The sequence below is a fragment of the Amphibalanus amphitrite genome, unplaced genomic scaffold (genome assembly GCF_019059575.1).
Source record: "Amphibalanus amphitrite isolate SeventyFive unplaced genomic scaffold, NRLGWU_Aamphi_draft 001385F_arrow, whole genome shotgun sequence".
Lineage (NCBI taxonomy): Eukaryota > Metazoa > Arthropoda > Thecostraca > Balanomorpha > Balanidae > Amphibalanus > Amphibalanus amphitrite.
The window spans coordinates 1-103,173 of NW_024882878.1; the positions used below are offsets into that span (position 1 = coordinate 1).

General features: G+C 55.3%; 2 protein-coding genes and 1 long non-coding RNA gene across 3 annotated transcripts; all 3 read right to left on the reverse strand.

Moving 5' to 3' along the window:
* Positions 1–512: 512 nt before the first annotated feature.
* Positions 513–66,388, reverse strand: LOC122372678 (calcium uniporter protein, mitochondrial-like; the record flags this gene model as incomplete). The annotated part of the gene is made up of 10 exons (XM_043350191.1): positions 65,972–66,388; positions 45,491–45,512; positions 45,312–45,437; positions 31,725–31,739; positions 5,169–5,339; positions 4,140–4,258; positions 2,972–3,118; positions 2,582–2,666; positions 2,160–2,278; positions 513–665 (listed from the first exon to the last, which is right to left on the reverse strand). Coding segments are annotated over exons 1-10 (1,029 nt in total), but the record flags the coding sequence as incomplete, so codon positions are not given.
* A 1,708-nt stretch (positions 66,389–68,096) lies between these two features.
* On the reverse strand, positions 68,097–76,362 carry LOC122372679. Its single transcript, XR_006254908.1, has 2 exons — positions 73,412–76,362; positions 68,097–69,894 (listed from the first exon to the last, which is right to left on the reverse strand). It is a non-coding gene; the product is annotated as an uncharacterized LOC122372679 (long non-coding RNA).
* A 4,942-nt stretch (positions 76,363–81,304) lies between these two features.
* LOC122372674 (uncharacterized protein K02A2.6-like) lies at positions 81,305–85,383 on the reverse strand. Its single transcript, XM_043350186.1, has 2 exons — positions 83,543–85,383; positions 81,305–83,432 (listed from the first exon to the last, which is right to left on the reverse strand). Exons 1-2 carry the CDS (start codon positions 85,381–85,383, stop codon positions 81,305–81,307), a joined length of 3,969 nt encoding a protein of 1,322 aa, XP_043206121.1.
* Positions 85,384–103,173: the final 17,790 nt, after the last annotated feature.

Genomic DNA, 103,173 nt, shown 5'->3' on the forward strand with positions numbered 1-103,173 from the left:
ACGGGGGCTGTCAGAGACACCATGGCTGGCAAGCCAGTGACTCGTTCATTAAAACTAACACCTAACCAGGGTCTGACTTTGACCCAGAGGGGCCCCAACACCGTGACTATGGGCCATGGTGGTGGTGGGGGGGGGACTGTCACCTGCAGTCATGGGTCCCGGAGCTGTGTGTGTGGGGGGATCTAGGGGTCCCGCAGCTGTGTGTGTGTGGGGGGGGGGACTGTCACCTGCAGGGGGTCCCGGAGCTGTGGGGGGGGGGGGGAGCCTGTCACCTACAGGGGGGTCCCGGAGCCGCTGTGTGTGGAGAATCTGGGGGTCCCGGAGCTGTGTGTGTGTGGGGGGAGTCTGTCACCTGCAGTGGGTCCCGGAGCTGTGTGTGGGGGATCTGGGGGTCCCGGAGCTGTGTGGGGGGATCTAGGGGTCCCGCAGCTGTGTGTGTGTGGGGGGGGGCTGTCACCTGCAGTGGGTCCCGCAGCTGTGTGTGTGTGTGTGGGGGGGGAGTCTGTCACCTGCAGTGGGTCCCGCAGCCGCCGCAGGTCCTGCTCCAGCCGGTAGATGGAGTCCCGCAGCTCGTTGTAGGCCTGTACGTCCAGACCGGACTTGCGGCTCTTCTTGTAGAAGGAGAGCAAGAAGGAGCGGTCCTTGACGTCGGGAAGCACGTAGTCCTGGCGGCCGGGCGGCGGGCGGCGTCAGTGGTAAACTTACAGCACACGGTCTGTATATGACACACCACAGCCCCCAGAGACCGGCCGGGCGGCGGACGGCGTCAGTGGTAAACTCACAGCACACAGTCTGTATACAACACACCGCAGCCACCAGAGACCGGCCGGGCGGCGGGCGGCGTCAGTGGTAAACTCACAGCACACAGTCTGTATACAACACACCACAGCCCCCAGAGACCGGCCGGGCGGCGGACGGCGTCAGTGGTAAACTCACAGCACACAGTCTGTATACAACACACTGCTACCCCCCGAGACCGGCCGGGTGGCGGACGGCGTCAGTGGTAAACTCACAGCACACGGTCTGTATACAACACACTGCTGCCCCCAGAGACCGGCCGGGCGGCGGACGGCGTCAGTGGGGGGCTCACAGCACACGGTCTGTATACAGCACACGGTCTGTATACAACACACTGCTGCCCCCAGAGACCGGCCGGGCGGCGGACGGCGTCAGTGTGGGGCTCACAGCACACGGTCTGTATACAACACACTGCTGCCCCCAGAGACCGGCCGGGCGGCGGACGGCGTCAGTGGTAAACTCACAGCACACAGTCTGTATACAACACACCACAGCCCCCAGAGACCGGCCGGGCGGCGGGCGGCGTCAGTGTGGGGCTCACAGCACACAGTCTGTATACAACACACCACAGACACCAGAGACCGGCCGGGCGGCGGACGGCGTCAGTGGTAAACTCACAGCTCACGGTCTGTATACAACACACCACAGCCCCCAGAGACCGGCCGGGCGGCGGACGGCGTCAGTGGTCAGTGTGGGGCTCACAGCACACGGTCTGTATATGACACACCACAGCACACCCAGAGACCGGCCGGGCGGCGGACGGCGTCAGTGGTAAACTCACAGCACACAGTCTGCATACAACACACTGCTGCCCCCAGAGACCGGCCGGGCGGCGGGCGGCGTCAGTGTGGGGCTCACAGCACACAGTCTGTATACAACACACCACAGCTACCAGAGACCGGCCGGGCGGCGGGCGGCGTCAGTGTGGGGCTCACAGCACACAGTCTGTATACAACACACCACAGACACCAGAGACCGGCCGGGCGGCGGACGGCGTCAGTGGTAAACTCACAGCACGCAGTCTGTATACAACACACCACAGCCCCCAGAGACCGGCCGGGCGGCGGACGGCGTCAGTGGTAAACTCACAGCACACAGTCTGTATACAACACACCACAGCCCCCAGAGACCGGCCGGGCGGCGGACGGCGTCAGTGGTAAACTCACAGCACGCAGTCTGTATACAACACACTGCTACCCCCAGAGACCGGCCGGGCGGCGGGCGGCGTCAGTGGGGGGCTCACAACACTCAGGGCCAGCATACAACACAGCGCAGCCACCCTGGAGGGCGGCGACAGCGCGGACACAGCCTGCCGAACCGACACACAGCCCGGCTACCGTACTGCAGGCCGTGGGTCTCACCTGTTTGGTGATGACGAAATAGCCGTAGGCGGCCATGGCGGTGCCGTAGGTGACGAAGTAGGTGACGGGCTCCATGATGTCCCACGAGTACTCCCACCAGGTCAGCCGCGCCAGGATCCCTGGACGGCGGAACAGACCGTCAGTACATCAACAGCCGGTCTGTACAGTACGCGCCAGTATCCCTGGACGGCGGAGCACATCGTCAGTACATCAGCAGCCCGTCGGTGAAGAGCACTGCCTCACTACTCAGTACAGCGACCTGTTACCTTCAGCCGGTACACTCCGTGTAGTCACCTAAAACAACGGCAGCTATAAAACTATGAATAATGTCAGTGCCAGATATCTCCACTATAGGAAGCAGCCCAGTTTGTTACGCTGGCGGCGCACTCCGCTATAGGCGGCGGCCCGCGTGCCGGTCTCACCGAACTGGACGCCCATCAGGCCGAGGCCCAGCCAGGTCTGCAGGTTGGTCCGCCGGTGGCACGCCTCCTCCAGCTCCTTCTTCTTCTGCGGGCGGTCAAAAGACGGACGGTCAAAAGACGGACGGTCAAAAGACGGGCGGTCAAAAGACGGACGGTCAAAAGACGGACGGTCAGAGGGTCAGAGGGATAAGTGGTCAGAGGGACGGAGGGGGACAGAGACGGCGGGCGGTCAGAGGGACAGAGCCAGTCGGAGGGACAGGACGGTCATAAGGAAAGGGGTACTTACACGGGAATTCTAGTGTCCACACATCTCCTCTCCCGTCTCTGTTCCCACAGCCCGTCCCTGTCCGTCCGTCAGTCCCGCTCGGAGCGGTGAACAGCCTGACCCACCTTCTCCATGGGCGCCAGCTGCACCTTGAGGTCCTCCAGCTTGGCCAGGATCTCGCGCTCCTTTTTCAGCTGGTGCTCCTCCACGTTGAGCGCCTCGTACAGCTGCGACACCAGGTTCCGCACGTTGGAGAGCGTGGTGAGCTCCTCCTGCGGGCGGCACACAGTGACCGCGGTCAGCGCAGCACAGACAGCGCGGACAGCCGGAGTCTACGCCAGTGACCGGAGTCAGCGCCGCATTGACAGCGCGGACAGCCGGAGTCTACGTCACACAGTGACCGGAGTCAGCGCAGCATGGACAGCGCGGACAGCCGGAGTCTACGCCAGTGACCGGAGTCAGCGCGGCATGGACAGCGCGGACAGCCGGAGTCTACGTCACACAGTGACCGCGGTCAGCGCAGGCAGCGCGGACAGTAGGGACAGTAGGGAAAGCATGATCACCCGGGGTCAGCGGAGCACAGACAGCACGGACAGACGGGGTGAGCGGAGCACGGACAGCACGGACAGAAGAACACGGACAGACGGAGTGTACATAGTACAGACAGCACGGACACCCGGGGTCAGCGCAGCACGGGCAGCGGCAATGGCCGTAAAAACTCAGTATGACCCCGTACCGATAGACGGTATTGATCATGAATGAACCTTCCGGTGAGTACCTGTATGTGACCTTCGACAGCGAGAGAAAGGTCCCTGCCACTCTCGCCCACCGGACCCCCTAATTCCTCTAAGCCCCAGGCGCCACTTGGTTCTCTCTCCGGCACTGTAGACGCCGCCCGGTCCCGCCCAGTACACGGCACGGGGATTGCCGCGCCGTTTGGCGCCAAATTGGTCGACACTCATCTGCATAATGAGCGCAGAGAGCCGGCGCGCAGACGGCGCCCCGCTCCGGACGGTAACACCGGGCGGCGCCCCGCTCCGGACGGTAACACCGAGCGGCGCTCCGCTCCAGAGGGTACCGCAGACGGCGCCCCGCTCCGGACGGTAACACCGGGCGGCGGACGGCTCCAGAAGGTACCGCACACGGCGCCCCGCTCCGGACGGTACCGTCGGACTGCACATGGCTCCGGCCCGCGCCGGGTGCCTAGTCACATGTGGCATCCTGCAGTGACCTCCCCTCCCCGCGGTATCGGCGAGGGCCGACATTGACCTCCCTGCCCGCGCGCTACTGTACCTGCGAGGGCCGCTCCAGCTCTGGCGTCTTGACGTGGTAGACGTCGTCGTTGATGATGAGCTCAAAGTCCTCCTCCATCAGCGCCTCGATGCTGTCGCTGGTGGCGATCCGCGTCCCGCCTGCAGGTCAGATAGGCAGTTAGGCTGGGACAGATAGGCAGTTACCGGGCAGAGCGGCAGTTACACTGGTGGCGATCCACGTCCCGCCTGTCGCCCGACAGATAGGCAGTTAACGGAGGGCGGCAGTTACCCTACCTACCGGACAGATAGGCAGTTACCGGGCAGAGCGGCAGCTACACTGGTGGCGATCCGCGTGCCAACTACCGGACAGACGGTTAGCTGTTCTGCCGTGCAAAGGCAAAAACCATTATGTCGGGTCAGAGGCCATTATCTCAGGTCAGAGGTCACCCGAACATAATGGGTTTTGCCTTTATACGGCAGAGTTAGGCTGGTGTCGGACGGGACGGTGATTACGCTGCTGACACAGCGCCCACCTCGAGAGAAATGCTATGCAGTGTCCACAGCCAGTCAGAGTCAGAGCCAGTTAGCGCCCGCAGTACTTCCGCAGTTTCCGCAGCAGGTACTACTCACGCAGTGTCCTTAGTGTGCAGTGGGTACCCACGCAGTGTCCGCAGTCAGTGTCTGCAGTACTCACGCAGCGTCCACAGTACCTATTTACTTACGCAGTGTCCGCAGCACCCGCAGTATTGTACTCACGCAGTGTCCGCAGCACCCGCAGTATGTACTCACGCAGTGTCCGCAGTGTTTGCAGTATGTACTCACGCAGTGTCCGCAGTGCCCGCAGTATGTACTCACGCAGTGTCCGCAGTGCCCGCAGTATGTACTCACGCAGTGTCTGCAGTATGTACTCACGCAGTGTCCGCAGCACCCGCAGTATTTACTCACGCAGTGTCCGCAGTATTTACTCACGCAGTGTCCGCAGAGCCCGCAGTATGCACTCACGCAGTGTCCGCAGTGCCCGCAGTATGTACTCACGCAACGTCCGCAGCACCACGCGGTATGTACTCACGCAGTGTCCGCAGCACCACGCGGTCGATGCCGCGATCCTCAGTGTGCAGCTGGTCGATAAAGTCGCCCACCGTGTTACTGATGGGTTTCAGGGTGAAGCGGCACTTTTCCCGCCGGGACGGCAGCGGCACGGTGATCTGCGGTAGGCCGCGCGAGTAGGCCACCTCCACACCTGGCGGCAGAGGGGAGCGAGCGTCAGACAGGGTACAATTGTACAGGGAGCTCAGACAGGGTACAGGGAGCTCAGACGGGGTACTGGGACCCCAGACAGGTGCCTGACCGTAGAGTCCCCGTCAGGTCAGGTCAGCTTTAGGTTGGCCAGCGCGGCGGGATCGACACCGCGCGGCCCGCACTGGCCCTTCTGGCCTTCCATCCCGGACCGTCACCGTGGCTCTGCGCCCTGCGGCGGCCTCCGCGGCCGCTGGCCGACCGGGAGCGGACGGTGGAGCCCGCTAGTTGCGTGCCGGGCTGTGATTCTGAGCGGCGGCAGTGCCACTCGGCAGCGGCGGCGCACCAATACCGTCTCACAGCACAGCATAGCACAATACAATACCGGCCGGCCGCTCCGGGCCCGGGCAATGGGCCGAGGAGCGGCCCGTCCAGTGGCACAGACACACGCCTCAAACGGTAACTACCGGCCGCACGCAGCGCCCTGCCCAGTGACACACAGACACACGCCTCAAACGGTAACTGCCGGCCGCACGCAGCGCCCTGTCCGGAGACACACAGACACACGCCTCGAACGGTAACTGCCGGCCGCACGCAGCGCCCTGCCCGGTGACACACGCGCCTCAAACGGTAACTGCCGGCCGCACGCAGCGCGCAGGTAAAGCACGGAAAATCGGGAACGATCGTTCAGCACGAGTATACCAAATGCATGCCTACCACTGGCCGCTGAAGAAGCCCACGGGCTGCCGCATGTCCCTAAAATCTCGGATGCCTTTCAGGTCCAGTGTAAAGGTCAGGAGACGCGGCGGGCTGCGTCCCAGCTCCTTTGCCGCGGGCTCCGGTCGGCCGGTCCAGCTCATTGAAATGTCCGGCGACCGGAGACGGGCTCTCAGCCAGAGCCATGAGACCTCCTCCCACTTGGCTGAATGAAGCGGCCGGGAAGGAGGGAACGGCACTCAGTAAGTAGGACGTATGAGACCCTTCCGACACCGCTGAATGAAGCAGCCGGAGGGGCCGTATGAGACCCCTCCAACACCGCTGAATGAAGCGTCCGGCGGCGGCGACTCGCTCCAGACGCGGACAATCGATACACCAACAGCGGCGGAGACACACGGCCACGCCGCTGCCGGCAGAGCGGCCCAGGGAGCGGCCAGGAGACGTCACTGGCACTGAGCACAGGTGTCTGTGAGAGCCGGACTGCCTCCTCACAACCGGCGCGGCCGTGAACCAGCCCCGTGAGACCGGCCGTCCGTCCGGCCCCACCCGAGCCGCCGGCAGTGGGCCGCTGTGGCCCGAGCCGCCGGCAGTGAGCCGCTGTGACCCGAGCCGCCGGCAGCTCCCACGTGAGCGGCCACTCGGCGGTCAGTCCGAGGTCAGGGTCACGCCTGTGTGCGGCGCCGACCGGCCAGCCGCGGGCTGGACAGCAGCCTCCGGCGACTACAGCCGTACTCCCAGCGACACCCCGGCACCGTGAGAAGCCGCCCGGCCCCGGCCCGCAGCGAGCCCCACAGGCCGGCCCCGACCCGCAGTCCCGTCCCGCCCGGCCCCGTCCCGCAGTCCCACCCGGCCCCGGCCCCGTCCCGCGGTGACTCAGACAGCCCGCCTCCGGAGCCGCCGCCGGAGCGCAGGGAGCCACAGCCTGCCCGACACCGCACTCCACCGCCGAGCCACCAGGGCCCTGTTTCACCGCCCGACGCTGCGCGCGCTGCAGCGCGCTGGGAGCTGAGGCATACCCCTGACGTCACTCGAATGACGTTGCGTGCGATCCGTTAGCTTATGGTAAATCGCGTATGGAACAGAGACCTTGAAGAACCTAGTACCAATTGAACAGAAGTTTGAGTGTGAATACTGCTAGCGTGCGGATGGTGCTGGCGCCGGGGTGCTAGCGTTTTGTGATGACGTCATAGCGTAGCGTCAGAGGGAAGTTTGTTGATATTGCCATGGAAACCCAACGCGCCGACGCGCGCAGCGCACTGCAGCGCTCCGCCGTGAAACAGGGCCCAGGTCCCGCTGGCGCTGCAGTGTAACGCAATTTCGCATATCAGCAGGTGACAAGCACGGTTTACCACGTTTTCGACACGGAATTGAAATCAGTTACGAAATTCGAAATGAGAAGGGGATATGTATACCAAGCTGTCACGGCTAGGAGGGCGCGGCCTTCCGACCGGGCCCCTGTCGACGGCGTCACGGAGTCACGGCGTCACGACCGGCGGCGGGCCGTGACGGCCCGGGACACGGTCAGCCTGCGTGACGCGTCACGGCGCGTCACAGCCTCGTCAGCGGCCGTCACACGATTCAAACTGCACCGGCGGCCGTCACACGGTTCAACCTGCACTGGCGGCCGTCCGAACGGAACGTCTGGCCGGCCTAGCCCGACTGTCGATATTTCGCCAGACGCTGTCGAATTTTTGCCGGACACATAAAAATTAGAGCTGACACTGCCGACATTTGGTCGGACACTGCCGACACAAGATGTGACACTTGCTCTAGATCTGGCCGGACAGTCGGGTCAGCGCGGCGGTGGGCACACAGTCTGTCCTCCGACACAGACGGCATGCACACACAGCACACCGCACAGAGGTCTGCGGAGGGAGGGCGGCACCAGGGCGCATTGCACTACTCAACATTACGGGCCCGTGCGACCTGGGAGGCCGGCCGATACCCCTGCTGGTCAGACGTGGCCGGGCCACTGCTCTGTCCAAGCCCGCGGGACTACGGGAGCGAGTCCGTAGGTACCCAGTTAGGGGAGAGTGGGGTAATTTGGCCGGTGGTGTAAATTGGCCGCCCCCACCTGTACGATGTCTTATAAAAGTGAGTGAAATGACTCTCTCTATTCATTTGTCATGGGTAGAAATAACTGGAGGACAAATGTCAAAACTTTGCCCCTCATAGTTTTATTCAAAATTAATAAAACGTTAATTTCATTAGAAAATGGTAACTTTTACTTCTGTTTACAAAGCTGTATAACATGTAGTATTTGGGCTAAAAACGAATTCAGACATTATAGCGCCATTCTTGGGGGTGTTCAGCGGTTCCAAGAGCAATTTTATCTAATTCCGTAAAGCCGTGATGACTTTATAGACATAAATTTTCAGAATGGCAATATGGGGTAATTTGGCCGGGACTAGTGGGGCAACTTGGCCGGTGCGCTCATGGTCACTATGCTGGGACGGCCGAGTTTTCATGGTCAATTGTACCATAAATGACATGATTCATGACCAACTTTGACTTCTTTGATGCCTTACTTCCGATTGGTCAACTGTAAGAGGATGTGACGTCATCAAAGGTTACCAAACGTTTTTTTGCTAATAAATCCTTACATAAAAATGGTACAGCCGCACAAATGGTCTCATTCTGTTCAGCTCGCCAAGGCGCATCGAATGATATGCATGATGACCTTGAAATCACGTGACCTTGAGGTTAAGCGACCTGATGCAACGTGACCTGAGGTCAACCTTTGACCTTGACTTCTCAAGGTCAACACATATATCTTTCGATGCGGACTGACGAGAGAATTACGATGGTACTCAAAGTTTTGGCCTAGCTTGATTACTTCCAAAGTTATTCGTAAAAAACGGTGATCGCATCTAGAGCCGCTAATTTGGCTATTTTGACCCCTGTGACCCCTGAGCCAACCTCCAAAATGCAGCAAATGCGTCATAGGACACACGTCATTGCTGAAAGTGAAGCTGACTCGCCTATAACAAAAATCATGGCCTCAAACTAACACCGGCCAAATTGCCCCACACCCCAGGCCAAATAACCCTGCTAGTGGGGCAATTTGGCCGCCTTGCAGACCTTTGTAATACGTCACAATTTCAATATAAGTAATTACTCTATCATTTCAAGTTCACTGTCCAGTAAAGTAAAACGAATGCGACACCTGCCAGCGTTGAGAAAATGCAGAAATGTGTCGTCAATTTTAAGTTATATCGTTTTCTAAAAAAAGCGGCCAAATTACCCCACTCTCCCCTATGGCAGTAATCTGCAGGAGGTATACCCGACCGCGGACAGCACGTCCCCGGTGTCCGGGTACCATCTCTGGGCAGCGGTTTGGAGCGCTCTCCGCGCGGCTCCATTTCCGCACCGCCGAGCGGCCATCCATTCTAATCAGCTGCTAATGGAACGGTCCGCGCCGACGACGGGTACGGGCAGCAGACGGGACCGGCAGCGTACGGGGCCGGCAGCGTACGGGGCCGGCAGACGGGGCCGGCAGCGTGCGGACCGGCAGACGGGTCGGCCGGCAGCAGACAGGACCGGCAGTAGCCTCGTCCCGTCCCTCCCCGTCCCATCGCCTCCCCCTCCCCAGGACAGAACCCACTCCCGTCCCATATCTCGTAACATGGATACGGTAGCATATAATGCAGATTGCAGCCCATGCGCCATACATGAAAGAGCTGCAGAATGTATCCAGAAGCAGGACGGTACGAACCACGCCCTCCACCTGCGGGCTCGTTGTGCAGCCCCTCCCCTCCCTAATGTTGTGGACTCTACCCTCCCCCCTCAGCTCACCGCCGCGGGGCAGCAGCGCGCGGCTCGCGTGCCGTTTCCCTTTCAGGCCGAGCGCCGGCGCCTCGGCCGCCACAACAAGGCATTTTATCGTGGGAGCCGACCTTGGCGGCGGCCGCTGCGGCCGCGGCTGGCCGGTCCCACGTCCGGTCCGCCGCCGGTCCCCGGCCGTGGGGACGCCCGAGGCAGCGAGGACCAGTCACCGCCGACTCCTGGAGCCGACTCCCGGAGCCGTGGGGGCTCACAGAGAACCCGTCACCGCCGACTCCCGGAGCAGACTCCCGGAGCCGTGGGGACGCCCGAGGACCAGTCACCGCCGGTCCCGGGCCGTGGGGACTCACGGAGGACCCGTCGCCGCCGACTCTCGGTCACAGAGGACCCGTCACCGCCGACTACCCGGGGCTCCCATAGGACCAAAGGACCACAGGTCCCGACTCCGAGTGTTTGCAATGTAGCTGGACAGTGAGTACCCCGCACTCCGGCCCTCCCCGACCGTCAGGAGGAGGACGGGGGAAGGGGGGGGGTGACCGCCAGCCAAGGACCACCGCAGGCAGGCGTGTCGGGGCTGGGGAAGGGAGGGGAGGGGAGGGGCAGTGCCGGAGAAGCCTTTGTTTCCAAACTGCATGACTGCAGTCGGCAGCCAGCAGAGATGTGGGATGTTCAAAATAGTGATGTCAATTACGGAAAATCGGAATACCGATACCAAACCAATTACCAACCAAAACCGTGGAGAAATACCGAAACCAAACCAACTTGGGAACGTGAGGAAAATACCAACTTTTTACCAATTCCTTAGCCTCTTAAACATTAGCGAGGGTTCATGATACCAACAAAATACCAAACACATTAGGAATTAAATACCAAATACCGAGTTGGTATCGGTTTGGTATCGGTATACCAGAAAGTCGGCATCCGATTGACATCTCTAGTTCAAAACCTAGTTTATGCGACAAGAAAGGCGCATCTTAAAGTGAGCATTCCACCTTAACATTAGTTTTGAGTTGAGATAGCCAAAATGGGGTCCCTGGCTTGCACTTACCGGATTGAGCACTCACAAGATCGAGAAATGCCTGAAATCAAAAATATCTGATTTCAAAGTTGCAGTACTTGGATTAAGAGGGGCTAATGCTTTAGAATGCCCCCTCTAAATGTGTGACGTCAGCGCAGATCTAACGATTTTTAAACTTTTACTAAAATGTTTGGTAGCACCCGGTGGTATATGCTGCTTTGCGCGCAACAAGTGCCGCACTTTCAAATAAAGTCGCTAGGAACAACAGATATCCCAAAAAGTAAACAAAAGTGAAAGTCTAAATCTTGAAAACTGGTGAATATTTTTCGATGAAATTTGGTAGATATTCGTTTTCGCTCTTTCTGAACCGAGCGACCTCACTTTCATGCCAATTCAGTAACTTTTTTGAAGGCGGGAGGGTCTCTTGAAGTGCCCCCTGAGCACACACAGCATGAAATGGTTCTGCCACAGACTGATACAGTCAGTCCGGTGCAGCTGACACAGTCGAGTGCAGACTGTGGCGGCAGCGGCAGTCAGGGTGCGCCCTGTCGAGTGCAGACTGTGGCGGCAGCGGCAGCCAGGGAGCGCCCTGTCCGGCCTCCAGACGGTGGTAAAGGGCCCGCAACAGCTGCCCCATTCGCGGCTTTTTGTGAGCTGAAACCAAACGGAACGAAAACGCCCATTTCCGTTCAGGGCGTGGGCCTTATCGTCTTCTGAGACACATATGGCCGACAAAGGACCAGCTCAAAGCATTGGCGATGCGCTGCAAGAGCTCAACTTGCGACAGAGAACGACTTGGACGCTCATCAAGTGCCAAACTTTTCATGCAGCACTGCAAACCAATATCGCGGGGCATTCAGGCAGACGGGCATTGCCGAAGTTCTGAGCGTTTGTGACAGGTATGAGTGGAGTTTCAGAGTGGGCGTGGACTGTAAACAGAGTTGGCAGAGAGTGCCGGCAGTCGCAGACAGTGGGACTGGGCTCTGGAGACGCCTCAGGGACGGCGTGGGATTTATAAGGGAAACTGGGACCGGGAGCCATCAGCGGCCCACTAGTGAGATCAGCGGGGGCGCCGAAAGCAGTCCGCCGAGCAGAGCCTGACGGGCAGGGTCCGCCGGGATCAGCCCGCTGGGATCAGTCCGCCGAGCAGAGCCTGACGGGCAGAGTCCGCCGGGATCAGCCCGCTGGGATCAGTCCGCCGAGCAGAGCCTGCTGGGCCGAGTCGGACAGCACCTCGGCTGGACTAGGAGCACGGGGAGCAGACTGGGACACCGCGGCCACCAACAGCGTCCCGCTGCGGCGTTCCAGCCCGGTGAAAGCCGGCGGTTGGCGCGGGCGTTCCCGGCCGGTCTCTCCCCTCCGCGCACACCCACCCGGCGGCGCGTGCACCCCGCGTGCACACGGCACACGGCCGTGCACGCGACTCTGTCACGCGTGCATATCGCCGTTCCGGCCGGCCGCCCGGCGCCCATTCACCGGCGGCCTGCCCGTCTGTGACACCAGCAGCGGTACCGGACTGCCTATACTGCCAGCAGCAGTACCGGACTGTCTACTGCGAGCAGCGGTACAGGACTGCCCGTCTGTGACACCAGCAGCGGTACAGGACTGTCTGACTGTCTGTGCTGCCAGCAGCGGTACTGGACTGTCTGTCTGTACTGCCAGCAGCGGTACCGGACTGTCTGTACTGTACTGCCCCAGCAGCGGTACCGGACTGTCTGTCTGTACTGCCAGCAGCGGTACCGGACTGTCTGTACTGCCAGCAGCGGTACCGGACTGTCTGTCTGTACTGCCAGCAGCGGTACCGGCCTGTCTGTCTGTACTGCCAGCAGCGGTACCGGACTGTCTGTACTGCCAGCAGCGGTACCGGACTGTCTGTCTGTACTGCCAGCAGCGGTACCGGACTGTCTGTCTATACTGCCAGCAGCGGTACCGGACTGTCTGTCTGTACTGCCAGCAGCGGTACCGGACTGTCTGTACTGCCAGCAGCGGTACCGGACTGTCTGTCAGCAGCGGTACCGGACTGTCTGTCTGTACTGCCAGCAGCGGTACCGGACTGTCTGTCTGTACTGCCAGCAGCGGTACCGGCCTGACTGTACTGCCAGCAGCGGTACTGGACTGTCTGTCTATACTGCCAGCAGCGGTACCGAACTGCCTGTCTGTACTGCCAGCAGCGGTACCGGACTGTCTGTACTGCCAGCCGCGGTACCGGGCTGTCTGTCTGTACTGCCAGCAGCGGTACCGGACTGTCTGTCTGTACTGCCAGCAGCGGTACCGGACTGTCTGTACTGCCAGCAGCGGTACCGGACTGTCTGTCTGTACTGCCAGCAGCGGTACCGGACTGTCTGTCTATACTGCCAGCAGCGGTACCGGACTGTCTGTACTGCCAGCAGTGGTACCGGACTGTCTGTCTGTACTGCCTGCAGCGGTACCGGACTGTCTGTCTGTACTGCCAGCAGCGGTACCGGACTATCTGTCTGTACTGCCAGCAGCGGTACCGGACTGTCTGTCTGTACTGCCAGCAGCGGTACCGGCCTGTCTGTCTGTACTGCCAGCAGCGGTACCGGACTGTCTGTCTGTCAGCAGCGGTGCCGGGCTGTCTGTCTGTCAGTACTGCCAGCAGTGGTACCGGACTGTCTGTCTGTACTGCCAGCAGCGGTACCGGAATGTCTGTACATACTGCCAGCAGCGGTACCGGACTGTTTGTCTGTACTGACAGCAGCGGTACAGGACTGTCTGTCTGTACTACCTGCAGCGGTCCCGGCCTGACTGTCTGTACTGCCAGCAGCGGTACCGGACTGTCTGTCTGTACTGCCAGGCGCCAGCAGCGGTACCGGACTGTCTGTTCTGCCAGCAGCGGTACCGGACTGTCTGTACTGCCAGCCGCGGTACAGGACTGACTGTACTGCCAGCAGCGGTACCGGACTGTCTGTCTGTACTGCCAGCAGCGGTACCGGAGTGTCTGTACTGCCAGCAGCGGTACCGGACTGTCTGTCTGTACTGCCAGGCGCCAGCAGCGGTACCGGACTGTCTGTCTGTACTGCCAGGCGCCAGCAGCGGTACCGGACTGTCTGTACTGCCAGCCGCGGTACAGGACTGACTGTACTGCCAGCAGCGGTACCGGACTGTCTGTCTGTACTGCCCCAGCAGCGGTACCGGACTGTCTGTACTGTACTGCCCCAGCAGCGGTACCGGACTGTCTGTACTGCCAGCAGCGGTACCGGACTGTCTGTCTGTACTGCCAGCAACGGTACCGGACTGTCTGTCTGTACTGCCAGCAGCGGTACCGGACTGTCTGTCTGTACTGCCAGCAGCGGTACCGGACTGTCTGTACTGCCAGCAGTGGTGCCGGCCTGTCTGTCTGTACTGCCAGCAGCGGTACCGGACTGTCTGTACTGTACTGCCCCAGCAGCGGTACCGGACTGTCTGTCTGTACTGCCCCAGCAGCGGTACCGGACTGTCTGTACTGCCAGCAGCGGTACCGGACTGTCTGTACTGCCAGCAGCGGTACCGGCCTGACTGTACTGCCAGCAGCGGTACCGGACTGTCTGTCTATACTGCCAGCAGCGGTACCGGACTGTCTGTCTGTACTGCCCCAGCAGCGGTACCGGACTGTCTGTACTGTACTGCCCCAGCAGCGGTACCGGACTGTCTGTACTGCCAGCAGCGGTACCGGACTGTCTGTCTGTACTGCCAGCAACGGTACCGGACTGTCTGTCTGTACTGCCAGCAGCGGTACCGGACTGTCTGTACTGCCAGCAGCGGTACCGGACTGTCTGTCTGTACTGCCAGCAGCGGTACCGGCCTGTCTGTCTGTACTGCCAGCAGCGGTACCGGACTGTCTGTACTGCCAGCAGCGGTACCGGACTGTCTGTCTGTACTGACAGCAGCGGTACCGGACTGTCTGTCTGTACTGCCAGCAGCGGTACCGGACTGTCTGTACTGCCAGCAGCGGTACCGGACTGTCTACTGTCAGCAGCGGTACCGGACTGTCTGTACCGTCAGCAGCGGTACCGGCCTGTCTGTCTATACTGCCAGCAGCGGTACTGGACTGTCTGTCTGTACTGCCAGCAGCGGTACCGGACTGTCTGTACTGCCAGCAGCGGTACCGGACTGTCTGTCTGCCAGCAGCGGTACCGGACTGTCTACTGCCAGCAGCGGTACAGGACTGTCTGTCTGTACTGCCAGCAGCGGTACCGGACTGTGTCTGTACTGCCAGCAGCGGTACCGGCCTGTCTGTCTGTACTGCCAGCAGCGGTACAGGACTGTCCGTCTGTACTGCCAGCAGCGGTACCGGACTGTCTGTCTGTACTGCCAGCAGCGGTACCGAACTGTCTGTACTGCCTGCAGCGGTACCTGACTGTCTGTGCTGTCAGCAGCAGTACCGGACTGTCTACTGCCAGCAGCGGTACCGGACTGTCTTGACTGTACTGCCAGCAGCGGTACCGGACTGTCTGTACTGCCAGCAGCGGTACCGGACTGTCTGTACTGCCAGCAGCGGTACCGGACTGTCTGTACTGCCAGCAGCGGTACAGGACTGACTGTACTGCCAGCAGCGGTACCGGACTGTCTGTACTGCCAGCAGCGGTACCGGACTGTCTGTACTGCCTGCAGCGGTACCTGACTGTCTGTACTGCCAGCAGCGGTACCGGACTGTCTGTCTGTACTGCCAGCAGCGGTACCGGACTGTCTGTACTGCCAGCAGCGGTACCGGACTGTCTGTGACACCAGCAGCGGTACCGGACTGTCTGTACTGCCAGCAGCGGTACCGGACTGTCTGTCTGTACTGCCAGCAGCGGTACCGGACTGTCTGTACTGCCAGCACCGGTACCGGACTGTCTGTACTGCCAGCAGCGGTACCGGACTGTCTGTCTGTACTGCCAGCAGCGGTACCGGACTGTCTGTCTGTACTGCCAGCAGCGGTACCGGACTGTCTGTACTGCCAGCAGCGGTACCGGACTGTCTGTGACACCAGCAGCGGTACCTGACTGTCTGTACTGCCAGCAGCGGTACCGGACTGTCTGTCTGTCAGCAGCGGTACCGGACTGTCTGTACTGTACTGCCAGCAGCGGTACACGACTGTCTGACTGTCTGTACTGCCAGCAGCGGTACCGGACTGTCTGTCTGTACTGCCAGCAGCGGTACCGGACTGTCTGTCTGTGCTGCCAGCAGCGGTACCGGACTGCCTGTCTGTACTGCCAGCAGCGGTACCGGACTGTCTGTCTGTACTGCCAGCAGCGGTACCGGACTATCTGACTGCACTGCCAGCAGCGGTACCGGGCTGTCTGTCTGTACTGCCAGCAGCGGTACCGGACTGTCTGTACTGCCAGCAGCGGTACCGGACTGTCTGTCTGTCAGCAGCGGTGCCGGGCTGTCTGTCTGTCAGTACTGCCAGCAGTGGTACCGGACTGCCTGTCTGTACTGCCAGCAGCGGTACCGGACTGTCTGTCTGTCTGTACTGCCAGCAGCGGTACCGGACTGTCTGTCTGTCAGCAGCGGTACCGGACTGTCTGACTGTACTGCCAGCAGCAGTACCGGACTGTCTGTACTGCCTGCAGCGGTACCTGACTGTCTGTGCTGTCAGCAGCAGTACCGGACTGTCTGTCTGTCAGCAGCAGTACCGGACTGTTTGTCTGTACTGCCAGCAGCGGTACCTGACTGTCTGTTCTGCCAGCAGCGGTACCTGACTGTCTGTACTGCCAGCAGCGGTACCGAACTGTCTGTCTGTACTGCCAGCAGCGGTACCGAACTGTCTGTACTGCCAGCAGCGGTACCGGACTGTCTGTCTGTGCTGCCAGCAGCGGTACCGGACTGTCTGTACTGCCAGCAGCGGTACCGGACTGTCTGTCTGTACTGCCAGCACCGGTACCGGACTGTCTGTACTGCCAGCAGCGGTACCTGACTGTCTGTACTGCCAGCAGCGGTACCTGACTGTCTGTCTGCCAGCAGCGGTACCGGACTGACTGTACTGCCAGCAGCGGTACCGGACTGTCTGTACTGCCTGCAGCGGTACCTGACTGTCTGTACTGCCAGCAGCGGTACAGGACTGTCTGTCTGTACTGCCAGCAGCGGTACCTGACTGTCTGTACTGCCAGCAGCGGTACCGGACTGACTGGCTGGCCGTTCTCGGGAGTAGTAGCGGTACCGGCAGACCGACTGTCCCTGCCACCGGCCGACACCGGATGATCGGTGCGCAGTTCCACCCCAGTACGGCAGCTCAGACGGGAACTGCCGGCAGCCGGACCCTCTCAACTGCACATCACCCGACAGGGCGTCTGTCCCCGCACCAGTACCGCGGCGTCTGTCCCCGCACCAGTACAGCGGCGTCTGTCCCCGCACCAGTACAGCGGCGTCTGTCCCCGCACCAGTACCGCGGCGTCGGTCCCCGCACCAGTACAGCGGCGTCGGTCCCCGCACCAGTACAGCGGCGTCTGTCCCCGCAGCAGCTAAGCAGTACAGTGGTGAGTGTAAAGGGGAGCGGGAGCGGGAGCGGGAGCGGGAGCGGGAGCGGGAGCGGGTCCTTCGTGTGGTGCGGCGGCGGCGGCCCCACAGACGAGGTCGACGACCCGTCACCAGTGGCGGCGGCTCTGAGCTGACGGACGTCACGGGCACATCTGGTGCTCTGACGTACCCCTCCCCCTTCCCTACAGCTGGTGACCTGGGGTACAGTCGTGTACAGGTTGATGGTCCCCTACTCTTTATCCACCGGGTTCCTATGGCTCAGCATTGGCAGCAGCCGCCTGGTACCGGTAGGCTGTGCCGCATGACCCGAGAGTGAAGCGGCACAGTCTACCCACGCCGTTTGACATCGGCTCGGGTCGCCGGGTGGAGCGCTTTGTAGACCAGCTGTTGCGTCAGACCAGCGCGGGGGGAGGGGCTCGTCTCGGTGGCTTGCGTGGGCTGGCGAGTGGTGTGGGGCGTGTTGGTGGACCATGGGGGCTGGGCGGGTGTGTGTGGTCACTTGCTGCATTGCACATTTTGCGTCGCTTAACAATTGCATTCCTGTTTTTGCTAGGCACAATGCACGGAAGACCCAGCGAATATAATTTACTTTACTTGTGCACTGTGCAAAACGTGATTTGGCACGGTATCGAGGCAACCATAGGTCTTGTGCCTATGCATGATATTTAGGCAATACGTTTATGAAAACGGTAGATTGATGCTGGATGTCAATTCGTATTGCTAAATGTCGGCACGTATTAAATGAATGAATGAATCAATCAATCAGTCAAACAATCAATAGACATGTATAAAACCGTTTAGATGGCTCGCAACCACTAATAGCAATCACACCATCCTAACTCGGAAAAGCAGCGGGAGCCCTGATGAGGCTCGAACCGGGACTCCATGCTGTAAATTTTGCCAATGATCCATCATCATTCCACCAAGCTAGAGTAACCGGCATCCGAACCCACAAAAGCATTAATTGACTTTGCCGCCGACCTCCCGGCCCCGCCGCCCGCCCGGCCAGACTTTGCCCCGGCCGTGGCCACCATCCGGTGTAGCTCAGCGTAGGAGTGCTCGACTGTCAAACTGACCGGCAGTGAGGGGCCCGGTTCGAAACGCTTCGGATGCTGGGTGTTTATTTCTCGGTGGGAGGCTTTACGTTTAGTCCACTTTTCAGAAAGATCATTTGGTGACTGACCTGTTTTCTTTCTTTGCTGCAATTCATGAGGAGACCGTATGCACCCTTACCTGTCCTTCCGCACCCCACTTGGGAGATGGGTGGTTGCCCCCCCCCCATGGGTTTGTGAATATCTCTAAAACGAATTTTTGGAGGGGGATACGATCGGTTCTATGCGACAAGTGACCACACACGCCCAGACCCAGGTCCGCTCACTCCCTACCCATATCACCCCCTCCCCACACCACACTCCAGCCCGCCTCATCCACCGACCCGAGCCATAACGAGCCTCAGCGCCCCGGGGCGCGACCTGTCAGCGAACCGGCGGGGACGCGGGCCGGCGGCTGCGTGCGCCGCGGGGGCAGGGGCGCGTCCAAGCGTCGGGGACATCGAGGCGGCGCGAGCTGGCGCCGCCACGGCGACACTGGACCAGACCTGATAATTGGACACCTCAACATTCAGTCGTTGAAGCCCAAACTGCCGGATCTGCGAGACGACATTCATAGAGGAGTTAACGGATTTGATATATTGTCACTGTTGTTACTGACAGGTCGCGCCCCGGGGCGCTGAGGCTCGTTATGGCTCGGCTCGGTGGATGAGGCGGGCTGGAGTGTGGTGTGGGGAGGGGGTGATATGGGTAGGGAGTGAGCGGACCTGGGGCTGGGCGTGTGTGGTCACTTGTCGCATAGAACCGATCATATCCCCCTCCAAAAATTCGTTTTAGAGATATTCACAAACCCATGGGGGGGCAACCACCCATCTCCCAAGTGGGGTGCGGAAGGACAGGTAAGGGTGCATACGGTCTCCTCATGAATTGCAGCAAAGAAAGAAAACAGATCAGTCACCAAATGATCTTTCTGAAAAGTGGACTAAACGTAAAGCCTCCCACCGAGAGATAAACATCCAGCTTCCGAAGCGTTTCGAACCGGGCCCCTCACTACCGGTCAGTTTGACAGTCGAGCACTCCTACGCTGAGCTACACCGGATGGTGGCTGTGGCCGGGGCAAAGTCTGGCCGGGCGGGCGGCGGGGCCGGGAGGTCGGCGGCAAAGTCAATTAATGTTTTTGTGGGTTCGGGTGCCGGTTACTCTAGCTTGGTGGAATGATGGATCATTGGCGAAATTTACAGCGTGGAGTCCCGGTTCGAGCCTCATCAGGGCTCCGGCTGCTTTTCCGAGTTAGGATGGTGTGATTGCTATTAGTGGTTGCGAGCCATTTAAACGGTTTTATACATGTCTATTGATTGTTTGATTGATTGATTGATTGATTCATTCATTTAATACGTGCCGACATTTAGCAATACGAATTGACATCCAGCATCAATCTACCGTTTTCATAAACGTATTGCCTAAATATCATGCATAGGCACAAGGCCTATGGTTGCCTCGATACCGTGCCAAATCACGTCTTGCACAATGCACAAGTAAAGTAAATTATATTCGCTGGGTCTTCCGTGCATTGTGCCTAGCAAAAACAGGAATGCAATTGTTAAGCGACGCAAAATGTGCAATGCAGCAAGTGACCACACACACCCGCCCAGCCCCCATGGTCCACCAACACGCCCCACACCACTCACCAGCCCACGCCAACCACCGAGACGAGCCCCTCCCCCCGCGCTGGTCTGACGCAACAGCTGGTCTACAAAGCGTTCCACCCGGCGACCCGAGCCGATGTCAAACGGCGTGGGTAGACTGTGCCGCTTCACTCTCGGGTCATGCGGCACAGCCTACCGGTACCAGGCGGCTGCTGCCAATGCTGAGCCATAGGAACCCGGTGGATAAAGAGTAGGGGACCATCAACCTGTACACGACTGTACGCCGCGCCGCCCTCCGTGTCGCCGTCGGTGGGGTCGGAGGGGGTGAGGTCACCAGCCGGGCCCGACTTGACCTTCGGCCGCCCCCGCCCCCCGCGCCGGTCGCGCCAGTTGCCAGATACCGTACCGCTCCAGTACCTACACTATCATGCCAACACAGTGCAGCAATACGACCGTTATGAAACGGGTAAAAGGCGATAGCGGGATAGGCACCAAGCGTAAAAGAAGTGGATGTCTATCAGGTTTTGTGTGGTCACCACTTCAATGCACATGGATAGTTTGTTGTCAGAATCGAGCGCACATTACTGAGACCATTAGGCCTGTCCACACCCCTGTGGCCCGGTGCGCAGACCCTCCCCCTCCCCCCGGGCGTTGTGTGTGTGAGGGGGGACCGGTCGATAGGGGATCGGTCGACGGTCGGTCGACGGTTCGGGTCACCGCCTAATTAGGCACAATCGCCCTATCGCGACTGATGACACGGTCACCGATCAATGGGGGGAGCCCCCCCCCCACCGGGGGTCCCTGGGGGTGGGGGGCGCTCCCCTCCCCTCCCCGGTCATTCAGGAGGGGGGGGGGGAGTACAGCACACCGCCCGCCGGCTGGGAGCGTCTGACGGCGTCCGATTTGCCGGGACATTAGGAACATTAGGGACGGGCGCGGACACACAGCCCGTGGTGGAGCCGCGTCAATAACACACCACGACCCGTACTCCGCCCAGCACGGCACGCGGCCGCTCCGGCAGCTCCGTGAGTGGGAGTTGGCCGCTCCAGCAGCTCCGTGAGTGGGAGTTGGCCGCTCCAGCGGCTCCGTGAGCGGGAGTTGGGAGCTCCGGCAGCTCTGGGAGGATGGCAGTGGATGCCGGGTGGCCGGTCGTCGCCGCGGTAATCCCAGCCGGCCGCAGGCGGCGCTCTGACGGTGCCAGAAACAGCCGACAGCCCGCCGGCCGGCGTCGGTCGACCGTGTCACTGGCCATCGGCCGCCGCCCAACGTCCACCGCCCATCGTCTAGCCGCGTCTCAGCCCCGCTGCTGATGGGACAGCTGGGAGCTGAGATCCCGCCTGGCTCCGTGCGGCAGGTCGTGGCAGTTCCAGCCCGGCCAGTACGGTAAAGTACCAGACCGGTGTTGGCTACTTCCCTATCCACATGTCCCGTGTCCATTGATCTGTGGCCAGGTGCGGGCCGGCCGGCAGCGATCAGCCCCCCCCCCCCGCTCTCCCCAATCAACCCCATGGCTGAATCCAGCAACGGTCACAGCGGTGACAGAGCACACCACAGGTGTAACACAGGGGTACCACGGGGGTACCACGGGGGACTCGGTCCGGCGCTGAGCGGCAGTGCTATCGGCCCGCGCCGCCAGTATCACACACACGGCCTATGACATGCCCTGAGCGGCGGCCAGATGGCCCGGCAGCCTGCACCAATCAGTGTCGATCTGGCCACAGTGTCAGCTGAGACGAACCAACACGGAAGACATCGGCCTAGGGCAGGGCGCACAACTCACTGTCCGATACACCTATATAAAGGGTACCTTCTGAGATCACTGTGCATGTGTCTGCGGAAAGCCATTAAACCGAACCCATAGAAAAGCAACGTTAGCACTCCAATAGGCAGCTGACGGGTCGGACGCCCTGGGAGCCAGCCGCGCCGGTCGGCAAGCCACTCAGTCCCCCCTCCGAGGGGGGGGGGGGCGGCCACCTGGGCGTTCCGCCCGGGCGGTGGCCGCGGGCGGCGGCGGCGGCGGTGACGGCGGCCGCGGAGAAAATGTGATCAGTCGCGCTCTGCGAGTGGCGGAGTGAGGGGCGGCAGCGGCCGGCGCCGGCTGAGTCGCGCTGGGAGCTGTGGAAGCGGCGGATCCGGCCTGACCCGACCGTCCCGGGACAGCAGGGCAGCGCCGACCAGAAGGCCCCACCGGACCCGACCCAAACCGTCAGCGCCGCCCCGGGACGGCAAGGCACTGGGGCAGACGGCCCCACCGGACCCGACCTGACCCATCAGCACCGACCCGGGACAGCAAGGCACTGCAGCAGACGGCTCGGCAGCCGCCACAGACCAGGTACGGTGAAATGCGTACTATACGCTTATACAGCCATACCCACACAGTGCGGGCACCACCCGGCCCAGCGTGGGAGCCACCAGTCAGAATCACGGCTCGCGTTGGGAAAAGGTCGGGTGTGTCCCGCTGAAATTTTTCATATTCCTATCGTTGATGTGAGCCTAGGACGCAGAGACACGAGACCTGAGCGGCAGCCGGAGTGTGTGTTTCACATCCACATCCATCGGCCCAACATATCGCACTCAACACCGATATGGTAAACCAAATCAACCCATTTCCAATCATGTACCTAATACATTCATGGTAAAATAGTATGCAGCTACAAATAAGTAATGCACGAATCAGGAAACGGCAAAATCGTTGTTATAAGAAACCTTAGGACAAGGTTTTCTTTTATAAAAATGCAGCCTCCATTCAATGGAAGCCATATGTATTTGGAGCTCGGTTTGTGTACAAGGCGGAGTGACGCCTTTGGGGCCCGGTTTGTATACAGTAGAGATGTCAATCGGATACAGACTTTTTGGTATACCGATACCAAACCGATACCAACTTGGTATTTGGTATTTCAATCCTAATGTGTTCGGTATTTTGTTGGTATCATGAACCCCCACTTATTTATAAGAGGCGAAGAAATCGGTAAAAAGTTGGTATTTCCCTCATGTTCCCAAGTTGGTTTGGCTTCGGTATTTCTCCACAGTTTTGGTTGGTATTTGGTTTGGTATCGGTATTCCGATTTTCTGTAACTGACATCACTAGTATACAGTGCGGACTGGCGCCTTTGGAGCCCGGTTGGCGGTGAACCGACGCCCGCTCAGCCAGATCGCTCTCCGATCCCAATTATCATGTGACCAATAGCGGCGCTCCGGATGGGCCCTGATTCCGGAGTCCGGGTAGGTCCTGATTCCGAAGTCCGGACCGAATACCGGCTACAGTCGGCCGCGGTGTCCGCATCGGCGGCCGACAGACCACGGCGGCACTGGCGGGTGAACTCACTGGGCGAGCAGTGCACCGATATGGCCGAGCAGTGGACAGTATTCCCTCCCCCGGTGCTCAGCCCTGCTCAGTCTGCAGCCGCCGGCTCACAATTGGCGAGCAGTGGACAGTATGGACAGTAGACAGTATCCCGGTGCCCAGCCCTGCTCAGTCTGCAGCCGCCGGTTCACGATGGGCGGGCAGTGGACAGTATGGACAGTAGACAGTATCCCGGTGCCCAGCCGCGCTCAGTCTGCAGCCGCCGGTTCACAATGGGCGCAGTCACTGTCCGGTCACGGTGGGAGGAACTGCGCCCGGCCGGCCGGCCGCACCGCCGTATTCCGGCGGCTTTCCAAAGTGTGGCCACAATAGGGCCTGGCGAGACGGCCGACATGCAGACCGGAGCGGCGCGCGGCCGCCGGCGGGCTGCGGGGGCTGCCGACCGACCGGCCCGTCCGGGCGGCACGCCGCGGGGCAGCCGCCAGTCGACAGTCAGTAGCCGCGGCCGTTCCTGCCGACCAGCGGCCGGGCAGCGCTGAGTGCAGGTCGGGTCCGTGACATCACGACACTTCACAGTGGAATGGAATGACATAAAGGTCAGAAGCTAGGTCCATTTCGCCGCCCCTTTAATCGTACCGCCGCGGCCTCACCGGGGCCTCAGCTTCCTCAGCTCAGCTGAGACAGTCTCGGCCGAATTCTCAGCTGAGGCAGTGTCGGCTGAACTCTCAGCAGATACAACCTTCGCTGAACTCTCAGCTGAGACAGTCTCGGTGAGACAGTCCCGCTGAGAGACAAACGGAGCGGTTTCACCCACCGCAGCAGCTGTGGCTGCGGCTGCCGAACGGCAATCGACGCCCGGAAAATCGGCGACGGCAGATTCAGTGAGCTTTCACCGGGCCGGCGCGGCACACGGCGGGCGGCACACGGCGGCGACAATCCGGGGTCCGCCGGCGCCGTCAGCCCTGCCTACCGCGGCGGCAGCTGGCGGGGCGGGCACAAGTTGCAAAGAGGCGGGGCGGCAGTGACGGGCACGCACTACATAGGGGGGGGGGGGCAGTGACGGGCACGCGCTACACAGGGGGGGGGACAGCGACGGGCACACGCTAGAGGGGGTGGCAGTGACGCACGCGCTGCAGACTATTCAGTCAGAGCAAGAGGCTCTCATTGAATGCGCCCTCAGTACAAGTGTGAAGTGAGCATGAAGCCTATACAGCGGAACGACTCACAGGCACGATTAGACAGTGACCATGAATCAATAACAGATTATTCCGAAAAGAAGTACTGCTCATGCTGTGCCAACTGAGCCGGCGGTAAATAATAGAGGACCAGCAGGAGGGCCCAGTTGGTGGTCAGAAATGTTCAAACACAGCAGCCGGCCGGGAGCTAGCTGCTGAGAGCTGACCCGGAGCTGGGAGCCGCTGCTGACCCGGAGCTGGTAGCCGCTGCTGAGCCACCCGGGAGCAGCTGGGCCGGGAGGAAGCTGCCGTTCACCCGCTCAGCAGGTGGCTCGTCTGCAGGCCGCGGGTCTGCCGATTTCGTACACCAGTGATCCCCGGTCGGCGGCCGCGGTACCGACTCCTGACCTCCCTGACGGTGTCAGCCCCGAGGGCGCCGCTCGCCGGCCGTCCCCGGACCAGGGAGCCGCGTCCCGGTCAGACTACCACCTGGATCCGCCGGACGGCAACACGGCCGGCCCCGGATCCAGAGTGGGACGAATGACAAAGTGTCATCAGTGCCGGCTCGATCAGACGCAGTAGTTTACTTCCACACAGCCAGGCTCCGCGCCTCTGTCGGTCAGCGGTGACCCCGGTGACCCGCATCGGTCACTGCCCGCCGACGGACGGGGTCCGTGGGCCGCGGCACCTCGGGGCCCGATAGCAGCCGGGATGGGCACGGCCGGCGGCGCGGCGCCAGATAGGAGCCCGCGGCGGCACTCGCTCTCACTCACCAGCCGTCGAGTCGGTGGATATCGAGCACCGCCGCCGGTGGATATCTAGCACCGCCGCCGGTACTGGCTCACCGCCACCCCGGGGGAGGACCGCCAGCGGTGGGGTGACGACTGACGGACCGCCACCGACCCGGCGACACAGCGCCAAAGAACGGGCGACAGGGCGCCACCGACCCGGCGACAGGGCGCCAAAGAACGGGCGACAGGGCGCAGCCGCGCCTACGGAAGCGGCGGGAGGGAACGCCGGCTGATGGGTGCCGTGGTGGGAGGGGTGGGTGCCGCGGTCGGAGGGGATGGGTGCCGCGGTGGGAGGGCTGGGGGACTGGGGGTGGATCCAGCCGTGGTGGGAGGGACGCCGGCTGATGTGAGCCGTGAGGCCGAAGGGGTGGGTGCCGCGGTGGGAGGGTGTGGTGCCGCGGTGGGGGTGGGGACGCTGGCTGATCGATGGTCGGACGCAGGCAGCCCAATGGAGCACGGAGCGCCTTCCGCCCCCCCCCCCCCCTGCTACCGACGCGCAAACGAGGAACTAAAGAGGCGGCCGGGCCACGGAGGCGCGTCATCACACGGACCGCCGCCGCCGGGGCGGAGGCGGCTGTGGGTGAGGGTACCGGGCGATAATAACGCTACTGTGGGGCGAGTGCCGCCGTGCCGCTCGGTCGCGGAGCTCCGCTGCAGCGTCGGTGGGACAGAACTGGGGCCGCCGCGCTGCCGCGTCACCGCCTCATAACGGCTGGAGGACGCACTTTGACTGCTAATAACACGATGCAGGAGTTCTATAAGTGGTGGCGGCGGCGGCGCACAGGATCCGGGACCTGCAGATCCCCATTCCATAGCGGGGAGTTTCACAGAGAGTAGCTGCCAAGTTGGTCCCCACACTGTCCAGGAATACTAAAAGGGCGGACAGAAACGGACAGCCGAGTTATCGCATTGGTTCCTGTTCATGAGAAACGTACAGTTCACCCGTTCGATGCGGAAATGTTCGTGCGTGCTCGTGATCGTTCACTCGTTCTCGTACTCGTTACCCGGAGGACCATAAAGTTATTGTTCATATAAGTAAAAGTCTATTCTTGAATACTTAGTAAGCGGTTAAAAAGGGTGAAATACGGCGGTCACAGGTGCAGTTCACTGAGTCGTATCGTTCTCGTAAGGCCACGTCGGCCGCGTCGTACGTAAGGCCACGTCGGCCACGTCGTGCACCGGGCCGTGTCGCGCCGGCGGAGTCACGGTCGAGACTGTCAGGCCCCCGTCCCGTCTCAGCCCTCGTGGTACGCACAACACGTGGGCATGAGAACCAGGACAGGGGCCAGATGACACATATGTGAGCGGCGTGGCGCGGCGGACCGACCGCCGCGCTCCGAGCGCCGGCCGTCTTTGCGAAGATATCAAAAATGCCTATTTGCTCGCTAACATAGCCGGCCCGGTTTTTCGCGATCATCCGCGGAAAATCCAACAACTAGCGAGCAATCGTTCAAGCGTCTCGTACGCACGCACACACTCGCCACGATCCGCACACCGTGTGCAATATGCATACACTCACATACAATACGCATTACGCACTACACAATGTCTGACTGAGGCAGGCATTATCCCGCCAACAATCACCCAGTCATAAAACTGGTGACGGCGCGGTCTCGGCAGCCGGGTGCCGTCACACACTGACGCATGTCGTAAACTACACACGCTGGGCCGAGAGGCATTGGCGGCAGTGACATTGCCGTCACATGGCCGACACACAACAAACACCCATCACACAATGTACAACATGACACACATTACGTTACCGAAGCGGCGAAGCGAACAAACGCGGACGTACAATAGCGCTAACACGGTGCGTATCATAAACTAATCTAACACTGCTATGTTACACTCTAAGGTCGTAAACTACTAGCGCGTTCAAGAACTGTCAAACGGCTCACAGCTGACAGCTAATGGCTGCACTCAACACAAATGACCATTCGCAGCGGACAGAATGAGCGGCTCACTCTCACACGCACACACACACACGTTGGCATCGCGAATGGTGGGCGCAGGAAACACTAATAAATGCTCCGATCTCCACACTGCTCGCCGGCGGCACAGTGCGGTCGTAGACGACTCACTTTAGCCGTCCCCCGTGCCGCACATTATCTCTCCGAGTCCGTTTACTGTTCGTCGCCGTCGCACTCGAGACGGTAGAGACGAGAGACTGGCCGCCTGTAACGACCAGTGGCAGTCGTCGCATCCACGGCGCGGATACGACCGCCTACACCGGGGTCATACACTCCGCTCGTCCCATCGGCCGGTGTCCACGCGGTACGTCTCCGTCGGTCAGTCGCACTAGTTCGCCAACCTTGACCTCGGTCGTGTCCATGATCGACATGCAGTGTGCGGTCGGCGTGCGCGGGGAGACACTCTCGCCGCCGGCGTCGCCAGGAGCGATCCTGCGGCTGCGTGTTCTTCCGCTTCCAGCGACGGCCACCGACTCTGAGCAGGCCGCCGGAGTCCATGAGGCAGGACGAGAAGTCACTGCCGTTTACGACCGGCTCCGCTCGCTCGGTGACGCACGCTGTCACCCTCGTCTCGTCGTCGGAGAGGGCGGCCGGGCCGGACCGCGCAGCTGGACCTCGTATCCACGGTCCGCCCGGGGCGAGGTCCGTCCCCGGGCCGCCTCTGCTGAAGATGTCGGCCGGGCCCGGCGGCTCGGCTGCGTGACACCACTGGGTCGTCTCTGATGATTCCTGGGTGTGACGTTCAGCGACTGCACTCGTTTTATCACTGACACGAACGTGATTGACAACGTGTTCACCATCGAGCACCGAGCGTTCCGACGCCCGCCCGGTCACCGTCCATCCCAACAGCGTCCTTACGGCGCACAGCGTTCCCGTCGGTCCCTCGATCACTTCCCGCGGCACAATAAGTTCGATGACGTCGGTTCCCAGGAGCACCTCCACTGGGCCGTGGGTGGCGCTGGGGAGATCCAGGTCGGCAAGGTGCGGCCATTTCTCCTTTGCCACTGTGCAGTCCATGGCCTTGGCTGACACGTTTAACGTCGGCGTCGTTTGGGCGTTTCGTATACGGTGTGCCCTGCCGTCGCCGCCCACAGCCTCGACGGCGAAGGATACGCGTCGTGACGTCGTCGTTTGGGTCCCACTCAGCGTACTCAGCACCAATTTGTCGGTGGGCCCCGAGATGCCGAGCCGGTCACACAGGTCGTCGGTGATCAGTGTGACCTGACTGCCCAGGTCGAAGAGTGCGTTCGTGGTGCGGCTACCTGCCGGCCCATTTACGGTGACGGGCACCACCTGCAGGAGAACATCACTGCGAGGCTCGGCCGATGCGGTGCCGACATGTTTGGCAGATGACGGCGTACCATCATCGGAATCGCGCAGCGGAAACACTCGTCCTCCATTGTGTAACAGCGTGTGATGACGCCTGCCGCAGTGCTCCGCGTCACATCGTGCATCACTGGGACACGTGGCGCTGATGTGATCGCGACCCAGGCAGTTAAAGCACAGTCCGTTTCTGCCAACGAACTCTGCCTTCTCACTCACAGTCAGCGCGAGAAATTCGTCACAGTGCTGGAGCTCGTGTGTTTGCTGACACATGGTACACCAGTCACTGTGTCCGTCCGCTGATGACTTTATGGCAGCTGTCCTCTCCCGCTTTACAGCCGCCGGCGTGGGCCGCGCCGACGCGGTGGTAAACACGCGTCTCGGGCGGCACTCAGCGTCATTAGCCTCGACCTTCGGCAGCTGCTTGGTGGTCACGTTCAAGGCCAACCGACCAGCTGACACATGACGGCGAAGCCATTCGTCGAGATCGACGAGCGTCGGACGAGTGATGCCGTTTTCCACCATGTGCTCGCCCCACCTCCAGGCGAGGGAGGCTGGTAGCTTCCCAGTCACAGTGGTGACGTTCGTGGCGGCAGCGAGGTCGTGCTCGTAGTGCAGACACTGTAGGACGCTCACCGCGGTGTGGAGCTCACGAGACAGCTCTGTGAGCGCTGACAGGTCACCGTCTTTCACTGGCCGCGCTGTGATCAGTCTTTTCATCGTGGCGTGTATCACACGGGACGGGTCACCAAACTCTCGTTCCAGCTCACCCAGGGCAGTGCTATATAGACTGGCGTCGCAGAGCATGCCGCGCACCGACTCCTTTGCCGGCCCCGTCAGGTGAGTCTGCAGGTAGGTTAGCCGTTCCACGTCGGTGAGATCAGCGCGGTCGTGCACCAGCGCTTTGAAGAGGGCTATCCACCGCGGCCACTCGATGGCAGAGCCGCCGAACTTCTCTAGCGTGATGCGCGGCAGATGTGGGACCGCTCGCGTGTCGTCACTGGACGGGCGCTGCAGACGCATTGCAGGTGGAGGCAGGGTGCCGACAGGAGCCGTATCCACTGGCGGCACATGCAGCTGAGACTGAGCCAGCCACTGTCGGGTGCGCGTGGTTGACTCGTCCGTTTGTCGAGACACGTCCACCAGTGCCGGTGGCTCAGTTGCAACCACCGGAAGACCAGCGACGGATGGTGCAGCGGAAGAACGAGGGTGCTGCGAACCCCGCTCCTCCTGCTCCAGCAGCTCCAGCTCCAGCTGACGGCACTCAGCTTCATCCTTCGCCGCCTGTGCCTCCAGGGCTGCCTGCGCCTCTGCCTGCTCCGCCCGCACCTCCGCCTCCCGTCGGGCCTGCTCCGCCTGCGCCTCCGCCTGACGCCGGGCCTGCTCCGCCTGCGCCTCCGCCTGACGCCGGGCTTGCTCCGCCTGCGCCTCCGCCTGACGCCGGGCCTGCTCCGCCTGTCGTCGGGCCTGCTCCGCGTCCGCCTCCGCCAGACGCCGGGCCAGCTCAGCCTTGGCGGCGGCGGCGCGCTGGGCCTGTTCCGCCTGGAGCTGGCTAAGTGCAGCCCGGCGGCGGGCTTCACTGAGACCGGAGGACGCCGTGCTGAAGCTCGCCTCGCTCCTCGTGTGATACGAGCTTCGGCGGCTTTGATGTGATTTCGCATCACTGGCATGTCGTGACCGCTTGTCAGACATTGTACTCACAGTTCACAACACCGCGTCGTCACTGTAAATCCATCACACTAGTTAGTTCACTGATATCCGGCCCGGAGGACCAGAATGTTCATGAGAAACGTACAGTTCACCCGTTCGATGCGGAAATGTTCGTGCGTGCTCGTGATCGTTCACTCGTTCTCGTACTCGTTACCCGGAGGACCATAAAGTTATTGTTCATATAAGTAAAAGTCTATTCTTGAATACTTAGTAAGCGGTTAAAAAGGGTGAAATACGGCGGTCACAGGTGCAGTTCACTGAGTCGTATCGTTCTCGTAAGGCCACGTCGGCCGCGTCGTACGTAAGGCCACGTCGGCCACGTCGTGCACCGGGCCGTGTCGCGCCGGCGGAGTCACGGTCGAGACTGTCAGGCCCCCGTCCCGTCTCAGCCCTCGTGGTACGCACAACACGTGGGCATGAGAACCAGGACAGGGGCCAGATGACACATATGTGAGCGGCGTGGCGCGGCGGACCGACCGCCGCGCTCCGAGCGCCGGCCGTCTTTGCGAAGATATCAAAAATGCCTATTTGCTCGCTAACAGTTCCCGTATCGTAGCCCCTCGCCCGCCCCCTAGCTCTGACGCCGACACTGGCCGTTTGGGATGGCCGAAGGGTTCATTGTTCAACTATGTCTATCGGGTTGGCGAGCGGAAACTGGGAGATCAGAGTCCGCGCCACACCGGCGGACCAGCCGACGGGACTGGGTCAGCGGTCAGCGGTCAGCGGTCAGCGGTCAGCGGTCAGCGGTCAGCGGTCAGCAGTCAGTGGACGGACCGCCGGGTCAGGGAGACATACATCAGACATCTATCGCTGCGGGCGATGCTCCAGGGGAACGTTCCCGCCGCCCCGGGCCCCTCTCCGTCGGCGGAGCGAGGCAGCACTGCGGGACCGCTCCACTGTCCGCTCAGCCCGGCCCCCTCCCGGCCCAGTAGTGGTACACACGCGGACACGACACAGCGCATCTCCGTCCGAGCAGCGCACGCGGAGCGCGCGCCGTGGGGGTGTCAGTGGCGCCGACAACATCGGTTACTGGACGAGCCGATAATGGCGGGCCGACCCATCAGGCTCACCGGGCCCGTAACGACCCGGGGGACGAGACCGGTCGGCGTCCGCCAGCGCCGACCGCTGCACTGGGGCAGCGCCGACCGCTGGGGCAGAGACGACCGCCGACCAGGGCCGCCGGCCCGGTCGGCGTCAGCCAGAGCTCCGATCGCTGCGGCAGCTCCGACCGCCGACCGGCGACCCAGCGCCGACCGCCGACGGTCGGTAATCATTAGCCATTGCCGCTGTCTCGCACAGCAATGGCTAACGACGCGCGCACCAGGTCCGCATGATATCGCCCATGACGGCAATGACAAAAAGTAACAAAAAATCAGTACATTAGCTGCGGCATTCGCCAGCTATCGGCGGTGAATAAGGGGACTCGGGCATGCCGTATACTTACGTATCAAAAATCCGTCTGCGCAGACATGGAACATTCGGTGAATCGGTTACCGGGGCATCAGCAGCATCAACACTGCACAACAAACTCCAGCTACAGAACAGCATCGACACTGCACAACAAACTCCAGCTACAGTCCCAAACACAAGCCTTCCTCGGTACCCATTACCCAAACTAAAAATCATTAGGCCACCGAACAAAAAATCACACACAGCACAACACAGAGCATCCAGCAAAGCACCCCTCACGATGCACACCAGTCAACACCACTCCGCCATACCTACCAGCGGCAGTCGGCAGTCGGCACCCCCGCACGCCCCGACGGCCGGGGAGGGGTCCCGCACTCCTTCCCAGCCCTCCCGGTCACCTCCCCGGACAGCTGCTAGAGGCCACCCCGCCGACCTGACCCGCCGCGGCGCGGCCCGACAGCCGTCAGGAGCACCCCGCCCCGACCCGACCCGACCTGACCGGAGCCGACCTGACCTGACCCGACCTGCCCCGACCTGACCTGACCTGAGCGGAACCGACCCAGTCCGGTCAGACGGTCCGAGCCCTACACAATGCGAGCTCGGTCTAGTTCGATCCACAATGCAGGGTGATGTGTGTGAAAATGGAGCGTCTTGAGGTCTCAGTCCTAATGGAACAGCCTACCTCAATGTGGACGCGATGAATTTGAACGACTGAAACGTCCCCACGGGAGCCTGCGCTATTCCGATGAGACGCACACAGACGTACTAGGAAGCCCAGTGTAGCGTCACACACAGACGTAGGAAGCCCAGTATAGCGCTTCCGACATCCCGGCTACCAGCCCAGTGCAGCGCGTCTCACATCCCGTCTAGCAGCCTAGTGCAGCGCGTCTGTCATCCCGTTCCAGTACAGGGTGCGGAAAAAGTTCTGTCATATCTCCGCATTTCCACAAACAAATGCAACCTGCGCAGCTATATTTAATAAAACCACCAAACACTGGTTTGCCACATCTTACCACATGCTTTCACTCCCCCTCACTCAATATAACCCCCCTCAGCGGTGATGACCTTCTCCACACAGGGGTGAAAAGACTGGCATGTCTTGAAGATGTAGGCGGGGTCCATCGCCTCCCACGTCTTCACGATGTGCGCCTTGAGAGCCTCCACATTAGGATGGGACACTCCCTGGACCTCCTCCTGCAATACGCTCCAGATGCCGTAGTCGAGGGAGTTCAGGTCGGGTGACTGAGGAGGTCACATCTCCCTGCGTCAGAAATGGGCCTCCCCGAGCTCTTCCGTCAGCTTCTGCCGGGTGGAACTTGCAGTGTGCGCGGGCGCTCCGTCCTGCTGGAGCACAAAATTGCCGAGTGGATAGGTCTTCAGGATCCATGGGATGACGTCATTGCTCAGGAGACGTTCGTACACCACCCTCTTCACCTTCTCATTGGCGTCAATTAAGAGCATCGGGCACTTCTTGCCGTCCGAACCCACCACGCCGAGCGCCATCACTTTCTGTGGATGTTTATTCACCGGATTGAATCGAACCATCGGATCGACAGTCTCCCCCTTGGTCTCCCCTGCTCGTATTTTGGCTTTAATGCGCATGACTGTTCGCCAGGTGACTCCACATTTTGCCGTAACCTGCTTATCGGTCATGCCCGATTTGGCCGCCGCGCGCAGGCACCCAGCGACGAGGCGTCGTTTAGCCTGCCTTTTCATGACTGACCGTGAACAGCTGGTAGTTTCTGCCCTCCGGCCAGGTGGCTAGGTCACCGAAGGTCACGCCTGCGGCTATTCGCTGCCCAGAACTCAACCGCAGCGCTCGTAGGCGAGATTAGCATGCATATGACAGAACTTTTTCCGCACCCTGTATAGCGCGTATGACAGAGAGCCCAGGGCAGTCTGACCCCTTCCCCAACAAAGTTCGTCTGACGGCCCAATTCTGTTCGTCTGACAGATCAGTTCTGTTCGCTGACAGCCTTGTTCTATCCACCGACAGTCCAAGCCCTATTCGCTGACGGCCCAGCTCTGGCCCAGCTTTTGCTGACAGCCCAGCTCCGTTTAGCTCTGTTCGTCTGACAGACCTGCTCTGTTCGCTGACAGGCAGCTCTGTTGGCAGTGACAGCCCAGCTCGGTGTGGCTCGGTTCTCTGACGGCCGGCGCTGTCGGGAAAGCCGCGGCGGCGGCCCGGCTGTTCCGCCCCGGTGCGCCGGTCACCTCACAGGCGTGTCCAGCACACACACCAGATGGAACCCCGGCAGGGGAGAGAGGAGCGGCGGTCACCTCACAGGCGTGTCCACTTCCAGTGCATACCAGATGGTACCCCGGCGGGGGAGAGAGGAGCGGCGGACAGCTCACAGGCGTGTTTAGCACACACATCAGATGGTACCCCGGCAGGGGAGAGAGGAGCGGCGGTCACCTGACCGGCGTGTCCAGCACACACACCAGATGGTACCCCGGCAGGGGAGAGAGGAGCGGCAGAGGGAGAGAGGGAGGGCGGAGAGAGCCGCCATTTGTCAGTGGACGGGAGACGCCGTCAGCAGGCGCGCCCACCGCTCACCGCCACCGCCACCGCCCACCGACACCGCCCCGCTCAGCCACCCACAGACCCACCGGCCACCGCCACAGATCCCTCCCCCATCACCAGGGAGTCGGCCGGCGTCCAAGGGCCGGTGGTTCTGTCATCCGCAGACGCGCCGGGCACAGAGGGCGCCGGCAGAGCAGGCCGCCGGGCAGCGGCGCCGGCCGGTAACCTCTCCCAAGTTCGGAGCCGCGGCTGGAGCGGCGCGGGCCGCAGCTGGGCCAAGGATGGCGGCTGATGATCGGGAGTACGGCCCGCTACTGAGGCGTGTCATACCGTCCTCCCCCGCCCGCTCCCACCCACCCTGGCGCGCCGCAGCGCCCTGCCGGCCGGATCCGCCGCCGGCCGGTCCCGCCGCGAAATGACGCCGCCCACACGCACAGCGTGGCACGCGACAGTGACAGCCAAAACAGGCCGGCACGCGGCGAACAGCCGCCGGCGCGGGCTGCCACTAACGAGGGGAGGGGCTCACGCAGCCCCGGGTCACGGCAAGGACAGGTCGCGGACGGCGAGGTCAGACTTAGAGGGTGGCGAGGTCAGACCCAGAGGGTGGGAGGTCAGACTCAGAGGTCAGACCCAGAGGGTGGCACGGTGACACGGACCCGAGGCTACCGCCGCTACTAATTGCCGCCTGGTGTTTTAGTTGATGCGCCTCCCTGCCGCCGTTATGGGCCTCATATACCATTTGTCGGCCCCCGAGGACGTAATCCATTCGAATGGCGCCACGAGGCACACCGCATCGGGAAAGACCTAATCAAATTATGCACCCGTATCTAGTTATCATAGCATTTATAGGCAGCTTTACCGCTGACGCGCGGCTCTCCCAATGAGGATTACAATAGAGCGATAAATGAATCGCACATCATTAACAACGAGGCAGGTGCGGCTGCTCGAAGAAGGAAAAGAGCACAAGACGGCGAGAGGGGGAGAGAGAAAGCGTCTGAGACATGGGAAAAGGGAATGAAATACGAGACCGAGATGGACACAAAGAAGATAATACCGAGCGGGAGATGGATCTCCACAACTGAACGATGACCCGACGTCCGTCGACAGTGGCAGATCAGCCACGGCGAGTCTCAGGGTCGGAGCACCGGTCAGGTCACTTCAGAGGTCAGTCCAAAGGGCAGTCCGGAGGTCAGTCTAGAGGTCAGTCCAGAGACCATTTCAGAGGTCAGAGGTCAGTTCAGACATCAGAGGCCAGCTCAAAGGTTAGTCGGGAGGCCAGCCCACGGGTCAGTTCAAAGGTCAGGAGTCAGAGGTCATAGGGAATCCAGAAGTCAGACCAGACATAGGTGGAGAATTGTGACCAGCTGGGGGTGCTCGGGCGCAGCAAATCCGCCGCCGCCTAGCGGTGACCTTGACCCGCGCCGCCCGGCCGCGGCTCCAAAGCCAAGCCGGCGTGGCCGGCGTGGAATTGGGAGAGCTCGAGCACCCCCAGTCCAGCACAATTCTCCACCCGTGAGACCAGAGGTCAGATCAGAAGTCAGTCTAGAGGTCAGCCTAGAGGTCAGCCTAGAGGTCAGTTCAGAGGTCAGTTCAGAGGTCAGTTCAGAGGTCAGTTCAGAGGTCAGTCCCGAGGTCGGCGGTCAGACCGGGTCGGCGGCCACAGGTGACGGCCGCCGGTACCGCCACCTGCCCCGTCTCTGGAGCCGGGTCTCTGGGACGGACGGACGGACGGACGGACGGACGGTATAGGACGGTAACCGGGTCACCTAGTGGCCGGTGACTGGGTCAACGTTCACCTGCAGCGGCCGTGCCACCGATCAGACGGGTCGCCGACTGAGCACCGACACCGTCCGCATCCTGCCTCCCCGGGCGGCGGGCACCGATTCAGTCCGCCTGCCTCCCCGGGCGCCGCCCCGCGCCGCCGGCAGCTCGGTGTACTCGGTATCACCACGGCAGCGGAACGTCACGGCCGCCCAGCGTCACGGCCCGGCAGTGCGCCGTCACGCCGAGCCAGCGTCACGGCCCGGCAGTGCGCCGTGACGGCGGGCCAGCCGGCGGCCGCGCGGCGCGCGCACCCAGACCGGGGCCGGCACCCCTACAGATACATCCACACCGGCTCCATCAGCAGGGTGCAGCGAGGCAGCGGTGACGGTCAACCAAAGACCGCTATAACTCCGGACATTTTCCGGTCGGACACTGGACAGCTTCCTTACGATGAGAACACTCGACAGTTTCCAGAAGGACGGCAATCTGCCCTTTTATTCCGCTATCGAATTTCCCCGGAGATCATCACTTGACGGCCGAGGTACTCAACCTTGTTATGAACGATACCGCGCCCATTTTCGGTCGGCGTTGAAGGCGCAGAACCCCCAGTCCACATCAATGTGAATATATTGTTAATACCTTCCGTGAACGCATATACCTATTGAACGATAGAAACACCCAACAACAATAAAGTAATGGGTGAGGTTTAACCCTCGCCCCGTTGGGGGGGGGGGGGCATTTTGGCCCCCCCCCCCTGTGGTTTTTCCTGAATAGCAAGAAAACGGCGGCGCGCAGCGCCGCCAAATTTTCAGTACCTTTCCGGGCATCAATTTAACACCTTCACACCAAATTTCAAGTCTTAGGTCACCTTAGGTCAGGAGTTATTGAGGTGAAACTGAGGTCATGTTCGAGCAAAAATGAGCAAAAAACATGCAATCTTGAAACGCTCACCAAATCTACAGTTATCAAGCAATTTCAAAGTTCTTTATATGGTCTAATAGACAAAAAGCGGCGCTACAAAACTGCTATCTCGGATTTTCAAAATTTTGGGTTTTTGACCCAAAAAATTCAAAAAATGGATTTTTTTTTAGAAAAACTAAAAAAAAAAAATCCAAAATTTTCCGAATTTCGAAAAAACGGAATTTATGTGATAGCCCCTGCGCTCTTCTATATACATACCAAATTTCAGATCGATATCTCGTTTTTTGGCCAAGTTATAGCGAAAAAAACTGTTCAAAAATGATGACGTCAAATTTTTGAACTCAATTTTTAGCGCTTCTAGACCTCGTACGGCAAAACAAAGACCACCATTGAACTCCCCGTGACGAGCTGCATCGATTCGATACCCATTTTATGCAAAAATATCAACTTTGAAATTTGACCTGACCTTGACCTGACCTTGACCTGACCTTGACCTGACCTTGACCTGACTTTGACCAAAACGTGACCTAAGCTGGCCCCAAAGGCTGCCTGACCCACATAATCGCATTTGTCATGTAAAATGGACCATAAAACATGTATCACACGACACTTTCATATTGTGACCCCCCCGTGACCTGACCTCAGTGACCTGACCTGGTATCAGTGACCTCAACTAGCAAAATATGTGTTTTGAAGAACATTTCTCCATCGATGATTTTCAATGAAATGCATTTTACTCGATTTTACAACGCATTTCTTGAAATGCCTGTAAACGGTGAAAATTGGACCTTTGACCTGACCTGTGACGTCATCGGTTTGACCTAGGTCAATAAAATTGGGTCACAAGGTAGTTCCCTGATAGGGCTATCCAACACCGTTTGCCGCTTGTCGCTACGTTGCGTGGTTCTCGAGATCTTAGGGGGGGGGGGCAAAATGCCCCCCCCCCCAACGGGGCGCGTTGCTCGGCAGAGCCCAACGGGGCGCGGGTTAAGAGAGTTCGGTTACTAATTGTAACCAACGCTTCACCCGAAACGCGTGTGCGTTCTAACTGAAGCAGAGGTGGAGTCACCCCAGCAGGCAGCACCCATGAGCCACCTATGCCACCCAAACAGCCGCCCCCAAATCAAATAACCTAACGAACGGCGGCCGGTGCGGGCCGACACATCACCGGAACTAATCGCAACCCTCGTTACCGCCACACCGCCGTAAAGAGCCGGCGAAAGCGGCCCACTGAATGCTCCGGCAAACAATACGACCGGCCGGCCGGGGGTCCGGAACTATCGATGGGAACTATTTGGGCGCCTGGCCGCGCGGTGAGACCTTCTCCGTCGCCCACCGCTCCCCGCTCTGACTCCCCTCCTCTCTCTCTCCCCGGCAGAGCATGCTGTTCCGGTCGCGACTGCGGCGCGGTATCAGTCTGGAGGTGATCTTTGAGGAGGAGTGTCTGCGGCCGGGCCGGCCCGGTGCAGAGCTCGCCGGGTCGCCCGAGCGGCCGGCCTGCCGCGCGCCCAGCCTCACCACGCTCACCGAACTCGAGTGAGTACCGCGCCCGGTCAGCCGAGCCGGCCGGTGACCCTGGGACCAGTCGTCAATCGGCCACCCACATCTCTGGCCGTCACCGCCCTAATGTGGCACGGATCCATAAGCCGCCGCCCGTAGCCGACCGCGGGTCCGTGAGACGGCTCGGCGGCTCTCAGAGGGTCCGTGAGACGGCTCGGCGCCAGAGATTCACGGTGTCCGTGGTATCAGAGGGTCCCTGGGAGCCGTTCCAGGGACTGGCGGCGTCCCGTCTCCGGCAGCCGGCGTCGGCTGCCCGCCAGGTGTCTGTGTGGGCGGTGTGTCCGACTGCCGTCTGTCAGTATGTCAGTATGTGTGACGGCACCACCTGTGGACTCCGTAGAGTCAGCCTGACGGCCCGTCCCGCCCGGCAGTGACTAACGGCCCGCTGCTCTGCTCCTACCGAGCTGACGCAGTTCCGTCCGCTTCGCGCCCTGTGACGAGGAGTGGGGCTCTGTGTACCGAGACTGACCCTCTCCCCCCTCTACCCGCAGTGACGGGAAGTGCAGCTCCTCCCGCAGTGACTGACCCCCCCTCTGCCCGCAGTGACTGACGACTCCCTCTGCCCGCAGTGACGGGGAGTGCAGCTCGGCCGGCGGCTCGGAGGAGGACGAGTTTCACTGCGGCGCCGGCGGTATCTCGCGCCGGCAGATCCTCGGTCTGGCGCACCTGGGCGGTGGCGGTAGCGGTGCCGAGCCGCCGGCCGCCGCGGACGGCGCCGAGGCCACACGGCGCTGGGTGGCCGCGCACGCGGCGCGCCGACGGCCACGCACCGTGGGCGCCCTGCGCGCGCGCCACCGCGGCACTGACATCCTCGGCCAGTACCGGCTGGCCGACCTGCTCGTCAACGACAACATCATCATCGTGGACACGTCGCCGCCGCCGCCGCCGGTGGAGGCCGGCGCCGGCGGCCAGTCCCAGGACGGCGCAGACAGAGCGGACGGAGCGCCGCCAGAGGCCGGCGGCGAGCTGCCGCCGCCGCAGACGGTTCGCCGCGTGGCCGACCGGTTCGAGCGGCTGGCGCGCGCAGAGCCCGACGGCTACCTGCTGTGGCGCGATACAGCGCGCCTCTCCGGCATCCGCGCCAACCCGAGCAGCAAGATCCTGCGCTCGGACACGGCCGGCCACAGTGTGCTGCACGAGCAGCTGCACGAGCTGTTCCGGGCGCGCCGTGCCGCCGCCGCCGCCGCCGCCGGGGACGCCGGGGACGCCGCCGGGGACTCCGGGGCGGAGGTGGGCAGTGACGGCGCAGAGCCGGCGCGGCCCGACTCCGACTCCGGCTCCGAGTGCGGCTCCGGCTGCGGCTCCGGCTCCGGCTCGGACTCGGCGCTGTCGGCAGCCGACGGCGGCGTGCGGCCCATCTCGGCCGAGGCGCTGGCCGCCATCCGGCGCTGCGGCGTCTCCGTGACGTACCACGGACCGCGCGGCGGCCGCGCGCCCTCCCGGCTGGCGCACCTGGTGGCCGAGGCGCGCCGGCAGCCCGCCTTCGTGGCCGTTGCCGGGCCGCGCGTGGTCGGCGCGCAGCCCAAGCACGGCGCGCACACGCTGCCGCTGCGGCGGACCGCGCGCCCGGCGGTGACCGGCTCCGGACCGGGCGGCCCGGCGCTGCCGGCCGCCGCCGCCACCGCCGCGCAGACGGGCAGTCTGCGGGCGCGCCGGCCGCCGTCCGAGCTCAGTCCCGACTGGCGCCAGACGGGACGCTGCTACGTGTTCGACTTCAGCCAGCGGAGCGGCCACCAGCCGCCGCCAGTGCAGCTGAGACCGCGGACCGACCAGAGCTGAGACCGCGGCCGGCCAGAGCTGAGACCGCGGCCCGACCAGAGCTGGGACCGCGGCCCGACCAGAGCTGAGACCGTGGCCGGCCAGAGCTGAGACCGCGGCCCCACCAGAGCTGAGACCGCGGCCCGACCAGAGCTGAGACCGCGGCCCGACCAGAGCTGAGACCGCGGCCCGACCAGAGCTGAGACCGCGGCCGAGACCGCGGCCCGACCAGAGCTGGGACCGCGGCCCGACCAGAGCTGAGACCGCGGACCGACCAGAGCTGGGACCGCGGCCCGACCAGAGCTGAGACCGCGGCCGCCAGTGCAGCTGAGACCGCGGCCCGACCAGAGCTGAGACCGCGGCCGGCCAGAGCTGAGACCGCGGCCGGCCAGAGCTGAGACCGCGGCCCCACCAGAGCTGAGACCGCGGCCCGACCAGAGCTGGGACCGCGGCCCGACCAGAGCTGAGACCGTGGCCGGCCAGAGCTGAGACCGCGGCCCCACCAGAGCTGAGACCGCGGCCCGACCAGAGCTGAGACCGCGGCCCGACCAGAGCTGAGACCGCGGCCGAGACCGCGGCCCGACCAGAGCTGGGACCGCGGCCCGACCAGAGCTGGGACCGCGGCCCGACCAGAGCTGGGACCGCGGCCCGATCAGAGCTGGGACCGCGGCCCGATCAGAGCTGAGCCGACTGTCCGGAGCACAGGACACTGTCCGGAGTAGGGGACCGCGGCCAGGGTCTCTGTCATGAGCATCTGCTGAGGATCCGGCCAGTGTCGCTATAAGGGGCAGAGGACCCGGCCAGGCTCGCAGTCGGCTGAGGCGCGGGACCACGGGGCCGAGAGAGCCGCTGTGGCCCGCATCCGCGCCAGGAGTGCGACAATACGTAAACACAGCCTCTATGAAAACGTCGCCACACCGAACTAACAGTGCACAGTGATAGAAGGTCATATCGCTAGGAGCACGCTAAACATGTATGCGCGCAATCAGCAGGTGCTTCAAGTTCATATGCTCCACTGCTAGTCCTAGTCTAGAGCACCAAAGAAGGCCGGCCGGTCGAGCGCCGGTCGCCGGCGGACATCGCTGACCAGGCAGACCGCGGACCGGCGTAACGCCCGTGACACGGACAGCCGTAACAGCGTAACGCCCGTGACACGGACACCCGTGACAGCGTAACACGGCGTGACCGGCCGCCGCGCCCTGCCGTGATAAACTGGGAGCGCGGAGCAGGGCCCGTCAGTGACGTACTGATGGCGCGGTTACCTGTTGGTGGCGCAGTAACGCGTTGGTGGCGCGGTGATGCACCGTGAGGGGTGACGTGGAATCCGTCACCGTTGTGACGTAGGGAAGGGTGGCGTGAGAAGTATGTCCGCCCATGGCTGTTGACATGCACCGAACAGTGAAGAGTCACTGGGTTGGGCTTGCAATGTCCTAGATTAAGATAACACATTGTAAGCAATGCATGTGTGCGTGTGTTTCTAGTTCGATGTGTCCAATATGTGACAAACAAGCTGTAACGTCTCTAAATTAGAAGGGCGATAATCTCGCGTGGCGTGCTTCGTTTCCAAACAATAAAGGATATTGTTTCTTTAAGAAAAAAAAAAACGTTGCGAATGCAGGAGTGATATAAGACACGGTGTCTAACTGTGCATAACGTTCCACCCGACGGACCGAAGCCCGACACGACACGATAGGTGACTCCACGGCGGACCCTGTCCGGCTCCTCCGCCACATGCTCAGAGACCGACTCGGGGTGCCGGCAGCGGGCACTCAGACCCACCGACTCTGAGGGGTGCCGGCAGCGGGCACTCAGACCCACCGAATCTGAGGGGTGCCAGCAGCGGGCACTCAGCGTCACCCACGTCCGGTCGGCGCCGGGGGGCTGCCGGCACTCAGCGCCAACCCCGTCCGTGGACCGTGTCAGCGGACCAGGGACGGACCAAGGACCGTGTGAACAGAGTCACAGACCACAGACCGTGTCGGCGGACCACGGACGGACCACAGACCGTGTCGGCGGCCGCTTGTCTCAAAGGCCGGGCGCCAAAAGGTCCGTCCCCGCCCCTTATCTCAAAGGCCGGGCGCTTAAGGTCTGCCCCCGCCGCTCGTCTCAAGGACCGGGCGCTAAAGGTCTGTTCCTCGCCGCTCGTCTCCAGGGCCGGGCGCCGCGCTGGCGCCGGCCGGGCTCCGTAACGATACAGCTGCCCGGCCCGCCCAGCCGCTCCCGCGCCCGGGCTCCGTTACGATACAGCTGCCCGGCCCGGGGAGCCGCTCCCGCGCCCGGAGCTGGCGCCGGCCGGGCTCCGTTACGATACAGCTGCCCGGCCCGGACAGCCGCTCCCGCCGCCCGGAGCTGGCGTCGGCCGGGCTCCGTTACGATACAGCTGCCCGGCCCGGACAGCCGCTCCCGCCGCCCGGAGCTGGCGTCGGCCGGGTTTCGTTACGATATCGCTGCCCGGCCCGGGGAGCCGCTCCCGTCGCCCGGGCTCCAGTGCGATACAGCTGCCCGGCCCGGGGCGCCGCTCCCGTGCCCGGAGCACATCTCCGTGGGATGGATTCTGGCAGCGCGCCGCGCCCGGGTCGTCCGAACCGGGCCACCAAGTCAGGATTGGTTCAGAGGGTTATACCTGATGATCCAATCACCGCCCACCGGACATCTATATTCGGCTTACGACCGCAATTCGCACCAGACAACTGCTAAAAGTACAGCTCTTGACTTTATGAGAAATGTTTCGGAGTATATCAAAGAAAGCATGCTCAACGACAACCATAACTGCAGTATACCATTCAGTGTTGAGCTCGCAAAATCCCAGTTTGGATACTAATGGAAAGAGATACAGATACAAAAGCCCAGTTTGGATACTAATGGAAAGAGATACAGATACAAAAGCCCAGTTTGGATGCTAATGGAAAGAGATACAGACCGCGGGGCATGTGCCAACAGCCTATCGCAAATCCTGCGGGCCACATGCTATAAAAGGGGAAGGTGAGAAGACACTCGGTCCCCAGTGTATCAGCGTAAAATTGTTGTAAATAATGCACAAGGTGTCAATAACACCAATCCTGATTCACCGATAGACAGTATTGGAAGCCCGACAATACCCCCACCAATAACCCCCTCCGTACGGCGAGCTCTGTTACAGGCAGAGGAGGGTGGGGCCGCGGTCAGAGAGGAGCTGGCACACTGCACGGCCCAGCCACCCGCCTGCCAGAGTCCCACTGAGACGGCTCAGGACCGGCTGACCCACGCCCGAATCGCCGACCCCATCGAATGTTGAACCCGCCCGTACCGCTGTCGGCAGCCCGTCCTCAACACAATCAGCAGTTTTCCCAAATCGCGTCGGCGCTAGTGCAGTGGTCCGTGAGAATCGATGGGCGGCCCGGGCGACCGGCGCGAGCTGAACTGCGGCTCGGCGTCAGTATACAGTGTATGTATAGTGCCGAGTCAGCACACTTCAGAGTCAGTGCAGACACACCGTCAGTACCACACAGTGTCAGTACACAGTCAGTGCAGACACAGTCAGTGCAGACACAGTCAGTGCAGCACGGCGTCAGTGCAGACACATCGTCAGTACACAGTCAGTACGACACACCGTCAGTACAACTACACCGTCAGTACGGCGTCAGTATCACAACGTCAGTACAGCACACCGTCAGTATCACATAGCGTCAGTACACAGTCAGTACAGCACAGCGTCAGTCCGGCATGGCGTCAGTAGAAGTACAGCGTCAGTACAGTACACCGTCAGTACAGTACAGCGTCAGTACAGTACACCGTCAGTACAGTACACCGTCAGTACAGTACACCGTCAGTACAGTACACCGTCAGTACAGTACACCGTCAGTACAGTACACCGTCAGTACAGTACACCGTCAGTACAGTACACCGTCAGTACAGTACAGCGTCAGTACAGTACACCGTCAGTACAGTACAGCGTCAGTACCACACAGCGTCAGTACAACCACACAGTCAGTACGGCGTCAGTATCACAGCGTCAGTACAGTACACAGTCGGTACGACACACCGTCAGTACAGTACAGCGTCAGTACAGTACAGCGTCAGTACAGTCAGTACGACACACCGTCAGTACCATACAGCGTCAGTACAACCACACAGTCAGTACGGCGTCAGTATCACAGCGTCAGTACAGTACACAGTCGGTACGACACACCGTCAGTACAGTACAGCGTCAGTACAGTACAGCGTCAGTACAGTTAGTACGACACACCGTCAGTACCACACAGCGTCAGTGCAACCACACAGTCAGCAGTAGCACCGCCGTCCGTCAAACCTCCGACGGCTACGGTCCGTTTCGCAGCCGAGTCGGGCCGACCCGCTCTATATCTATCTCCTATGCAGGAAACAAATGACACAAACTGAACGAGAATAACTCCTTGACTGAATAATTCCTCTCCCGAATAATTCCTGAGCACTGCCCCGCGCTCAATAAAGGCGAGTGCTGCGAGCTAAGGTAAGGGTTTGGTGCCCATTCCTCTGGAGTGGAGGAATGACTTCCAGCGAATGGAGCAAACGGGCGAATAAACGAGCGAATGCATACATTACTGGGGTAAATATCTGAGCGAACACCATACTGCATGGGTAAATAACGGAGACAATACAGCGCTGGGGTAAATACCCGAGCGGCTCACTGATCAGCCGCCACGTTTTGATGAAATGGCGACTTTGTGAGTGAGAAAACCACTGAATGTGGGCCGGCAAACCACATCAAAGTGCAGACTGCGGAGGTCACAGAGCCAGTGTGCCAGTGTAATAAATGTTGAACAGTGGCCACGGCACTGTGCCTAATTGCCATATTTCTTTTCGAAATCTTAAGTAAAAAGGTGATTGCAGTCGGACAACAGAATACACACGATGCACAGCAATACATGTGCATAGACAAGAGATGCCTCCACATCTAGCCAGTGATCGAAATACATAGAAAGTAAAATTCCCAATATCAGTCGCGTGCGACTCTGGCCCCGACCTGTGACGAGTGCCCGCCGTGACAGCCGTGTGACGGTATGTGACGGTCAGTGTGACGGTATGTGACGGTATGTGACGGCAGTGTGACAGTGACGGCTGGCCGCCGGTGCCTACCTTCGGCCAGTGAGGGCGAGATGGAGCGTTTGACCGGGGTGGTGTCCAGCTGATCGGGCGGCGGGCCCACCGTGGGCTCCGTGGGCAGAGCGCCCGGGCCGCCGGGCTGAGAGCTGAGCAGGCGGACACACTGCAGCGGCGCGGACACCTGAGGACAACAGGGGGAGGGGTCAGCCGGACACACTGCAGGGGGCCGGACACCTGAGGACAACAGGGGGATAGAGGGGTCAGACGGACACACTGCAGCGGCGCGGTCACCTGAGGACAACAGGGGGATAGAGGGGTCAAACGGACACACTGCAGCGGCGCACACGGACTGTGCTGAGACTGGGTGACGGGCCAGCGCAATGTAGCCAGCAAACCGACTCGACAGCTTAAATGCGGGCAGAGATTTACGAGCCATGGCCATTAATTTTCGGTAGCAAAGGCACGCGGCGAATTTGTTGGACAGTACAGAATAGATTGGTCCGGCGCCCATCCAACACACTTGAATTGAGAGTTCAAAATGTACTGACAGTCCGCAGCGGGCCCGACGCGTGCGCCGTGTGCTGTAGCGGCGCCAACCCGCACTAGCAGTTCAAAGTCGCTGCCACAGATGGCAGCACTGGCGCCGCCTGACATGTAGGCTGTGCCGCACTGCTCCAGTGTCCGCGGGTCCGCCGGACGGGGACGGAGCACAACACTGGGGACCGTGGGTTGGTTGGAGATGGTCTTCAGTTCCATCCCCTGGTAGCATTGGACCAGCCGCCCGCCCACCAATTCCGATCTGATAAGGCCGCCGGTCCCGTACACACATCCGGGCCAATAACGGTCTCGATGTGCCAACGGCCGGCGGTCAGCGGCCTCCGGCGGCCACACCACCCTCGGAGGAAAACACACGCCGATAGCGGCTAACGCACAGTCGGACAGCAGAGGAAAACAAACGCCGATAACGGCTAACGCACAGTCGGACAGCAGAGGAAAACAAACGCCGATAGCGGCTAACGCACAGTCGGACAGCAGAGGAAAACAAACGCCGATAACGGCTAACGCACAGTCGGACAGCAGAGGAAAACACACGCCGATAGCGGCTAACGCACAGTCGGACAGCAGAGGAAAACAAACGCCGCTAACGGCTAACGCGCAGTCGGACAGCAGAGGAAAACACCCTCGGGTTACATTCAATCGCTGTTGTTCATTAGACGAAACAAATATTTCGTAGCCCCGGAAGCGGTGTCAACGAAAAAAAAAACGTTGGCAGTGCCGGTACACTACATAAGTCCGCCAGTGCGACATAAACAGGTTAATCTCAAGTTGGCAAAGGGAGAGAGCAGACAACCAACTGGGAATATTGGGCATACTGCCGGGCGGGGGCATACTGCATTCGTAACAGGACTTACTCGCAGCTTACGGAACTGTAGCAGTCAGTAAAGTAACTCGGTGCACACTTACTACCGACACAAGAAGAGCACTTTCAGAGCAGTCCCACAACATGCACGTGACAGAGGGCTGCAGCAGCCACTTGCGACCAGCGTACACTACACAGGACACGGTGCAAGATACAGACACAGGGACACCGGTCACAGGACACCGGACATCAGACAACGGGCACAGGACACCGGTCACAGGGCAACGGAAACGAGACACATACATCGGACAACAGACACAAGACAACGAACATGGGACACCGGATACAGGACACGGAAAGGCAGAGGGGGCGTTACAGGCTGCTGGACGGAGCGAGGAGACGGGACAGATGGTCCGGTGCAGAGGGAGCTGGAACTGAGAGATGGTCTGGCGACAGCGGCGATAAGGCAGCGCCGGCGCCGGCTCGGCGGCCCGTCTCAGCTCTGAGGAGCGGCTCGGCGAGCCGTCGCCGTATTGTCTGAGCCCAGCCGTCACCGCCGTATTGTTGGAGCCCAGCCGTAAAAGGCAGGCGCCACTCGGTGAGATTGGCGGAGGATTTCAGCCGGGCGCCCCTGGGCCACTCGAGTGTCGCCGGGGCCGGGCCGAGGGCGGCACCTCCTCAGTGAGCTCCGGTGTCTGGTGGACAATGAAATTGTCCTGTCGGCGTCGGCGACCGCCCGCCGCTGGCAGTGTCTGGCTGCTCAGCGGCGCCCGCCACCGACAGTGTACAGCTGACCCCACTCGCGGTCCACACACAGTGCCACTGGAACGGGCGACCGGGACCAACACTGTAGTACAGCTGACCCCACCCACAGTCCACACACAGGGCCACTGGAGCGGGCGAGCCGGGGACCACAGTGTAGGAATGGAGCGCACAACGCACACTGGGCTAGTGGGGCTGTGTCGCTGAGCTTTGGGTACAGCGCCCTTCCGGCATTTAGACCTCAAGAGTCGTCGTTGGTCTCCCGTTAGTCGTCGTTTGTCTCCCGTCAGTCGTTGGTCTCCCGCCAGTCGTTTGTCTCCAGTCAGTCGTTGATCTCCCGTCAGTCGTTGGTCTCCCGTCAGTCGTCGTTTGCCTATTCAGTCAGTCGTCGTTGGTCTCCCGTTAGTCTGAGTTAGTAGTCCCCGGCGATATATCGCGCCCCACATCAGCCGCAGCCGTCCGCCGCCTGGCTTCAGAGACGGCCGTAGGACCGGATCGGGCCGCCAGTTACCGGCCGGACCGAGCCGTGGCTCCGGGCCGTCAGTTACCAGCCGGACCGGACCGTGTCGTCAGTTACCAGCCGGACCGGACCGGGCCGTCAGTTACCGGCCGGACCGGGTCGTCAGTTACCAGCCGGACCGAGCCGTGGCTCTGAACCGTCAGTTATCAGCCGGAACTCAGCCGTGGCTCCGCTAGTCTGATGTATGCGACCATGAATATACCCCGCGCTTGATACGGCGCATAAATATGCACTTTATCACGTGAAATGGACATAGCGGTACAGATTCTTGTGACCCGGGTATAGCGGTAGGAGTTCCTTACGTCCCAGCATAGCGGTAGAGTTCCTTATTTCGATCAAGGTGGGCAGTGGCAGTAGTGACATGGTCTCCTTTGTGTTAGTAATTACAATGTCCCTTGTGGTAAATCTCTAATACCTATTTGATAAAAAAGGAAGTTGGGATGCTCACGACTGATAGTTTATGACACGCATGGCGTCGTAACAAAACACCGATTATTGTATACCGAAATGACCCATCACCCAATGGGCGTACCAAATACAGGGTGTCCGGAAATTGATTGCACACTCTTTTAGTACATTTGACAAGGAAACAAAACGAGCATGTTTCATGGTTTATTTGCCGATATACCCTCCACCCAGTCGCACACAATCCCTCATACGGTCGAGCATGCCGCACATTAGGTTATCCAGTGTCTCCGCACTGATGCTGAGCCACGCTCGCTGGAGGTTCCTGATTAGCGCCTACTCGGTGGTAGCCGGCTCCATCATGTCGAGCTCGCTCTGCACGATAGCCCACACGTTCTCGATGGGAGACAGGTCAGGGCTGTTGCCCGGCCATACACCCTTCTCCCAAAACCCTGGGAGGTTGTCCCGGCACCACTGTTGAGTGCTGGTGGCGTGATGAGCCGGAGCGCCGTCTTGCTGGAAGATCGCCTCGGACATCTTCGGGAGCAGCTCGACCTGTGTTGGCAGCCCCGTCTTCCTCTTCCGCTTCATCGCCGACGCTGCCGACATCTTCAGGACCTCCTCCACGCAGTATTGGGCCGTCACGGTCTGGCCGCGGGGGACGAAGTGGAGCTCCGACAGGCCCTGATGACTCATCATGGCTCAGACCATGACTTTCAGCGGCTGCTTCACCGTGTCGATGGCAGGCACTTCAGCGCCTCTGTGCGCCCAAACGCGCTCGTTCTGGCGATTCGGCGGGTGCATGAGCTCGAACACCGACTCATCGCTGAACAAGACGCGCCGCCATTCCTGGATGGTCCAGTTCTTCCGCTCCCGGGCAAACGCCAGCCTTTTCCGCTTCTGGCCTTGGGTCAGTTTTGGCTGGCGGCGCAGTTTTAGCGGCTTGAGACCCAAGCACTTGGTCATGTAGTTGTGAACAGTGGTCTTCGACACCGGGTGACCCTCCTCAGTCAGCTTTTTGGCCAGTTTCTGCGTCGATTGGCGTCGTTTCAGCACGGCCTTGGCGAGCACGATTTTGGCCACTCTGCTCAGCACAGTCTTCCTCCCACGACCCTTGCGATTCTCCAGTGATGCACCGCTGCGGTCGAGAGCTAGCCAGTAATGAAGGGTCCGGCGAGATACATCCACTTGTCGGACAACATCGCCTACCGTCATCCCGGCTTGAACCATCCTAACCGCGCGGTGGCGCGTCGTCAAAGTGTGCTCCCTTACCATTCCCGATATGGGGCCCGCGCGTGAAGACTGCCTCTCGGAAAATGACCTGTGGCCGCTCACTGCGGCTCGGGTCAGGTCACCTGCTGGGTTACGTGATCAACTGACACGCTGGGGTGCCCGGGGGCGGGGTCGCGACCCTCCCTAACCGGTTTGGCGGGAGCATGTGCGAGATACGGGCATATGGACAGTGTGCAATCAATTTCCGGACACCCTGTAGACCAGCGCTGCACTGCCGCTAACGGGGCCGTTCCACTGCCGCGGCCCGCAGCTCTGCTACCGGGCAGGAGCGGGCACAGGGGGAGGGCGACCACCTCCGCGGCCCGCAGCCTACACCGGGCACAGAGGGAGGGCGACCACCTCCGCGGCCCGCAGCTGCCACCGGGCAGGAGCGGACACAGGGGGAGGGCGACCCGAACAACTCCGTGGGCGCGGTCCGTACGCAGCCCGCAGTCCGCAGCTGACACCGGGCAGGAGCGGGCACAGGGGGAGACCGACGGCCGACGGTCCACTGCCGCGGCCCGGGCCCGCAGTCGCACACAGACACCTGTCCTATCACAGACACCGGTGGCCGGCACCTGACCGGGGGACGCACAGACTCTCTCCACTCCGAAATAGCCAGGGCCAGAGGACACAGCTGGTACCGGAGGGGGAGCACGACCCCGCAGCTGCGACCGGAACGCACCACAAACCGGTCGGCGGGACAGTACCTACTGGTGGCAGCCCGCCGCTGCTGACCGGAGGCGGCGGGACAGTGGCAGCCAGAGGCGGCGGGACAGTGGTAACCAGAGGCGGCGGGACAGTGATAAGTGGTAACCAGAGGCGGCGGGACAGTGATAAGTGGTAACCAGAGGCGGCGGGACAGTGATAAGTGGTAACCAGAGGCGGCCGGGACAGTCAGTGCTGGTGGCAGCCCGCCGCTACTGACCGGAGGATTAGGGCACACGTTACACGTTAGGGCGCACATCGCAGAGCACACAGGTCACAAAGCACACAATGGACAGAGCATACAGCACAGTCCCGCCTGGCGCTGGCCACCGGAACAGGACGGGCCGCCGGGACAGGACGCTGGTCGCTGGGACAGGACAGACCGCTGGGACAGGACGGGTCGCTGGGACAGGACAGACCGCTGGGACAGGACAGACCGCCGGGACAGGACGGGCTGCCGGGACAGGAGGCTGGTCGCTGGGACAGGACAGACTGCCGGAACAGGACGGGCTACCGAGACAGGACGCTGGTCGCTGGGACAGGACGCTGGCCCTGGTCAGTATGCACCGCAGCGGTGGCGAGGCCTCATGCATTGGTGCGGATCATTGAGCCTCACTGATTCCTCGGAAACAGCCGACATCAGCAGGCGGCGCGGCCGCCAGCGGGGGCGGGGTGGGGCGGGGGCGGCCCGCCGCCAACTCACCCAGAGAGCCGGCGGGTGGGCGGGCCCGGCTCTGGGCCCGGCTCCGGGTCCGGCTCCGGGGCGCCGACAGAGCCGCAGCGCCAGCCGGGCTGCCAGCAGAGACAGCGCTGGCCGCATGGCCGCAGTCGCACCGACCGGGAAACACCGACTACACAACACTCAACTTCCGAGCGCCGACCGCGGGGCGCGGGCCGCAGATAGCAGCTCCGGTCACCGCGCCCGGCCAAAGGTCACACAACAGAGCGTGCCGCGCGATCCACTCGGACACTCGTATCGGAGAACAATCAGCGAGAGCGCGGCCCGTCTGTCAGCAGAGGTGGACCTAGTCGGCCGGAGATCGGGACCGGGCTCCGCCGGCCGTCACTGAGGTGTGTCCCAGGCTCCGGGAGCCGTCACTGAGGCGTGTCCCGGGGTCCGGGAGCCGTCACTGAGGTGTTCCGGGTTCCGGGAGCCGTCAGGACAGCTGACTGGTCCCCGGCTGACTCCGGTCGCCCACTCCCCGACTGGGGATACACCCCGGCCCACACAGCGCCGCGGCCGTCCGTCGCCGGCCGGGCCCACAGCCGAACTGACCACGGCCGTCCGTCGCCGGCCGGGCCCACAGCCGAACTGACCACGGCCACCGACGACAGCCCCGCGACACAGCCGTCGCCGCCGACGACGGGGGCGGCGGGGGGGGGCGCCGACGGCTGGACCGGCCACTGAGCAGCCAGCAGCCGGACACGGCTGGGAGCCGCCGCGGCGGCCAGCCGGCAGCGGCCGCCCCAAATACCCGCGGCAAGGTCAGCCAACACGGCACTGCCCGAAATACCCGCCCCGCCCATGGAGCCGCTGGCGACCGGCGGAGAGCCGGTACGGCAGGGGTCGGACTGTACGGCGGGGGCGGACTGCCCGGCGGGGTCGGACTGTCCGGGAGGGGATCGCACTGTCCGGGGGCGGGGTCGGATTGTCATGCGGGCAGCGCCTCCCACCGGCCGTCCGCACCGGCCGGTAACAGCCGCTCGCCGACACAGCCAGCCGCGGCCGGGCAGTCCGTGCACACTGCACAATGCACGCTGCACACTGCATACTGCACAGTGCACACTGCGCACTCCGCCGAGTCTGACGGGCGTCGAATCCAGCTATACCACTGCCAGGGTGGCCGGGCCCGGTCCTTGACACCTGTACTGTACGGGCCGGGTGACGGGCCGGGGGTGACATCAGCCCGCCCGTCACCCGTCTGGCGCCCAACTATTATTATTTGTCACGTGCCCACGAATAGCAGCAGAGGACGACTGCCGGAGCGGCGTGGGCCGAGCCCGCGGGCCGGGCTGTCGGCGACACTGGCCAGGGGCGCAGACCAGTGCGACTCAGGCACCGCCCACATAGCCGGTGACAATCGTCCAATGCCACTCGTCCCTGCCGCCCCACTGAAAGACTACCGATAGGAAGGCCATCGCCAGAATGGCACCGAGCTGGGTCGAGCACACGACTCGCCTTCAGACTCGCCTGGTAAGGTTCGCCGCCGTGCACTCGTCCATGTTGATAACGTCGGTACTTGTGGTATGGTATGTGAGGTGTATTTCAGGCAAGCATGTTGATCGCCCATATCACAGCAGCCACACGGTCCGAAAGCAGCATTATCGTACAATCTGATCAGCAGGGATTAGTTAGTGTGATAGTCCGAGTGATGCCTTCTCATGGATATGATGCAGCACTACCTGGCTCTGTTCGGAGCCCTCTCTGGTTCGGAGTGGGGGGCGGGGATGGTTCGTTCAGCCGCCCGGCCCGGTCCGGCTCACCGACCCCCCGGCCCGGCCCGGCCCGGTGGACGGGTCGGCGACGGATCGCACCGATCGGAGAGGGGGAGGAGAAGAGAGGGAGAGGGGAAGGACCGAGAGAGGGAAGGAAAGCAACTTGGACAACACTCACTAAGGACAGACGGACACTGTGGACACACTGCGGGCAGACGGACACTGCGGACAGAGGGGATACTGATGACAGAGGGGATACTGATAACAGAGGGGATACTGATAACAGAGGGGATACTGATGACAGAGGGGATACTGATGACAGAGGGACACTGCAGACAGAGCGGGAGTGGACGGACACTGTTCAACATCGACCTCCCTGATAACTACCATCGGAACGCAAGGCACGTTCCTTCAACAGCATGCCAGAGTGGGCAATTCTATCAGGCGAACGATTCTGGGAGATTCAGATAAGTGCAAAAGGGAAACTCGAACAACCCGGACCGGACCGAGCCCGAGACGGGTCAGTATTCTGCGGGCCTAACCCGGGACTTATTCGCATTCAGCGGGCCGAGCCCGGGACTCCACTGTCAGTATTCAGCGGGCCGAGCCCGGGACTGGTATACATTCAGCGGACCAAACCCGGGGGCCTGAGGGACCCCCTCTCCCCCGGTGCTCCCACCAACCGCTGGTACACCGAGTGAACATCCACCCATGGGTAGTCAGTTACGCCAGCCGCTGGTCCAGACGTTCGTTCGTTCATTGGGGTTTACGGGCGCGTCGACTGCGGTGGTCATTTTGCGCCCATAATGCGCCCATTATGGGCTGGTCCAGAAGGATAATATACAGTGTGGGCAGCTGCTACGCGGCCACGACTCAGGTACAGAAACAGCATCGAAACTAGGTCTGAGAACAATAAAAAATGAAAGATAACAACGGCATATTTTGTTTTTATCTTGCATCTGTTCAATGCATCGGTTAGTTAATATTGCGTCATTGTTTTCATTGATCAGGCTAACCCAGAAAATAACAGTGTCCGAAAGACAAAAACAGCCACTCATACAATAATAGTGTCCGACAGAATAAATGCGCCGAACAGAAAGTCGGCACGATGTCAATAAAAGCTATTTTGGCGGAATGGCGGTGGCGACGGCTGTCAGACATTGTTCGGCTTCGTACAGGCGAGAAGCCCTGTTCGTATCACTGATAGTGACCCCCCCCCTCGAACAGACAGCGCCGCCATGGGGGCGACGTCCCTGAACGCATACATGGCGGACCTGACCGCCCTGAACGCATACATGGCGGACCTGACCGCCCTGAACGCATACCTGGCAGACCTGACTACCCTGAGCGCATACATAGCGACACGGCAGACCTGGCCTCGCTGAGCGCACACACCACGGCGGACCGGGCACCTGCCGACTGACAACTGCCGAGCGGCCGCAGGAGGTTAGGCGGACCGCGGTAGCGGAGAGTGGGTGGGCTGAGGTTCAGCGTTCAGCCCCCGGAGCGGAGAGCGGGTGTGCTGGGGTTCAGCGTTCAGCCCCCGGAGCGGGTGACTGTCGGCCTCGGCCGGACCGGTGTGAGGGACAAGCCGAGGTGCTGTGAGGGACGGCTCAGACGCATAGAAACAGAGCGGTACGGCGGTACACGGACAGAGGGCCGAGGGAGCCGGGGAGATAGAGGGAACGGAGACGGGGACGGAGAATATAAACAAGAACAAGAAAAGACGCAGGAGAGAGAGAGAGAGAGAAAGAGAGAGAGAGAGAGAGAGAGAGAGAGAGAGAGAGAGAGAGAGAGAGAGAGAGAGAGAGAGAGAGAGAGAGAGAGAGAGAGAGAGAGAGAGAGAGAGAGAGAGAGAGAGAAAGGGACAGGCGGCATTTCGTGGGCTGCCGCGGACGGGGGGGGGGGTCCAGTGGAGCGGATTTGGAGGGTTCAGTGGAGTGGACTGGGGGGGGGGGGGCAGTTGGCCGGACTGGGAGGGCCCAGCGGGCCAGGGCCAGCGGACGTCGCGCCGGCCCGCTGGCCCCGGACGGATATCAGTACACACAGCTGTGGACAGTGCGCCGATCGGTGTCCCTCACAGACGGGGATTAATTACGGCACCCGGTCACCGGACGGCCGGGGTAAATCTGGGAGTAACTGATTACGGTGGTAGGCGGCGGGAGCTCTGCTACATAATTACACTAACAAACAGCACCGGGCCTGCAGAACAGCTGAATGAACACTGCCAACCGAGTACGGAAGGATAAAAGACCAGAAGAAATGAACACACATGCTCCATTCTTTGGTCCACGGAGAAAACAGATGGACATCTTCCTTTCATTTTGTTTCCGAGATGGGCCCTCTCATTTATGCAGCGGGATTCAGAAAACTCGCCGCAGAACAAAGCTGCGGCTGAGACAAAGCCGGCAGGGAGACTGATGAGATGAAAAACAAAAGGGAATGGAGAGTTGAGTGGAAGTGACGGACGATATCGCTCTGTTACTGACCCACTAGCGGACGATTTCGACTAGCGGACGACATCGCTCTGTCACTGGCCCACTAGCGGACGACTTCGCTATGTCACTGGCCCACTAGCGGACGACATCGCTCAGGCACTGGCCCACTGCTCTGGCCAGGCAGCTCCATTCAGCGGCCGGCACGGGGACTGCACCAGTCGGTACGGCCCGTGCCAACCAGACTGGTCACGGGGAGCTCCGGACAGACTGCTGGGAGCGGACAGACTGCTGGGGCGGACAGACTGCTGGGAGCGGACAGACTACTGGAACGGACAGACTGCTGGGAGCGGACAGACTGCTGGCAGCGGACAGACTGCTGGGCCAGCAGTGCCGACCGAGTGCTGTTTGGGGCGCCGGGCCGGTCTCTATACCTGGTTATCGCCGGGCCACACAGCGGCGGGCAGCGTCTCGGGCGGTGATGACAACTGAACGGGTAATGATGCATACGGAGCGCCGGGCGCGGCCCCGAGCGCTGCGGCGCAGCATCATTCCAGGCGCCCGGCACTGGCGCCATCTATGGAGTATACTAAGAACTATCCGCGGCTTATACCTATATATCAGGGCCGCGCTCACTGCGTCCAGCAGCCAGCAGCGGCCAGCGGCCCGAACAGCGAGCACTGAGCGCTGAGTAACCAGCGCTGAGTAACCAGCGCTTAGTAACCAGAGCTGAGTATCCAGCGCTGAGTATCCAGCGCTGAGTATCCCGCGCTGAGTAACCAGCGCCGAGTAACCAGCGCTCAACAGCCGGTCGGCGTGCTGGGCGCCCCCTCCTCCCCCCATCACCACCGCCAACCCCCACCCCCAACCCTGCTACGCCAGCCTCACCCGCCCCGGGAGTGTCGACACTAACCCTCTGGCCCGGCCCACAGACATCCCAAATAACCAGAACAAAACCTATGTGAAATATTAATATTTCAGTTAGAAATCTAAAGCAGGGTTCCGCTGGGATTGTACTTGCAATTCGAACACGATAAAACAATAGGTACAACTACCCGCTGAACTATGCAACCACTCGTTCAGCATTGAACTTGTGTGACAATTCAGCTCCCTATGCGCCAGACATGATATATCCGAGATACTACTGCACTGCTACATGCTTTAACCCGCGCCCTGGTGGGGTCTGTTTATAACGCGACCTGGTGGGGGGGGGCTATTTTTTGCCCCCCCCCCCTCGTATCTCCGAAACTACTGGACGGATCCGCAAAATTCAAACGGCGTTCGAAAGGCCTGTCAAATTTGTCATAGGAAACCAAATTTCATTGACCTCGGGGTCACCAATGACGTCACAGGTCAGGTCAAAGATGAAATGTTTCACCGTTCACGGGTCTTCTAGGGAATGCGCTATAACACCGAGAAAAACGCATTTTGTCGAGAATCAGCGATAGGGCGTCAGTTGCCTAGTAGATATGTTGCTATTAGAGGTCACTGACAATACCAGGTCAGGTCACAGGTCAGGTCACCAAGGGTCACGGGTCAGGTCACATGAGCCCAACTTTACTAAGGTTGTGTGATGCATGTTTTATGGCCAATTTTTCATTTCCAACTCAATGGTGTTGGTTATAAGACTATCAGGTACGGCTTAGGTCACTTTTTGGTGAAGTGCAGGTCAAGCTCAGGTCAAGCTCGGGCCAAAAAAGGTCAAATTTTAAAGTTGATAGTTTTGCATAAACTGGGTATTGATTCGATGCAGCTCGTCACGGGGAGTCTAATGGTGGTCTTTGTTTTGCGCTACGAGGTCTAGAATTGCTAAAAAAATTGAGTTTGAAGATTTGACGTCATCAATTTTGAAGTTTTTTCACTATAACTTCGCCAAAAAAGAGGTATCAATCTCAAATTTGGTATGTGGATGGAAGGCGGTAAGGACTAGTGGTGTCGATCGGTTACCGAAAATTTCGGTTACCGAAAATTTCGGTTACCGAAAATATATGCTGACCGATTTGGTAATCGGTCGGTCAGGCCCCCCCAAAATCGGACACTTTCGGTCACCCTGCCAGTGAAACCATTTTCAAAAAGAGAAAGTATTCCATTTTTGCCTAGTTAAAATGAAATTTATTGGGATGTTAATGATAGAGTTGCAAAATTTCCCCCAAATGTCAAATGCCACATTTTGGCAACTTCATTAGCCATCCCACCCAGCAGGCAGCAGCCACCCATTGTCCAACCACAACTACAAGCAGGCTGATTTTGACTCAGTTGGCCCCACAAGTACACACAATTTTGAAACTCTATTCCAGTCTAACTGTTAAATTTCACCTGTAATCAAAGAAGTATTGCCTGCAAAAATCATTATACAGTCATCAAAAATGCAAGGACAAAAATAACTTGAATTACTGAAATGTGTTTCTGAAGACTGGAAAGTTAGCACTTAGCACTTAGCAGTGATCACATTTACATTTCACAGGTGTTCTACTATTCCACATTCTCCTTAAATATTGCAGGTACCAACCAAATGTTTGAAATCTAGATGACCACAACATAAAAACATAGGAATCTTGACAAAAACTACAGATTCGGCCCATGTCCAATTTCTGGAATCTTCCAAATCCACATTCCAAACACAAGGAAGGATTTCGAAACAGATGCGCCATAACAGAGATTTTAAACCAGCTGATTAAGTTGCTGCAAAAAAAGTTTTGGATTGTTACATGCTGACTCGTGAATTATTATTTTTTGATGTAAATGATCCAAAACGATATTTAATTCTAATGAAATCAACATTGTGAGTGTAATCCACTACAAGAAAATTAATTTCCCTCCAATAATTCTACCAAAAGGGCATATAAATAAATATTACGTCATCATCATACATCCTTTCGTTAGGGTAGAGAGGATCTTAAAAAGTCAATCCTTGGTTCTTCTATTACTTTTGCGCCACTTTGGCGCCACTTTGTATAAGTTTTGTCTCTGCATATTTTGTTTTCTTGTAAAGATAAGAAAAACAAGAGATAAGACAAAGTGCCTGTTTATGAATTTTCATTTCATTTTTGGGACAAAATTCAAGCTCAGAGCTACCTAGTACCTGCCTTTTCAGCTGGATTTTCAGTGTCAAATTCTTTGTAGGGTATCTCAGACCACATCTCAAGGCTCAAGGCAAGTTTCCAAGCAGTTTTGATGTGTTTTGTGGTGTGTTGATTCCGCCTTTTCTCCTAGGAAATGTTGTCATGAACATAGGTACCTATTACCAACCATTTGACTTACTAATTGATCGTGCTTTTGCAACATGAATGAGCATTCTTCCTTACATAGACCACAGTAGATTCTTGACAATTCTAATTAACCAAATCTGTGAAATGCTGAGGTCCATGTGTTGCTACCCTCAGCAATGTAACTTCTACCACAAAATGTATTTTGCAGTGGCTAAGGATTGACTGAACTTGGACTGAAATGCCATTTCCCATTATTTTCCATCAGAATTTGCCAAATATTTTAATTTTGGGGTAGAGTAATAGCAAATAGAATTTCGGTCAAATTTCGGTCAAATTTTGGCTTGGGATTTATCGGTCGGTATTCGGTCGGAAATTTTCCCCAAATTTTGGTTTCGGTCGGTATCGGTTAGACATTTTTTGGAAAATGACATCACTAGTAAGGACTATCACATATATTCCGGTTTTTGCGAAATTCCAAAAACTTTTTGGATTTTTCGATTATTATATCCAAAAGAATCTATTTTTTGATTTTTGGGGGTCAAAATCCAAAAATTTCAAAAATCCGAGATAGCAGTTTTGTAGCCCTGTTCATTCTACAGCTTTTATGTCTATCATTTTTCTGTATTTGCAAAGCTATAGGCCTGACAGCTCTTCCCGCGAAACCCTTTTTTGGGTCGAAAACGGCAGAACATGACGTCACTCTGACGTGATTTGCGGCCAACCTATCATAGCTTTTGGAATTTGTTTTGGTCACAATGTGTAAAATTGATGTCCGGGAGGGTACTTAAAGTTTGGTGACGATCGGCGCAGCGGTTCTGGAGATATATCGAAAAGTCTGGAGGGGGGGGGGGCAAAAAATAGCCCCCCCCCCCACCAGGTCGTGGGTTAAGTCCTAATGCGTCAAAAAATTAGACAAACGGAAAAACCACGAGCAACAATGGCTGCTGTCCATTGACAGTAATGGCTACTGCCCATGGACGGTAATGGCCGCTGTCCATGGACGGTAATGGCCTAATGGCTGCTGCCTATGGACGGTAGAGGCTGCTGTCCCACCGGAGACGGAGGGGGCGAGCGCAGCTCCCAGACACCATTCAAGGAATCGCTGTTTCATTACTGAAAGCGGAGAGTCAACGACTGATACACTTCGGCCAGGATAAATGAGGAAATTTGCCAAGTGACCTGCCAATCGATACCGCAGTGTTCTATTGAAGCAAAATACAAGTATTTCGAGAACAGTTAACATCAATAACGTGTTAGCCTTTCGGTTGTGGACTACACTCGTTCCGTCTGATAAAGTACCGCGTCTGGACTCCTCCAGAGCCTGGGAAAGGGCGGCCTTTTCCGGCAGCAGTTCCGTGCACACTCTGTCAGCGCCCGCCGCGGCCCGGGGGCAGCAGTTCCGTGCACACTCTGTCAGCGCCCGCCGCGGCCCGGGCGGGACACGGACACTGACAGATGGCCGCCAACGGCGGGGAGCACGCTCCCAGGGATAGCGGGCCGACACTGCACACACAGCCGCCCGCGGCACGATGGAGCTGTGTCAGCGGCCGACGACAGTAGCAGGAAACGGACTATATCCCGGACGAGGCGAAGAAGTAGGAGCGGCACGGATGATCAGTCCGAGCGGGCCACACAGCAGGAGGGTCCGGCGGAGGAAGATCTATTTGTGTTGTGAGGTTATCGGTGGAGCCAACAAATTACTTAATGAAACTACTTTTATTGACGTCACAAATATGTCCTTACATAAGCAGAGGAGGATCTGGCAGGGCAAGACCTACTCCAGCAGGACCGGCGCCGCATGAGTCAGAGTGCATATCGATCATTGTTAATCGCATGTCTGACTATATCAGTCCGGTGTCGGTCCCCTATCCGTCCCGGGTCAGTCCGGTGTCAGTACCGAGACGGTCCCGTGTCGTCCGGCCGACGACCGGCGTCGGCATCGTTCGGAGTCCCGTCACGGCCGGTCGGGCCGCGATATTGGACCGGCCGGACCGCAGCGGCGGCCGGCAAAACAGGCCGGCCGCAGACACCTGGCCAGCATGGCGGCGGCGGCGAACTGTATGGAGGAGCAGCTGCTGGCGCTGTATGGAGGAGCAGCTGCTGGCGCTGTATGGATGAGCGATTGCTGGCGCTGTATGGAAGAGCAGCTGTATGGAGGAGTAGCTGGTGGCGCTGTATGGAGGAGCAGCTGCTGGCGCTGTATGGAGGAGCGGCTGTATGGAGGAGCAGCTGCTGGCGCTGTATGGAAGAGCAGCTGCTGGCGCTGTATGGAAGAGCAGCTGTATGGAGGAGTAGCTGGTGGCGCTGTATGGAGGAGCAGCTGTATGGAGGAGCAGCTGTATGCAAGAGCAGCTGTATGCAAGAGCAGCTGTATGGGGGAGCAGCCGTATGGAGGAGCAGCTGTATGGAGGAGCAGCTGTATGGAGGAGGAGCTGTATGGAGGAGCAGCTCGTGGCGCTGTGTGGAGGAGCAGCTGTATGGAGGAGCAGCTGCTGGTGCTGTATGGAAGAGCAGCTGTATGGAGGAGTAGCTGGTGGCGCTGTATGGAGGAGCAGCTGTATGGAGGAGCAGCTATATGGGGGAGCAGCTGTATGGAGGAGCAGCTGTATGGAGGAGCAGCTGTATGGGGGAGCAGCTGTATGGGGGAGCAGCTGTATGGAGGAGCAGCTGTATGGAGGAGCAGCTGCTGGCGCTGTATGAATGAGCGGCTGGTGCAAATAAGGTAGCGCTATATGGCGAAGCAGCTGGTGGCGCACTGCAGGAGGAGCGGCTGGCGCAAATGCGGGGGGCGCAAATGCATGACAAGCGCCATGTCTGCGCACAAGTAGGTGTCAGCTGATGCCGAAAGCCATCACGCATCATGTGAAAACCGTGACCAAGATGAGTAGGCACTAGGCATGGCACACGTTGATATGGGCTCAGATGATGGGCTTACGGGCAACTAGCGAGCTTTGTGGCAGCCTCATTCCGCGTCCCCGGGCAGAAATTGGGACAAAGCTGAGCTTGGCATATGATGTATGACATAATGAGCAGGCGTTTACTCAGAGTCAGAGTTGCGGACCAGTATAATTTGATATGTTGATTACCTCGCCTCCGTGCTCCCCTTAGCCGTAGGCTACTTTTAGAGCCCATTAACTGCAGAATATAGTGGGTCGTTTGTCATCCGTTAGGAGTCTCAGAAGGACCATGATGTGCGGCGCAACACGTGCTAAGTGGCCAGACGAGCACTGCACCCCTCGGTCAGACCGGCCAGTCGGGGGCACACCATAACACAAACTACGCACGGCTCATATCACATCACCGATCACACAGCTCTCACATCACATCACACAGCTCCACAGCACATGACACGTCATACCACAGGGCCCACGGCGCATCACATAGCTCAGCAGCACAGGGCCCCGCAGCACATCACAAGGCCCGCAGCGCATCACACAGCTCATCAGCACACGTCCCGCAGCACATCACACGGCCCCGCAGCACATCACACAGCTCAGCACACACGGCCCCGCAGCCCGCTCCGGTGTCGGTACGGGTGTCTGAGTCCCGCCGCCCGTACCTCCAGGACTATCCAACACGACACGACCTGTCCCTACATGTTCGGTCCGCACCACCACCCCTCCCAGTCCCCTCGCCATGCCCCTCCCCTCCCCGCCCCCCTGCCGGCTGCTCTCTCCGCTCGGCCGAGCCGCGACTCGCGGTAACGGGCCGGCCGGTATTGGTGTTGGTTTGCCTGATGCAACAGGCCCGTACTGCGGGCGGTTTCCTTGAAAACCGGCCGGCTGGCGACCGCCGCCGGTCCGTCCCCGAACCCCGGCAGTCCGGTCCAGACACGGCACACCAGTCCAGACATAAGACACCGGTCCAGACACGGCACACCAGTCCAGACATAAGACACCGGCCCAGACACGGCACACCAGTCCAGACATAAGACACCGGTCCAGACACGGCACACCAGAGCATAGTTACATGGTACACCAGAGACGAGTCCAAACACTGTACACCAGGCGCTAAGCACGAGACACGAGTCCAAACACTGTACACTGGCCCAGACACGGTAAACCAGATCAAACACTGTACCTACACCAATCCAGACACAGCACACCAGTCCAGACATGGTACACCAGAGCAGACATGGTACACCAGTCCAGACACTGTATACCACTCCAGACATGGTACACCAGTCCAGACATAGTACACCAATCCAGACAATGTATACCACTCTAGACATGGTACACCATTCCAGACATGGTACACCATTCCAGACATGGTAAACCAGTCCAGACATGGTACACCATGACCAGTACAGACATGGTACACCAATCCAGACAATGTATACCACTCCAGACATGGTACACCAGAGCAGACACAGTTCCTACCTACACCAGCCCAGAAACAGTATGTCAGTCCAGACATGGTAGGTACACCAGTCCAGACATCGTACATCAGTTCAGACACAGCATAGCACCAGTTATGGGGTGCCCATGGGTTATGGGTAAAATTGTTTGTTGTCAAATTTATCCTCATTGTAGTTCTTTGTCAGTCATTTTACAAATCAGTTAATGACACCATGTAATGAAGAATGTTGAAGTGACAAAGTTGTTCTTGTAGCTTTAAAGTGTAAAAGTTATGGAGCAGTAGGTACTCTTTGTACTAAAGCACTTGTCCTGGAATTAAAATACCAAATAGATGGGTGTTACGTTCCTATTTATTGAGAAGAAAAGCAGGTTCAAAGCATTAAACAGTGGCTTTAAGATCAATTTAATATGGTTCAAGTATTTGTATGCAAAAGACTTCTAAATCAAAGCAATTATACTAATGGTTCCAGTCAAACCAAATTAAGTCCAAGTGGTAGGTATGTAGGTTGGTAGGTTGTAGTTTGGTAGGTTGGGTATAGGAGTAGAGGAGGTATCGTTGGTAAGTTGGTAGGTTGTAGCTATGGTTAGGTCAGAGCCCTGGGTAAATATTTACATAAAGTCCGATCCATATTTCAAGCATAAATTTTGCATATTCTTACGTTATTTGACATCCTGAATGTAGATATGATGCTTACATGCGGCGGAAAACAGTGCTACCATATTAAAAATATTTGCTACCATATTTGGGGAAATGTTGGGAACCGGGGTTTTTGGGTGGGGGAGGAAATACAATGCCGTAAGAATGGTTATGAAAGTTGGGGGAAACTGTTGGGAACCGGGGTTTTTGGGTGGGGGAGGGGGGATCGGGGTTTATGGGTATGGAGAGAAACCCCGGTTCCCAACAGTTTTCCCCAACTTTCATGACCATTCTTACGGCATTGTATTCCCTCCCCGACCCAAAAACCCCGGTTCCCAACATTTCCCCAAATACGGTAACAAATATTTTTAATATGGTAAAACTGTTTTACGTCGCATGTAAGCATCTTATCTACATTCAGGATGTCAAATAACGTAAGAATATGCAAAATTTATGCTTGAAAAGTGGATCGGAGAGATAAAATTTACTTACCTCTAATCTAGTTCACCGTGGTTTCGAAAAATACGCTGGACGCGTTGGCGTTCCTCGTTGCGGTACGCAACTGAAACTAGTTCGTATTCCTCCCACTTGCACCCGGAGCACAACGAACCACCCGGCACGGAAGCCATGATCCAACTAACAGACTGGCGGGAAATCGGAAAGCACTGGAAAGCACCTGCTAAAACTGGTTCAAACCAGTTTGCTCAAACGGAAACGGAAGTTTCTGCTCTAGATTACAGGTACGAATGGAAAGAAGTTTACGTAAGGTCATAGCTATTAGGCATATTTGATAGAAAAGATATCATAATTATATTATTTGAACATAAAAAATAAATAAAAAATCATGAAAAAGCAATTTGAATGTAAAAAGCATTACTTCTTCTCTATTCAAATTGTTTGATGAAAGTGACGTCAAAATAACAAAACACGAAAAAATGTTTAAAAAATTGGAGTTTTGTTGGGTAGGATAGGAAAAAAAACACGGCAAAAATTGTCAGAACCTAATCTAACCTGACCTAACCTGACCTACTGATTTTTGCCTACCCGGGGATAAGGAAACAGTTGCTCGCATGAATAGATTGCAAGCAATGGTAAGTCAAATATTTTTAGGTTAAGTGGTTGTGCATCAGGCCTCAGGCCTTCGGCCTGAGGCCAGATACACAACCACTTAACCTAAAAATATTTGACTCACCATTGCCTGTAATCTCTCCTAAGGCATTGCCTTCGGCACTGCACCGCTTCGCCACGATCATTTTCATGACGTCACTTTCATAATGAGATTGAAAGGCGTAATGTTTTCACTCAACCTTGGAGTTTATTCATTCGATCCATCTCACGTGGCGCAAACGGCTGATGGAGTGCGTTGACGGTGGGTGTCGTGGGATGGTGACCTGCGGCGACGGTAAATATTGCGCAGTTGCTTTAAAACTTGGTTGCGCCATAAATAACTATCAGATATGGAATCAGGAGCTCAAAATACATCGAGTGGTGTGGTTTTTATAATCGTCTTGTTGATCGGACCTTATGTATATAAATACCGAGCCCTGTTCAAGTGTATGTGGCTGCCAGATCTCCCGCAGTAAAAAAGGCTGGGCCTAGCCAAGGCCCTAAAAACAAGGTTGCACGGACTAATTTCTACTAAATCTACCAGAATATAGTTTACCGGTTGGGTATTTTAATAACTATTCAATCAAAACTTCTTTATTATTTTCTCGTTATCATTTATAAGCAATTTTATAAATTGACTTTCAATTTACTTGCCTTTTACTGGCAAAATAACTTTCTAGTATTGGGTCAACATAGTTGTGTAGCAGTAGGAACCATATCTGGCAAAACCCCAATGCCTACATACAGCAGAAAAGCAGCCACCAGGTGTCGCCACAGTCGCCACTTGGTCGCCACACAGATGTCGCGCGCGTCGCCAATCGCCACACTACCGATTTCCATAAGGACGCATATGTACGGATATGTATTGGAAAGTCGCCCTTAAGGATTACGCTTACATCCTTTGCTTATGAGGTCGGTGGTTGGAAATTGGGAGGGGCTCAGCTATTTTCGACCACGGATATGGCTTTATCACATGATGAGGAACATGCTGATAAGCGTTTTATGTGCCATAACAGCACATTAGTATTTTTAATCATTTTTCAAAAATAGCCAATCCGCCGTATCCTTCAGTGCAAAGTGCCGTCGGTCAGTCCCGACGTGACGTCACGCAGGGAATTTGCCAGATTTTCCTACTAGACTTCGACACCCCCTGGGCCTAGCTAAGCAGGCAATCAGAACAGCGGGGACTGCCATCTATGTGTCGCATGATTGACCGCTTAGCTAAGTCCCACCTTTTTTACCGCAGGAGCTGTGGCAGCTGCAGCCACATGAACAGGGCCCAGGTTAGAATGTTTTATCTACTTGGACTTCACTCTTCACAGCTTCACTCTGCCTACAACCCAATGACGTAGGAACAATGCTGCTGTCATATTTGCAGTGCTGGGCACAATCTACCTTCACTCAAAGATCACTGAAAAATAACATGCGGTTGCTGAGCACCTGAACACAGCACTCGCTGGCTGAATGCTCCAATAGGCACTGACCTTTCCTGTGAAGGCGATTTTGGTCATGCTCTGCCTGGACAGCAATCTGCAGACTTGCTGGATTCCAGACATCCTTATTCTTGTTGTTCTATGGCACACAAGGGAGCTGACGCACAAACGTGTATCACCGGACTCTGATCTTTGGAAATTCTTTAAAAGATGTCCGTCACCGCTCACATTAGCTTCGAGACTTTCAAAAACACCTCTCACTTCAACTTTGGTCCTCGATCGCCAGGCGCGTCGCACAAGCCTCCAAGCTTGTGCTGTTTCAACAATAAAAACACAATGAATACAGGGTCAACGTTCACAACAAGTCTATGATCAAGTTCATAATAAGGAACCTGAACCACAACACACCAACACCACAGCAGTCACCGCTGATCAATTTTTCACGACACCCTCACTCTCCAGCTCCAGTCAAAATGCCAAATCAAAATTACCAAGGTTTGGGGAAAAATAAGAGGACCACATGTCCATCAAGTTAGCGTCGTATACGTATTCAGATTCAGGGCCTGTTCCAGCGCCTCCAGTAGAAATTCTTGACTGGAGGCTCTACCAGAGGTTTCACTGGAGGCGCTGGAACGCAATCTGGAGATTTCTGGAGATTGGCATCACAGATACCAAAAGAATGGCGATTGTTCTCTCTTGAAACGCAAAATTTCTTTTCAATTTTATTAAGAAAGATTAACAAAATTATAGCAATGTAATTTTCTTTACATTCAAGTTGTAAAATAGTCAGTCAAAAGTCCTTTGTTTACATTCGTGATTGTCACATGTGCGCCATAATTGTAGACCAGAGCCTCCAGAGAAATTTGGACCTCTCAACTCTCTGGAGGCTACTGGAGGTTTCTGGAGCTTCGGCGAGAGCTTTCTGGAGCTTTCTGGAGGCGCTGGAACGCTCTCTGGAGGATTCTAGAGCTTTCTGGAGCTTTCTGGAGGTTTCTGGAGGCGCTGGAACAGGCCCTCAATTTCGAGCAATGACCGCTCAAAATAATGGTTTACACGGCCTTGAGTTTACAGATAGCCCATGGCACGCTGGCATGTTTATTAATCCCACCCAGAAATGACAAACAAAGCCTCTGATTGGCCAGTTTTGGCTGACAGACGCAGAATATTTGTCAGCAATAGAATACTATGCTTTAGCACGTTTTCAATAATGACGCATCCGTTACATTTACAGGTTAGGGCAGCTAAAATATTGTAATTGATCTAACATGTTAAATATAACACTTTTGGAAGCCCGTAGAGATTGTTTCTAGTGAGTTAGGTGTTACAAAGTATTAAAAGAAATGATTGTTATCTGTTAAATAAAGAACAAAAGCTTTTAGCTACTAACATCCGCCTGACAGTCTCCAGAATCCTGCGTACGGGGACACCGCAGTCTCTGTTTCTTATGCTTTCGCAATGGGGAAAAATTGAAATTTTAAATGAGTCAGTATCGTGTTAAGAAGTACTGATGCTTTCAAAACTAAATGCTTTTCAATTCAAATTCCAGAATATCCTTTCGCGGAAATAGCCCTTCTCAGCCTGTCTCTAACGCTACAAGTCTGAACAGTGAGCGTCTCATGCGTTGCTCACGTATCGCGATAAAAAGGACGGTGTCATATGATCAAATGAACTTTTCTTATGCATAGAGCATTTGAAACCTCACACCAAACGCCTCCCTTCCTTGTTTTCCACTGCTGCCTTTCACATACCTTACCTAGTACCTACCCAATGACCGTTCCAGCTCGACATTCCTTATCGACTGCCTCACATTCAACGGCCATATCCCACCTACGCTGAAAACCAATCGGAGGCACTTTCAATCGTCCCTTGAATACAATTGCTACCTACACGCATTTAGAGGAGAACGAGGCCCAGAAAAGGCGTGCATAAAACGATCGGTTTCGGCCCCCATGGAATAAGCCAGGAGGTAAAATCATATTGATTGAAGAACATTTTCGAGGACATGATATCTATCAGATATTACTTTGCAAAGGTATTGTGAACATAACGTCCGCGTATCGCAGCTCTGAATCTGCTGGTGTCAGTCCCATGCAGCAGCCACCGGACCACTGCCCCGCCGCCTGCCGTTCGCTGATCATACAGGCCGGCTGTCCCAGTGTCTCATCAAACGATCACAGCTGACTCATTATTTATAAAATGCCAAACAAAAACAGACACCCAATATTATAGATCACGCCAGCTCTTTCAGTCATGCGCGTGGAGATATATCGGTAGTTTTCCTATCACAGATCACACTGAACAGAGGAAAAGCGTACACACGCAGCAATAAATAATGCATTATCAAGTACACCGATCGATGCATCGTGGAATACACCGAAAAAAATACATCACTGCTTTAACGTTCCCCAGGTGGGTGGGCCGTCGGGGCGTTTTTGGCCACACCTGACAATTTTGTGCTTGCATAGATAAAACGACACGAAACTTAGTATAGCTTATGTATAATGCATCGATTCGCATCAATTGTGAAAAAAAGTAACCCCATGTCACCTAAGGTCAGGTCAGGTCACCATGAAGTAGAAGTTTGAAACTCGAGCTATTGCATGAGAGAATCAGTACCAACATCTTGAATATCTTTAATTTTGATATCGGTGGTGACCTAGGGTCAGGTCAACTTTGCGACGTCTCCAGTTTCAGTCAGTATGAGGAACTCGAAATCGAAATGTTCTGCTTTTGAAACAAAAGCACTCAAACATCGGGATCTATCGTATGCTCTTGAGGTCATCTCAGGTCATGTAACGCCTCCCAACAGTTTATTTTTGTACATCGATTTTAGATGGAATGTGGCCAGAGCGCTAAAAGCATCATAATCATAGGCGGCGGAACAGGCCGAGGGCACCGAGGCACCGTGCCCCCTTTGATTTTGGCATTTTAACATTAGCCCTATGGCCGTTGCATGGAAAGAATGAGACCAAAAGTCGGCAATGCCCCCTTAATTGAAGGTGTTCCGCCGCTACTGATGTTAATCTCAATTTCAATGTAACGAATCATCAATGACATGCAAAATGGCATTTTCTGCGACATTGACCTGAGGTCAAATTTATTAAGCTGACCTTGTTAGGCCAAGAAGACGAGAGAAACGCAGTGCCGGTAAAATCAACGTAATAAAAGGTTGGTATCAGTTTAAAAAAATTTAAAGAAAAGACGACTTCCGAAGCAAGCCGATTGTTCAGTTTTTGCCCTTTGGAGGCTTAACCCTAGTTGACCTTAGCTCAAATCTGAGAACCTGAAAGATTTTCGAAAGAGCTATCGAATTCGCTTTTCCGCGGCGCTGTAGCTTCTTTGGTTCTCGAATTATGAACCAATTTGTGAAGTTGTCAAAATCGGGGGCCAAAATTCGTCATCATTTTACTTTTGGTGACCTCCAGTGACCTCAGCGATGACCTGATCAAAAATGACCTGTATGATTCTGAAGAAAAATAGCGGTCTATAGATTGATTTTACTGCGTCTTTCCAGCTTTGCTACATTCCAAGATAACCTGGTGTGGCCGAATACACCTCCCCCCCCCCCCCCCCAAGTTGGCTGAGGGCCACCCGGGCGCGGGTTAATAACATGGCGCAACAGGTTTTGTTATCAACTTGTCCTTTTCACACATAGGCGACACTAGATATCACAGCCAACGCCTATAACCAAACTGGTGGTGGGCTTTGGCCAGCGATCGCCGATCGGGGCCAACACGGGCTCTTACTCGTCCACAATCAGCAAGAATGATGAACTACAGCTGCTCCAGACCGGCCACTTCAATCCAGCGTGTAATCTTCAGTCCACATCAGAACCACTAGTGAAACTCTACTGAGTGGGCCAACTGCACTGCATCTTTGACCTCCTTTGCAGCTCTGGCTTTTCAGAATTTGAACAGCCTTGAGCCTTCTCTTTCCCACCCTTCTGTGCTGATGAATGATGATCCTTTGGAAACCTGGAAAAAGACAGTACAGACTCAGGGAGATGAAACTGTTTTGCTATGGGTCTGTTCCAGTCGCACTTCCTAACACATCTAAACTCCTCAAAGAGCAAGATAGAGGAGGTTGGAGCAGGGCCCTTCTTGGCTTTGTAGGGGCGAAAGCTGCCACTGGAACAGGGAAGCAATCTTGGAGGAGTTAAGAGGTGTTAGGAAGTGCGACTGGAACAGACCCTATGACAATGTCTGTGCATAGAGCAAGCAGATGGTAGAAGTGGTCAATTGGTGAGTGGAACAAATGCAAATGTCAGGAAAGCAGTCATATTTTGTGATAGACATGGTGCAGATGTTGGCCAAGCTGACAAGGCAGATATAATTACCAGCTTGTTATACTAGTCTATAACTCATCATATTTTCATGTTTAACCCTATTCCTGGCGGGCTCCGCCGGGACAAGAAACTGGCGGGGGGGGGGGGCCGATTTGGCCCCCCCCCCCTGAGATCTCGAGAACGAAGCAAGATAGCGACAAGCGGTAAACGGCATCGGATACGCACGGCCAAGATCTACAATTTTTACTAAGGTCATTTTCAGGTCAGGTCAAAGATGACGTCACAGGGGTCGAAAAAGTCAAAATGGCGGCACTAGATATGGAGAGAGTTTTTCTCGAATAACTTTCGAATTAGTCAAGATAGGAACAAACTAAGGGCATCATCGTGATCCTCTCGTCAATCCGCATCGAATGATATATATGTTGACCTCGAAAGGTCAAGGTCAAAGGTTGACCTCAAGTCACGTGACCTCGAGGTCATCATGTATATCATTCGATGCGTCTTGACGAGCTGAACACAATGAGACCATCCACGCGTCTGTATCTTGTTCCTGTACGGAGTTATTGGCCAAAAACCTTTGGTGACCTTTGATGACGTCACATGACCTCACAGCTGCCCAACAGCAAAACAGACCTCAAGGTAGTGAAGGTTGATCGTATATGAAGTCATGTATGGTATATGGGGCCATTCCGACCCGTTTTAGTGGTAAAAACAGGGAGTTGATTTTTCCCCCATTGACTTATAATGGGGAGGTCGCGAAATTGACCTGACCTTAGGTCACCGATATCAAAATTCCGAGATATACAAATTGCACATACTGGTACCCTAACTAAACCCTGAAGAGAAGAAATTGATCGGTCAAAAACTCTAGCTCTGGCGTGATTGCAAACTTTTCTGAGGTAGGGTCACCAAACCGCCTCTGGTGACCTGACCTGAGGTCAGATCAACTCAAAATTTTCAGACATGTTGCGTAGAAGCCTTTTAGGAAAAGTCAGAAAATTTGAGCTTCCTAGCTCAACGCGTTTGGGAGAAATAACCAAAAAACCTCAGGGGGGGGGGCTCCTGAGGCCCCCCCCCCCCCCCCCGCCAGGAATAGGGTTAACAGAGGGAATAGGGGAGAGTGGGGTAAGATGCCCAGGGTGGGAAAGACGCCCCACCCCCTCTAGCGGCGAAACAAAGAATCGAACCTGAAAATTAATGTTCTTAGCGTAAAGCGGAAGCCTGCCTTGTTAACTGCACACAAATTTGTGAAGCTCAGTTGGGCAACGGCTGGCTGGTGATTGCATGTTTTTTATTTGCTGCTTTCAAAAAATATTTTGGTGTCAAAACATTGTCAATATCAAAGAAAGTAGATAATTTTTGCGTCCCTTGCTATAGTCGTCATACATTAACATGCGTGTACTGTGTCTCAAACAGTTTGTTTCAGGGTGTAGTTTTATGGCTAACAAATTGTACTGATTTAATGTTGCTTCGGCAGGGGCGGCGCTGACCTATTGAAAGTAGGTAGGCACTTGGTAGGTAAGGCAGAAAAGCTCAATACGGAATAGGTAAAAGGAGGAGGGGGAGACAGCCTTATCGCTTAGTCTGGATGCGTCAAGCAGCGACAGCAGCGTCATCTACAAAAACCATCAACTTAACTAGAGCTTACACGTCTGCCGCCAGAGGCAAACGAGTCTCTCAGTAGGAGTCTAGTTCGTTCAATATAATTTAGAACAATAGAATAGAATAACAATAGGTACAATAGAATAACACAACAAGCATAACAACGCTACGTACGCTGAACTTATGATAAAAATTGATAAAGTAAAAAGTGCTTTATTTTACGATAAATGGACGTATTAAAAAGTTAGGTTTGAGAGTTAGAAGGTAGCACCTAGTCGATGTGCCGACCATCTAGACCTTTTCTACCAAAAGGCTCAATAGCCTCAGCATGGCAATAGTCGATAATCTAGTAGGACGAGGTAGGCACAGCTTAGGCAAAGGTTTTCGTCAAGGTTCTTATAGTACGATCTTTATGTGACGTTTTTTGAAAAGTTTAGGAAATTCTCTGTCGTTTCAACGCATTCTGAAAAACGAGAAAGAAAAGATTTTTAACAAAAGCAATCAAGCAAACAAAAGCCACGATATAGGGATGATTTAGACGCAGGGGAGACGGCAATTGACGTAGGCACTGCCTACCTTGCCTATATGGGAGAACCGCCCCTGTGCTTCGGTACCTTGGGGTAAGATGCCCCCTGTCCTGATGGGGAAAGACGCCCCCCTAAATCCGTAGGCTGTCCTTCAAGCAGCCCGTCAAATAATTTATTACATACTTGTGATGAGAGACAAAAGCCGATCTGGGACTATTGAGAGTCCAGTACGGTCGGGTGCTCCCCATGCCGGCCTCTCGGCCCACACAGCGACTTTTTCGGCGGCATCTGACTCTGAGAACCCTCACGACGGCCTCTGTGGGCCCCATTATTGGCTCCAGGGCCCCTCACGACATCCTTTGAGGGCTCCCACGTTGGCTCCACGGGCCGCGCTGGCATCTGAGGTCCCCACGATGGGCTCGAGGGCCCTCAAGCATCATGAAGACCTATAAGGGCCCCACAGTGGTCTCCGAACGCCACCACGGAGGCTTGTTTGGCCGCGCTGGACTATGATGGCCCTAACGATGACCTCTGAAGCCCCTTACGACTACTTTTGAGGGCCCTTACGATGACGTTTGGTGTCTACTGCAGGCTCGAAGGGACTACTGATTCGTTCAGGCGATTCACGTGCCCATTTATGTCACTTATAGTGCAGGGGGCATCTTCTCCAACGCCAGGGGGCGTCTTTCCCACCCTGTGGGGTAAGATGCCCCTTTTCACTTCTTCAGGAAAATGCTTAATAGCAAAAAAAGTTATCATATTTCAGGCACGAAAGTGTGATATTTTTGGAGAAAAATTATGTCGGCTTCCGTTAAAACTCCAACCTTTTGCTTCCGATCGTCATTTTCGTATATTATATGACATAGTAAAACCCTGGGCATCTTTCCCCACTCTCCCCTATAATGTAAAAAAGTCTTAGCCAGATGAAAGTAGATAATATAAGTTCTATAGAAAAATGTTTATGTAAGTAATGTAGGATTTGTGGTCTTTAGAAGCTAGGTAAATGTGTTCCCTGTTCAACAATTCTTCAGCATTCAGACATTGATGTTAATGTACGATGTACATGCATCAACATACCTGTTGTGAAGTGATTCTGGGCTGCTTTCCTGAGCAGTTGATGGCCACAACTGGAATCTTAAAAACACAGCTAATTTTTTTCCATTTTGTTAACTATGACTGAGGATCTTCTGTGCTGAAAGAGAGATAGACAATAGACATCAGCTGATAGACATTGTACAATGTACAACTCATTTGTGAAACAAGATCAATTCCATTTAGGGGTAGGTCGTAGGATAATGGTGACATGAATGAATTTCAGTTTTCACTTTTCACCAGTCCAGGTACCTGGTGACAAAATGAAATATTGTAGGAGGTATCAATGATAATGTTTCTGGTAGAAAATGCAGGCATTTTAGAATTCAGTTGAAGCTTTAGATGGAGGATTTTTGGAAAATATTTGCCACAAATAACATTGGAATCTCAGAAACAAAAATCAAATCTTACTTGATGTCAAAAACAAATCAAACTAGCAGCCCAAAACAAGTTATTGAAAATATAAACACAGGTAACGTTACAACAAAACTGAGTCAAAACACTCAAAACTAAGTGTTTCAATGAACGCAAGATTAATGTGTGTCACAGAAGCAGCTGTCCACTGTAAAGCAGAGTGGGCACAGCATGGTGAAAGCAGGAAGTGGTGCACAAAACTGAATTAAGAAGAGTGCCCGACTAACTGTATCTACATCCCTTTACATGTAGGTACTTACAAAATTTGAGCACAATCAGCCAAAACTTAACTGTGAAGGAGGCCATGGGCGTAGGAACGGCTGGAACATTGTGGGTGCATGGGTGCAGAAATCCAGCCATGGCCGGTGAAGCGGGGGGGGGGGGGGGCGACACCCGAGCGAAGGCTCGTTACGAGCTTTGAGGGTGTACCATGTCGAAAAGGTACCAACCGATAAGTGCATTTGGAAGCATTGACCCTCGCATGTGTAGGGGGGTCGGATGACCCCCCCCCCCATGGTTGTTCGCAAATAACTCGCGCAAAAAGCGGCCGATCGCGACGAAACTTTGAGTACCCTCGAGTTGATCAGTTTTACACCTACTCTAAAAATTTCATGACCCTGACCCAAAAGACCTTTGACCAGTGACCTGATTCTCGAGACCATGTTCGGCCGGAATCGCGATTTGGCGTATGTCAGCTCACATTATCCGCGCGTTTCCAGTCTTTTTGTGATTGTAGACGTCCAAACATGTGAAATGATGTTCTTCCCATGCATCACGGTGGGTGTGAAGATAACCTGAAGGTCAGGTCAGGTCATTGACCTTTGATGACCTCGGTTCACTTTTTCGAGTTTTACATGTTTCTAGGGTAGTTTATAGGGCTGATTTCGAATTTAGCATCCATTTGAACATTTACGAAGTAAACAAAAAATAGATATAAATAGATATAAAGATTTGAATTGCACTGTTTTGTCGTTTGTGGACTTGAAACAATGTCTTCTTACCAACAAGTTTACGAAGTAGTTTTAGTGCTTTCGTGACATGCTACGACGCCGTCAGTGGTAGTTGACACCTACTATGGATAGCCGGTAGGACGCCTAATGGTTGACCTGACCTGACCTGACCCGATCTGGCCTAAATGCATGAAGAAATCATCTGTGATCAAAACTAACATCAGATATTCGTGATCAGCACCCCGAACAACCCGATAACAGCTTCACTTTACGCAGTTCTAGCAGGTCCCGATTTTCCCGACTTTTGGAATATTGACCTGACCTGGAAGGTCAACCAATGAAGTAGGACCTTAAAATTGGGTATCATCGGCTTCCTCTCGTCACGGGCAACACCCTCGTTTTTTCCACGAAGCTCTAGCTCGATCAGGGGCCGAACGGCAGGGGGTCCGACCGACCCCCTCCCCCTCCCCCTACACATTAGAAGCTGCGGAAAACGCTGCACACATTCGAGGGCTAATATTGTCAATATTGACTACCGCAAAAAGTAAAAGCGGCCAACTTAGCCATTTTCGAAGATATCGGGCTAACATTTTTGACAGTGGGTCATCGGTTCGGTATGTGTTCAATCACATGCTCCATTTCCCTTTTTTTCAGCACAAATGTAAGTTTGGAAGACCATCACTGATCACAGTAGCAAATGCTTCGAAAGATGGATAGTAGGCAACATATCCTGAATTTGCCGTGCTGCATGGGAAGTAGTGTTGATGAAAAAGGGGTTTTTGGTTCAGATTATTGTGGGTGCAGAATACATTGTCTGCACCCACTGGATAAATATTGTGGGTGCAGCTGCACCCTTGCACCCATGGTTCCTACGCTTATGAAGGAGGCCATGCCCACTCGCACATGAGAGGTGTGCAAAAACATGCCTGTAATACCTTATGCCTAGATACATAAAGATGAAAATGTGTTGTGTCTGTGTGCCTGGTTAGTGGCATGACGTGACATGACTATTATCATTACCTGACAGTACAATTATCATGATATTATCATTATTGCAATTGTAATAAATAATGATCAATTGAACTTTTCTTCTCACTTTATATAGCCAAAATACCTGAGATTTTTTAATATCAAGTTTGCGTACTCTAAAATCGTAACTTCTTCTTCCTCCAGTACTTTATAAGTTTGCGCAAGACTATTATCCATTAGATGTAGGGACGATCATGACCACTTGACTAAAAAATGGTTCACTTGGTTCTTACAAGCCTGTTAACTCACTACACAAGGGGAGGGGGCACTGCAAAAGGGTGTGGAAATCGCCACATTTGTCTCATGATGTTTGATGCATAATAATCGGTATCAAAATATCGTCGTATTAGTATGCAAGGTCACCAAAGAATGAGCCAACGTTATTTATCAAATATCAAAGCGAATTGGCAATATCTAGCACAACGAAACACATAATTCAACACCTAACGATGCCAGCCGAGTCCCCGATACCACCATGGCGACTGCTCAAGTCCAACTGGCCGGCAACTGGCCAATCAGGGAGCTTGTTTGTCATTTCTGGGTGGGATTAAAAAACATGCGGCACGCTGAGTTCGAAGCGTATTTACAAATTGCAACCGAGCTCCGCCGTAGGGTATTTTATTTCCGCCGTAGTGTATTTCAGTTGGGGTATTTTCTACCATACACCTGCCTGAGCTTGGGGTAATTACAATTTGTCGGCGACGTTAAAAAATGATGCACTTTTTTCGCAGTATAGGTTATCGCATGTGCATATTTTTGCCTTTTTGGTTGCGCTTTTCCCTCGCCCGTATGGTGACCTTTTTTCCTAGGTCAAACTGTTTGACCGTGAGAGGTAAAAACACTGTGTACCCTGTAGAATCTTTGTTTACGGTCCGATTTGAAAAATTCGCCAACCAGTATGTTTGTCTCATCGAGAAGCAGAAGCACAATAAAAAATCCGGAGTCAAGGTAATAGGTCAAGGTCAAGGTCACTAAACGAAACTATTCGGATTAAAATTCAAGTAATGATTTCGCTCAAAATTGGTATACTTGCCCATGGCACGCTGAGTTCGAAAATGGTGACTTTTTTCCAATGTCAAACCGTTTGACCTTGAGAGGTCAAAACACTGTGTACCCTCTAGAATCTAGATTCTTTGTTTATGGTCCGATTTGAAAAATTCGCCCACCGGTGTGTTTGTCTCATCTAGAGGAAGTACCATATTAAAAAAAAATCCGAGGTCATCCCCAGTAAACATGCCGACGTCGGCCCGACGTCGGCCGACGTCGGGGTGACGTCGGCAACTCGGCATCGGCATGCCGACGTCGGCCCGACGTCGGTCCAACCTCGGCACGACGTCGGCTGGATGTCGGATATGCCCGCATGTACCGACGTCCAGAAGAGGTCCAGCCGACGTCGGGCCGACGTCGGACCGAGATCAATTGCTGAGGTCCAGCCGACGTCGGGCCGACGTCGGGCCGACGTCGGGGCGACGTCGGACCGACATCGGCCGCTGTTTTGACCGTTAAAATAATATAAAATGCATGTTTCATGTTTCATAAAGAGCTTCTGTATTCAAAATATCCTCAGGAAACTCAAATCTTCCTCCACGCCGCAACCCCCTGATCCGGACTGGACGGGAAACTTTATCCCATTTGGGATTGCCCGTAAGCCGTCAGCCGAGCTCATCCGTAGCCGGGTGCGGTGAGTGCTTGGGGGCTGCTCGGCCTATCCTTTGGCAGTGTTCGCCACGGGCCGGGCCAGCCCAACGGGCCACGGGCCGGGCTGGGCTACGGGCTGGGCCGGGCCCCCAAATATCATTAGTTAACGGGCTATGGATGGGCCGGGCCAAGAACTTTGTGCACTATGGGTTTTGCGACTAATGTCAATTTAAGAAAATTTGGAAACTGATGCAAACAAAACCCACTGGGAAAATACAAAAACTAAACCAAATTTAAGCAATGTGAAAGAAAACCTACTTGATATTGAATTTTGGGAATCTTGAGAATTATCCAATATCACATCATGTCACACATAGGAGGGTTTTCATAAAAATTCCGCAACCAAAAAGATCAGAGAATCTCTAGCATCATTAGTTTGTTAATAAAAGTTAAAATGTAGTCATCAGAACAACTTACTTAGCACTACAACTCCAAAAACTAAGAAGCCACTCAACAATGATGGGCTACAGGGCTACATTAAGTTAACACTTATATATGGCGATAGTGAGACAATTCCAACACAGTCTTTTTTCCTTCACCGACGGCTTTTTAACGAACAGAACCTTAAAAGGATACTCACAAAACACACTGTAAGTAACGAGGAACTCTACAGAGTATTTCGCGATGAAAGCTTCTTTAAATGTCCATAAATTTGTCAAAATAAATCACAACAAACCAGCCCCTTCTCAACAAAATGTGCAATCATGGCGGCGGCGCTATGTTTATGTGGCGGCATCTAGGTAGTATACACAACAGTATATCAAATAAATACGTTTTTTAAGTGAGTATCAAGGTGAAAACAAAATTAAACCAATGAAAAATAAAACCAAAATCACGAAGTCTGAAAACTCGAACGAAAAACAAAACAAAAACTTGATCATATATGTTTTATTATACAATTCGTCAGAATCGCTACCTGCCGCAGCTGCGACAATCAAGAAGTGTTCGCTCATTTTCGATTGATGATGATGATGCGTACAAGTCGCAAAAGTACCCAATGACATTTCAAGCTTACCATGTTTTCTGCTTACGCTGCTAGCGATATCCATATCTTGAAAAGAGCCTAACATAAAATAGCAAGGAAAGTAGCAGATAGTTGTCCACAGAGATTCGGTTGACACGTGGGCATGAATTGAAAATAGATTAAATCAGTTTTGCTGATAAATGGATGGATTTTCTCTTTTTTTTTGGAAGACAGTGCTAAAGTTAGTGTCACCTATTTTGTATGCTTTCTCAGGCTTTTGATATTGCAGCATCTATGGAGTGAATTTAACAGCAAGGTCAATCCCAGACAGATTCATCAATTCCCATAAGTCAAGCTTTTTTTCTGCTGGTAAGTGCTGGGAAGTATAGAGTATGTTGCAAATACTTCCTTCAAGTATGCATTAGAGTCACCAATTATTAATGATAATGTTCACACACATCAGCTTGCAAGATAACTTTACTCATAGAATGTAGTTAATATAATCATGTAAACTTTTTATAGGTGTGTAATCATGACCTAATTGACTGAGGTGCTTGCTGTTACTGTTAAAATTTGTGCCATAGGTGCTTGAAATGATTATATTCATTGAAAAGAAGGGAGTCATGATTGCCATGTTAATATTCATGCAATTTGAATTGTTCTCAAAATAGTGTAATCAATCATGCTTATTATAGCCATAGACTAAGACAATAACTAGATTGCTATTTTTGACGGGCCGGGCCGGGCTGGGCTTGGAATATTTGCCAAGAGCGGGCTACGGGCTGGGCCGGGCTCTGAACCCATGGGCCCGGGCCGGGCTGGGCTGGGGATTTTGGGGCCCGTGGCGAACACTGTCCTTTGGTCACGCTCAGCCCCGGCAACTCACCAGGGCCGGGCCCAGTTCATATAGAATGGCCAGTCGGCAAGTGTCACTTTGCCAAAGTGCCACTTATCAAAGGGACACTTTGGGAAACGTTGGTGCAGGTGTGTAAGAGTGGCTATATGAATCCATTGTGGGGTCGCCCTTTCCAATAAGTGTCACGTAACAGCAATGGGACCAGGGACTCTATATGAACTGGACCCAGGGTGCTCGCCAAGAAGACCAATGTCTCCATCCTATCATCCTTCCGGCTCTGAAATGGTCCTGTCAGACCGAAAGGGCATAACCTAACAAAACAAACTAAATTCGGTATCTGGCTGCGTGGTGTAGTGGTTAGCGCACTAACCTCGCGTTCAAATGACACGGGGTTCGAATCCCATCGCCGGCTGATGCTTTTGGCGTGTTGTCCCATGGTAAACATGCCGACGTCGGCGACTGGGGGGCTCGAATCCCGCCGCCGGTTGATATTTTTGGCGCGTTGTCCCAATAAACATGCCGACGTCGGCCCCGTCGGTCCAACGACAAACGATCTCGTCAACCTCGGCAAACGACCTCGGCCCGACGTCGGCTCGACGTCGGCTGGACTTCGGCTGTGTAGTGTTATGGAACCCGAACTGATATCTGTTGTATACAATGGCCAGGTGGAACGTAAACTCTATTTCACACAAAATGGCGGAGTCACGTGAGGTCGTGTGAAAAGCGCTAAACAACTGCCATAGCGAACACTACACCCGCCGGCCCTTTAACCCGCGCGGGGCTGGGGTCTCCAGCCGAACGCGCGGGGCTGGGGGGGGGGGGTAAATTTTACCCCCCCTGTTATCTCCCGAACTAATGGTCCGATTTGGAAAATTCAAACGCCAATCGAAAGCTCTCATCACGAACTACTAAAAACATGTACTTAATTTAAAGTTTGAGGTCAAGGTCAAGGTCAGGTCAAGGGTACAAATTGCAAGTTTCTACAGTATCGGCCTTGCACCGTAGTTGCCGAAGAATGGAGTCATGGACTGAGACTGATCGCCCAAAACGTGTTCTTAGGCTACCAAGACAATATTAGTTGCATACAATATCATTCAGAGGTCAAGGTCAAGGTCAGGTCAGGTCAGGTCAGGTCACCAAAAAACAAAATATAGAAAAGGGCATGTGCGACACATGTTTTATGGGTCATTTTACTAATAGAATTCAATAGGCACACTCAATAAGTGATATGGACCACCTCTGGATGAATTTCAGGTCGAGGTCAGGTCAAGGTCAGGTCAAGTGAGGTCAAATTTTGAAGTTGGTTGTTAAGGCCTAAAAAGGTGTTTATCTGATGCAGTTTTTCACGGCGAATCGAATGGTGCTATTTTTGTTTCCGTACGAGGTCTAGAACTTCCAAACAAGTCATTTTTCAAAAATGTTGTGTGTCGTGACGTCATAAAATTTTGAATAACTCCCACATTTTTGAACCGATTCTTCTAGAATTTTGTACGTAGGTGCACATAGACCACTTCTCTGACATATATTCCGGTTTTTTCGATAGACTCAAAATTTTGGATTTTATAATGATTTTCCCAAAAAAATCAGTTTTTTGAAAAAATTTAGGCCAAAATCCAAAATTTTCAAAAAACCGAGATAGCCATTTGATAGACAAAGTAAAATTACGTATAACCTTTTTTGTTACGTCTTGATTCCTTTAAAAATGAAGATGTTAGCGGCGTTTGAACTTTTGCCGTTTTTGAGGCGAAAATGGCGAACATGACGTCACTAAAACGTCAATTTCTCAAAAATTTTCCGACGGATTTCGCTCAAATTTTCAGGGAAGGTGTCAAATTGATGTAAGAAAAGGTACTGAAAGTTTGGCGGCGCTGCGCGCCGCCGTTTTTGAGATATCGCAAAAATTCGCGAGGGGGGGTAAAATTTACCCCCCCCCAGCCCCGCGCGGGTTAAGTTACACTTCCCGCCGATCACGTAAATCGGCGCGGCAAGAATCGGCGGCGTCCTCGGGAGGAGGCCGGCAACTCACGGCGCGGGGTGCCGCCGACGGGCGCCCTCTGAGGCGGGCGCGGCCCACCGGGGGACCGGTCACGAGCAGCGCCGGTGGCGGCCGGCAGCGCGACGTCAGCGACATCTGACGGGCGGGCTCTCTCTGTCGGCGCTGTAGGTGGCGCGGTGGACGCTGTCGGCTGCGGCGATGGCGGCTGGGGCTCGCCGGAGCTCGGAGGAGCCGGGTCGGCCGGCGGCGGCGGCGGCGGCGGTTCCGGCCCGTCGGTGCTCGGAGGTGCTGAGCCGGTCGGCGCCGCGTCTGGGATGCGGGCGAGGTGTGCAGCGTTCCTCTTTGTCCCGTCGGACAGGATGAAGGTCGCCGGGCCGAGCTGTCTGGCGATTCGGCGCGGGCTGGAGAACCGACTCTGGTTCTTGGGCACGTGCCCCTGTCGCCGCACGCGCACCGTGTCGCCAGGCTGGAGATCTGACGGCCGGGTGGCCTGTCGGGAGTCGTACCCGCGGCTGTTGCGCTGCTGCTGGGTAGCGACTCGGTGCTGTAGCGAGCTGTCGCGCGGCGGAGTCTCTGTGGTGACCGGCAGGTGCAGACGCATGCGCCGGCCGTGCAGGAGCGCCGAGGGTGACTGGCCGGTGGTGCAGTGCGGGGTCGCTCGGTACAGAGCGAGGCGCTGTCGCACGTGTCCGCTGAAGCTGGCGGCCGTCCGCGACTGCAGCTGTGTGGCCTCCTTGAGCCACACCTTCACCTCTCGGTTGAGCCGCTCCACTGCTCCGTTTCCGCGCGGCCAGTAGACGGCAGACGTGTGGTGTCTGATACCGCGCTGGGCCAGATACTGTCGGAACCTGTCGCTGGTGAACTGGGGTCCGTTGTCGGTCACCAGCTCGTCACACAGTCCCTCTCTGGACCAGGCCTGGCTCAGGAACTGGATGACGTCATCAGTCTCGATGGATGACGTCAGAGCGACCTCTGGCCACTTACTATGGTAATCCGTCATAGTAATGGCGTACTTTGCAGACGGTGGGGCGCCGGGGATCGGGCCCACGATGTCCAGTCCGAGCTTAGACCAGAGCCGGTCTGGAAGCTCGACCGGTTGCAGCGGCGCGGGGCGCGCCTGCTGCGTCAGCACGGCGTCCTTTGCGTGGCAGGACGGGCAGTCGGCGACCAGTGCAGCGGCGTCCTTCGACATTCCAGGCCACCAGGCGAGGTCGCGCAGGAGCTGCTTTGTTCGCACGACACCATCGTGCGCTCGGTGCGCCAGTTGGAGGTACTTTGAGCGGAGCGCGGCCGGGACGACGGCGCGGTCCGGGCCGCGCAGCACGACTCCGTCCTGGCGGACTTGCAGCTCGTGCCGCACGGCGAAGTAGTCGCGCGTCTCCGGCGTGCACTGGCGCGCGGCGTCGGGCCAGCCGGTGCGGATGACAGACCGCAGCTGCTCCATGACTGGATCGGCGGCCGACGCGGCACATACGTCGTCATCAGTGATGACGTCACTGACGTCATCGGTGAGCAGGGCGACGATCTCGTCGCCGTCCGTCTCGGCGGCGCCGGTGTCCGGCAGCGGCAGGCGCGACAGGGCGTCAGCCACTGGGATGCTGCGCCCGGGCCGGTACTCCACTGTGTACGAGTACGGCAGCAGGCGGGACTGCCACCTGGCGATGCGCGTGCCGGCGCGGTTGGACGTCTTCGGCGTGAGCAGAGTGGTGAGCGCAGAGTGGTCCGTCCGCAGGGTGAATGAACGGCCCCACAGGTACGTCCGCCAATGCTCGACAGCATTGACCGCGCTGAGGGCTTCCTTCTCGGAGACGGAGTACCGCGACTCGGCGTCGGTGAAGGAGCGGGACCAGTACGCCACCGGCCGCTCCTCGCCGTCCGGCTGGATCTGAGTGAGCATGGCACCGGCGCCGCGGTCGCTGGCGTCGGTCGTCACGATCGTCCGGAGGCGGGCGCTGAAGGGCTTCATCACCGGCCTGGTTGAGATGAGCCGTTTCACCTCGTTGAAGGCGTCGTTGGCCTCCTTGGTCCACTGGAACGTGGCTTCCTTCTTCAGCATGATGGCGAGGGGTCTCACCACAGCGGAGTACTGCGGCACGAACCTGCTGAACCAGCCGGTTGAGCCCAGGAGACTGCGCAGCTCCTTTACGTTGGTGGGAGGCGGGGCCTCGGCCACGGCCTTGGTGGTAGAAGGAGAGGTACCACTCCGTGCCTGGAGAGCTGATGACCGCAGAACTCCACCTCTGGCTGGCTGAAGGAGGACTTCTCTGTGTTGATGGTGACATTTGCCTGCTTGAGGCGGTCCAGCACGGTGCGGAGGCGCCTGTCGTGCTCGGACTGATCACGGCCAGTGACCAGGATGTCATCCAGATAGTGTCCATAGCCGTCGATACCCTGCAGTAGATGACTGAGCAGCTTCTGGAACGCGCTGCCGCTAGACACCAGGCCGAACGGGACCCTGGTGTAGCGCATCAGGCCGTCTGGCGTGAGGAAGGCGGTGATGTCACGCGAGTCCTCGTGCAGACGCAGCTGGTGGTAGGCCGACTTCAAGTCGATCCTGCTGTAGAGGGTGCCACAGAGCTTGGACTCCAGCTCGTCGATTGTGGGCAGTGGGTGGACCTCTGGCACGATTTGGCTGTTCGGCCCACGCAGGTCTACACAGACCCTGATCCTGCCGTCCTTCTTCCTTGAGACGGTCAGCGGGCTGATCCACTGAGAGGAGTCGATCCTCTCGATGATGCCTGCTTCCAACAGACTGTTCAGCTCTGCTGAGACCTCCCCTCGCACGGAGAGGGGCAGCCGGCGCAGCTTGTAGGCAGTTGGTACTGCGTCCGGCTTCAGCTTGATGCGGTGCACGTAGCCCTCGATGGCAGGTAGCTCTGACGGGGCTGAGCCTGCCACCGTGTAGACGCTGTGCGAGGCTGGGTGGAGGGTGACTCCCAGGGCCTGCAGCAGGTCCATACCCATGATGGCCTCCGTCTTCTTGGTGTCCACCAGGTAGAAGTTTGTTGGCACAGCCTGATTGTTGTAGGTCACCGTGGTAGGCAGCGTTCCCAGGACTGAGAGTGGCTGCTGGCCGAATCCGTAGAGCCGTGAGCTGGAGGGGCTGAACGCCACGCCTCTGAACAGCTCCTTGGCATGGTTCACACTCAGGAGTGAGCAGGTGGCACCCGTGTCCACCTGGAGGGGTACCTCCTGTGTGACGTCACCTGCAGTCACCTGGACGGTACAGGTGAGGCGTGACCCAGTGGTGGCAGCACAGGAGAGCACGTTCAGCTCCTTCACTGCCTTGTGGTGCTGTCGTTGAGCTGGCCTTGCTGGGGTTGTTCCACTGCCGCCTCTGCACCAGCTGGCGAAGTGGCCCTTCTTTCCGCGGGAGTGGCAGGTCACTCTGCGGGCTGGACAGGCAGCATCCCTGGGTGCGTGGTCCTCACGTCCACAGTTGGTGCAGAAGTCGCTGCTGACGCTCTGCTGCTGCTGCTGCTGTCGCTTCTGTTGTGGCTTCCTCGTAACTTTTGCCACGGATGAGACGGGTGGGGCTGCAACTGGTTGGGAGATGGCTGCAGCCTCCCGCAGGGAGTCCTCGTATGTCCCTGCGACGCTCAGGACCTTGTCCAGAGTGAGGTCCCTGTCCTGAAGGAGTCGCTCCCTCAGGCGCTGGTGGGGGGTCTTCTCCACCACCACGTCCCGGATGAGTTCCGACTCCATGGGGCCGAACTGGCAGGTGCGAGCCAGGCCGCGCAGAGCAGCAACGAAGTCTGCTGTGGACTCTGTGGGGGCCTGGGCTCGCTGTCGGAACCGGAATCGTTCCACGATGACGTTGGTCCTGGGAGTGTAGAACTCCCGGAGCTGGCGGAGGGTGACGTCGTAGTCGTCCTCGCCGTCACGTTTCGCAACCGGCGGCAGGGTGTCGAACACCCGGTACGCCTCGTCACCGATCGCGCACAGAAGCAGAGCGCGCCGCTGCTCGGGGGGCAGGGGGCTCGTGCCGCACCTGGCCAACAGATAAAGTTCGAATTTCTGTTCCCAGTTCCTCCACGGGACGGCCGGCATCCCGGGATGGGGCAAAAACGGCGCGGGTAGGGGCGGTCCACTGTCGCCGCTCATGGCCGTACCGCGGGCCGAAACACAAAAAAGGGTAAATGTCAAGTTTACGTCCTAAGCACATTTCAATGATATTTCTTTCATAATCTTACATATTTTGACTTGCTGAATCCAAAAATCATACTTACATGTCTCGCAAGAACAAAATCATCACCAATACCCTAAGCAATTACACCTTCGGACACCGCACGATCAAAACATGTCAAGAGGAAATCGAAAGTATGCAGCGTTGCCATTGATGAAAAATATTTCCTGTCGAGAAATAAAAACAATCAATATATGATAAAAATAAAAAAGTAATATGTAAAAAAATATTTATATTAAAAATATAAGAAATTAAATAGCAAAACAACAAAGGGGAAATGTTGGGAACCGGGGTTATTGGGTGGGGAGGGTTAGAAAAATCCTTTATTATATACACTGAAAAAACCCTTTATTATAAACCCTTTATTATATACATATTATAAACCCTTTATTTATATACACTGTGAGAAAAACAGGGGTTCATGGGTGGGGGAGAGAAAAAATGAAAATGACGTCATAGGGAAATGTCGGGAACCGGGGTTTGTGGGGAGGGGGATGGAGAAAAATACGATAAGAATGGTTACATTTGGGAAATTTTAGGAATCGGGGTTCTTGCCTCAAATCTAGTTGTTACCTAACCTAACCCCTAACCTAAACTAACCTAACCTAACCTAACCTAACCTAACCTAACCTAACCTAACCTAACCTAACCTAACCTAACCTAACCGAACCTAACCTAACCTAACCTAAACTAACCTACTGATTTTTGCCTACCGGGGATAAGGAAAAAGTTGCTTGCAGGAATAGATTGCAGGCAAGAGTAAATCAAATATTTTTAGGTTAAGTGGTCATGCATCAGGCTTCAGGCCTTCGGCCTGAAGCCAGATACATAACCACTTAACCTAAAAATATTTTATTTACTCTTGCCTGTAATCTCTCCTAAGGCATTGCCTTCGGCACTGCGCTGCTTCGCCGCGAGAAATATTATGACGTCATTATTCACAGTTGAATAGCGACTGTTACATATCATTCTTGATTTTAGCCAACTTTGCACAAGTATCGCCCCCCAGTTCTCAGGATTTTCCTTTCCTCCCCCCCCCCCCACCCAATAACCCCGGTTCCCAACATTTCCCCTTTGTTGTTTTGCTATTCTATTTCTAATAATAATGTTTCTTTTTAAATAAATATTTTTTACATATTTCCTATTTATTTTTATAATATATTGAATGTTTTTATTTCTCGACATTAAAAAAAGACAAAATATTTTCACAAATGGCAACGCTGGACACTTTCAACTTCCTCTCGATTTGTTTTGATCGTGTGTTGTCGGAAGATGTAATTGCTTAGTGTATTGGTGATAATTTTGTTGTTGCGAGACATGTAAGTATGATTTTTGGATTCAGCACGTCAAAATACGTAGGAATGTGAAACAATTATCATTGATATGTGCTTAGGACGTAAACTTGACATATACCAAAAAAAGTTAGGTACACGGAAATTCGCGACACGCGATTCCACTAGAGTCCGCACTTATCTCGTGCTTAGTCGCCAAAATGTAGTGTTATGGAACCCGAACTGATATCTGTTGTGTACAATGGCCAGGTGGAACGTAAACTCTCCCCGCGTTCGATGTCTCTCGGACGGCGAAGATTCTACGCCGTCCGGCCAATCACGTTCCATAACCGCAACCGAGCCCCCGCTGACCTTGGACGGGATTGGCCGGACGACGTAGAATCCAGGGTATATTGAGTGAAGGGTAGGACGAACTTTGGTAGGAATTTCTAGTATAACTACTAGAAAACCTACTATATGTGGTCGGGTTTAGCAAAAAGTTAGTTCAAACTAGAATATGGTAGCGCTTATGGCTGGCAGTCGTGACGCGCACGTGACATTCATTTCTTAAATTTCTTAAATAACAGGTCTTAGGGGCCGATTAGTGCGCAGATACATTCAATTAGCTATTAATAATTGGTAAACTTGGGAAGCAAGTTGTTTTCGATGCAGAATTACGCAAACATTCAAGATTGTACATCATTCAATTCTAGCCGAAATCACACGGCGCTCCCAGGATTCGAACTCACGACCCTCGGATCCGTAGCCCGATACGCTACCGACTGCGCTACCGAGGACCGCGCGCCGACGATCGGAGAGGCGGATCGCGGGTGCTGGCGTGCAGAGAAATCTTTACCCTGTACGCCGTAGAAGATCGGCTGGGTTTCGTGAAAAATGGTAGAGGAATTGTCGAAAGAAAATTCATTGATCTATCATTTGAGACTAAGAACCATTGATTCCTTCAAAGGTTGACCGAGATATCGCTCGCCGAAAACAGGCCATTTAACATGTAAACCCTATGGGCTGGTAGGAAATGTACGCCGTGGAGCAGCAGTGCTACCAACTAACTTCGGCGGGGGCCGGTAGAATCTTCGTCGTCCGAGAGACATCGAACGCGGGGTCTATTTCACACAAAATGGCGGAGTCACGTGAGGTCGTGTGAAAAGCGCTAAACAACTGCCATAGCGAACACTACAGGCTGGACGTCGGAACATGCGGGCATATCCGACGTCCAGCCGATGTCGGGCCGAGGTTGAACCGACGTTGGGCCGACGTCGGCATGTTTACTGGGTCGTCATAGGTCAAGTTCAAGGTCACTTTAAAAGTCGCCGTACCCTTAAAATCAGGCAGTGTTTTGACCTCTCAGGGTCAAACGGTTTTACCTGGGAAAAAGGTCATCATTTTCGAACTCAGCGTGCCATGGGCTATTTGTAGGTGTACCAATTTTGCGCGAACCCAGTAAACATGCCGACGTCGGCCCATAGGCGTCGCCAGAGATTTTCGGTTGGGGGGGGGGCAAAATCAACTTTTGTGTTAAAACGTGCCTTTCCCCATCTTTACTCACTCGTTTTACATATATCGACGCGCAATGGTGCGAGGAATCCGATGGTGACACAGGTTTCCTTCTAGCTATGACATGTAGTTTTTTACAGAAAAATTCGAAATTTTGAAGTTTCGTGACGAAAACCACTGGTAGAATTATAGTATATAGTGGCTGCGATTGCCGACGCAGTGCAGAGGGTGCAGACGATCGACTTTGGTGCAGACGATCGACGCGGACGCTCATGATCATTCATTACCCAGAAAAGGGTGAAAAACGCTCCATTTAATCGGATCACCCTGCTAAAACCTCCATTCACGCATGCATGCAGAGGTTTTACGTGAAATGCATATGACCTATCCCAGCCGCCGATCGTAGCTTAGTTGGGCATTCGGCGGAGAGTGAATGTCGGAAGTGTGAATCGGAAGTAATTCATCTTTGCTCCAGTGAGAAGAAGTGTTTTGTTCACTCGAGTGTGAACAAAAGTTTCTCGTTTTTCGTGTGAAGGGAAGCGCTGCAAACGCGAACAAAAACTGTTCAACGGAACCAAAACTATAGCGGCAAGGGATCCCTTAGAGATAGGTTTGGGACTTCCAGGCCATTTCAGGCCACTCAGGGTCAGTGCTGACTCTCAGAAGCATGCTTAGGATCCCGGAGATCGGCGTGGGTCACCTCATATATTTACGTGTACATACGTGGTGCTTTAGGGCTTTCCGAGCCCAAGGTGGGGCCCTCAGAAGCCAGTGATGGCGGCGGGCGCTAAGAGACTAGGCCCAGAGTGAGCCTGGAGCCCTCGGATTACAGTGTGAACCCTCGGGGTCTGTGTCGAATCCCTAAGGACCCTACGGGACATAATAAACATGTGCTGCGGACCTCAGAGGGACACGTGAGCTGTGACCCCTCAGATGCCGGCTTGGGGTTAGCAAAATCTGTCGCCTCAAAAGTTTGGCTGAACTATCAGAGGCCAGTTAAGGTTCTCAGAAATGTTCGAAGGCTCAAAGATCCCTGTTTGGGCCCTCAGAGAACATGGACACCAGTGGGACTTTCAGAGGCCGGTTGGGCCCTCTGAAAGCTTCTTTAGGGCTCAGTGGAGCTCCTTAGGAGCCTTTGTTTAACCCTATTCCTGGCGGGCTCCGCCGGGACAAGAAACTGGCGGGGGGGGGGCCGATTCGGCCCCCCCTGAGATCTCGAGAACGAAGCAAGATAGCGACAAGCGGTAAACGGCATCGGATACGCACGGCCAAGATCTACAATTTTTACTAAGGTCATTTTCAGGTCAGGTCAAAGATGACGTCACAGGGGTCGAAAAAGTCAAAATGGCGGCGCTAGATATGGAGAGTTTTTCTCGAATAACTTTCGAATTAGTCAAGATAGGAACAAGCTAAGGGCATCATCGTGATCCTCTCGTCAATCCGCATCGAATGATATATATGTTGACCTCGAAAGGTCAAGGTCAAAGGTTGACCTCAGGTCACGTGACCTCGAGGTCATCATGTATATCATTCGATGCGTCTTGATGAGCTGAACACAATGAGACCATCCACGCGTCTGTATCTTGTTCCTGTACGGAGTTATTGGCCAAAAACCTTTGGTGACCTTTGATGACGTCACATGACCTCACAGCTGCCCAGCAGCAAAACAGACCTCAAGGTAGTGAAGGTTGATCGTATATGAAGTCATGTATGGTATATGGGGCCATTCCGACCCGTTTTAGTGGTAAAAACAGGGAGTTGATTTTTCCCCCATTGACTTATAATGGGGAGGTCGCGAAATTGACCTGACCTTAGGTCACCGATATCAAAATTCCGAGATATACAAATTGCACATACTGGTACCCTAACTAAACCCTGAAGAGAAGAAATTGATCGGTCAAAAACTCTAGCTCTGGCGTGATTGCAAACTTTTCTGAGGTAGGGTCACCAAACCGCCTCTGGTGACCTGACCTGAGGTCAGATCAACTCAAAATTTTCAGACATGTTGCGTAGAAGCCTTTTAGGAAAAGTCAGAAAATTTGAGCTTCCTAGCTCAACGCGTTTGGGAGAAATAACCAAAAAACCTCAGGGGGGGGCTCCTGAGGCCCCCCCCCGCCAGGAATAGGGTTAAAGCAAGCTCATGAGCCCTGCGACACTTGTACGGTACTTGAGCCTGTCGCAGACATTTGACGAGAGTTGAGAAAGGCCCCGAAGATTTCGTTTCACGCTTTGAACGAAAATTGTGTCAGCACTCCAAAACTTATGAAAATCAGCTGTAAAATGTAATAAAGAACGAACTAGGAACATGGAATGAATCACAGCATTGACATTTCCGAGTCTGGACTCGGAGTCTTGAAGATTTTGGCGACTGCGAGTCAGACTCTGGTTTGAACTGCACGCTCCAACCGAGTCTGACCTCACAGGCATTCTCAGAAAGGTACCCCCATTTTTTCCCGACTCCAAAATCTCATCGGATCTGTATCGATCTCAGGGGGTGCCCGGCCCGAGGTTGGGGGGGGGGGCAAGCTGCCCCGCTTGCCCCCCCGTAGCGACGCTAATGCGTCGGCCCGACGTCGGCCGACGTCGGGGTGACGTCGGCATCTCGGCATCGGCATGCCAACGTCGGCCCGCCGTCGGTCCAACCTCGGCACGACGTCGGCTGGATGTCGGGTATGCCCAGGTATGCCCGCATGTAGGCCGACGTCCAGCCGAGGTCCAGCCGACGTCGGACCGAGATCAATTGCTGAGGTCCAGCCGACGTTGGGCCGACGTCGGGGCGACGTCGTGACCGACATCGGCCGCTATTTTGACCGTTAAAATAATCTAAAATACATGTTTCATGGTTCATAAAGAGCTTCTGTATTCAAAATATCCTCAGGAAACTCAAATCTTCCTCCATGCCGCAACCCCCTGATCCGGACTGGACGGGAAACTTTATCCCATTTGGGATTGCCCGTAAGCCGAGCTCGCCCGTATAGCCGGGTGCGGTGAGTGCTTGGGGGCTGCTCGGCCTATCCTTTGGTCAGGCTCAGCCCCGGCAACTCACCAGGGCCGGGCCCAGTTCATATAGAAAGGCCAGTCGGCAAGTGTCACTTTGCCAATTATGCCAAAGTACCTACCACTTATCAAAGGGACACTTAACCCGCGCCCTGGTGGGGTCTGTTTATAACGCGACCTGGTGGGGGGGGGGGGCTATTTTTTGCCCCCCCCCCCTCGTATCTCCGAAACTACTGGACGGATCCGCAAAATTCAAACGGCGTTTGATAGCCCTGTCAAATTTGTTGAGGGAAACCAAATTTTATTGACCTCGGGGTCACCGATGACGTCACAGGTCAGGTCAAAGATAAAATGTTTCACCGTTCACGGGGCTTCTAGGGAAAGCGCTATAACACCGAGTAAAACGCATTTTGTCGAAAATCAGCGATAAGACGTCAGTTGTCTAGTACATATGTTGCTATTAGAGGTCACTGGTCATACCAGGTCAGGTCACAGGTCAGGTCACCAAAGGTCACCAAGGGTCACCACATGAACCCAACTTTACTAAGGTTGTGCGATGCATGTTCTATGGCCAGTTTTTCATTTCCAACCCAATGGTGTTGGTTATAAGACCATCAGGTACGGTTTAGGTCACTTTCTGGTGGAGGTCAGGTCAAGGTCAGGTCAAAAAGGTTAGATTTCAAAGTTGATATTTTTGCATAAAATGGGTATCGATTCGATGCAGTTCGTCACGGGGAGTCTAATGGTGGTCTTTGTTTTGCACTACGAGGTCTAGAATTGCTAACAATTGAGTTTGAAAATTTGACGTCATCAATTTTGAACAGTTTTTTCGCTATAACTTCGCCAAAAAAAGAGGTATCAATCTAAAATTTGGTATGTGGATGGAAGGCGGTAAGGACTATCACATATATTCCGGTTTTTGCGAAATTAAAAAACTTTTTGGATGATTTGACTATTATATCCAAAAAATCTATTTTTTGATTTTTGGGGGTCAAAATAAAAAAAATAAAAAATCCGAGATGGCAGTTTTGTAGCCCTGTCAATTCTACAGCTTTTATATTCTAAACATTTTTCTGTATTTGCAAAGCTATAGGCCTGACAGCTCTTCCCGCGAAACCCTTTTTTGGGTCGAAAACGGCAGAACATGACGTCACTCTGACGTCATTTCCGGCCAACCTATCATAGCTTTTGGAAAACTTTTTGGTCACAATGTGTAAAATTGATGTCCGGGAGGGTACTGAAAGTTTGGTGACGATCGGCGCAGCGGTTCTGGAGATATATTGAAAAGTCTGGAGGGGGGGGGGGCAAAAAATAGCCCCCCCCACCAGGTCGCGGGTTAAGGAAACGTTGGTGCAGGTGTCAGGTGTGTAAGGGTGGCTGTATGAATCCATTTGTGGGGTCGCCCTTTCCAATAAGTGTCACGTAACAGCAATGGGACTCTATATGAACTGGACCCAGGGTGCTCGCCAAGAAGACCAATGTCTCCATCCTCTCATCCTTCCGGCTCTCAAATGGTCTTGTCAGACCGAAAGGGCATAACCCAACAAAACAAACTAAGTTCGCCACCTGGCTGCGTGGTGTAGTGGTTAGCGCACTAACATCGCGTTCAAATGATGAAACGGGGTTCGAATCCCATCGCCGGCTGATGCTTTTGGCGCGTTGTCCCAGTAAACATGCCGACGTCGGCGACTAGGGGGCTCGAATCCCGCCGCCGGTTGATATTTTTGGCGCGTTGTCCCAATAAACACGCCGACGTCGGCCCCGTCGGTCCAACGACAAACGATCTCGTCAAACCTCGGCAGACGACCTCGGCCCGACGTCGGCTAGACGTCGGCCGGACTTCGGCTGGGCGTCGGTATATGCGGGCGTACCCGACGTCCAGCCGATGTCGGACCGAGGTTGAACCGACTTCGGGCCGACGTCGGCATGTTTACTGGGAAATCATTATTCGAATTTGATCCCGAATATTTTCGATTAAAGTGACCTTGACCTTGACCTATGACCTTGACCTCGAAGTTTTTAATGTACTACTGCTTCTCAATGAGACGAACACAGTGGTGGCCGAAATTTTCTAATATCTCCAAAAATAAAGATTTTATAGGGTACGGCGACTTCTTAAGTGACTTTGACCTTCACCTATGAAATTGACCTCGGATTTTTTGTATGTGCTCCTTCCTCTCGATGAGACGAACACACAGGGTGGCGAATTTTTCAAATCGGACCATAAACAAAGATTCTTCAGGATGCGTAGTGTTTTAACGTCTCAAGGTCAAACGGTTTGACCTAGGAAATAAGGTCACCGTTTTATAACTCAGCGTGCCATGGGCTATCCATGCCTATACCAATTTTGAGCGAAATCATTACTTGGATTTTATCCGAATATTTTCGTTTAAAGTTACCTTGACCTTGACCTATGACCTTGACCTCGTTTTTTTAACCCTCGCCGGCAGAGGCCATTTTGCGTCCTTCGACGGCACAAGGGGGGTTGGTACGACACCCCCCCCCCCTCGTGTTTGGCCCCTGATCGAGCTAGAGCTTCGCGGAAAAAACGAGCGTGTTGCCCGTCACGAGAGGAAGTCGATGATACCTCATTTTAAGGTCCTAGGTCATCGGGTGACCTTCCAGGTCAGGTCAATGACCCGAAAACCGGGAAAATCGGGACCTGTTAGATAGTCGTAAAGTGTGGCTGCTATGTGGTTTTCCGGGGTGCTGATCACGAATATCGTGTTAGTTTGGATCAGAGATGATGTCTTTAAGCATTTAGACCAGGTCGGGTCAGGTCAGGTCAGGTCAACCGGTAGGGGTTGTGACGGGTATTCGTAATACGTGTCAACCGCCTCTCACAGCTTCGTAACATGTTACTAAGGCACCAAAACTACTTCGTTAATGTTTAAATGGTTGCTTAATTCGAATTCAGCTCCAAAAACTAGCATAGAAACATGTAAAACTCGAAAAAGTGAACCGCGGTCACCCGAGGTCACCAAAGGTCAATGACCTGACCTGACCTTCAGGTGACCTTGACACCCACCCTAATGTATGGGAGCAACATCAAATCACATGTTTGAACGTTTGAAACCACGAAAAGCTTGCAAACGCGCGGCTAATGCGAGCCGACATACGCCGAATCGCGATTCCGGCCAAACATGGTCTCGGAAAAGAGGTCCCAGGTCAAAGGTCATTTGGGTCAGGGTCATGAAATTTTCAGGGCAGGTGTAAACTTGATCAATGCGAGGGTACTGAAAGTTTTGTCGCGATCGGCCGTCTTTTACGCGAGTTATTCGCGAAAAACCTTAGGAGGGTGCATCAATTCCCCCCCCCTCTGTGCCGGCGAGGGTTAATTTGCTTCTGCTTCTCGATGAGACCAAAATTATGGATTTTACAAAAAAGTCGGTTAACCCTCGCCCCGTTGGGGGGGGCATTTTGCCCCCCCCCCCCTGTGGTTTTTCCTGAATAGCAAGAAAACGGCGGCGCGCAGCGCCGCCAAATTTTCAGTTTCAGTACCTTTCCTGGCATCAATTTGACACCTTCACACCAAATTTCAAGTCTTAGGTCACCTTAGGTCAGGAGTTATTGAGGTCAAACTGAGGTCATGTTCGAGCAAAAATGAGCAAAAAACATGCAATCTTGAAACGCTCACCAAATCTACAGTTATCAAGCAATTTCAAAGTTCTTTATATGGTCTAATAGACAAAAAGCGGCGCTACAAAACTGCTATCTCGGATTTTCAAAATTTTGGGTTTTTGACCCAAAAAAATTAAAAAATTGATTTTTTTTTAGAAAAACTAAAAAAAAAATCCAAAATTTTTCCGAACTTCGAAAAAACCGGAATATATGTGATAGTCCCTGCGCTCTTCTATATACATACCAAATTTCAGATCGATATCTCGTTTTTTGGCCGAGTTATAGCGAAAAACTGTTCAAAAATGATGACGTCAAATTTTTGAACTCAATTTTCAGCGATTCTAGACCTCGTACGGCAAAACAAAGAACACCATTGAACTCCCCGTGACGAGCTGCATCGATTCGATACCCATTTTATGCAAAAATATCAACTTTGAAATTTGACCTTATTTGACCTGATCTTGACCTGACCTTGACCTGACCTTGACCAAAACGTGACCTAAGGTGGCCCCAAAGGCTGCCTGACCCACATAATCGCATTTGTCATGTAAAATGGACCATAAAACATGTATCACACGACACTTTCATATTGTGACCCCCCAGTGACCTGACCTCAGTGACCTGACCTGGTATCAGTGACCTCAACTAGCAAAATATGTGTTTGAAGAACATTTCCCCATCGATGATTTTCAATGAAATGCATTTTACTCGATTTTACAACGCATTTCTTGAAATGCCTGTAAACGGTGAAAATTGGACCTTTGACCTGACCTGTGACGTCATCGGTTTGACCTAGGTCAATAAAATTGGGTCACAAGGTAGTTCCCTGATAGGGCTATCCAACACCGTTTGCCGCTTGTCGCTACGTTGCATGGTTCTCGAGATCTTAGGGGGCCCAGTTCGGCCGGAGCCTCGGCCAGGTGCGGACGTGCGTGCGCGGCGCTCCGCAGGCCGGGCGGTGTGGCGGGGCGGTGAGGTGACCCGGTCAGGTCGGGCAGTCACTGTTGGCTGACGCCACTGCCGGCCCCGGGCGGCGGTAACAGAACCGCTGAGAGACAAGTGTAGAAGGACAGCAAAGGGTGGAATCGTGAAAAGTGTGAGCGGACTGGTGCTTTACCACGCGAAGCTGGACGGTGCTGATCGGGCGTGGCTGAGGCGGCGCAGTATGAACGGCGCTACTGCGCACGAGTCCGTCGACTCGCCAGACTCGCCGGTGGCGGGGCCACGCCCCACACCGCCGGTAAGGAGGAACGAATCCACGCTGCGACAGCGCTCAGTCACGGATATGATCCGCCAAATGGACAGCTCTAGCGCCTCGTCAAGTAAACGCGGCAGGGGGGACTCCGAGTCGCCCGTAAATCCAGTCTCCAAGTCTCGCGATACAGCGAGCGACTGGGAGAAATTCGAGACGATGCTCGACACGGCGCTGGCCAGGCTGAGAGAGCAAATCCAGTCTGATTTCGATCAATTTAGAGAAGTCATGAAGGAACAGTTTGTAACAATGGGTCAGCGGCTGCGGAAGGTGGAGGACCGGCTGGAGGAGAAGGAGGCAGAGCTGGCGGGAGTGAGGGCGACTCTGAAGGACACCCAGCGAGAACTCGGAGAGCTACAGACGCAGGTGGAGGAGAACGAGCGGGTCTCCAGACTGCCGTCGCTCATCCTGTCTGGCTCCGTCGTCCCCAAAAAGCCGTCGGCCGGCCAGCTGCCGGCGGCAGGGGAGAGCGTCGAGCAGCTGGCGGTGGACCTGCTGCGCCGACACTTCACGGACCTGAAAGTGACACTGCGCGACATCGACAGAGCTCATCGGCTGCCGGGTAGAGGGGACCCGCGGATCATCTGCCGATTCGTACAGTCCGGGACCGGATCCATCCGAGACGCCGTCTATCAGCGCAGACTGGAACTGAAAGGGAGCGGTCTCTATGTCAGCGAGTGCCTGTCCCGTAAGCGTGCAGAGGTGCTCCGGACACTGGGTGAGGCCAAAAAGGACGGTAAGATTTATACGGCTTTTTCTCGACAGGGACATGTGTTCTATAAGCTCAAGAAGTCTGGTGAAAACGTACGCGTCGACTCGGTGCAGGAGGTGCTCCAGAAATTCATGACCTAGTGATTTGGGCTGTATATGCATAGTCAGTGGAGCCTTCTCGTACAGAGACGCGGGCACCGAGCCGGGTAAAAGCCGGCAGCTCTAGCGACGCCCACTGTGCCTGAAGTCTGAGCCAGGTCAGACTGACAGCGCGGTCGGCCGGTCGGCGCAGCGGGGAGGGGTGTGGGGAGACGGCGTCTGGCCGGTGGCCGGGACCGGGACCTGGGCCTGGGCCTGGACCTGGGCCGGGGGCTGGTGTTGTGAGAGGGATGGGGTGGGGTATGCCGGAGGGGATGTTCGAATGAACTGGCCGGAGTTGACGTTCCTGTGTCACAGTGACGTCACGTCATACCTGGACTGCGTAGAGGTCCAGACCAGATGTCAGGGAGGGGCGGGACGAGATAGGGAGCTGACTGGACCCGGCGGCCGCTCTGCGAGCTGTCGGGGCCGGCCGTGTACAGGAATGTCGCGTGACTAAGATCCGTTCGGAGCTTTTGTGCAATTACGCTCAGCTTTTGTTTTTCGCTTCGTAGGTTAAGGGACGGTGAAGTGTCCGCATGTGTTGCTAGCTTGTTAAGGAAACTGTGTCTGGTGTTGTGTGTGCTCCGGGCCGCACCGTACCGTGGTTAATCTATACCTGTCGCCGCTCGGGGGTTGTCGGTGGCGTCGGCGTGCCAAACGCCGAATTAAAGTAGCTGACAATTCATATAGTATCATTGAACGTAAATGGGCTCAAAGCAACAAGTGGCACAGTGCCAAAACGACGTAAGCTGTTTACATGGCTGAAAAACATGAACGCCGATGTAATATTATTGCAGGAGACGCACAGCGACCAACAATTAGAAGCAATCATTAGAAACGAGTGGGGCGGCAAATGTTTCTTCGCCCACGGCGACAGTAGGAGTAGGGGTGTGGCCATCTTCCTGCTCCCAGGAAGTAGAATAGAATCTCTTGGAATTGACACTTGCAAAAATGGGCGATATATTGTCATGCAAGCCGAAATAAATGGGGCAGTGATTGTAATCGCGAACATATATGGGCCCAACTATGATCAACCTGGAGCTTTGGAAGAGCTGTTTCAAAGTATTGATCGCTTCAGTTGTGACGCTATGATTTTGGGAGGCGATTGGAATACTGTGTTAGACATGAAAATTGACAGACTTACCAGGGCAAAACGAGTTATTAACAACCACAGGTGTCAAAAAGCAATTGCACAATTCATGGATTACAAAGACTTGGTGGATATCTGGCGTGTGAACAATCCGGGGAAGAAAAAGTTCACCTACCAGCGAAGTCGCCCGATGAGCAAATCGAGGATCGATTTTTTTCTTATTAGTGAATGTTTGTTTTCACAACAAATCAAACCGATAGCAAAAATACTTGATGGATATCTGGCGGATCACAAACTGATTACCTTAGAAGTGCAAATTGGGAAAACAGTGTGGGGGAAGTCTTACTGGAAATTAAACAACAATCTTCTTCTCAACGAAGAATACGTAGATTATATGAAGTGTTTTATTCCTGAAACCATAGCATCAAATGATACTGAAGGCATAAGTAAACATACGGTCTTACAGACTGTGCTATGTGCTATCAGGGGAGAGTCGATTAAGTTCTCCAGCAGAATGAAGCGAAAAAGATCAGAACGACTTGAGCTGCTGCAAAACGAAATAAATTCAATATGTGACGAGCCAAATGAAAAGGAAAGAGAACGACTTATTAAACTAAAACAGGAGAGGGATGAATTAGTAGGTGAACAAACTCAACGAAACATGTTTCAGTGCAAAGTAAATTGGCGAGAATTTGGAGAAAAGGGTTCAAGATACTTTCATAAATTAATGCGTGTTAAAAAGGGTTTTAGGCCATACATGGCCTTAGAATTAGAAAATATCGCTCCCGGTAAAATATCCAGTAACATTGAGGACATGCTGGAGGAGTGCGTTGTTTTCTTTGAAAAACTGTACGCGCCATGCCGAGTATCACCAGAGGCAAACTCGGGAACTTTCCTATCCAATATTAAGCCGTTACCTCACGACCGAATTCAGATCGGGGAACAGCCAATAACCATTACGGAACTGGAATCAACGTTGAAAACGATGGGAGAAGGGGCTAGCCCAGGTCCCGATGGTTTTACGTCTGAGTTTTACAAAGTTTTCTGGAACGAATTAAAAGAATTGATTTTCGGGGTAATTCAGGAATTGATAGAGATTGATAAAGCTCCAACGTTGTTAACATGTAGTACCACCACCTTAATACCCAAAAAGGGTAAAAGTACTCACTTGGTGAGGAACCTGAGGCCTATTAGTCTCTTGAATGTCTTGTACAAGCTTATTACGAAGACATTAGCTATAAGACTCGGCAAAATGATTAATGATCACATCAATGAAGATCAAACAGGATTTTTAAAAGGAAGATATATCGGGGAAAACGTAAGACTATTAATAGATCTGATGAACGAATCCAGCGAGCAAAACATTCCAGGTCTCATAATGTTTTGTGATTTACAGCAGGCATACGATAGTGTGAATTGGAATTACTTGATTGAAGTAACTGATAAGTTCAACTTTGGACCGAAATTTAAACATTGGATATCCATGTTGTACAGAGACTCGGATCAAGATCCTGTTACGGCGCGAATAACTTTGAACGGACACCTGTCTCGGCCTTACAGTATCAGAAGGGGATTGCGGCAGGGGTGTCCCTTGAGTTGTCTTCTGTTTTTACTATGCATCGAACCTTTCGGCGAAACTGTTCGTGCCAGAAATAGTATTGCTGGCATACACATAAACGGCTTTGAAGTTAAGATGTCCGCTTACGCGGATGACACAGCATTAATTCTAGACGGAACGGAAGGAAGTTTACTTGCAGCACTGAAAACCTGTGAGGAGTTTGAAACGGTGTCAGGACTAAAACTGAACAAAAGTAAAACGAATATCATGTGGATAGGAAGAAATAAAATAAGACAGGATATTCTATGTAAAGAATATGGGCTAAATTGGACAAAACAGGTGAACTATTTAGGAGTTGAAATAGGCCCGATGATGAGGAACATGGCAGAGGAAAATTATGCAAGCAAAATAGCTAAATTAAAAAATTTATTAAACCCATGGATAAAACGTGGATTAACGCCTTTTGGTAGAATTCACTTAATTAAATCAATGGCGCTGTCCCAACTCGTTTATCATATGTCGGTGTTAGAAAAACCTAGTAAGAGGATGCTGAAAGAACTGGAGTGTCTAATGTTCAACTTCATATGGAACGGGAAAATAGATAGAATCAAAAGGACCACGATGAAAAACCATTATGGTGAAGGAGGGCTGCAGGTTCCTGATCCATCAGCGCAAGCGGACAGCCTGAAAATAATGTGGATCAAAAAATTTTTGGATGAAAACAATCACGCTAAGTGGAAATTTGTAGTACAAAACAAACTCCTAATAGGAGGAAATCTTTCAATATTTGAATGTAAGCTATCCAAAAGGGAGGTCGAATGCAAGTTCCCGGACAAATTCTGGAGGGAGATTTATCTAGCTTGGCAAACAATGGTTGAAGAAGAGGACAAAACAGACGGATTAGTATTGTATGAGTCTTTGTGGCACAATAGATATTTGAATTTGGACGACATGGTTGGAATACCGAAAAAGAAGCTTCAAAATAGTGGTGTGCTACGTATTAACGACATTTACGATAGAAATGCAGGCAGGCTGATGCCACCCGATCAACTGACAGGAAAATATGGCATTGGGAACTTCCTTTTGTGGCATAGAATCTTAAAAGCAATCCCAAAGGAATGGAAACAAATACTGCGTGAGAAAAGACCGAGGGTGAGAGAAGTAAGGCCGGAGATATATGTTACTTTACAGGAAACTATAAAGGTTGCAAAGTGGGCATATTCCGCACTTATGAAATCAAATAAGCTGTCTTGTCCTCGCAAAGCACAAACCAAATGGGAGCAGGAACTGCAAGGAGTGCAAAGCTCTTGGCCATCAGTCTTTAAGATACTATATAAAAGTACACAAGATTTTAAACTGAAATGGTTGCAACTGCGTATCCTGCATCGAATATTGCCTACCAATAGAGTACTTAATTGGATGAAAATAAAAGAGTCTAGCATGTGTGATCGTTGCTTTGAGCCCAACGAGGATATATATCATGTTTTTTTTTGGGTTGTAAGGACGCAAAGAAATTTTGGATGAGACTGAAACATACGCTTGTTTTACCGAAAAATTTCACACCAGAAGATATCCTTTTAGGTAACGTAACTGGTAAAGGAAAATGGACGGCAGCCCCCTTACGCGTGTGTGTACTATTAGGAAAACAGTTTATATGGCAATGTCGATGGTCTGGTGAAGAGCAAAGCGTACAGCGGTTTTCTTTGTATCTTGCAAAGTATATATCAGTTGAGAAATGCATCGTAGCACGCAGAGGGGGAAGAAAAAGGTTCGATGAAACTTTTGGGTTACTGTGGGAAGCCTTGTGTACGAGTAGTACTTTTTTTTTTTTTACAAAACGTTTTATTATTTTCTAGAATATAGACATATTTACACCACCGCACGCAATGACAGTCTTCGAGTGAACATCCACAACAGCGCCTCACCCTGTACCTGAGTTGCAATAATGAGTTGCCATTGGAGCAAACACACACCATTTCCAGAACACGGCTCATGGCTTGCCCCACGGCAGACGCGGCTCTTCCACATCAATCAGGCTCTTGGAGCGTTCACTATATACCACGCATGATTTGTCTCGGCTAAACGGTGATGAAGCAGACGAAGCACGCGTCTGAATGGGGATGAGAATATCAACTGAATCCGCGGAGCCATCGTCTCAAACTGGCCAACCCTAGCCACACAGCCACTCTAGCACAGAGTAAAGCATATTGTACAATGTTCGCTCGCGGGACAGCGCTATGATAGCCACCCCTACAGCGGTCTGCGGGGGACGGCGCTCCCAGACGCACCGGCCACTTAGACTGGCGCCATCCAGACACCCCTCCGTTGAAAAGGTTAGTTTAAAAGATATGCACCCTCATATATACACTTACATTTCGACACGGTACATTGTCTGTCACCTGCTACAAGCGACCTCACAGACCAGCACATCACTGGCATACAAAGACATAAAGGCAAGAAGTGACATTCTCGACACCTACTCATTCAAGGCTTCCTTCATTGGTACACCTTCACAGCCCTCAAGTGCCAGAGCGGTAGCTAGGACACATCCAGATTACTCCACTGGGAACTTCCAATGCCTCGCACATCGTTACTTCAATCTAACATCGCTGTTTAGAGTTGATGCTGACCATTACGACCCACCTCTTAAGTACACATGATTCACATAATGGCATCCACACAGCATCATACACATAAAACGCACCCCACTCCTCTTTGAAGACCTTTGTCTTTTAAACACTTGCTTATTTATAATAGATGCGCGCATGTCAGCGCAGCCTCGCAATAATCCAGTCCGAACATCAACTCGAATCCAGGCGGCGTGTCATTATCCAGCCCTCGCTTTCCGTCCCAGCCCGGGTAAGTTTGTTAACCTCCATGCTCTTCTGCATGTCCTCGCCACCCGAGTGACTCCCTTCTCAGTTGGAGAAGCGTTGTTTCTTGGGGTACTCCCTGGTGCAGTGCTTGTTGACGTTGCGGTACTGGCGCAGCATGTAGAGGGTCTGCAGCTCCTTGGCGATGTTGTCGCACTTGCCGAGCAGCTGGCGGATCTGCTCCGGGTCCTCCACGGCCTTGTTCTTCTCGAACGCCGCGCGCAGGGTGTCGCGGAAGTGGTTGTAGCCCTTGGGGTAGTTCTTGCCCAGATGCAGCAAGTTCTTGTAGGCCTGGATGACCTTGCCCCTAGACTGGTTGGCAGCCATTGCACGATCCCACTGAGCTTGAAGAGTCGGACCTGAGGAGTTGCGCCGCCAGCGACGGTTGGCCCGAGCCCCCTCGCCCCTCCGGACCGCCGCCTGCTACTCGAATCGTACGAGTAGTACTTGATTGTGCAATGGACAGACGTGGGCTCAGGATTGGAAGGGGGAGGAGTGTATGTAGTGGGATTCCTGTTCTAGGTACAAACAAAAAATCAGCCACCGCTCCCATGACCCATCCGGGCCAACCCGGGACCGGCCTCTTTGACTAAGGCCGGTCGGCCGGCCGGGCGTGCGGGGCGCCGGC

What these genes read in the sequence shown, in the direction of transcription:
- LOC122372674 (XM_043350186.1), bottom strand. Translation starts at nt 85,383, where the DNA reads ATGCCGGCCGTCCCGTGGAGGAACTGGGAACAGAAATTCGAACTTTAT. An exon ending in TGCGGTCATCAGCTCTCCAG is followed by an intron (nt 83,433 to 83,542) that starts GCACGGAGTGGT and finishes CTGGTTCAGCAG; the next exon opens with GTTCGTGCCGCAGTACTCCG.